Source organism: Bacillus rossius, chromosome 8 (assembly GCF_032445375.1).
Source record: "Bacillus rossius redtenbacheri isolate Brsri chromosome 8, Brsri_v3, whole genome shotgun sequence".
NCBI classification, from domain to species: Eukaryota; Metazoa; Arthropoda; class Insecta; order Phasmatodea; family Bacillidae; genus Bacillus; species Bacillus rossius.
The window spans coordinates 38,304,515-38,447,351 of NC_086336.1; the positions used below are offsets into that span (position 1 = coordinate 38,304,515).

The following is a 142,837-nucleotide window of genomic DNA, read 5'->3' on the forward strand; positions in this document are numbered from 1 at the left end:
TGATCATCTGGTCACGTACGTGGGAGGAGCATGCGCAGCATCTTGCCATGGTCCTCGAGCGGCTGGCCAGACATGGGCTGACCTGCGCGCCACACAAATGCCACGTAGGCGCCACGGAACTTGAGTACCTAGGTCACATCGTGAGCGCGGACGGATGCCGACCCCTGCCAGCGCAACTTGACCTAATTGAGTCCAAAACCGCACCACATACCCGCAAACAATTGCAGCAACTCATAGGCCTACTCAATTGGTTGAGGGGCTTCATTCCCCACTTCGCCACTGTCACGGCGCCGATGACAGCCCTTCTCTCTCCCAAGAACAGGTTCAGGTGGACAAACGAAGCGGACCGCGCGCTGGCTGACGTGAAGCGTTTGTTCCGGGAGTGCCACACCCTCGCCCGCCTCCGCCCCGAGGAGCACGTGTTCCTGCAAACGGACGCTAGTCAGGAGGGGATGGGGGCGGTGCTGTACCAAGTAGGTCCGGATGGGGAACGGCGCGTAGTGAAATACGCGAGCGCCAAGTTCAGCCCAGCGGCGCGCCGCTACCACGTCAACGAGCAAGAGTGCCGACATCACCTGGAGGGTAGGCCATTTACCCTAAGAACTGATAGCCAATGTCTCAAATGGCTCGACTCGGCACAGGGCCGGAAGTCGAAGTTCACGCGGTGGGCTCTGACACTCCAGAACTTCGACTTCCACGTCGAGCACGTTCCAGGACGCGAAAACCAATTGGCGGACGAGCTGTCGCGACATCCCGACCCTAACATGGAGTATCACGACGAGGGCAGCTGGGAGGAGCTGCTACCGCCCGTAGGACACCCCGCGCACACTCCTGGGACAGGCGAACCCACAGTTCTGTACGCCACCAACTCCAACCCAGATCCAGACACGTCTTCCCCGGACACGCTCACGGCCCTACATCGTGTCGTGCTGGAGGCACAGCACGACGACGAGTCAACAAGGGGGTGGGTGGCCAGGTGCGGGGAGCAGGTGCAGCCGCACCACAGATGCGTGGACGGGATGCTGCTGACCCGGGTACCAGGGGACAGGGGGGCCTGGAGAACATACGTGCCCGTAGCGGCCCGGGCAGCTGTCATCAACTTCTACCACGATCATGACCTGGCCGGCCACCCGGGCGCGGAGCAGACACGAGAGGCGCTAAGTCGGGAGTTTCACTGGTCTGGTGTCACCGGGGACGTCCGCGACTACGTGCGGAGGTGCCAGCTGTGTCAACAGCGCAAGTCGCGGCGAGCCGACGGAGTAGAGCAGCAGCAGCCCCGCAGACCAACGGAACCCTTTCACACACTTGCCTTAGACATCATGGGACCATACCCCCGCACGTCACGCGGGAAAAGGTTCTTGGTCGTCATTACCGATCTTTTCACCCGCTGGGTGGAAGCATTCCCGGTCTCCAACGTCAGGTCAGGCACCATTCTGTCCCTCCTTGAAACAGAAATTTACCCACGATTCGGCTTCCCAAAAGTGCTTCTGACAGACAATGGGTGCCAGTTCACTGGGGGGCGCTGGCGAGCCGGATGCCGCCAGTGGGGAATCCTTCACCATACCACTCCTACGTACCACCCTCAAGCGAATCCCACCGAGCGGAGGAACCAGGAGATAAAGGTTCAGCTCCGCCTCCGCCTCGGGGAGGATCATTCAAAGTGGGACATACACCTACCAAAACTCCTGTATTGTCTGCGCCGACGTACCAATGTGGTCACGGGCCACTCTCCAGCCGAACTCCTCCTGGGGCAGAACCTGGCCCTACCTGGGGAGTGTCGGGTAGCCGCTGCGGCCACTGAAGATCTATGGGGGGAGGAGATCGCAGCCATGAGGGAGCAGGCACGCGTAAAACAAACACAGTTCCTGGCCCACAAGACACCGCAATCCACCCGCCCGCCGACTCAGCTTGAGCCCGGTCAGTGGGTGTACGTGCGGCAACACCATTTGTCTTCCGGAAAAAATAACTTCTGCGCGGGGCTGGCCCCCAAGTGGTCAGAACCCCGTCAAATTCTGTGGCGAACCGGGCCGTCAACATACACCGTGCGCACCCCCAGCGGACGACCGGCCAAAGTGCACCGAGACGACCTGCGTCTCGCAGCACTTCACCCGGCCCCAACAGGGGCGGGAACCCCGGATGATAGGCCACCAGGCACACCTCCGGGCCCGATTCCGGGCTCGCCCGAACCGGACGTAACTAACCCACACCGACACCACGACGGCCATACAACCTCCACTGCACCCAACCTCCTTCCTCTTGCAGGAAGTTCCGCACCAAGGACTCCAGCCGAGTCCATCAACATCATGGACTCCACGGTCCCCAACGGCCTCCCACCCAGCCTCCTTCCTCTTGCGACAGACAATACCAACCTAAACCCGATCCCTCTGGAGGGGGAGGAGACGACTCCCCTGGTCTGGCAGCCGGACGATGGGGACGCGCCCGAGGTGGAGGGCGAGGTCGACGAACCCTGGTGGCCGCTGGACGTCAGCTTGAGCGAGTCCGCGTTTAATATGTCCGTTGAGGAGCCTACGTCAGAGGGGGAGGGTGAGACTGTGCAGAGGCGGTATCCGCAGAGACGGCGGCGTTTGATAACCCGCACGTGCTGCTCACAACCACAACCGACAGTTGGAGGCGCGATAAGCTCCGAGAAGGAGTGCACGGCCGAAAACAACAGGGTCGGTGGTGAGGGGGAGGAGCAGACACTTGTAGATGTTAGTGTTAGTGAAAATACCATACCTCGCCCCCCGGTGCATTCACAGGACTACGTCGCCGAAAATACACAGAAACAGGGAACGACAAGCGTCCCGGAGGTGACTCGCGCACAACAGGGAGGGCGACGGGAACAGACGACACCAATATTGATTCCTACCAGAGTATCTCGCCGTGTTCCACGGGTACCCACTCGCTTAGGAGACTACTTTCTGGGGCAGATCATGGTAGAGGAATCCGGAGGGTTGATAGGACAGTCTCCCACCTCAGCGAGGGAGGACCCACACGCAATTTTCGACCCCCTAGTAGGCTCGCAATCACTATTCTCACCCTTCAGACGGACCACGCCAGATCATCCCATGATTCTGTTATAAACGGTTCCACTAGGTACACCACACTCAGGTCCCCACCTTGCCTACCCCGCAGTGCATCGATCGGCGTACCCCTTCCATGCGTGTGAGGGGCAGTGTTGTTGAGCATAACGGCCTCGTTGAGGGGGGGCATTTGACGCCAACCGCCGGTGCTCCCTCTGGTCCGCAAAGGTCGTTATGCCACAGCAACACTGGCTCCGAAGTGCGACGAACACGCCCGAGCGTGATCTTCACAAAGTGTAAGAAAGTGCACCGCAACGAACGCCGCGACGACGACAGCGCCCGGCCGGGTGTGGCAATGCGCCTAATTAATCACTTGATTATTTTGTAATTAAAAAACAACCAAATTAATAACAATTTAAAAGAAGGGTTCATGTAAGGGTAATTATGTCTAATTGTCTTATAAGCATATGTTGTGTAATTTGTTTCTAAGTCCAAAACTGGTCGGGTCGGTTTTCCCGCGTTCCACGCGTTTAGGCGCGAGGCCGCCGGGCGGTCTCGCGCTCAGTCTTGAACTCGGGCTCCCAGGGGTCGGACGCTCCGCGAACGTCGGGCCAGCACTTCTAGTTTTCTCTTCAACATTTCAGCAATAGTGTAAGTTTCTACAAACCTTCATTTAGCTCGGCGCCGACCCCACTTAAGTCGCACGATACTTCGTGCGACACTTAACTTAATATTTAATTCCCGTTAGGGATTTTGTTTTAACGTAATACGTAAGGCCATGTCCAGTTTAAGGACCGCGTAATATTGGCACGCAGTTTTAGGCTCCAGTAGCCAATTAATTGTTATCATCGAGAATCTTGTGAAAGATTGAATAACTTTCATATTGTAACTTTCTTCATGCTCTAGTGTAATGGGTAACGTGTGTTTTAAGTGACTATCTTGCCACGCATTGAGACTTTACGCGTACGTCGCTCACTGACGTGATTGCATAACTTTTCGAGTCTTTAGTTTTGTCGCAGGCTAGACTGCAAACCACCCTAATCACAGGGACTCCGCTATTCGTTAACTTTGCTGTATAATTTGTTGCATCCGCAACTCCGTGACTGTATGTCAAATCTTACTCAGAGACACGTAGCCACAGCTTCAACCCGTCGATCCACTTTGCAATCTATCCTGGTCGCGCATATTATTCGCCGGCGTTTACGTGTGTCACAGCGGTACGACAACGGACGCGGCCAGTAAAAGGACCATCCAGTGTATCGACGTTGAATAAAGTGCAGTGTTCTGATAATCTGTTCATTAATTATTTTCAAGGCGTCCTGGGTGGCCTAAACAGCCCAGGTAATTTCTGAACGTAATTTTCAAACTCCGAGACGCACTCCTGCCTGCAGCCACGAGGCCGAACCCCCGTTAAAAACCCTGAGATATTTCACATTATTAATAATAAATTTAAAAGCTAAAGACAGGCAGCGGGAGTGGCGTCAATTAGTGCTCCTCGAATCTGCACAGACCGCTATGGCGCATCGCCGGCTCGCCCCGAGCGTGTGCGACGTGAACGCACCTGGGTGCAGGGTGGTGCAACGCCTCGAATGTAAGCTGCCCTGCCTAATCGACTGTCGCCCGCGCGAAAGTCGACCAAGGGGGTACTGTTAGGTGACCTGATTACCTGGACTTTGAAATTAACATTCAGCACTCTAAAAAACAATATTAATTAAGTAATGACTATGCTTAAATATTAATTGTAATTCTGGACTTTAGTGCGATCAGGCGGCGTGCATGGCCCGGGAATACTTTTGCACACGACACGTTTTCGCGGGAGCGAGGCTGGGGAGTCGTGCGGACGTCACAGCCATCGCCAGTTAATCACCGCCCTCCAAGGAGACGAGACGCGAGTCGCCCGCGGAGCCTCTCGACCTCCGCTCTTGCCATCTCTACCGGAATTGCGTGAGTTTTCAGCACATCAGAAACGTGTCCTGTAGAGCGCGGCTCCCAGTGCGGGTCATGCACGACGCAGCGCATGTATAGCGTGCCTGACAATAAACCACTTTGAATCGAGCCCCGCATATTTGTTACAACGCCCGTAGTATAGCATCCCTGGTGGCTAAATCAGCCGGGGGTAACTGACGGAACGACCCTTACTGCCTGCCGGCCACGTGGCGACGTCACGCCCTGAGTCAAGAGTCTCGGCTACGCACTAGCACGTAGCTATTATTGCTAGTTGGCGCTCAGAAGCAACTCCACACCCTCAACATCACCTTGGCAGAAGGCAGAAGGCGTCAACAGTTATAATGCATAATCTCCCTCTCAAGTTCCTTAGAGACTTGGTAGAGTAATGGTTAGAGTGATCGATATCGGACCAACATAAGTTTAAATTGTGTCTGTAGTTAAAATCTTGTCATATACCAAAACTATATTTTTTTAAGTTATAGGTTATTGAATACAAATATATCTTTAAGAAAAATTGTATTAATAATATTTTTGTTTACATAATTGTTATAATATTCACATTGTCCCGACCATGGCCTCTAAGCCCGTGCTCCACACCGCTAGTACCAGATCCCGTTTTCGGAGCGCACCCCTAGCCCAGCGGGAATGAGTCAGGCGAGCGCCTCGGACGTGACCTCACTAGACTCAAATAAACTGAAGTGCACGAAACCCCGGGGACTCAACCCCATAAAACAATTAAGGGACATTAGGACATAAATATTAATTCACACGCATTAAACAAGTGCGCCGTAGCCACTCCGTACGAGCACCGCACGCATGGAGCAGACAAAGAACCTCATTAACAGTCACCGTGGCCACTGGCCCTAATTAAAGTGCCCATGACAATGATCAGGTCGGATAAGGAGAAATCCCACTAAAACAGTTCACAGGGAGACAATATGTTAATAAATTTACAGTCGCCAACTTGATGCCACAATTCAAATAATTAAATACTCTAAAACAATATTGTTAAGCCTTAAGCAATCAATTACCAGGTGCTACCTTATAATCGGTCACCTGGGTCGTGTTTTTAGCTTATAATAGAGCAAATTAAGTCAATGTAAGTTTTTGGCACCGACTCACAAAGGAAGTAAAAGTTTCCCTCCCTTGCGAGGCGGCCATGTTCGGCAGTCTCCAACCACTCCGTGCCAGGTCAAGACGTGTTGCCGTGAGCAGCCTTCAATTTTTGTTCCACCGACCATTCATTCTGTACTCACTTTAATATTCAAACCTTTTTTACTTCATTGCTGCTCACGTCGACTCGGCGTATATTTCGCGGACCTGGGCTTATTTCGACCGTTTTCCTTAGTGGTTCCGCACCGCGTCACGGACCAAGCAATTTACGGCACTGGCCGACTCCAGCCAACTCGCTTTCGCTAAGATCGCCGCGCATACGCCTCCTGGCTGCAACCTCAAGTAAGTGTAAAGTGTAATTTAGGATCACGCTCACTGAGCCCCCCTTAGACATTTAATTTCAGTGCTGGCGGTCTCCAGAGCACTAGTAACCGCGTCCCCGCGAGACTGCAGCAGCAAATTCACAGTGTTATGATAGTGTCGTGTTTGGTTCTGTAATCAGTGTGTGTTAATGTAACTGTACAACGGCTCAGATGCCGCATAGCGCATTTGCATAGTTTTTGTAGGGTTCTGACACCGCGTAGTGTATGCATAGGGAGTACCACATACCATACGTACCACCGAAGAAGTCGGTGAATTAAACACAAATTAACATAAACTGTGTCGCTTACATTTTATTTCGCACCACTCCTTCCTCCACGGCCGAGCGGCCTCACAACCAAGTAGGGAAGTTCAGGATAGATTTCAAGGCCGCGTACCTGGCGGGGCACGCGGGGGCAGAGTACCCACGACCCATCACCAACGGCCTAGTGTCCTACTAGCCTGGCGCCCCCCGGACAACAGCAGCACTGCGACGCCCGTAGCGCCCGTCAGGTACTTCTCGGGCCTTCTACAGAGGCCGGGTGACGGAAATATATTTAAATATATAGCCAAGTCGATTGGTTTGGTTTTTTCATACACGGTAGGCTTTGTGACATATGTTTTACTTCTAATAAGATTCAATTACAGGATCACAAGAAACTTGAACAAGAAAAATTATCCTCTTATATTAGGAAATGAATGTCTAATTTTATTGATTAATTAACGAACACTGTATAGGAACTTAACTACATGCCTGTTAGCTGTAAATTAAAGAAAAACACAATTCACTTGTATCCTCTTAATGTTATGTAACTGGATAGTTTCAAAAAATTTTTAATACTAAGCCAACTTAGTTATTTGTTTGCAAGTGACACACTGAGAGTAAAATATCAAAAATTAATTATAGGTTAAATACTTTTAGAATAAATGTCTGAAATTTTATAACATTACACATTTGATTCAATGGACAGTAACATGTTGACAAGGCCGCTGCTAGTCCCTGTTATTAGTGGTGCGTCTCCGGCTGCTCAGGGGCGGTAGATTAGGGTTCGTGCCTCGTGGCCTAAGGGATCTAGCCTGCCCAGGATGACTTCAGTAAATTAAAGTCCGCATGAAGTTTCCGAGTTTTATGTACGATAAAACACACCCTTTACATGGGGCTACCGCGGTCCCGCCTGTGGCAATCTCAATAAGGGCGATGCCCGGTTCCGCGCGCTTTAGTTTCCCCGCACACTGCAAGGGGCGTCCAACCTGTACTGTAATCGCGACTAAAAATGGCTAAAAAAAAAGAAACAATAAGAGTTATTATTGATATCCAGGGAGCGCACCTAGACCGCGTCCCGCGACCGACACAGATTGGATGGCGACCTGCTGCGTTGCCGACGCTGGCCTCACCCGAGCTGTGGAGCGACGTCTCCCGCGTCCACCTCCCTGCGTCTCCCGAGCGCGACTGCCTCCCCCACGTGCCGCGACTCCCCTCCCACGTGCCGCGACCTTGACTCCCCTCCTCCGCGAGCCCGCGGAATGGCCACAGGCGGAGAACAACGGCTTAGGCACCCGGTGAATAATACAAATAAAAATAAATAAAAAATAATATAAACTATAAAAACAAATAAAATATAAAATGAAATACAATACAAAATAAGTACCTGCAAAAGAAAACACAAGTCTACACTGCACCCTCGGCAAGTAGAAACACTTCCACGAAGCACCACTCGGCAGGAGAAGGCATTGGCGTGACATATAGGCCTGTAAGAGTTAAGGAGGCCTTTGGGCCGACGTCCATGTTTACGAACCCTCTTAAAAAAACCAATTTCTCATCTGTATGAAGATGTTACATCTCATTAGAGCAATACCAAATCATTTTCATAATATATTTTTAATATGACCGCGATTATAACTGCAGGGGTGGAAAAAGCAGGAATTAAAGGAGAAATAAATGTATAACTTTCTCACTATTAAATCTGTTACAATTTATTGTAAATCATCAAATTCTAAGTAAAACTTTCTTTTGAAACAATTTTTTAAGACGAACCATTACTGCAAGGAATAGAAGAAAAAAAAGTTCAGAGTGATAAAATATAACTTCCGTACTCTGTATTCTATCAAATCCATTCTAATTTATTTTTAACATTTGCTGTCGTCCGGGTTCTTGTGGTCGAGATCCGGCATGGTTCCTAGCGGGAAGGCTGGTTTTTTTTTAATGAAAGTGTATCCGGGAGGGCGCCAGGCTAGCTCTGCGTCTAACCAAGAGTTGGGTCGTTGGGTGCGAATGCCCCTGCGTGGCCCGCTAGGACCGTCGGCGGTGGTCGTGGTTGGAGGGGTCCCTGGCTATTGACACGTGACAGGCCCTGCACAGCATAACATGCTGATTCCTGACTGGGTTAGGGAAGTTCACACAATAACATACACGGATTCGGTTTTGCACTGTCGTATACACGTCGCGCACGGAGTGTGCGGAGTGGACGTTTAATTGAATCTAACAGTTACACTTGCAGTTTACAGTTACACTATGCACATTGAATTTCCCTACAAAAATTACACTAAATTGACACTGGGCGCTCTGACGCGCCGTCACTAGTCTTAAATCCTCACGCCAGTCGAGGTTGAGGGGGAGGTCGATTGGAGGCGGCCAATCCCAAAAATTGTGGAATGAGGACGTTTCAAGATGATGTTTCAAAATTAAATCATACTGACTGATGAGGTTAATTAGTTCAACATAATTCCCTTTGTTTTTTTAATCATGTTCTTCGTTGTGACCTATGAAAGGAAGTTCCTGCTTTGCTAGATAACAAACAACATCTACAAAACGTCTCAAGATTTCTCAGTTCTTTTTAACCAATTTGTTGTGTTTTTGATGACTTTTTGTTTTTGGTTGTTAAGCAAGTGGTCTATCCTAATCTTGCCAAAGGTTTTTCCACAGAGAATAGCTTGCAAATGGGTATGGGACAAGCAATGTTTTTTTAAAGCTTTGTGCAAATTGCCCATGTCACTGTATCCAGTTTTGCTCCACACATTTTTTTGTCTTTGGCAAAAAGCATACATGGCCAGCAAAAATGTTTTCCAAGTAATGGGCAGCCTGTTAACCACTCATTTTTCGAATATAAATTACAATTAAAATGTCTAACAAAAGATTTTCCTGTTGTTTTTATGTCTAAATCAGGAGTCTGTCTCCCCCCTGCCAAACACTTTTTTTTTATCTTCAAAAGAAAAAGAATTAAAATCAGTAACTCAAAAAATTGCAAACAGCGCAGTGGCTGTGTTCTCAGCTGGGGCCGGGTTGAGAGTCCTGCTCCATCCCGGACAGCATACACTGCGGAACTCACAGCTTACCTTGTTGGCACATGGACGGCAGTCACAGATGAAGTTTACATTCTCACTGGCTAGCACTTTAAACGAAAACAGTAAACACCATAACAGAATAAAATGTTCTTAAAACGGACACTGTTGCGAAATGAAAACTTTCCTTATAAGTTGTAAAAATAAAATTTGTAGCGGTATTTGTTTGTTGCACGACAAAACGCAACTTCTGCCTGCCGATGCGCGCACACACAGCTAAGGGCTAAGGCCAGCTGCTCTGGCTACAGAGGGCCTTGAGCGAACATTACCGAAGTAGTCTCACGAAGTAACGCGAACCCTTTCCCCCCCTCTGCCCGGCCTTCACGTTACCATGACAACCGGGTAACACGCTAACCGACGCGCCCGCTACGGTGATCGCATCGCATTGGCACACGAGATGAAATTACCAGATAGCAAAAATTATTACATTATGCCAAGCAACATAACAAAACAACAGGGTAAGCACTGCTTACCTAGCATCTATTGAATACACGCCACTGGTTTGTTCAGAATATCGTTCATTACGTTCTTCCCACAGTTACAAATATATCTAATCCTTTGTCTAATTTGTTTCCCAGCGCTTGGAAACTTTCAGTTATAAGACTTCTAGCAAAATAGGAATGCTTCACATCTAAATGATTTTCGGCCTATCATATTACCTGCTTGTCCAATTTATAGTATACCAACAAATTTCTAGATTTCTATACAATAATTCTCTTCTCGATAGCTATAAATCACATTTTAATAGTTGCTACAGCACCTGCACTGCCCTAATTGATGTCATAGATTATATAAATTTAGCCATACAATACTAGTGCTGTTAAATTTCAGCAAAGCATTTAAAACGGTCAATCACAAAATTCTTTTGGATAAAATTAGGCATTATTTCAATTCTTCTGAAAATGCAACACAATGGCTGCGATCACATCTGAGTGTTCACCAACAGTGCTTTGCAGTAGATGGCAGTCGGCCCTCGTGGCGGTCAGTGGGCTCTGGAGTGCCACAGGGCTCAGTCCTGGGGCCTCTGATCTTCTTGTTCATTAATGACCTGTCCACGGTGCTCACCAAGTGCAGACAGTACCTGTGAACCTGTTCTATGTTGCTATCGAGGACATCCACTCTGATCTAGAATTTTTACACTGATGGTCATGTGGAAATTTTTTGACAGATAATCCAGATGAATCCCAATCAATATTAATAGGATCAAAACATATGTTGGGTAGACTGGATTATGCCTTACTACCAGAAATTAAGTTTGTGGGCATTCCTATAAAATTAAAAAGTAAAGAATTTAGACTTTTCCTCAATTCAATTCTGTCTTGGTCTGGGCATGTGAGTAATGTATACAAAAAATCATTCTCTGTACTTACCTCAATTCACAGAAAGAAAACTTTTCTCCCATTTTGTGCGAAGGTGACTTTAGTGGGGTCTCTTGTACTGCCCATTATTGACTATTGTGATGTGTTGTATGATAATTTAACAAAAAAATCTTGCATAGAAAGTTAAAAAAAAACCTTAACACTTTTTTATAAAATTTGGAAACTTCTCACCCAGATTATTTGAGTAACCAAGTGGTCGCGTTAAGTGATACCCACAGTTTTACTACATGCTCAAAATTGGACCTTAAACTTTGTATCCCCACCCACAAGACGTAATATTATTCCAACTCCTTCACTATTTCTGCAGCCTGTGACTGGAATAGACTCCCAGCAGAGTTGCGAAGCTCAGAAACACACTCCAAGATTAAACATTATAAGTTTATGAAGTATGATTTTTGTGTAGTACTATGGTTAAGTTTAAGAGAAGGCTAAAAGTCTTGACTTTGCCATTAAGTTAATAAATAAATAAATACATCAAATTAGCCGCCAATACTTTCACCGCGTTATTATTTTTATATTCTAGGAGCCGAATATACTATAGTATTGGTAACTGACTGTATTCCTCTATAAAAGCCGTAGTCTTTTCCTTCGACCACTCCATGTTGCTTCTATAATGTCACCTGTTGCCGACCAGCGTGGGAAGCGTGGCGACACATGGAAGCAGACAGAATTTTTGAAAACAGTGACACGTTAAGACACTGTTCCTTTTGCTGTGCGACATCTGTTGAACCAGTGAAAACATTAACACTCAGCAACAATGTCGCATTCCACATGTTGCCGAAATGTTGCATCTGTGGAAAAACACCTTTAAGAGCCCATAAGATAGTTCTTCCCCTACATATGTTCAACAAACAAAGTGGACCAAGCCTGGTTTGTGGGGTGAGCCCCTGACATCAAAGTAAAAAACTAATATTTTTTTTTTGTTTTAAAGTTTTAGCAAATTAAAATTTAAGATGGCCTCAAATTAAAAACAAACACTTATATATAATACTTCCTCAAATCTAGGACAATTTTGAATATCAAGCAGTCTAATATAAGCCAGTGGTTACACAAAAAGCCAATTTGTCAACACTGTCATACTTACTGCAAACTTCTAAAAGAAAAATTTTTTATCAACTAAATACTTTGAGGGTAAGATACAAAAAAAAAATTAACAAGAACAAAAAAATACCAACTTTAACGAAAACAAACAATTAGTATTTTATTCAATAACATTTTTTATAATAAAACAATACTTTGTATGATAGCAATCAAAGTGAGAAAATTTGTTATTCAACACATTTTTACAAATAATTAGTTTGAGAACTGATAACATTTTTGAATTGAATACAGCCAACCATGCACAGATGTAGATGTACACATGTACCTGAAGTTGTTTAAGGTTTTGTGTGAAAGCAGCAAGATAAAATAACAAGACACAGAAAGAAAAATTCTGCGATTTTAAAAACCACTGTTTCAGTTATTGTAAAATTATACACTATAGTCACATGCATTAATTGTACTTTCTTTACGATTGACTAATTGTATCTTGTAATTGTGTGTAACGCTATTACATACTGTTCCCACATCAGTAAAAACCATCTGAAAACAAACGTTAGTAAAATAATCATCCAAAAAGAACTATGAAAACCTATCTTCAGTTAAACCGGCAAAATTCTTTTTTTTTTCATTTTACATCTTTCCATAACTTGAAGAAGTTCATTGCCAATAGACAATGTATGTTTCTACATCCACCCCAGCAGTAGCAGTTTTTCACGGAAAAAAACCACAAAAGGTAACACTTGATATAAGAAGCCACCCAGTTAAAAACATTATCTGAGGACTCAAGTTTAGCACCAGCACTGTTCTGCAGGATCTGTCCTGGTTTCCCTCTCCACAGAGATAATTTCCGCCCTGTGCAAAGCATTGCTGGCTGTTGGCGGAGACATCATGGGCCGACGGTTCTTCAGTTTGTGTGCCAAGGTCATGAAAATAGCATCCACATGGTCACACTCCGATTCATCTAAGGCTGATGTTTCAAACAACTGGAAACAAAAAAAAAGTTTAAAAAACATTTTTTTTTGTTTGGATTTGAAGATTAGACAACAATGGTCATTATAAAAGAATACTTAATTTCACAGTTCTCATATTTATACATAAACATGAACAAATGAAAACACGCATAATATAAGAAAGACTCTCAATAATTTAGTTAATAAAATGGTATGCCATAACTTGATGATTAACAGAATGAATAGGCAAATGAAGTTTACTAAAGAATGGTGATATTTTTATCTAATATTAAATAAGTCTTCAGAGCCATGTGTGCAACATAATTATCTATCCATGTACCAAATTTCAACATGATGTCAAGCCATTTAAGGTAAAGCATCCCATGACAAAGAATAGATAGATGCAAGGTGAAACTTATAGGTTCTGTTGCCAACTTTTTGGTGAGGTACAGAGAGACAACTCTTTATTACATAATAATCAAATTGCTTACAAGTAAGGACTAAAAAAAACTTTAAATAACTCTGACCAAAAGCGATTCAATATAACAATGTAAAAATCTAAAAGCGATTCAGAAAAAAGTTGTCATTTCTAAAAGCTGGTACCAAATGTTCATTTTCACCTTTATTCCTTAAAATTTGTGTTCTATAGCATGCATTGCAATAATGTTTTAGGATCACATCTCTCTTTCAAGCAGAACAGAATAACAGCACATGTAACAACACAGACTTGGGATGTTTGTGCTATTAGTGGCTTACTGGCATGTGATGAATATCGGCGAACTGCTGAGCCGAGTGAGTGTTCACAACTTGGGTCGCAGCACTGTCGCACTTATTGCCGACCAAGATGCGAGGAATGTCGCTTGTTAGGTTATTTCTGTTACACTCTTCTATCCACTGGGGCAAGGACTGTAAAATCACATGTCAAGATTCCTTTAGTTCAGCATGCATATGGAGAATGCAATAAATTTAAAAAACCTTAACAAAAGGTAGCTATCAATAACAAAAAAATTTTCTCTCTCATCATATTTTGAGATATTGCCTCTCAAGCACATCCCAAAGCTGTTTAGCTCATTTACTTAAAATTAACTTTTTTTTAAACTTACATGACTTAATTACAGCATAATTTTTCCATAATTAGTTGGGTGGCACAAATAAAGAAAGCTAAATGGATACCAGAATTGAAACTTTTCAGATTTAGTTTCCATACTACTAACCACTGCATGATAAAATTGAAATTTATTTAATTTTACTTTTCAAGAATTACAACACTCAAAGCAAAGTTAAAATAGGTACTTTCATGTGGGCTCTACCTTCTAAGACTTCTGTAACCAAACAGCAAACAAAAAATTAGTTATAATCATTCTTGTTGCTGGAGTTACTGCAACCCATTTTATCTATGAGTGGATGTTACTACACTTTCTACACCGGTGCATCCCCAGTGACATACATTTTACACTACATTTATCATAAATCAAAAAGCTGAAATTTGAGGACAACTTAATATTTGTAATATTATTTTATTTGTAAAAACAACACAATATCAAGTTTAAAAGAAGCACAAGTTACAAAAAAATTACCTGGAAAGAAGCCATCTTTGTGACGTCATACACAATCACTACAGCATGCACATTCCTGTAATAGTGTTGGACCATTGACTTTCTGAAGCGCTCCTGGCCAGCAGTATCCCACAGCTGCAACTGGAATTGACAGAATATTTTGTAAAATCATAAGCAAAGATACTAAATAGGCAGGAATTTTAGTAAGTGTTTCAAATATTTGGTGGGTCTTCTTTTAGTAACTAGGTACTATCATATTTTTCCACATCATTTCATAATATTCTGCTCCAACGTCAGCAAATGTGCAATTGTTTACCATATTCCTTTTGTGGAGTATTGTGTGGTATTTATATCCTGACAACAGCAATTTTTTGCTTATTTTGTGTTTATGTCATTTGTGTTTTTTGTAGTTTTCTTCTACAGACATACATGTGCTTAGCAATGGCGTATGACCAAAAGCTTACATCATGTCAAGTCTTGGAAAGATTCTACAGTTAAGAAGAAAGAAGCTTTTCTCTCAGGACTGTCTACAGGACTAAAAAATCCAACAGGTAAGGGGCAGCGCCTTATATTGCTTCATATTGGTAGCGACAGTGGTTTTGTGGAAAACTGTGAGTTAATTTTTCAGTCAAAGAAATAGGGCGATTATAATGAAGAGATGAATGGTGACGTTTTCCGGGATTGGTTTGAAAAAACATTTCCAAAATTCGAACAGAACAGTGTTGTTGTTATGGACTATGCGTCCTATCACAGTGTAAAGTGTGATCGTGTGCCAAATCATTCGTGGAGAAAACAAAATATTATTGAGTGGTTACAGTCAAAAAATATATCCTTCAGTGCAACGTCTGTGAAAGTGGAGTTGCTGAAATTAGTTCATACAGTACGTTCATCATTTACTGCATATGTGATTGACAACATCGCCGAGAAAGGGGGGCACACTGTACTTAGGCTACCGCCGTATCATTGCAACTTGAATCCAATCGAACTCGTGTGGAGTCAGATTAAAGGTTACGTGGCACGTAATAACAGAACATTCAAGCTAAGCGAGGTACGTGATTTGGTAGCCACAGCTTTGTCTCAGATTACCCCAGAGAAGTGAAACGACTGTATTTGGCACGTAATGAAAGAAGAGGAAAGAATGTGGGAATTGGATGGTATCAGTGATATTGTCGTTGACAGTGTTAAAATAGTTCCTCTCGGAGACAGTGACGACAGTAGTGACGAAGATAGTGGTGGTAGGTCTGATTCAAGTCTGGAAGGGATAGCACCACTGCCAGATAGTGATTAGGTGAGTAGGTACCAAATCGTAACACAATCATATTGTTGTCTTACGTTACGGTGCTATTTTATCGATTATTCAAAAAATAAACATTGTTTGCTTTTGTGTCCTGAACGATAATGGCACCATTTTCCTGTTATATTACTTCTCCGTTATTTTATTAGCACCGACTGTACTGAAGTGTGTGTGTGTTGCAACTAGTGCTTGGCGCGCAAGATGAATTCAGCCTCTCACTTGCTGACGCAGCGAAGTGATACGACTGTGTTTGTTTATTTCAAAACTCGGCTAAGAGTGAACGGAGAATAGTAGAATGTCTGAAAATAAACAAAAGATTTAACTTACTGCAACATGGCCCTAACGCTAGACGTTAAATTGTTCTCTATGTTGGTGAGCTACTGAATGCATGACCCATCGATGGAGCACTAGAACGACTGATGAAGCTACCCAACTGTCTACAGCCATGCAGGAAAGCATGTCTATATGCAGTTGTGTATCACCTAGTCAACCTTGTGAAAATGGTAAGGATTTATTCAAAAGGCTTTCCTAAATAAAAATACTAAAATATGAAAAACTATTACAAAAATATTCAAGACAATTAAATAATACTTAACTAAATCACTATGACCTCGAACGTACATGATCACCTTACTGAAAAACATTATGTTATCAAAATACCCCGTAAATTTTGGAGAGGGCAGTGGCTTGCAATACCACAACATTTTTATCCTTCATTGAATTGTCAATGTTATTGTGCCATTCCTGCAATATTTATTTCTACCTATAAGTATGGATGTTAAGTTTAATATGCACAACACCATCTACACAGGCCTGAATAATAACAAAATAACTTTTGTGCATCTTTGGGCTATCTCAAAAATTCATATATAATTATTTTTATTAATTATTACAAATTTTACTATGTATATAATTTTATGGTGGTAAATAGTCAAGTAGGCCCCTATTTATTTATATTTTCTTTACTGAAGGTTTGTTAAGTAAGTTGAAAGTTCCCTAAAAAAAATTGTTGCATGTTTATAAAGTTCTATGAATTCCAGATTCTGGTTTCTTAATCATGATCAGACTTTTAAAAGATGCAGTTATTTATGGTTACTTTTAAAAGAAGCAGTTATTTTACGTTGAGCTAAAAATTTTCTTTTAGTAAAACGTACAATAAACACAGCATATTTTACGAATTAGTGACTGTGCATTTGTATGACACATTGCACAATCAAATGATACATCCACTGAATTCAGAGTACATCACAAAATTTTTCTAAAGAACGTTAATACAGGCCACAAGCATTTTTAAGAATTGATCTTTACCAGTTAGAACTTATTTGCTGGCATCATAAAAGGTCATGCAAGAGTGATACAAGTTCTAGTTTTCTTTGTATTACACTAGCCAACAGTAAAAATTTAAAATGAGCAACGTTACATAGTTGTTCTGTACTAAATTAACCACAATGATCACGAAAACTACATTGAAAATCCCAGATTACGTCTAGTTTTCTATATATGAGGAAAGGGAGGGGGGGAGCTATTAGTTAATAATAAGCATTTCCTTTGAGCCTTCCCAATATTGCCTTAAAAATTCCGCGGACATGACATATCCCTTCCGAAAACATAGTGGGTGTATTGTTGAGTGTAGTCTACTTTTAGCCTGAGTGGGGAGGGGGAAAATGGAAGGGAATGGAGGGGCAGAACGTGTGGTGGCAGATGACCTTGATGCGTTGAGGTGCAGTTTCAGTCCAGTTTCCGTTTGTACCGGTTTTGTTCTTTACATGTCTGGAAAAGACGTGATACAACAGTGCCATAATAGTGATTCATTTCAGTTTAATTTGTGTGTATGATGCCAAATGTCTCGCAAATGTGTAAACTCTGCTGATAATTTTTGCTATATATTTGTGGACAGGTGATGTTAAAATTAAAAAAGTGAATAATAACACCAATGATTAAGAAGGCCTACAGCCTGTACTTTGACTGTGGAATCAGAGACCAGGGCAAGCCCTGGGGCCCGCATATATGTTGCATTTCTTGTGTCGATAGTCTTAGTTCCTGGTTGAAGCATACAAGATCATCAATAGGCTTTGCTATTCCCATGATCTGGAGAGAGCCAACAAACCACGAAAATGATTATTTTTGTATGACAATTCCAGTCACACATGGTATTTCAAAGAAGAAAAGGTTAGCCTTGACATATCCTAACATATCGTCGGCTATGTAACCAGTACCTTACGGAGTCGGACTGCCTGTTCCAATCCCACCTAAGTCTTTTACAGTAAGTGACAACATGGTAGTGATTCTGGTGCTATTTCAACACCTTCAAACAGAGTACACCGAAAGATCCTGATTTCCTGACAACTGGGAGTCAACACAGCAGCAACATAAAATCACACAATGTGAGTTGAATGATCTGGTAAGAGATCTACAATTACCTAAAGGTAAAGCTGAACTATTGGCGTCTAGACTGCAGCAGTAATATTGTCTTTACCAGACGGTAAATGTGACTGTGTTCCGTGACTGCCATACTTACTGCCTTCAGTTTTTCAATAGTGAAAATAATTTGGTATTTTGTAGTAACATAGACGGTCTCATGGCAGCTATGAAAATTAACAAAATTGATGAATGGAGACTGTTCATCGATTCATCAAGGTTAAGTCTTAAAGCTGTCCTTCTGTATAATGTAAATTTGTTTCCATCTGTTCCGATTGGTTACGCAGCTTACATGAAAGAAACATATGAGAACACAAAGCAACTGTTATGCACAGTAAAGTATGACAAGTTTAAGAAACAAATTCCCAGTGATCTGAAAGTCAATGCATATTACTTGGCCTGCAACAAGGTTATACAAAATTCTTTTGCTTTTTGTGTTTATGGGACAACCGTGCAAGGGCACGTCACTACAGACAGAAGGATTGGCCTGTGTGACAATTACTTAAACCTGGAACACATAATGTTTTATATGAACCACTCTTCAAAACAAGCTAAATAATACTCCATGTAAAACTGGGCCTTACGAAAAACATAGTAAAAGCGATGGATAAGACTGGGAAAGCATTTTTATATTTGTCTACGAAATTTCCACATCTCAGTGAAGCCAAAATAAAAGAGGGAGTTTTCGTTCGTACACAGATACGCAAACTGTTTAAGGATGAACATTTCAATAATATTCTCAAAGGTGATCAGAAGTTAGCCTGGGATTCCTTTATTCTAGTGTCTAAAAACTTCCTTGGAGATCATAAGGCAGAAAACTTTTAAGGATCTTGTGGAAAATCTTCTGCAGTGCTACGATAGACTGGTTAAACTTCTTACATACACACTTAGACTTCTTCCCCAAAAACTGTGGTGTTGTTAGCGACGAACATGGCGAACGCTTCCACCAAGAAATTTCGGACACGGAAGAAAGATACCAGGTTAAGTGGAGTAAATCAATGTTAGCGGATTACTGCTTGATGCTTATCAAGGAATCACCAGCAACAGAATACAAAAGGAAAATGCAAAGCGATTGCGCCAACAGTGACCTTCCTCCGCAGGAGAACTACATTGTAAATACATGCATAGGCTTTCAAGGGCAATTCTGAAAAACTTCAATAACTAAAAAACTAGAGCTAAACTTAAATTTTCATTATCATTTCTGTGTTCAGCACCCTAGAAAACATAAAGATGAACTGTTTTCATCAATGTTACAGAAAGAAGTTACAGTTTGTTGGCTAGTGTTATAGAAGAGACAATTATTAAGTAAGCATCCTGCACACAACCCTTAGAACATTTTTTTTAAATTTTATAATCTTCAATGCTTTTCATCCCACATCTTTGCTAAACTTAATTGCCCTTCCACAATAAATTTTTTTAAGTATCCAGTGGCAATCGAGGAAAAAAAAAAGACCCTTTGTATAATAACTAAGCAACGTACGTATTCTCAAAAATAGTTTAAAAAAAATATTTAAAAACTCATTATTTAGAGTGTATTTTCTTAAATACATTATTAAATAAAAGGGATAGAAAGCAACAAGTACAGAAGTCTTCTGCATTTGCAATCATATGAGTGAGTGGCACAGATATATATAATAATAATGCAATTTTAATATTTTACATTTTATTTTGATACTTTTTCAGACTATTTTTCGTTCATTAGTTATTTCTTGTGTGAAAGGTTTACATTTTAGCTATTGTAGGTAGAATTTTTTTAATTCTCGTTGTGGATAGATTTAGCACATTTAGGGAATTTTAATTACAGCAAACATTTTGTTTCAGAACTTTTATTTGCATTTAAAATGCTGATGTATCCTTAAAATGGTTTAATTCTCACGAAATGTTTTTTTTCATTTCAGGTAGACTCTTGAAATAATTTCAAGGAATAAATCTAAACATTTAAATTGCAGGGTTCAGTAACTTCAATATGCAAGGTTAGGTGAAAGGCCTGAATCGTGAGATTAGGTAGGTAATTCATTTAAGTTACGAGGTTAAGTAAACAGTAAGGGTTGCAACTTCTCCGTAAAAAAAATTATAAAATTAAAAATGTGTTTTTGAACATTACATACTTCATCTTTATACCCTGAAAACAACATTTTGATATTCCTACTTGTTTCTAAGAAATTACCCTGTGCCACAGTGATGAAGCCGTTTCTATAATGAGCTTTCTTAGCATAGCCGAGACTGTTTTCCACAAGAGACTGTCCTGATTGTTGTTTCTGCTCTATTTTTTTTAATACTAGCAGCGACTTGATGCCAGAGATGCTTAGGAAAACAGATTAGCCAAGACTGTTTTCAAAAAGACAGGGAAGTTTAATGTCAGTATGTTATGGCCGGAGCCAAGACAGTTTCCCACCCTAATTGTGCCTAATCATGGTGGAAAACCAATTAGGGTACAAAAATGTGTTGGCCCCGGCCATTATGTACTGACATTAACCCTTTAAATCCGGTCGACCTGTGTAGCAGTCGAGACCTGGCTGGTCCAGCTGACCGGTGGTCTGCTGTAGCAGTCTGTGCTCGCCCGGCTCTGCTTGAAGGTGGACTGGCAGACAGGACAGTCATAAATATATATAATTTTTTACACTTTCCTTTCCATTATCCCTACATCCATTTATTCTAGTCCCTTGGCTGTTTAGAAACTCGTCCTTTCTGTGTGTTTTGACGAGCTGTGCGGACGTACGTGTAAGAACATCACAGATTGTAAAAATATATATTTATATGAATATTTTAAATTTTTTTTTTAAAAATGTAAAAGAAAAATATACTGTAGAGTAGGCTCTTGCACTGATCCTCAATAGTGATTTTGACGGATAAACCACTTTAGATTAATTACCAACAGAATCTGAAGAAACTTCTACCCCATGGTCTCCTGCAAATACACCGACATCTTTGGCTAGACTTCAGCAGAAATATATTCAACAATTCCTTCCACATCAGGCACTACTTCTACAACAACTGCTCATTCGTCTTCAGTAATAATATGATGCAAAAAAAAAAAAACAGGAAGGGATTAAAACCCATACTTCAGTCCGGTAGAGCTTGGACTACTGGGTACGTAACTTGCAGTACCAGTCAACCAAAATAGCAATATGTTATTCCAATAACAAATTCCATCTATCCTAGCTAATACTATCTAGTTCGGGATCGCAATTCTGGAATTTTATTTGTAAATCTAAAGATGAACAAGTTAATCGGTTTTCTTTACAAAGAATATTCAATATAATATAACAGATGCTAGTTCTGTGAAAAAGTTCGTCTTGTTTAAATTGTAATTCGCTCGGGTACTTCTATATTCAGCGAGTCTTCGGGTGATGGGGTAAGGGACCAAACCTTGCTGTAGGATACCCACGAGACGTGTAGGTTCTCGGAGACTCCTTGGTTCGACTCATTCAGGACTGCGATATTGGTGTTGCTCCTCCGCCCTCTAGCGTGCGGCAGGAATACGCACTGTCACGACTCCATCCTTCAAACTATGGGCTGCGACTGGGCTGGACTGCGCGACGTTCATCCTTCCTGGACTCGAACTGCGACTTTTCAATCTTCAACAGGATTCTTCTTTCTTCGGAATTATAAACGGAATTTAATCTTCGTAGTTTCAAAGCAAATTAAAGTCATTTGGCGATCTCCTGAACATGGATTTTTGTCGACTTCTCTTAAGTAATTATTTAAAATCTTGATGTCCAAGTATTATCTTCGTCGATTAAAATTATTATTTTCTTCAAAAACTCAGTTAATATTGGTATTAATAACCATTTCCAATCTTCTATAAATATCCAATTATAAATCAATACTTTTTTGCGACAACTGGTACAACAGCTCTGTATTGTATCGTTGGCTTTATGGCCGAAGACAAATGCATGTGGAATTATTTGTCACACAAGGAAAGCAATGCCTAAATTGGCTGAAAAGCTGAAAAAGAATGATTTTCTTTCCAATCTGTTTCAGGCCTAATTCTGGCACTAAAATTGTATGGCAATAGCGATGTTTATATGCTCTCATCATTTAATTGAGTAGACATGACTAAAACTTCTAAAACTGACTACAAATTAAACCAATTGATGTATATGATTACAATACATCAAAGGGACAGGAGTGACATGATAATGAAAACAATGGAAAGCATATGGAAATCATCTAAGTGGTACCACGTTTTTTTTTTTTTTATATTATTGATATGACTGTTTTCAATTCATATTGTTTTAAACAATAAATTTGCTGAAAAAACTTTGTATGATAGGTTTCAAATAAAAAACATCAAACAAATTTTGGAAAAGTACAACACAGAAAGAAGAAAATCAGACGGAGGAAGAAGAGCAGACTTTCTACCAAGACTGAAAGCGGGAGCTCAGGACAGCACACAATAACAAAAAACAAAAAAAAATTTGTTGCAAAGAATGCAATGCAACAATATGGGCCACTCCATGCTTCAAAATTCACCACACAAATTTTTTTTTTTAAAAAAACAGTCTACCATCTAAATTTTTTTGGTAATCTATGTTTATTGTTTTTTTTATGTAAATTACAAGGGTTATTTTTTTTTTCAACCTCTGATCGGCTGTAATAAAAAAAATGGGAATGAATTGGGAAATTATTTTAATGTCAAAAGAAACGTACATCTTGTAGCGTTGCAAGACCCTGCCCTCCTAGCTAAATAATTTTCTTTTCAACTTCTTTTTTGGATATGTAAGCAGTAATAAGTTAATGTTTTTAGAGTGGTGTGTATGTTATTAGACAGTATAATCAGACGTTATGGCTATTAATATATGTTATTTGCACGTGCTGTGTGTTTTGAGAAGGTATTTTGTATTTTATTAGACATTTTTAATCAGTACTATTTTTTATGTAATTATTCACAAAGAAGTCGCTGTACTAGATTTTTGCCTGTTTAGGCCTACTTTTTCAGGTTATTTCTAAATGATTTTAAGTTTGTAAAGTAATTTGTATTATAATTGCTGTTTGTAGTGTTCATTAACGTGTGGAATGATTCTAGAACACGGGACTGTGTCTGGTGTGATGGTTAGAAAGAGAGAGGCATGAGAGGCCTGTAAGTGTAAGTGAGAAAGAAACAGTGCTTCCCCGCCAACCGAGATAAAGATGGTAATTCCCCCACTGCGTGGGAACTGAGTGATAACTGCTGTCTCACGGTGTAGGGGAGAGAACGAGAATGGGAGTCCCCAATTTTTATGTGAAATTGAAAAGAGACAGATCAGGGGAAGCCCAGAGTTCTGTATGTAAAAGGTTTTGTCATGTATTGTAACTTGTTCTGTGATTGGCTTGTATCTGTAAGCGTGAATGAAGCGTGCGTGTGATTGGTTGGTGAGGTCATGTGACTTATCCTCCCTGCGTGGAGGAGAAGGTGGCTAGACTCCAACAGTCGTCTGCCGATCGCTGCACCAGTAGGTCGCGTTCGGTGGCTTCTCGCAGATGATGTAGAAGCATTTGAAGAGATAATTTCACGTTGGTGGTCGGAGCCAGGCCTATTCTTAAATTAACCTAATTATTTGTTATATTTTCGTTCGGACATAATTAGAAATTACGGCCACCTTCGTAGGCGTTTTGGCTCGTGGCGAAATTCGTTTTCGCTGGGTGCGGTCATGTTTAAGGCCGCACTCATTTCGTGTACTTGCAGTAAAAAATTACTGAAGGACTTAATCTACGCTACTTTTTTCGTTAATTCTCATCACGCGAGCTACCAGCAGTTTTCGACGGGCAGATGTACGTGTGAAACGAGTGAATGAAACATTGGGTTCAATTTGTCTATGCATTCTAGTTTGAAAAATAAAACAACAAAATTTGCAATCGGCGTTGAACATCTGTTTATTTTTGTATGTAACGAACCGTTATAATCTTTACTCTATTTTTCCACATAATCACCGTGAAGATTGAGGCATTTGTCGTACCGATGCACCAGCTTTCCAATACCCTCTGCATAAAATGATGCCTCCTGCCTATTCAGCCACGTTTTAACAGTGCTCTGCAGTTCATCATTGGTGTTGAAGCGTTGTCCTCCAAGCCACTTTTTCAACGTGGGGAAAAGGTGATAGTCACTCGGTGCCAAATACGGACTGTAAGGAGGGTGATCAAACACAACTGAGGTGTGAGATGGCCGCTCCACATGGTTGGTGGAAGGGGGTAAACACTACGAGACGTGTCCGATTTGTGTACGAGCGATTAGGGTATCGATTAATGGGCATGCCATGGAGAAATGAAACTGTAATCACACTGCAGGGCACTGCTAAAACGTGGCTGAATAGGCAGGAGGCATAATTTTATGCAGAGGTTATTGGAAAGCTGGTGCATCGGTACGTCAAATGCCTCAATCTGCACGGTGATTATGTGGAAAAATAGAGTGAAGATGTACGTTTCTTTTGACATTAAAATAATTTCCCAATTCATTCCCGTTTTTTTATTACAGTCGATCGGAGGTTGAAAAAATAATAACCCTCATATATTAAATAGGTGGTATTTAGTGTGGTATCCAGTGTGTAAAATTAAAACATTAAGTATAAGAATCTGAAGACTGTAAATATCCTATACAGGAGTCATGGCTGGTTAGTCATAGAGCCCATGTCCAGCAAGGTCACACCAGCCCTCTCAATTCACCAGAGTGAATGGGCTAAACATTCCTGTCTTTTGAAAACAGTCTTGGCTACCCTGTATGCTTACGAATCTCTGGAGAATCACTGGATCAAGTTGCAGCTAGCATCAAGAAAACAGTAGAGCAGCATTAACAATCAGACCAATCTTGTGTAGAAAACAGTCTCAGCTATGCTAACAAAGCACAATATGGCAACGACTGCATTACTGCGCAGGCTACCTACTAACATATAAGCGGTAAAAATTCAGAAACCAGTAAGAACTTCGAAACAGCATTTTCAGTGCAAATAGAGGAATGTCTGCCGTGTTAAAAAACACAACATTTGGAATTTTAACAATTTTTTTACGGAATAACCACAGCCCTTCCAATTAAACAATGGTAGTTTGGTTATGAAAGGTCTGCTACTTTAAAAAATAACTAAAATTACAAAAAAAAAGTATCAATTTTTTTTATTCTTACTTATTCTATAGCATTCGGTACTCAAGAAATTTGAAATTTGGTTCAGTAATTTAAATAATTTTTAAATTAATATTACTCTCATTTCTAATGGCTTTTAACACATAATTTTGCTGGAATTTATCATCATTAATAAGCACTACTGAGTAATTCAGAATACTGTATGAGGTAATTATTGGACTTCCTGACTTTTTAGAACAAAGAGAAAAAATATAGGAAACCAGGGTTTTCACACACCACACACGTCCCTAAATTTATCCTAAAGGGATGGTTTCTCAACTTCTACTAGTCTGTGAAAAATAATGTTTATAGCTTACATTACTATGCCAGCATCGGACGTTGCGACTTCATGGAACGAAAAGTAAATAAAAATGGAAAATATGGTTTCTTAATTCCTACTGGTCCGTGACAAATAACAGTTTAAAGCTTACAATAACAATACCTGTGTTTTCACACTGCCACCGCAGTCATTGTTTACCTGCAATCGTGTATCTCTTTGTTTGGCACATCTGTAGTCAACTATGGAGAATTAAAAATATGTTAATTCTCTATTTCATATATTGAAGTTTATCCCTGGATCCTGAAGGCTTGATCCTGATGGCACGATCCTGTTGGCTTGATTCTGTGGTACATAATGTTTGCTGTTTTAGATCAGTATGTCAAAATATTCTGATGGCATTATCCTGTTCGCTTTATCCTGTATGATTCTTGCTATTTTAATTGAGTGATTAGGAAAATCCTGTTCTCCAAAATTATTTTTAAAAAACCCACATAGGTAAACATAAACAATGAATGTCGACGATTGTGTGAATACATAGGTATTGTAATGTAAGCTGTAAACTGTTATTTTTTCACAAACTAGTAAGAATTAAGAAACCTTCCTTGCAGTGTTAATTGAGGAATGTCTCTAGTAGGTATATGGAAAACTTATTTCTATTTATCACGGGATAAATAATGAATGGCGGCGGCAGCATAGAAGCACAGGTATTGTAAGATATCAAATTTTAACTTTTTCACAAACTAGTACGGATTACAAAACCATCACTTGGGAGTAAATTTAGGAGCGTGTATACTGTGTGAAAACCATGTTTTCCTATTTTTTTTCCTTTCAGTTCTAAATAGCCGCGTCGTCCAATAATTACCAAACCTTCCTCTCAGGGTTAATTCAGGAATGTCTCTAGCAGACCTGCCAACATCCAAATTTAAAAAATCATGAGGTCCTCGATAAAAATTGTCAGGCCCATAAATACAGGTTAGATATAAAAAACAACAAATGAGAATCTTTAAATTTAAGTGACATACTTGTACATATGTTACATGGTCTCTGCTTCAAAATTTATTTCAACAAATTATAGGTTGCAGATTTAATTTAGTTGAACATAATTTAGCGCTGTCGTGTAGTGATCATGCAGGGCCGCAACTAAAAAAGATGTAAGATAACATTCTGCTTGTGTAACACTATTATCACTGTTCACAGCAAAATGAATTTTTTTATTGGAAGCAATACACTTCACGTGTTAGTTGTGTTTTTTTGTAGTGACATGATTCACAATGTCTCCTTTTCCACTATGCCAGATAGAAAAATCAGCACGGCACACGCTACAAAACGCAAAATTGCTTCCTTTACGTGACTCAAGTATTAATGGAAACTCATTACTGTAAGCTTTCGTAAAACTTGTTTTGTAACTTTTACAAACAAAATCTTGGGGCCCCGAAAAATCGTGAGGAAACACTATTTTGGCGTGAGGGCCTGAGATGGACCTTAAAATCATGAGCCTCACATCAAAATCGTGAGAGTTGGCAGGTCTGCTCTAGTAAACGGAAAACATATATTCCTATTTATTTCCGGCAAACAATGAATGGCGCCAGCAGTGTAAAAGCACAGGTATTGTAATGCAAGATATAAAATTTTAATTTTTTTCAAAAACTAGTAGGAATTACGAAAAAAAATCCCTTAGGAGTAAATTAAGGGATGTGTGTGGTGTGCGAGAACCATGTTTTTCGATTTTTTTCCTTTCTGTTCTAAAAACAAGTCTGATAATTCCTTTTTTTTTAAGCTGCAATTTTTGAGGTTTACATAAAACTCCATGAACTCCACCCTTACTCAATCACATAACTAAGGCAAGGCTTAGTTCAACTTAGATAAAGGTACCTTAATTTCTTCTCCATTCACATCCACTGTCCGTTCTCTAAAATCAACACCGATTGTAGCTTCTGATTTCTGAAGGAACTTTCCTTCACAAAATCTATATGTTAAACACGTTTTTCCAACATTGGAATCTCCGACAACAATAATTTTGAAAACTCTTTTGGAACTTCCAGCACCCAAAATGGTACTTGTCTGTTTACTTTTTGAACGATCATCCGTAACCATGGTTAAAAATGTTAGATGTTACACACACAGTTCAATCTGTATTCTTTGCACGAATTCTAAATAATAATAAAAAACTAACATGTTCGATCATTTGACTTAACTTCCTGGTCATTACGGAAAAATTAACCACTCTTCACACTTGCAACATTGTTCAGAATCAAAACAAATAAATCAGTGCACCAGACCAATCCTAAAAAATACAATACATAAGAGAAGGTAGTTTGTTTATCATGATTATATAAAGAAAATCCGGCGATATCTGACAGAACTACGCACACTTTCCAAAATTCCCGTGACGCTTACCAGGAAGACATCCAAAAAATCACTATCACTATCAAAATAAGGATCTACAGAATAGTGATGGGTCGTTCGTTAACGATTCGTTCAAAAAGAACGAATCTTTGAGAGAACGAAATCTTGCGATTCGTTCGCGATGTAAAGAACCGGCTCTTTGAGAGCCGGCTCTTTGAGAGCCGGTACCTTGAAAGATTCGGAGGAACGAAAACGCGGAGAGAACGAGAGAACGAGAGAACGAGATGAGAGAACCGGCCACGCGCCCGGTCCGATTCGTTCGTGAAATGATTCATGACGTCAGGAGTCTGAAGAATTAGTAATCACAGCGTGTGCATGTTCACAAGAGCAAACGATAACTGATCAAATAAAATAGGGTAACATGAAAAGTATCTATACCTGAAAATGTCAACTGTTAAGTAGTGGTTTAAAATTGCTTTTTCACATTCACATACACAAATTTGGAAAAAAAAACTAAAAAAAAAACCAGTATGAATTAAAAAATAACAGGGAAAGTAACTACAAATGTTCACATTTACCATTTTTGGGTTAATTAATGTACTTCATTTGTTTCTCTTCATACTGAATCGCAGTAGTAGTATTAAATTTTTGTCTTTTTTCTCTAAATGTGTTGGTCTACATGTAAACACTTTACTGTCACTAGAGTGTAAATAGCCTATATATTAATATTTGTAACTTAAAAAGTAATAAAATATAAATAATCTTGTTTCATATACGCAACTGTGATTCACTGGTTACGGAAAGCAATGTTCAAATTCAAATACAAAAACACGTACGTAATACTCTAAAGGATGAACGAGTTACGACACCTTATAAAAGAGCCAGATCCTATACACAGAAAAGAACGAATTGACCGAGATGAACGAATCGTTCTGAACGAATCATTTCACGGCACTGATCCAAAAGAACCGATTCGGTCAAAAGATCCGTTCTGCCCATCACAACTACAGAAGGGGTTCTCAACAAATTGGAAAATAAAGAAATAAAAAATAAAACTGATAAAGCCTGTATATTTCTAAGTATCGTTTTCTTCTGTAAATTTTTTTGGAAACTTCTAATAACTTTAGAAACATATTAGATCTTAATGTTCATAAAATCCTATATTTTCTGCAATATTTCAAAATGATCGAATAAACATTTCTCAATGACAATGCAGCGAAAGTATTTAGAATGTTTTTAACTGAATGCATTCACCATTGAATATCTTAGAACGAATTACATGTTATGCCTACACAGATAATTATGAATCATTTGGTCTTAAAATGCTATTTTTTTCAAACCGTGCATGGTCGTTTCAAATTATATTAAAATGATTTAAATATAGTCAAACAAATTTGACAGAAAGCAAATGTTGAATTATTTTTTTTTAGTTCAACCCCTGCTTTTACAGTAATAAAATTATAACTGTAGATGGTTGCTGAGGGCAGCAAAATAGTTATAAGAGGTAGACTCTGTGAGCTATTCAACGGATAGAGCACAGATTTGTCGCTGGGTGTGATCACCATGTAGCTGGCAGAAAGCAAGGGTTGGTCGAGCAGAAATCCCCTCAGATGTTGCAGCAGCCAGCGACATTTCGATAATGCCTGGCTACTAACTGAAATTACAATGATGGTAATTCTAATATAAAGTTTTATTAACACATGTCACTCATACATAACGCTGCCTGTGACATGACCTACCCAGTACTTAGAACCGTAATTCATCGCGACAAGTATGATTGGTTAAGCAAAATGCAGTCGCGGTTATGCCTTTAACTATATGAGAGCCCTGTTCCCTTAGGTTCTAGTCGGCTGTCATCTCTTGGTGCGAGCACATCTCTCCTGAGGGCTGTTGGCTGAGATATCCCCTACGACCTTTTGGGTTACCAAAGGCTGGCAGTGCATGGGTGATTTTTGGGTTGCCTGGGAGCGACTTAGCTGTTCCATCTGATACCGACCGCATCCCACGGGTGACAGACATGGGAATCCCAGCCCGAGAGTTACAATCTTTGAATAACCATTAGCAGTCCATGGACCATTGGCTGGCATGGTGAAGTCTTTATTACGGCTCTCGGGGTGAAAGGTATCATGGATGCTGATCGGAATGTAACTGGAAACAGTTTCGTTGGCGAAAGCACTGCAGGGCAGCTCCATGTGCCCTGGTAGCGAAGTGTGTCGTCGTCCGTCCGAAGGCCATAAAGCCCGGCCTCCACCCGCCAGTATTAAACCCCACTAATGGAACGCAATCCTAGCCCAGGTCACGTGAGTCGAGCGAGCCGCCGACTTCGGTGAGTGTTTTCACAGATTACGCCCATATGACAACTCTGCCAAACAGTTCCTATGCATCATTAATTACGGTGAGTAAGGGAGTGTTCAAGTATTACGTAACGAATTTGGGGGGAGGGGGGTCTTGTAAAACGTTACGATGCGTTACAGGGGAGGGAGGGGGGTAAGACCTACGCGTTACGTCACATTGTTTTTTTTTTTACCCTTCAGAACGGTCGCGTAGAGACAGATTCTTTCACGTATTTTTTAAAACTTTTTTTTCTCTAAATTTCAAATGGCATGATAGCTTAAATTTTTTTTTTACCTTCACAAAATTGATTCTGCTTGCTTTACAGGATTAGTGAATATTGTTTTTTTAACTCCAAACGTAAAGCTATATATATATATATATATATATATATATATATATCAACAGCTGTGATAGTTTTTCTCGTCACTCCAGTAAAGTAGTTAAAACAAAAAATACCGCTATTCGGATGGCTTCGTTATACTTCGGTTGTCAACGTAGACTCCAATCGCCATATTAGAAATTATATAGGTATTGATATTCAAAATACACTGTTTTCTATGTGTGAGATTTTCTCTCATCACAACAGTAATGTTGTGGTACGAAAGACGATTGGTCTGAAATGTTTATAAAAAAAACTAGTGAATTAAAATCTCCCAAGTTGGTAACCCTTTTCGTTTATTTTTTATGGAGGATTCCCGATTGAATTGTTCGTATTTTGTTCTCCCAAGATGGCAACCCTTTTCGTTTATGTGCTCCAAGCACTCGACCGACTGTATGAAAATTGACAACTTGACATCGTACGGCCGAAGGCCACCCCAAAGCCCGACCTGCACCCGCCAGTACTCGGCTCCGCTAACGGAAAGCACCCCTAGCCATGGCCCACCCGAGTCAAGTGAGCGGACCGCAGCCCCAAGGTAGAGAATAGCGAGCCATTTCTAATTACGCATGCAATGCACTCACCGTGCCTACAAAATTCCCCACGCAATAATAACGTAATCAAAAACAAACAAAAGCCCCTAATTAATAAAGTGCGACGTAGGAGTGCCCGGCTCACTCACGTGTGGTTTTCCGCTAAAACAGCTGTGAGTGCAACCCTTGCGGCCTTCAGCCTAATTTCAGTGGGGAAACATGTGACGTAATTCAAACCACCCCAAATTAGCATTATCGTTCGCCACTGGAGTAGTTTTCAAGAAACAGACAGTCTCCAGCTTGACTCTAATATTCAAACTTACTTTAGACAAAATTATTAAATGTCATTTCTATAACATATATAGATATTAGATTAATCATTATGTTTTATTATGTGAATTTAGAGCCACTTAAAATTAGTTAATTATATAGATTTTTACGAATAACGGAACTTTAGAAACTCTGGCGCGACAGGGAGCTTACCCCTCCCCTCGCGCCAGGGCTGCACGTCAGTACAGCGCGACTCGCGGACCGGGAAAAACGCACGTCCCACGGGGAGCCAGCATCTCTTTGTTTCACCGAACGTCCATCTGGTAATTATAGTCACAACCAAAACCTCTTTTTAATACATCCCGTGTGCGCCCTGTCCTTTTACAGTGTAGGTCCTAACCCAGCCGCATCAATTTAACACGCCCCACACAAAGCATTACGTGGGGCCGTGCAGTATACGGTACGGGCCGTCTCCCGCCACCCCAGAACTTTATTAATCGCCTAGTGCACAGGCACAGGCTACCTTCAAGATGAAACGTGTTTTAATTTAATAGCGAGCCGCGGTCCGCACAGGTGGGCCCACGCGTCGCCAATTACAGATTACGAAATTAGCCGATGCTAATTGAACGCTCTCCCTCGACTGCAACTGGCGTGAGGACTTAAGTAAACGCACGTAGAGGCACGCAGGTGCCCCGCTCAAATAACGTGTGCAGTGTAACCGTGTACTTAAAAGCACCACAGAGTGCCATTTTATCAAGTGTAATTGTAATCATAGTGTAATCAAAACTTCTACGTGTTCCGACGCCCCATTGGCAGTCATGTACCGCCGAGTAAACCTCGCGCCCAATGTAATGAACCAGTGTCAATCGTGAACAATAAAAAGTCCACCCCGCACCCCCCGTGCGCGACGTGCGACCCGTAGAAAAACCAAACAGTGTATGTCAATTAACTTAAACAACCCAATCAGGAAACAAAATTCACCACCGCCGACGGTTCTAGCGGACCACGCTGGGGCAACGAACCCACGACCATCACACGGTTAGACACCGAGCTAGCCTGGCGCCCTCCCGGAGCAGAAAACACTAAAAAAGCCAGCCAACCCGCTAGGACCTGCGCCGATCTCGAACACGAGACCGCGGCTGACGGCAAACTACGATGTTTCGGCGGAATATAGAAACCCTGAAGATAGCTTGCAGGATCCAGCAGACCCTAATATGGCGTGGGTGGTATAGCGCCCTTCGCCACTTCTTGTGAGGTTGTCTGTTGATCTGTCGCCTCCTCTAGAAGGGTTTAAGCAGATACCTTACGATTTCTTTTGCCCATCAGTACAATCCGACCTAAAGAACCGAGTATGTTCAACCTGTGGTTTTATTTTTACATCCCACAAGAGTGTGCAAATGCACAATCGTTACATGCATGGCAAGACTGCCCAAGAGCTTCGTGAATGTCGAGTACGGCCACAGCGACTTGCTGCAAGAAGGGCAAATGAGCTTCTCTGCATTGTGCGTCGATGTGAAATATCGTCTGAGGATGCCGATTGGCTCGGCGAAGACGAAGTTGATGCAAGCGGGTTAACAATTCTGGAACCCTCTTCATCTGCTCACCGGATGCCAGTAATGAAAGAATCTGAGTGGCTGGCAAACCCATGGACAGAGGAGCAGTAAAACTCCATTTGAATTGTTTTTTTTTACAATCTACTTATTTTAATTATGGCTAATTTTATTTTAAATGTTTTTCGTTTTCGATCGATCATATTCTTAAATACGATTATATTTTGACAAATATATTTTATTGCAGTTAGTTTTATGTTTTTAATTGCATTGCCAAAGGTAAAAATAATTATTAGAAATAAAATTTTTTATTTAATTTTAATAGCTTTATTAGTAAAACGCTAAAATAGGAGAATGCATGAGAAGAACAATGGCGGATAAAGCAAAAAGTGTGTAAGGACAGAGCCAAGTCAGGAAAACGACGTAATTAAATGTATGATTGCTAAATGTATGATTGAGTAGTAAAAATTTATTAGGACAAAAAAAACATTAGAAAGCTCTTGCTTTTAAAAACAAGACATTTCAAATGATAATAAATAACATTAACGCAATTAAAACAATAACAAAGGTATTTTAGTGACTCATTCCGGTACGTTACGCCACATAATTGTGACTTTTAGGTAAAAATGGTCACTTGGGGTTATGTAACGTTTTACTAGGGGGGAGGGGGGGTACAGAAAAACGTTACGGCGCATTACATTGGGAGAAGGGGGGTCAAAAATGTCAAAAAATTACGTTACGTAATACTTGAACGCTCCCTAATTAAGTGATTTTGATTAACAGGACAACCCTTGTTGTGGGCTGGTCGACTAGTCCCTGACAATACTGCTGTCCTGCCGGCTACTCAGGGTTCGGTAGAGGGGGGTTCGCGCCGCGTGGCCGAGGGACTTAGTCTCCAGAGATGAAATGAGAACAACTCGAATAAAGTTTGATGGTCCTTTATACTCAAGACGCTGAACACTTTACATGGGGCTGCCGCGTTACCGCCTGTGACTATTTCTAGGTGGGTTGAAACCCGGTTCCGCGCACTTACCTGGTTAAGAAAATTACGGGACGTCCCGCCTGTGACGACTATTACTCCCACAGTAAGGAATATAATTCTAATGACACGCGCGCGATAGGATGTCTGTCTGACTGTACTCCGCAGTGGCCAGAAAGAAATGAAAAGCACAGAACCTATGACAGCGAATGACCACTTTGAAAAAATGAATCGCGACTCGCCCGAATTGAGAGCAGAACACACGTGCGTGAAATAATAAGATGAGAACTCGCGACTGAAATAGCAAATTAACAAGCTTGACTGCAAAGTTAAAAAAAACGTCTCCGCACGGCAAAAGTCTATAACCTGTGCTAATACCGCGCCTGCTTTTCTCACTGTCCCGGAGCGGCGTCACCAACACGTCCGTCGCCTCTCGTGCCGGGTCCACGACTGCGTCCCACTAGCGCGGAGCGATGACACTCGCGTGACCGCTGTCTGCCGAGTCCTGGCAACGACTAACTCCCACTCCCCTGCCGCGTCTGAGCGCCCGCGTCTCCCCCCCTTCTCCACGACCCCGAGGAACACGCTGATTGGTCACAGGCGGAAGCCGCGGCCTTGACGCCCGGTGAACAATTAAAACTTATAAAATACAAAACCCTTCAATACAAAATTAATTAAAATACAATATAAGCAAAAATATATTTACAATAAATAATATGTCAAATTCTGTAATGAAAACAAACGTCGCACGTCACTGTCACTTGCGTCGTACAACACGCTCAAGAGATAGCGCTGGCGAGGCATAACAGCCTGAAGGAGCCGAGGAGACACTTGGGTCGACGTCACTTTTAATAGTGAAAGTGTGTCGTTGTGATGCAGCGGTTTTCCCCGTGGGAAACCGCAATTAATAAACGTCCGAAACGTCCCTTGCGGCCTTCCGCCAATAATGAACCACAGTTTTAATCAACCTAATTCACCTCCCTGTTTTTACTTGCCAATATCCACTGGAGTAGTCAACAAGCGACAGACAGTCTCCAGCTTGACTTTTTATTTTCAAATATTATTAATCTAAATTTTATTATATATAATTATTATAGGACTTCCGCCAACTAATTCAGACAAATGTCATTAGAATACGAGGGTTCTAGAAATAATAATGACTAATTATAATTATAAATTTGGAATAACGGCACATTAGAAAGTTCAGCGCGTCATGACGCTTCCCCCCCTCCCAAGCCGGCACAAAGCGGCAGTAGAGTTTTACACACGGGCCGGGGCGGACGTGTGATCCCGCAGGGAGACTTCAACTTTTGTACTCCTGATTCTTCATACTGGTAAATATCATAATTCATTAAAACCTCTTTTTCCTCTCCCTGCGTGCCCCCGTGCCCTTTTCCAGTGCAGGGCTTAACCCGGCCGCGTTAACTTTTGCTCGTCGCGCAGCAACGGTTCGCGACGTAGTCACTTTACGGTCTGGGCCGACTCCCGCGAACAAAAATTAATATAATTCGTCGAGCATGCGCCTGCCGACTACAAACTTAAAGACTTGTCTTTCAATATTACCTTCGTGGGCCTGCGACTCACACAGGTGAGCCCGGGCACGAAGCTAGTTCCAGTCCATCATGGGAGTGGCCGTTAATCCACTCAAACACTTCGACGACCCTCAAACCCATGTAGGGATCTTGTTTGCAAGTGCCGCAACATAGCACGTAATTAATTATTCAGTGCGAGTGTGTGTAGTGCCAGCGTGTTTTGTCTAGTGTAATTGTGTAACTTGTGCCCATCCACACTATGTGAGATGCGGAATTAAAAACCAATACCTAAATACAGTTTTCTTTATTTCGTAGACGCCTCCTGCACAATTAGGAAACAGTCCTCTACACTGTTTAGGGCCAGTGTGTATTAGAAGCAGGGACTCCCTCCCACCATCAACAGCCGCCGATCCTAGTGGAACACGCAGGGGCAAAAACCCACGACCACCTCGGTTAATCCTCGAATTAACCTGGCGCCCGCCGGAGAATTCCTATAGAGCCACTGAAAACCACTAGGACCGCCCCGGGTCTCAATCACGAAACCGCGGGTGACGGCAAGTGTAGACGAACTGCAGGCTGGAACTGGTGGAGCTGTGGAATGCTGCGCGCGTAACAGAACTGAAAAGCATCGGAACTATGAGGGATGACAAAGTGGTGAACTTGAAGTTGCTGCTTGAGGCTCTGTTGGAGCCAGTGGTAATCCTGGGCGGCACGGCCTGAAACCGACCTGGAGATTTTGGATGAAAAGAAAGCCCGAAAAGACAAGAAACTTCATTCGCCCAGAATAATTACCCCCACTCTGGCTTGAAAAGTATTTGGCTGTTGACTGTAAGATGGAAAATGAAAATGGAGCATCACCAGGCTAAAAGCCAGTGCACCTAAAGTTCGAGATTGTTTATTGAATCGTCTGCCCACCACCGATAGCACTTGTGCATGGCCTGCTTACTGGGAGCCGGGCTCTACAGGCCACGTTTCTGATGGGCTTGTGCCACGCTACTCATATGTTCCGCTCGGAGCTGACGGATTTAAAAACTCACGCAATTCCAGTAGAGATGGCAAGGGCGGAAGTCGAGAGGCTCCGCGGGCGACTCGCGACTAGTCTCCTTGGAGGGCGGTGATGAACTGGCGATGGCTGTGACGTCCGCACGACTCCCCAGCCTCGCTCCCGCGAAAACGTGTCGTGTGCAAAAGTAATCCCGGGCCATACACGCCGCCTGATTGCGCTAAAGTCCAGAATTACAAAAACATTTAATCATAGCCATTAGTACCCAATTAAGATTTATTTAAGAGCGCTGAAAGTTAATTACAAAGTCCAGATAATCAGCTCACCTCACAGTACCCCCGTGGTCGACTATCGCGCGGGTGACAGTCGATTAGGCGGGGCAGCTTATGTTCGAGGCGTTGCACCACCCTGCACCCAGGTGCGTTCACATCGCACACGCTCGGGGCGAGGCGGCGATGCGCCATAGCGGTCTGTGCGGATTCGAGGAGCACTAATGGTTGGTGTCAGAGCCAATGGACTACATTGGATTTGCACAGCACTGGACCCATTAGTGCCTCTCATTTGGCCACTCACACACTCCTACAAGGCAGCAAGGTGGAATAAGAACCTGTCTCATCAAAAATTATTCCAGCGAAATGTTGTAGATACTTTTTTTACAATATGTTATAATAGCTTTGATAGTATACCTACTAAAAATGTTATGAATTTGACGCCGACCGCCGGTGCTCCCTCTGGTTCGCACAGGCCGTTATGTCACAACAACACTTACTCTTAAGTGCGTTGAACACGCCAGAGCGTGATGTCCGCCGAGTGTGTAAAAGTGTGCCGAGACGAACACCAAGGCGACGACAGCGTCCGGCCGGGTGTGGCAATGCGCCGAATTAAATATGTAATTATTCTTTTAAATCAAAAACAACTAGATAATAACAATTAAAAGATAACTAGTCCAAGGGAAATTATGTCTAATTGTTTTATAATCATATATTGTGTAACATGTCTTTTAAGCCCAAAACTGGCAGGATCTGTTTTCCCGCGCTCCACGTGTTTAGGCGCGAGGCCGTGGGGCGGTCTCGAGTTCAGTTACCATCGGGAGCTCGCAGGGATCGGACGATCCGCGAACGCAGAGCCATCAACTTTCGCGCTACATCCACATATCAGCAATAGTGTAAGTTTTAAAATCCCTTTACCAGTTCTGCACCGACCCCACCCATTCGCACGATATTTCGTGCGACTCGTAACTAATTAATTTTATCCCAACAGGGAACTTTGCATTTTCTACGTAATTTCGTGTTCAGAGATTAAGGACAGCGTAATTGAATTACGCAGTTTCGGCTTCACAGCCACTTAATTGTTATCATCGAAGACTCTTAGCAACGTGTGTCGAGTTCTTACTCGTTAACTTTCGCCTTCTAACTTTCATCGTCTGTAAATGTGTAACTTGTAATGTGCAATCTAACCGAGTAATTTCCAATTAGAAAGTGACTGTAACGTGTATGATTCCAGCGTACCGGGTTACGTACTTTTCGGGACCTCAATATTCCGCCACAGGTTAGATTGCAAATAACTTTGGAACGTCCGTTTGTGTGTGCTGTTTTCCATGCTAACGTAACTGCCTGTAGAAGTTCTTGCATCACAGGAGATCTGTGGCTATCCGCCGCACCTTTCACATTTATAATCGGCCACTGTATAAGTCCGTGTACACCACTTGGCAACCTACCCTGGTCGCGCGTACCGTTTACGTAGAGAGATACGCGTGTCGCAGCGGTCGGACAACAGAAGCGGCCAGTACCTGGACCAATAAGTGTATCGGTTCTGAATAAAGTTCAGTGTCGTGTCAAATCGTTTACCAGTTATTTATAAGGTGTCCTGGGTGGCCTGAACAGCCCGGGTAGGTTTCGAACCACAACACGCTCCTGCCTGCAGCCACGAGGCCGAACCCCCGTTAAAACCCCTGAGATCACTTTCAACATTAATAATCAATTAAAAAACTTAGACAGGCAGTGGGAGTGGCGTCAAATTATTTTATTTGTATTTCAAACATTATTATTTGATGCTCTTGAAGTAATGGTTATTCATTTAAAATTTACTTTAGACAATTATTTGGGACTACTTATATTTAGAAAGTTTAAAACATATAGATTTCGATAGTGTACATTGTATGGAAGTTTTAGTTATCATTATTTATTCCAACCCCTGGTATTTTTCGTCTTATTAAAACTTGTTTCAGCTCATAGTTTTAGATAATTTTTAGAAGATTTAAAATATTTTTTATCAGTTTTATAGTTAATTTGACGCCACACCCGCTGCCTGTCTAAGTTTTTTAAGTACTGACGCCGCCGTCGGTGCTCCCTCTGAGAGCACAGGCCGCTATGTGTCCACAACACCTAAGCCAGTGCTAGTGCTACGAACACGCCCGCGCGTGGCTTAGTGCAGCGCCTCGAACGGCGTGACGTCAGTCACGGCCAGCTAAATGCCCAAAGCGCCTGGCCGGGTGTCGCAATGGGCATCAGGTGTCTTGTGCACATGTAAATCAATTATCAAACAGAAACTAAAACTTTTATTAAGTATAAAAATTGTCTTTAATTAATTAATGGTTGTGCCAAATATTTCCGCTCACAAAACTGGCCGGCATCGCCTTCCCGCGCTCCGTCGTTTTTCCCGTGGGTTTTCCTCCCCTCCCTGGCCCGGTTGCCAGGGAGAGTCGTCAGTCGCCATCCAGCACTCGCCAGGGCCGGCAGCCCCGCGCACGGGGAGCTTCTAACTTTCGCGCCAATATCCACGTTTAGCATCAATTGGTAATTATCTCCGAATCTTCTTTCTACAGCTCCCCGGTCGGCCCTAACCGGCCGTACGAATTGTCGTGCGGTCCTTAGTTAAAGTTTACGACCCGACCACGGGTCTTTTAACTTACTACGTAATTATTGTGTTCAAGGCAGCCCGCCGAGGTGCCTGCGCCTCACGTCTCAAGATCTCCCCACGGGGAGTTAGAACTTTGCTCACGCAGGGCGGCATTGCGCCAAACGCGTAACTCAATTTACGAACGCCTCAATCCCTGGGACGTGCATCGGACGTGAACGAGAGACCACGCTGGGTCCCGTCACGCCTGTTCCCAGTTTAAACGTGGTCCACGCCACTGCGAGAACCAGCCTCGCGTCACGTGACCATCAGAGGTCCACATGCCGAATCCATTCCGAGCCCGGGATGCGCTCATAATTATTTAGTGTTAATTGTCGTGTTAAGATTAGTGTGTGCCGTCATCATTACGTCTGTACTCAATTCAGTGTTATTTGTAAACTCGCTCAAACATTAGCGGATTCTTATGTCAAGTGTATTAAGATTATCACGTGCCAGGGATCAGTCATGCCGCATCACGACCTGCCGTCACTGTAACTCAGGATAGCCTGCACCCCTCGCTGGGGTAGTCTTCGGAACACCGCGAGACGTTAATCAGTGCCGCCATTCGAGGTCCGTGTGTTGCGGAGTGAAGGTTGACGACGATACGGCCAGCCACGTGACAGTGCCTTGTGCGACTAGAAGTTCTAAGACGTGTGTTACTAAAATAAAATAATCAAAGTCATGTGTGTATTTTACTAATACGGCTTTCTGGGAGGCCATAACAGCCCGGGGGGCCCTTTGTCGACGCGTCCCTGCCTGCAGCCACGAGGCCAGGAACCCCGCCCTTGAGACTAAATTTCCGTTCTAACATTTTAATTAACGTAATTTCAGGACAGGCAGCGGGGACGGCGTCAGTAGTTATTAATTTGAAAAGTAATCTCAGGGGCAATAACGGAGGTTCGTCCTCGTGGCTGCAGGCAGGAGCTCATCGCAGTTCGAAATCTACCCGGGCTGTTCAGGCCACCCAGGACGCCTTATAAATAAATGGTAAAATAATTGATACGACACTGCACTTTATTAAGAACTGTTACACACACTGGTCCAAGTACTGGCCGTGTCTTTTGTCTGACCGTCGCGGCACACGAGTCTCTATGCGTAGACGATGCGCGCGACCAGTATAGGTGGCAAAATGGTATGTGCGGACTTATATGGTGGCCGTTATCAACGTGAAAGATGCGGCGGATAGTCGCGGAGCTACTATGCTGCAATAGCATATGCATACATTGGCGTTAACATGTAAAACAGCACATACAAATGAATGTTCTAAAGTTAGTTGCAATCTAAACTGTTGCAAAACATTAAAATCCCGAAAAGTACGTAGGCCCAGTTAGATGAAAACATACAAGTCATAGTCACTTATTAAACAGTTATTACGTGGTTAGATTACATGTTAGAGGTTACACAATTAAATAAGATGAAAGTTAGATACGTAGATTAACGAGTTAGAACTCGACACACGAGACTGGCTAGGAGCCTTAGACGATAATGATTACTTGGCTTCGATGCCTGAAAACTGCGTAAGAATCCTTTACACTGTCCTTACACTCTGGACATGAAAATTACGTAATAAATAGGAAACTCCCTGTTGGGATAAAATGATTAAGTAACGAGTCGCACGAAAGGACGTGCGACTGAGTGGGGTCAGCGCAGAGCTGGTAAATGAATTTGAAGAACTTACACTATTGCTGAGACTTGGACGTGGCGCGAAATCTGAAGGCTCTGCGTGCGCGGAGCGACCGACCCCTGTGAGCTCCCGACGGTAACTGGCGCGAGAACGCCCTGCGACCCTGCGCCGAGACACGTGAAGCGCGGGAAAACATCTCCGACCAGTTTTGGACATAAATGACCTATTTCACAATATATGATTATTGAATAATTGGACATAATTTACCTTGAATTAATTATCTTTTAATTGTTATTAATTTGGTTGTTTTTGAGTTAAAAGAATAATTTCTGATTTAGTTTAGCGCATTGCCACACCCGGCCGGGCGCTGTAAATGACTTGGCGTAAGTAAGTGTTGTTGTGACATAACGGCCTTTGCGGACCAGTGGAAGCACCGGCGGTTGGCATCAAATTTAATAAGGGAGCTTTAATTTTTGACGTGACAACGTTTAATAAATCGATGAACGCCGGCTGCACGCACGTAAAAGTGTCCCGTTATGCACATTGTTCTGTTGCACTGTGTCCCATTACAATCGTTGTTCCGTTACGATGTGTTCCGTTACGCTGTCGGCGAGTGCAGTAATAATAGGTTATGTTTACAATTGACTAAAAAATTATGGTGATTCATATAATTGATGATAGATATTTGATTACAGTTTATTTATATGAAAACTTGTTCACAATTATATTTAATCTTTATAGCTAAATACCTGTTTTTAAAATTAATTACAAAAGTCATCTACACGTGACCTGTTTCGTCGATTGTTTATAAAGTGAAGTGAAAAGTTAATGTGGTTTTCATTGCTTATTACAACAACAATTTCGGCAATAAAGGTTAATTATTCTTACATTTTAAAAATCTGATTACTAGTATAATTTTCAAGTATTTATTCTTTTATTATTTAATAAAAATGATTCAATTTTATTGATAAAAGTATGCAATCATTTCATCAATATTTTGTTATGACGTTGTAACGTTAAACTATCGCCCATAAACCTACTTTACAGACAACCAATTTTTTTTAAATATAATTTAATACCTGTTTATTTCACACATGGCAACAATCGTTAAATAGTGTCAAAAATTGTTTCTGATAAAAGTTTTTGATAATATTTGTAAGGTTTCCAAACAATTTGTACATATTTTATAGTGTATTTGATATGGGAATTTTTAGAGACAAGTAAATTTACTTATCTCTGGGAGTTTTTAATTATTTTGTCCCTTAATCCCTGTTATTTTCCACCCTTGGCCGTAAAAAATATATAAATAGGACGCAAGTGGTAGATAATAATTTTAATTCTCACGATAAATAAGAACTGATATAATTGCTTACTTGATAGTGGACTTTTAGTTTATTTTTATTTATGCTAATGTTTTATTTTTTTAACCCTATAGGAATGGTTTGTATTTACAAAAATTGTGCTGAACAAAAGTCTTAGATAAAAATTAGAAGATTTACATACAATTTAAATGTATTTTATGGTGTGCTCATTTTGGAGTTTTAACTATTTTTTGTTATACAGCAATGGTTGGTTGTATACAAAAGTTAAAAAATATTTTTATAAAGTTTACACATAAACTAAACGGATTTATAATAGTATTTCTACCAGTGGCGAAGGGTGAATTTCAAAGTGGGGTAACCAAGTATGTTCACTGTCACCCCCTATTAAGTTGGGGGGTCTGGAAAAATTTGATTATAAGGTGAAAATTTAAGCGGTTGTTTAAGCGGTTTAACGCATCTCTTTTGTAGGAAATTTTATACTCCTTAATTTTGTATCAAAAAAATTTTTTTTTGCTAAAACCCATTGTTTGGAAAATACTTGCAAAAGCGATGTATTGTACCTTTAAACAGCCCTCCGACCTCCCGTTCACCACCAACCATTGGGTCTTTTAGTATGTTTTTCATCTATTTTTCTTTTGTTGCCTCGGCTAATAAGGCGGCTTCTGCAGCAAAACAATTAGGCATAAGAGTTTCTCTACAAAATGTTAAGTCAACATTTCCTATATTATAAGAAAATTAAAAAGCTGGTATGACTAAAACTTGAGCAATCGTCGTTACACGAAGCAAGATTTTTTAATAAGTGAAACAGTGAAAGATACGCTCGGTAACATATCACCAGCATAAATATCAAAATTCACGAAATTATGATTTTGGTAGTCAATGCAATACATGTTAAAGTCACACAGAATTGAATAATCTTAACTCTCACTTTCAAGCATGAGCATGTATGGTCGTTTTGTTAGGCTATTTCGCTTAAGCAATGAATACATACAAGTCAGTCTTAAAAAATCTCAATATATATACTGCGAAAATGTTAACAAATCTGTGCATACATAACAATTTTGAAACTAAAATATTGAAGAAAGCTCTGTAATTTAGGAAATTTCCTACTCACCATCCTGTCAGCTTGTAGACATTATTGGTGGAGTGGAGAGATTTGGGCGGCGCTTAACCTTTGTGGTCTTGAGAACTGATGCAGGTGAATGAGGTGGGGTGGAGCAGCACTGGAATGCTAGAGCGGGGAATACAGGAGATCTTGAGTAAACTTGCTGACCAGCAACATTGTCCGGTAATATCCACAACCGGGGAATTGCTGAGGTGGGCTGCTACTTAGTTATTTGTAAATCAAGTATAGTCGTCGTGTCTTGCGAACAAAATTGTAAATTACATCACTTTAGAAAGTTTTACTTCTTTCAGGGAAAGCAATCATTTCTTTTAGATTGAAATGAGTACATGATTTGACAGTCTTTCTTGTTTCTGATGTAGGTCTTAATTCGTTTCAGTGAGGAAAACGAGCGCTCGACCGATGCACTTGTTGCTGGAATGTAGCTACAATTGTAGCTACTAACGAACACAATTTATACAGCTCAGGAAAACAGTCAACACTAAACCTGACTGTTTCAATACCTGCAGTATCTCATAAATTGATTTTGATTTAAACTCTGCTTAACTGCATTTTGCAATTAATTCACTCCTTAAACGAGGTAAATCGAAGTAGTTGCCATAAGAAGATTTTAAAGAGGCGAATGCTTCCTCGGGAAATATTTTTGCATTTTCCTCGTTTTTATTTGGATCCATTAGAACCAGGAACTTCAAATTTTCGAGTGAGCTGATTCGTGTAACAAGCTGTACTAGAATATTATCAATAATTTCAAAATAAAGTTTTCTGTAGATAGCTTCTGGATCATTTTCTTAAGATGTACGTCGTTTCTTAGTGGGAGGGTCATCTTTGAAGACAGACCAAATTGTTGAACTGAATGTGTTTCTCTTCTCAGAAATTAATATTTCTGTTTCTTTCAGTTTTGAAGTCAATAGCTAATTCTTTTAAGCCACGTGCAGTAATGTAGGTTTCATTATCCCATTCATCAGGACTTTCGGTTATGTTTTCGAAAAGGCTTATCAGATCTGATTTGTTTTCAAAAATCGTATGAACTAAGCGGGAATTATAATTCCACCTTGTAGGACATACTTTGGGAAATCGTTTGCTCACAAATTTGTCTAATACCTGTGTTCGTTTGGTAGAATGAGAGACGAATGAGGCAAACCCACTTAATGTTTTGAAAAATATCTTACAATCAGTAATGTTGATGAGTGATTGCGAAAGCACAAGATTGAGTCTATGCGCACAACAATGTATACGCACAACAGCATTATCATATTTTTCTCTCACTAATTTTTGTAGCCCATTCAGATGACCAGCCATTACAGCAGCTCCACCGTATGTTTGAGATATCAATTGTTCGCCACAGTTATACTCATTTACTAACTTAAAAACGTGCTCTGCCAGTGCTTTTGCTGATCTGTTAGAACTAACATTTTTAAAACCGAGGAATCTCTCTTCGATGTTACCCTCGTTCGTTACATACCGCAGTACACATGCAAGCTGCGACATGTTGGCAACATCAGTCGTTTCGTCAAGGATTAGTGCTACAAAAAGAGTCTGACTAACTTGTGTTTTAATTTCCGTTACAATGGCTTCGGCAATACTTTCTATTACATAATTTTATATGTTGCTAGACATACCTGTGAAAACCTTAGAAGTTTCCAAATGTGAGGCTAATACTGAGTCGTAACTGCTTAACAATGTCACTAATTCTATGCAATTAATGCGGTTTGAGGAACATTCTTTTTCATCGTGACCTCGGAACGCAAGCTCTTGTCGCTCGAGAAACATAGTGACATCAATCAAACGTTTCAAAACTTCTCTGTTTCAGTCCGCAGCCTCATTGTGTTTTTTGACATCAGCGCGGAGTTGTTCGTTTAGATCCAGATCAACACGACTGAATCAAACATCTTTAGCTTATAGACGGCTGATAAATGTGTCTGCGAGAGTTCATGTCTGTGAGCTGCTTTATGAAAATTGTTCATGTCACTAGAAATGCTCTTATTCCAAACTCCTTTCTCATTAGTAAAAATTAAACAAGGCCAACAGTACAGTTTTAAAGTTTGTTTACAAGCAGTAAGCCATTTGTGAGAACTGTAAAAATTAGATTTGAAGTGTCTTTTGCACTGCACACCGCTTGATTTAGCATTTGTTACCATACACGACATGTCTGGCGTGGGTCTACCTTGCAAAATTAAAACTCGTTTTTGTTCGAAACTTTTAGCACCAAAAGATGAAACAAGTAAATTTTCTACCACGCAGTCACAAGCGCGTCTGTTTTTTTGCCGCTCCCTCCCCTCCTGAACTGAACCCTGCGACAGCTTCGTCCCTCCGCACTCCCCTTGAAGTCCACTCCATGGCCAGGGCCCGCAGAATAGACTGTTGGTTCCCTTGGCCAAGCCTACCGCAATGCTGTAGCTATGTGGCCACTTTTGAATTTGACGAAACTCTTCACCAAAAACTTGGGACGTAATGAAGAATTATAAAGTACGTATTCCTACCGCAGTAAATCTGCTTTCAGGCTGTCAGGCGAGTTATTTTACGCAACTCGAAGCACACAATTTCTCTAGAGAAAACGCCACGCGGCACGCGATGGAAACAACCTTCCAGCTTGGTTCCCCAGGTCGGCGGCCGAAGCCGAGTGCTCACGGAAACACCCGAAGGCGAAGGCGGAGAGGAGTCGGCCACCAATGAAGGCGCAGAAAGCAATGGAAGCCCCCCGCGAGGGGGGGGGGGGGGGCCTAAGAATGTGGGAGCGGAGAAGGCAGAGCGAGAAAGAGAGGCGTAAGAGAGATAAAGCGATAGCTGAAGAGGTTCAACGTGCGAACGCGCCTACACAAAGTGTTACGGCGAGCTGTTCAAAAAATACAAGTTGAATTATTTACGATAGTAGACAAGTAGTAATATATTTATTTTATTTATTTGTCAGCAGTAGGGAACCAATATGGTTCCCTTGGTTCCATGGAATATTCGCCCCTGATTTCTACTAAGGGAGATATGACTGTGTTTGTCCTTCAACCCCTGTTATTTACCATTCCCTGCAGTAATGGTTGGTTGCAGGGGCGTAGCCAGGGGGGGGTTTTAGGGGTTCAAACCCCCCCCTTAGCACCAAATATTTAATTAATTTCTTATTAATCACTCAAACAAATTTCATATTAAATTTAATAAAAATTTTACCATTACAATATTTAAATTTAAGTACCGAAAACCGCTAAAATAGCACTATTTTACACCTTAAAATCCAAATTTTCCCGGGGGAGGACCCCCGGACCCCCCGCTTTAATACGGGCCGGGGGGGGGGGGGTGTTGCATGCTTCTTAACACCCCCCATACACAAATCCTGGCTACGCCACTGGTTGGTTGTATGAAAAAAAAAAATTCATACAAAAGTTACAGATGTTATTTTTGGGTTTACAATAAATAAGAGTGGATTTGATCATATTCATAGTCAAAATTTTTTATTACTTTTTATTTTTACACTAATGTTTTTAAGTCCTTCCAAGAATTGTTCGTCTTATCAAAAATAGTTTCAGACAAAAGTGATGGATGAAAACTATAAGCTTTAAAAACAATTTGAACTGATTCGATTGTGTGCCTACTTCTGTGTTCTGTGTTGTAGATATTTCCCACTTTAACCACATTTTATTAACCTGTGCAGTTATGGTTGTTCGTATCTAAAAAAAAATTTATACAAACTATTTGGTATTACTCCTGCATGATACAATACATTTAAATGGATGTCAATGGCTGCATCCGAATACTTGCCTAATAAATCCCATAGCTAAGGGATCCACTAAAAGTGCATCGTAGTGGACGCGGCCATCCTTGTGTTGAATCCGAATTATCACAAGGGATGCCGATGCATCCCGTCACACATCCACTAATTCGAGATTTCTAGAGATGCGACACTCGTATCCACTAACGCGTCCCTACATCTATTACCTTCGGAATCGGGTTTTATTTTGTTTGTGTATAATATTACTTCAGATTTTCAGCATAAGATTTGTTTAAAACATTGTAAGCGAAAGTGATAACTTAAACAGAGTCAAATGAAGACGTTAATAAATATAATCAAAATACGAATTTAAACTAAAAGGATAATTTAAAACTCATAAGTATTTTTAAAGTTTACAATTTATAAAATGTATTTTATTTGGATCGCTAACATGTATAACATACACGTAACATTATTTTTTAATTGGTAGGTATTTATTATTTACGTTTTGCTGAATATTCGTAGATATTAGACTTGTGTAGTTCGCGAACGAACTAGTTCGGAAGAGCGCTCTCACAGACGAACTATGCGAACTAGTTCCCAGATCCCTCGCTCCTCAGTTCATTAGTTCGTTCTTTTTCCGATCTCCTTCTTTTAGTTCTGTGCACATGATCTGGCTCTTATCAAAAGTCGTCACTCGTTCTCCCTTTCGGGTATTAGTTACGGCTTTGTCGCTGGTCTTTCTGGCTGGCTATCGTTATCTGCTCGGGTGTCGGGTCGGATAGCTGAAATTTCCGACGTCTAATGGATAGTGACTTTACAAAAATATTGACTCTTAATCGCTGCAAATGTTTACTGCAATGATACATTTTCAAATATAATCTTTTGTTGATGATGATAGCTTTATACTTGTGTCCGAGCACGGTTACCCCAGGGTAACTTCGCGGTGGGGAAACCGTGGTGTATACTGAGAACAAGTCAGACATAATTACATTAGGTAATTACTTATATCAGTGTTTACAAAATGATTTCAATATTCAAAAAATAATTTTGACAGCTGATGACAACTTTAATAATAAAATTTTGACTTATATAAAACCATTGTTAAATAAACTTATTTTTGACATGACAACGTCTAATAAATCGATGAACGCCGGCTGCACGCACGAAAAAGTGACCCGTAACACACATTGTCCCGTTATGCTGTGTCCCGTTACGCTCATTGTACGCTTGCGCCGCATCTATCTCTCTTCCACTCGATTGGAACAACCATCGATTTGACTTTTTCGAGGCACATTAAACTTCAAACACTCCCATTCGTTTCCTAGTTTTCTTATCATCGTCCTATTCTTAACAGAATAACACAGATTGGAAGAAGTTAAATAGCAAACATGTACAAAAGTTATAGTTAAAATAATCTCTTCGTTAAAGTAATAAACATACTTGAATTAATGAGTGCAAATAAAAGTAAATTCATCAATTCAATTGTAAATTTCATTTCACTCCTTCTTTGTATCCGTACAAAATAGTGATAATTCAATAAAAATGATTGAATTTTATTCATAAAAGTATGCAATCATTTTATCAATGTTTTATTATGACGTCACGTTAAACTATCGTCCGTAAAGCGACTTTACAGGCAACCTATTTTTTGTTGATTATTTCTAAAACTTAAAAAAAAAAAAAAATGTATTTTATAGGCCTAAAACGGTATTTTATTCAATAAAATAAACACATTTCATAAATAATTTTTCTTAAACTAGCTAATAAATAAATCCTTTTAGAAATTAAAATTTTTCGATTATAGTGTATGTTAAGTGATGATGAACTTGCTAATATTTAGTTAATTATATATACGTCCTAATTAACATACATATTCTTAAGCAATATTAGCATACAATCTTACTTAAAAGTTTTTATTAACTTTTCTACGTCTTATTATAAGGTAACAAATTAGAAGAGTAATGGGTCTTTTTTCTTAATAATTTACGTAATTTTGTGGCCTGTACATAATAACGCATTTTTTGTTTATTATCTCTAAAACTTAAAAGAAATTAAAATTTGTATATTTATAAAACTGTATTTTATTCACTAAAATACACATTTCATAAATAATTATTTAACTAGCTATAAAATAAAACCTTTTATAAATTAAAATTTTCCGATTATAGTGTAGACTACGTTAAATGAAGAATAAAAACAGAACTGTTATATACGCCATTTTACCCAATCATGTAAATTAGTGTTTTATTTACTCATTTGATGTATAATAACCCAAAAAAGGATAATAATCTAGGCGTTCACAACACTGATCATTATAAAAAATAACTACTATAACATACAAAGAAGATCGCCTGCAGTAGCGGTAGCAATGCGAACGAACTATCTGTGACCTGTCTTCTTTGAATTCGAGATGGGAGCGGACGAACTAAAAGAGCAACCTAGTTCGCCAAGGAGCTGCGAACTAAAAGGAGCGCTCCCGGTCGCGAACTATTATGCGCAAGTCTAATAGATATCCCTACACAAAATGGCTGCGTGAACATTAGTACGACTGACAGGTGGTGCTTGCAGTAAAAGTATTGGGATACTATCCATCCATTAGAAATGCATCCTCTACATTGTGGCTGCATTTGATAAGGGATGTAGGGATGTGTGCGCTAAGGACGCATCCCTATGTATTCGGATACAGCCAATATTTATATCATTTTAGTCTTGTTAAAGTATTTTTTGTTTGTTTCTATAAACCTACCAAATTTCACACTTTTAAGCAGATTTTGCCAATTTACAAATTCGACTACCGTCACCCGGACTCTGTAGAAGGCCCGGAAAGTACCAGACGGGCGCTACGATCGTCGCGGTACTGCTGTTGTCCGTAGGGCTGAAGGCGGGTGGTGGGGGAGGGGGAAGCCAGGCTAGTGGGACACTAGGCCGTTGGTGATGGGTCGCTGGTACTCTGCCCCCGCGTGCTCCGCCAGGTACACGGCTGGAAATCTACCCTGAATCTCCCTACTTGGCTGTGAGGCTGCTCAGCTGTGTGGATGATGGAATAGTGCGGAATAATTGTAGACGACACTGTTTATATTAAATTGGCTTTTAATCCACAGACTTCTCCGTTGGTACGCATGGGTACGCTGTACTCCCTACACATACACTATGTGGTGGCAGAACCGCTACAAAAGCTATGATAATGCGCTATGCGGCGTCTGAGCTGTTGTACCATTACACTAACACACACTGATTACAAAACAAAACACGACCCTAACAAAACACTGTGAATTTGCCGCGGCAGTCTCGCGGGTACGTGCTGATTTCTAGTTCGCTGGAGACGGCCAGCGCCGAAAGTTAATTGTCTTAGGAGGGCTCAATGAGCGTGATCCTAAATTCTATTCGACACTTATGTCAGGTTGTAGCCGGCAGGCGTATATGGGGCGATCTTAACGAAAACGAGTTGGCTGGAGTCGGCCAGTGCCGTAAATTGCATGATACGCGAAATACACGCTGAGTCTACCTGAGCAGCAATGAATTAAAAAGGTTTGGTTATAAATTCAAGTGCAGAGTGAACGATCAGTGGAAAAAATTGAAGGCTGCTCACGGACACACGTCTTGACCCAGCGCTGAGTGGTTGGAGACTGCCGAACATGGCCGCCTTGCAAGGGAGGTAAACTTTCACCTCCTTTGTGAGTCGGTGCCAAAAACATAACTTAATTTGCTCTATTATTAGCTAAAAACACATTCCAGGTGCTCAATTAAAGGGTAGCACCTGGTAATTGGGTGCTTAATGCTTAACAACTGTTTTATCATATTTAATTATTTGAATTGTGGCATCAAATTGGCGACTGTAAATTTATTAACATATTGTCTCACTGTGAACTGTTCTATTTTGATTTCTCCTAATCTGACTCGATAATTGTCACAGACACTTTAATTAAGGCCATTAGATGCGGTGACTGGTAATGAGGTTCGTTGTCCACTCCGTGCATGCAGTGCTCACACGAAGTAGCTACGACACACTTGTTAAATTCCTGTGAATTAATCATTTATTGTGTCCTAATGTATTGTTCCTTAATTGTTTTATGAGGTCGAGCCCCCGGGGGTTATGTTCCCTGAAGTTTATTTGAGTATAGTGTGGTCACGCCTGAGGCGCTCGTCTAAATCATTCCCGCTGGGCTAGGGGTGCGCTCCAAAAACGGGATCTGGTACTAGTGGTGCGGAGCACGGACTTAGAGGCCATTGTGCTGTTACTATTTTCATAATGCACAGAAAGTTATGACTTATTTTAATGATACTATTATTTATAAAGTCTTATTATTTTGATTGTTATTATTATTATTATGAAATTTTATTATTTAATTTGTATATTGTTCGCCCGCAAAAGTTATTTAAATATATTTTTATTAATTATGTATATCTACGAGAGCTATGCTCTATGACCTGAAATGGACTTATATGGACAGTCAATTGAGTATACCCCTCTAAGGACTAATGAACTTAACGAATTAACGATGATTTTATTCGGGGTATTACTTAAAGAAATTTTCATTGTTGGAAATTTTCGTTTTAAATTTACCGCATTTCTGTGTTTTCAATTGTATTAATGAGTGTTATTTACAGTATTTATATTGTAAATTACGCTAACCGATTTTGGTTTCGGCCAATGAGAGGCCGTGTTTTAGATGTGAGGCGTCTAGAACGTCTTAATTAAGAGTTTGGTTGTATGAAGGCGTCTGATGCCGACGCAAAGGCGCGAGGCCTATTTTAAATTTGAAATATAGCTAGCTAGATTATGCCATCCGACACTCAGGATGAGCTTAAACGACGTATAAATAAATAATGTGTAAGATTATAAGGGCATATTCTGACGGATATGTTATTAGGAGTGGAAATCTGTAAGTAAAGATCTTGCATTTTGTATCGCCCATAGACATACCCAGCTGTATGTAATTTCGTCGTAAATAACTCCGATTTGACTACAAACTGATTAGTTTTCACGTAAAAGGTGTCAATTATCCTGAACTACGTCATGAATTGTTAGTTCCAAGATTTAAATTATTATTTTATTTTGTGATACCCAGAGGTGAAATGGGAGTACAAGTTGCGTGTCTCTACCATATAAACTGAGTTAAGCCAAGGCAAATACGAACCCAAATATAAACATAAAGAGTAATCATACAAATTAATTGTGCTATGATTTCAAACATTTTTCTGTTATGTAAGAATGCGTCCGTAAAAACATCATTTGATTTTATTTTCTGAACTTACACTAACGAACTTTTGGTGAACGATTCATGTGTGCTACGTATTTTCCTGATGTTTTAATTTACATAAGCGCATATCCACGAGTCATGTTCAGTATCGTTAGGATTGTTTTTCTGTGATTTTTATCTAATTATATTAATGTTGATTTTTATCTCTACACATATGTTAGTTGTCCCTGATGAATAGCCATTTTATTCTTAATAATAAAAACCTGAGTTTTATCCCTATGTGTTGATATATGTTACCTAGCTACCTGTGTCCAAGAGTGTGTGTTTTATGATAAATAACATTTTATGCATGTTTCTAAGGGTCAGAGTACAAGAGCATAACAGTACCATTGACACATACATATATATGTATATATATGTATATATATATATATATATATATTTGAAAAATAGTGACAGCCAGTGTATATTGTCCCGACAACACACACACAACAAAAGGGTCTATTTATAAATCGACGAGTACTATTAATGGTACTGGCGCCAGCAGTAAGAATACACCAACAAGTTTAGCAGCAGTACAGTATAGAAAGTGGCGCACATAAACGTGGGGCCCGAGTGTGTTGACATTGAGTTGTCACACCTTATTTCAAGTTGTCATTTGATCCTGCATAGTATATCTAATCCATTATAATAACATGGCACACAACCACCCCACATACTCGCTCAGGAGTAGGCGTGACAGTATGTGTGAAGACTGCGATAACACAGGGAATTCAGGAAGTGACACGGCGACATCATCAGCAGGGGGTTCACCAGGGAACACTTGTGTGGAGGGGCCTAGTGATCACTCTACCACCGTGACTGAGAGGTTAGGGCGGCCCATGTCACCAGCAACAGGGGAGCAGGAGGAAAAGGAGGCCACTGTCCCTAACATAACACCATTGCCAGATAATACTGCTACATCACCTGTGACACTGGAAGCACTCATGCAGTTATTACGGCAGAATAATACTCAAATGGAGCAGCATAATGCATCCCTAAATGCGAAATTAGAACAGAACAATACTCAAATGGGGCGGCTTATGGCTGAGTTGGGAGCGCTGAGGGATCAGACCAACTCAGGATTAAAGAGCCTGGAACACAGCATTGAGGTTAGGCTGGCCCAGCAACACGAACAGGTCCAGCAGATATCTGAGCAGGTATCGCAGAACAGTAGTCGTGTGGACAGTCTGGAGACTCATGTAACATCCATACGAAACATGATCTCAAATGAACACCAGGGACAAGCTAGTGCTAGGGAGGAGGTGCGAGGACATCTCCAGCATCTCGAACATAGACTGGAGGACATGGAGGTGGCTACTGCCACACTACGAGATAGAATCGAGCACCTTTTTGTACACCCCAGTCCCAGGAGTGAGTCAGCTGACCGCCAAGCTCATGTACCGTCACACACAGCCCCTGTGTCAACTGTACCGACTGCCCCAGTAGACAGGCAACCGTACCCCAGTGAGATGTACACAATTCCACTGCTACCCATCCACAATCATCCTACCGTTCAAATGGATCTGCCCAGAGAAACCCCTGTATTGAGCCCATCCAACATTGATGCGGCCACGCTCATGCACCATCCAGCTAAGCATTGGGCAGAAGCTATGCCCACGTTTGCTGGCAGAGCTACAGAGAACCCCATCCGTTTTCTGAAAAGATTTGAGGAATACACCTCAACCTTTCATTTGAGGGATACAGAGATACTGAAGTGTCTCAACAGCGCCCTGAAAGGACCGGCATTTTACTGGTGGGAGATGCTGAGTGCATCAACACATAGTTACGCCCAGTTCCAGTCCCTGTTCCACAACCAGTATTGGAACATCCGAATACAGAGTCACCTCCGTGCACAGCTTCACACGGAGAAGTATGACCCAAGGAAGTGCGCGTCCTTGGAAGCGCATCTATCAGCAATGTTTGAGAAGACACGCTACTTGGATCAGCCCATGACGGATGATGAATTCATCGCGGCCATCCTCACGCAGCTCCCACTCAAGTATCAGAAGCAGTTATCAGGCCTGCCGTACCGTGATGTGACAGAGTTCCGCGAGCGCCTTCTCAATTATGATAAACTTGAGAAAATGGACAGAGCACCCAATACCAAGGAGGAGAGTGAGAGGGTTCCACAGCCCCACCGACAACAGCCCGTCCACAACTACTGGCAGAATCGCGAGGGAAAACCCAAGGAGCTCAGACAGGCAGCGGTGAACACGATGAACTGGCAGCCAAGAGGAGGAGGACCTAGCCGGAACGATCAATACCAGACAGGCTACAGGAAGACCCCCTATTACAAGAGAAAGACGTGGTGGTCCAACTCCAGGAATTACCACAGCGATGACGAAGCAAACCACCACTGGAGGCAGGGGGACTACCGAGACAGCAAGCGAAGATCCTTCTCGCCAGAGTCATGGCCACCCAGGGAGTCAGCAGACCGCCACCGGAGAGCATCGTCAGAAGACGAGCTGGAGTACTGCAAGAAGTACCGCCGTACCGATGAGCCCCGCTACAACGGCAAACCTGAGGACTACCGCCCGCCATATCACTATGCCCCCAGGACTCACGAGACGAGTGGCGGCCATGCCCAGAACAGCCACCTCTCGTACAACCGGAACACACAGATGACAACATTCCCACCACCATTTGCTGCACCGTCTACATCTCAGCAGACGACGTACTACAACCAGGGACCAGCAAATCAGATGGCAGCAGAATTTAAAGCTGCTGTGTCTGAAGCAGCAGGGAACCGACAGTGGAATCGTCAAGAAGGAGCCAGATCACCAGCTCTAGGTGGACGTGTCAACACTGGCACGTTAAACTATTAAGGATCTCTGTATGATCAACCCTGAATTTATACCCCACTGTGACAAGGAGCCCGAAAGGACAAGACTACCCACAGGAGAAGAAGTGGAAGCATTCGTAAGAATGAAGCTCACAGCAGAAGCTGATGTACGAAGAAGAAGGAAACCAGCATCCAAATTGTCTAAATTTAATATCGGCGACCTTGTGCTCAAGAAAACATCTCCTGTCAGCAAGGCATGGGAGGATGTCACCAGGAAATTATTTCTGCTTTTCGACGGACCATATGTCATAACTGACATAGTTCAAGAGAACTGTTATGCTCTGGAAGACCCATCTACAGGCCGACCAGTAGGCCGGTATAATATTTCGCAGTTGAGAGCCTACAAGAAACCTGTGTCCCAGTGAACAAGTTCGACACAAGCTAGTGAAACACCTGTATAGTACGAGTATAGGTACTATAACAGCTGAGCGCAATCGGAATGTCTAGGTCAGAGCCAGGACCTGACCAGTATGAATGTGAAAGGTATTAAATGGTTACTGTGTAATTTGTTACGCCATGTGAGGCGTATTGCAACCACTGACAGGTACCTAATGTGTAGCGGAAGTGTGATACCCGCTTGGTACATTATCGTCGCGTCGATGCGGAAGTGCAATTCCCGCTTATTATTGCCTGTAGTGAGGTGAAGTGAAATGCCACCCACACAGATGTAATGAATCTTCGAATTTAATAGTGTATTATATGTATAATATTGTTTGTCAGTTGGTCTGCGTTATTCTTCGTGTGAGTATAAGTTCACTAACAGTAATACCTGAATCTATGTAATGAGATGCGCCTATTTGTAAGTACTATCATACTAACTAGCAAAAAGAAATGTCAAGCTTGTGTGTTGTCGACTAACTTGTGTGAGAGAAGTATGGCCTAGCTGTGTAAACATGGGTGAGCACTGTTCTACAAAGCATCTAAGAAGCACATGAACACTTTGCAACTACTAGCATAATAATAATAAGGTTACCTTGAATTACTGATGTGGTTACTCCAATTTTTCCGAAGCACAACACACCACTGAATTTATTAAGAATCGCCGAGATTTATTTATTTTTGTTATTAAACACTGCTGGAGAATAAGATGAAAAAAAATATATATATATTTTTTTTTGCAAATTTAATACTTTTGTTTTACATGAATTCTATGATTGAAGTAGGGCTTTGCAAATGATCTCATAGGGTTGCATTCTGCCCTGAATGCAGAGTAGAAAAGTATGCATTCCTTTCGCATACAAATCCACTCAGTATTAGAAAGCTATTTCTTTAAATTAACTTGATTTGGTTATTTTAAATAATGATATTTATGAAATGATAACGAGATATATACGAACGACTGTGTCATTTATTGTGAAAAAAAAAACTATACAAAAGATTTTAATTTCATTCAACGTGGAACTTGAGATTTTGTTTGTTTATGTTTGTAATCGTCGAGTAGGCGAATATGATGTCAAACGAAGACCTGAAAAACTCAATGTCTAACAACTATGTCGCGGACTTAGTACACTGTTGCAGTAAATGTCAGCAGGCTGTATTATAAACAAGTACTAAGTTACTGCAAAATTGAGCCAGCCAGAAAAGAAAAAAAAATTTTTTTTGCAAGCTATCATGAAAGCATTTTTTTTTTTGTTTCACATAGCTTTGTCAGGATAGAATTATCCTTTGCATCGAGATCATGAATCTCAAGTGATTTTAACAAGAAACAATTCCTATCAGAGAAATTTCTGAATGATATGAATACACAGTCAGGATCCTGCGAAGCCCGCATCGGATGCCTGAAAACGAAACTAATGGTTGATATGAGAGGGAAACTGCTATACACTTTCCAAACAGCTGTTTGCGTTATATGAGAACCCAGCTGATTACAGAAAAAAAAAAAAATACTACCTTGCGAGAAATGGTAGAAATAAAAGTTCACCAGACACTCAAGTAAAATAAAAGAAATAAAAGAGGCCACCTTCGCCGAGCGATAAGCTGCGATAAAAGAGAGATAAAAGAGAAGGAAACACTGTGCGTTCCCTTTCCAAGCACAAGTTACACATGGTGCGTGTACTTAAACAAAATCAAAACTATTGTTGATTTGTTTGCTAACATAAACAAATGCTTTTAATTATGTAATATATGAAATGTTCCTTGAAGTGATATTGTAAATATGATGTTATGTATATGATATGAGATGTTAGTGAGAATTATTAATTTTATCAATTGTTGATATTATGAAGTTATGAAAGATTGTGAGATGATGCTTATGGAAATGTACGAGATGCATAATGAAATTGCACATAGAATAAAACAGGTACAACCTGAAGGCATAAGGATGCTTAACAATGATGTAAACAAACCATTTCATTAACATGAAAATCAGTTTAGTTAGTTATGCTTGAATGTTATCTAGCTAATGATACCTATTGTTAAGATGTAACAATTTCACTTTGAAAGTTATTGAATGTTTAGCCTAAGTTACTATACTTATTATTTAATATCTGATGTTATTTGATCCCATTAGTTACTATTTGTTTTAATAGATTTAGTTTATACTGAACTGGCTTGTGGATAGGCTACGTTAAGCACAGAAGATGTCTTAGCCTGCCGACATTCGTGCGTTACAAGTGCACGATTCACACATGAGTGAAGAGTTTTAAGACTGTTTAATGACCGGGACACTTGTAAGTTAAAATGTACACAATACGGTTCGCAACGGCTGTGTACCTATCAGTGATGGGACCCGACGAGTGCGTCCTTGTGAGAAGTGGCGGTTCCGCCGACACGAGCAGCACCGCAGACGTCCCGACGCCGCCTCTCACGTGTTCGTGGGGTAGGGCGGCAGCTGCAGCCGCAGTCCGCTGCTGCAGATGTTCGCTGCGGAGCCCGGAGCCGTGGTGTCCGGTACTGCGCGCCGCCACACGCCAATCCCGCCGACGTGAGGTGTGGAGCAGGTGTTGGTGTTGGCCGCTTTGAGGTCGGGCGCTGTCCCGATGCCTCCTCAGCCGCCACCGTGGATTACGTTTGCACCGCGGGTGGACGTTGATCCACTGCCGTGACGTGTCCTGGAGAACGTCACATTGTTGACTCACATGTACATACACCCGCTACAGCCATATGAGACTGCTACTTACAGTAAGTATGTCTTCCCACGTCCCTCTCAACAGGAGCGGCTCAAGGGAGTAGACGCCGTCGGAGAGCTGCAGCAGGTCCAGCAGAGAAGATTTTGCGCGGGAAAACCCGTGGACCATTCCAGCGCAGGTCTGCTAGCGGCGACGACCCGATGCAAAGTGATTAAAATTGCGCGAATTGTCTGGTGTAACGGTCGAAAGGACGATAGAAAAATAAATAAAAAAAAAAAGAGGAGAAGAAGGAGCTCGGTCGCTCCAAGTTTTTTTTTATGTGTAGTGCGCGCGCCGCTAGGCGACAAGGCTATTCGTTGTACATAGTGCGAGAGAGACGGTAAACTGCCAATCACATTGTACTGTTTTGAACAGGTCAACGATTGCAGTTCAATATGATTGACAAGGGCGGCAATTCTGTGCTGTTACTATTTTCATAATGCACAGAAAGTTATGACTTATTTTAATGATACTATTATTTATAAAGTATTATTATTTTGATTGTTATTATTATTATTATTATGAAATTTTATTATTTAATTTGTATATTGTTCGCCCGCAAAAGTTATTTAAATATATTTTTATTAATTATGTATATCTACGAGAGCTATGCTCTATGACCTGAAATGGACTTATATGGACAGTCAATTGAGTATACCCCTCTAAGGACTAATGAACTTAACGAATTAACGATGATTTTATTCGGGGTATTACTTAAAGAAATTTTCATTGTTGGAAATTTTCGTTTTAAATTTACCGCATTTCTGTGTTTTCAATTGTATTAATGAGTGTTATTTACAGTATTTATATTGTAAATTACGCTAACCGATTTTGGTTTCGGCCAATGAGAGGCCGTGTTTTAGATGTGAGGCGTCTAGAACGTCTTAATTAAGAGTTTGGTTGTATGAAGGCGTCTGATGCCGACGCAAAGGCGCGAGGCCTATTTTAAATTTGAAATATAGCTAGCTAGATTATGCCATCCGACACTCAGGATGAGCTTAAAAGACGTATAAATAAATAATGTGTAAGATTATAAGGGCATATTCTGACGGATATGTTATTAGGAGTGAAAATCTGTAAGTAAAGATCTTACATTTTGTATCGCCCATAGACATACCCAGCTGTATGTAATTTCGTCGTAAATAACTCCGATTTGACTACAAACTGATTAGTTTTCACGTAAAAGGTGTCAATTATCCTGAACTACGTCATGAATTGTTAGTTCCAAGATTTAAATTATTATTTTATTTTGTGATACCCAGAGGTGAAATGGGAGTACAAGTTGCGTGTCTCTACCATATAAACTGAGTTAAGCCAAGGCAAATACGAACCCAAATATAAACATAAAGAGTAATCATACAAATTAATTGTGCTATGATTTCAAACATTTTTCTGTTATGTAAGAATGCGTCCGTAAAAACATCATTTGATTTTATTTTCTGAACTTACACTAACGAACTTTTGGTGAACGATTCATGTGTGCTACATATTTTCCTGATGTTTTAATTTACATAAGCGCATATCCACGAGTCATGTTCAGTATCGTTAGGATTGTTTTTCTGTGATTTTTATCTAATTATATTAATGTTGATTTTTATCTCTACACATATGTTAGTTGTCCCTGATGAATAGCCATTTTATTCTTAATAATAAAAACCTGAGTTTTATCCCTATGTGTTGATATATGTTACCTAGCTACCTGTGTCCAAGAGTGTGTGTTTTATGATAAATAACATTTTATGCATGTTTCTAAGGGTCAGAGTACAAGAGCATAACAGTACCATTGACACATACATATATATGTATATATATGTATATATATATATATATATATATTTGAAAAATAGTGACAGCCAGTGTATATTGTCCTGACAACACACACACAACAAAAGGGTCTATTTATAAATCGACGAGTACTATTAATGGTACTGGCGCCAGCAGTAAGAATACACCAACAAGTTTAGCAGCAGTACAGTATACCATGGTCGGGACTACGTCACGACAAAGATTTTCTATTACTATATTTTATGTATAAGTTGGAAGTGAATTGTGCAAATTTTAAGTTGTTATCACACCCGTAAAATGTTGATTTATATATAATCTATATAAACTTTTTCCAGAAGTCGCTTTTTGGTACCGGCCACAATAGGTGGTCTTACTTAGAAATCTCCCCCCCCCCCCCCCCCACCAAAAAAAAGTAGTTTTAATTATTGGCCTGGAAAGTGATTAACAGCAGGTTATTGAGTCACTGCGTTCCTCGCGGAGTTTTTCAAACCCACATCTAAAAACTCCAAATCAGAGACTCAGAATGTCTGATCATCCCTGTAGAAAGCAATGAGGATGTTCTTAAGCACCTTATTGACACATAGAGACTTCTCCTCCTGTGTAACTTGGTCATCTCGCTGTTTCATAATGTAACTGAACTCAACTTAACTCCCCGCGAGACACGTCAGACTCCTAAAATTCGCCCACAGACTGTGAACTAGTTGTATATGTAATATTAGTGTATTTTGTTATGTTATTTTTTCCATTTTTTCATCCTCAATTTTTCCCCGTATATTGTGTTACGAGTATGATGTGCCAACCAAACCGTAACCTCGTACCAAATCTGTGAATGTTCACATTGCATCGTCTTCGGACATTAAAATCCGCAATCTGATTGTAGTCGTAACCATAACCTTCATATTCTACAAGTACGCAGGGCCGTGTTTTGTCACCGAAACACAATGGGCAGTGTGCTGTGGTATCACCATGTAAGGGTAATTTCATGTAATAAATCAACATCATCTCGCATTTTTTCTGTTTCATTTATTCATGCTGTGCCCAGCAATGTGACCAGGAACCCGTCTTGAGATCTCACTGGGTTTAAAACCAATCATTTTCACCCCGAGACATCCCATACAACAGCAATAAATGTGGGCACTTAATTATAGCCAGGCATGTCTACTACCTGATGTGTGAGTACTATCTATTCCTGTATGTTTCCTATTCCAGTTAATGTCCATATTGTGTCTAGCCTATGTAAGGGCATGCCCACAGGCCAGCAACATGTAGTGAGGTTAAGGTTAGGATGCAGGTCATTGTTCTCTAACAAGTGAAGTTCCTCTCAATGATACCCGAGCCGAATGGTCCACGAATAACCTCACAGTGGGAGGGTTCTTTTACTGAGAGTTTTGGCGTCGGGCAATAACTTCTAACAACATAAGCACCAAGAGACTTCTGCAGGAGAAATGTCTATGTTATTTTATAACTATAAAATTAGTTTTTGTTATGTCTATATTTGGGTTAGTATTTTGGCGACATAGCAGCTATATCCATAAAAGACATTGTATAGTATTCATGCAATTGTACGTGTGTACCTATTTTTTAATTGATTTATCAACTTTTAGCGTCAAATATATCAGCATCATTGGACTACTTTCTAACGTCCCTGATATAAATTGTTATCTCTTACTTGCTGTCCCTGAAGTTTTATATATATATATATGTGTGTGTGTGTTTGTGTGTGTGTGTGTGTGTGTGTAAGTTTGGGTCTACAATTTAAAATATATTGCTTTTGAAACATTTTTAGTGTTTGCTTGATGACCGTATAAAATTATTTATTTATTTTATATATATTTGTGCTTTTGATATTTTCATATTAGTTTTTTTTTTGTAGCCAATAGAAACGGAATATTTGTTCTTCATGTTCATATGTTTTAGTCAATTATCTTTGGAACGGAAGGAAATATCTGCCTTCCAAGTTGAACGTCAAATCTTTTTGTTATCTACCACAATGGCGTCTGGAGTAAGTGGAAATGTGTATTTAGATTGAGGCTTTTTGCTGACATCCTTTAATTGTAATGAAATTTTTGCGGTCTATTTTGAAATAGATGATGTCCTGTTCATCGTTTATGTACTCTTTTCTAGACTCTGTACGCCTATCGTGAAAATTTTCGAGCCGTGAAGGTGCTGGTTGCTGCACAGTATTCAGGTGCCAATGTGAAACTAGCACCGGATTTCATTTTCGGCGAGACAAATAAGACTGAAGCATTCTTGAAAAAGTTTCCGTTGGGAAAGGTAAGGTTTGTATATTTTCTTAATGTTTATGTAAAGAAAGTTTTTTTGTTGTTAAGTGTCTTTAAACTTGTGAAACTGCATGTTAGATTTGGTGACATCGACAGATGTTAGACTTGTTAGGCCAAGCCTATTATATTTCCACATCTAGTGCTAGAAAGTTCAGTTATTTTGTGTTGCCTCGAGTATTGAAGTTTTAATTTGTTTTGAACTTTGTGCTATAGGTTATCCATTTAATGTGAAAGCTGACTATATGGACGAAGATTTGTAAATTAACCCTGAGCCTCTTTCAATGATTTTTTGTTTATAGTTTACCTGCATGAGTAAGTGGGTAATTTATTTTGATTATTTAAGTAAGTTTTTTTTCTTTCAATTTATAAAATTTACAAAATAGCCCAAATTTTGTATGTTTCTCATCTAGAAAGAAACGGGAATGGTTGGTATTAGAAAGCTCAAATTTGTTCCATTTTAAAGATTTTTTAATGGGTTAAGGAGTTGCTTCATTCAAAACTCCTAAAAGGAATTATGGAATATCCGAAATTTGGTTTATTCATAAAATTTTTTAAAATTTAATAAAATTCCCAAAAAATTGTTTGCACCATTGTTTTTTCCCATTAAAAATCATTTCAGGGTCTTCTCTTTATCTGTTTATGAGATATGAGCATAAATCTGCGGTATAAGTTAAGAGCAGATATTTAACAGTACCAAGTTTTGTTTTCTGAAGTACGAGTATTGATATTTTAAGTACTGATAACATTTATCTTTGCAGTATTTATTAGACTACACAGTTTTGACAGGCAGAATTTACATAATGATGGTAGGCTAACCTGAGACTAAGTATAGTCTTTATAATGGTTCACTCTCACTATGACATGACAGACAATGGCAGAGATTTTGTCAATAAAAGAAAGAAAAATATCTGCATCATCTAAATGTGTTTGACATATTTTTGTGGGTGCTCATCAATTTTATGTGTCAATGTGTGAAAAATGTATATCACCATATCTTTTAAAGCAGTATTGTGCCTGACTGCATAAATCTATCAGGTATGTGAAGTGTGATGACCTAAATCATAAAAGTGACATAAGTGTTTATAGGCAGAGTGAGTAATATTTAAACTAAGCTGACTGGATGCATATGGGTCATTCTATTAAAACAAGCAATATTGTTCTCTTGGGCCTATGTGGTTCTTCAGATTAAATAAAACCATTAAAAAAAAATTGCAATCATGAACATCCTATTCACTATATAAAATAACATTAACATGTAAAAAATATATTCACATTACATTTGTTTATAGTTTTTATGTTTAAAAAAAGTCATTGTCCTGGCTGTCACTGGTCATATTTTATTGATTTTTTTTTTATTTAACCTTAAAAGAAAATAATTTTTTTAATGTATGTAATTTTATTAATATATTATAGATTTAGAACTATCACTTAGTAATAATTGAGTAAGTGATGCCACATCAAAAGACTACTGTAATTGTAATTTAAATTTAATAGTTGTCTCCAAGAATATCATCATTGTCCTGGTATCATATGATTTATTCGTTTTAGCAAAGATAGGTAGCAGCACAATTTGAGAGGATTTAGCCATATATTGGTTTAAGTATCAACTAAAAGGTTATGTGTCCATTGAAGTTTGTTTGGAATAAATTATTCTTATATTGACAAAGAAGAATAAGTGTGTGTGTTTATGCTTTTTAACAGTCATTTTCCTGGGCAATGAGTCTTACCACAGGTATGTAATAAAATAATGTTTGTTTTATTTTTAATTGTGATATATCAGTCATAAACAGGCCATATAATATTAAACCTCAAAAATTTTGGCGGGAACAATATAAACTTTTCTAAAGTCTGTTTCATCATTGTCTTGGTCATCATTGTCCTGGCTATAATGAGGCAAGACAATGACAACATGGCAGGACAATGATGTTATTTGCATACTAGGTAGTATTTATCTCGTGATTTTTGTTCACCACCACATTTTATCACAGATTTCAATATTCATACAGTTATAAAGGAAATGGTCATTATTTCCCAGATATTAAGAAGACTAAAATAATTATGGCTTTCAAAATGCAAAATATTTTATGCCTATTTAAAGACACGTAAATACTATTTTTATTTTGCCTTAACTCAACAATATATTTACTAAGCTTAACTATGTAATGAAATGGAAATTAATAGAGGTTAGGTCATAGTGAAAAAAAAATAATACTACTACTTCATGTGACAAGCACTAACATAGCTAATTATTCACAGTGCTGTCGTTGCGACAGTACTTCGAACAATTTATTGTCTCGTGTCATTTTTAATTCTGTTCCATTTAAAACCAATTCGGATATGTTAATTAATATTGTTTTTGAACAGGTCACAATCACATTTGAAATACTCATCTGTTCTTTACATGCTATGTAAATGCATTATAAAATATTTAAATATTTTCAGGGGTTGAAGAGCAGCAAACATAATGGGTAAAATTAAACAATCAAATGATGAAAGGTTATTGAAGAAAAGACTTGCAGAGAAGAAGCGCCAAGAGAGAATAAAAAATGACCCAGGACGATTGTTACAAGAAAAGTTAAAAAGACATGCTAAATAGGAGAGACAAAAGAAAACTGGAATTGTCAAGCCTGTAAGCAAAATGACGAGAGAACAGATTTACACGCAAAAAATGGAAAGAAAATTCTAAATGTTACAGAAAAAACAAACATAATTCCAGTGGCCAGTCATGTCCATACATTCCACCAGATGAAGCAGATGACCCGCCTGAACCTGCTCCTGGTCCATCAAACAGTACCACAACACTTAATACAAATAAGAAAATAAGTGCTGGTAGAAGAAAGGTTAAACGAGATCGGGCAAAAGCCTATTTGCACATCAGTAAATTGAAACATGATCTTGAAAAATCTAAAAGAGAAGCGAATAAATACAAGAAAAGGTATTACAGACTAAGATGCAACAATGAGAATAAAAGTAATGATCTTACACCACGTAGTAAAGCAAGCAAGCTCTTGAGAGGTAAGAAGGTTCCAAATGAAGTCAGAAAAAGGCTAATTTTTGGTAATGTCTTAGAAAAACAGCTTAAAGACAGTTATGATCTAATTAAGAGCGTGAAATTGAAACAACTTTCATCAAACTACTCTCTGGAAAAGTAATAAAAAAATACAGGTGTTTGAATAAAAGCAAAACTTTTTTGAAATACAAATGTTTTGTTGCCAATCAGAATTGGAGAGATTTGATTTATGAAAGAAAAGTGAAGGGTGAGGCCATTAAACTTCAGGAGAGTATTATTAAGTTTCTTGAGAAAGATGAAAATAGTAGCCTTTGCCCAGGTAACAAAGATTATAACATGATTGGGAGTGAAAAAACAAAAACGACTGTTGAGCGAATCAATGAAGATTTTGCATGAAAGATAGGGACTGAAGGGCCGTACAAAGTATGCTATGCAACATTTTGTAAATATAGACCATTTTGGATAGTTCAACCAAAGAATGTCCTGGCATCCTTCTATTTAAGATCACATCAGAATTTATTGATTCCATTCACTCAAAATTCCTGTCTAAGAAGACATTGATCCCTTTCAAAGGCACCATGAAGGTTCAGCAAGTGACCCACAGTTACAATGAACCAAAAACATTACACTTTAGATCACCAAGCTGTCTATGTCCCACATATGAAGGATGCAATCATGGATATTATCTTGGCTCACAAAAACTGAATGGCCAGTTTACTACAGATGAAAGTAAATGCGGTGATTCTGCAAAACAAACTCAATTCAACATTTAAATGGCCCCCCATAAAAAGACATATTTAGTTACGCCTTTCAAAATGTTAAAAAGAAGATTGGACATCCAGTACCGTGTGACAATCGGGCTTTTCAATTCACATTAAGGGACTTTCTGTTTTGAAATGCAGAAATTGTATTACTCTTTATTTTGTTGCTTTTCAATGTATTTACTGTTATACTCAAGCATATATCTTTAGTCCAATATGAGATGAACTAATTCTTGTTTTTAGTAGGTACCTACATAACTTATTTACATTTTATTTCATGGATGTGCTAGGACTATCAGAGTTTTGTATGTTATCATTGTCCTGGCAGCAGTGTCATTGTCCTGGTACACAATTTTTAAAATATAATTTATTTTGTATGTAAATAGTGAAATTATTTATTGCTCATAAGCTTATTTTGTTATGAAGGCTAAGTAAAAAAATATCAATCCATAAAAACAAAATAAATATGACTTTTATTCCAAAGATTTTTTCCATCTGAATATTGCTTGTTTTAATAGAATGACCCATATAGTGTAAATTAACTAGCTTGACTGGAAGTTGGACATATGAAAAACTATAACGGCGACACTCTTAAAACGGAAAGGTATATCTGTGGGTATGTGAGTCACTCCCTCTACATTGAGTTGCATGTAAATATGAAAGCCCATTAAAAAAGCTTTAAATTGGGACCAATTAGAGCTTTCAAACATCAACCGTTCCCGAATCACAAATATTCTTCTAGATCAGAAACATGCAAAATTTGTGTAATTTTTAAATTTAGTAAATTAATTGGGGAAAAAACTACTTGCTCAAAAATTGTAAAAATTTCTTTATGCAGGTAAACTATAAATAAAAAAATCATTGAAATCTAAGAGGGTCAGGTAGAAAGTGTGTGCTGATTGGATCTGAAATCACTAGCACTGTCACCATGTGGTCTTTGTCTGCTGGAGAGGTGGCAGTCACCCACTCCCCCCCATACCCCCTCCTAGTATATAATTTTTCTATCCCTAGAGGGCAAGCATTTCTTTCTGGTTCTTTGTTCTTTCGTAAAACTAGCACACAGAGAAACTGGTAAATATGTAGTTGGGCAGTATTTGCAAAAAAAAAATGTTAAAAATCCGAAAATACTGTTATTCTATGCTCTTTAACTTCCTCTTTTCAATAAAAGCAGCGGAGGTAATAAATTCCAAATACTTTAGGAGATATTGAATTTTTAAATTTCATCATAGGTATGTAGTTGAGCGGTATTTGCGAGAAAAAAAAATGTTAAAAATCCGAAAATACCTGTATTAGATGCTCTTCAACTTCCTCTTTTCATTAAAAGCGGCGGAGATAAATTCCAAATACTTTAGGAGATATCGAATTTTTAAATTTCATCACAATTATAGCAGTGCGTTCATGTGGCTTTCACCATTGTTTCTTGTTTACGAGCATCTATTTTTTATTGGATAATGATGTCACGTGATTGTTCGTGATAGGCCAGAATTCAAATTAACCAATACGTGATTTACTTCATTTATTGTTTAAAACGGTATTTAATTACCGCCTCCAACTTAGGCGAGTTTTTAATGTTTCTAATTTTAAAGTCTTATTTTTACTGTTGCGCAAGTAATAAGTAACAAAAAAAATTTACGTGAGTTGTGTCTGTTCATCCTTTGTCCCGGTTTGTTAGGTCAGGTCAGTTACATTATAAATACTTTAAAACTAAAGAACCATTGAAATAATTTAATATTATTTCTAATGTACGCTTAGTTTCAAAGTATTTATAATGTAACTGACCTGACCTAATAGACCATTTCATTAATTAGGCATTCACAAACACACAACAGAATAAAAAAATGGCGACGGTCGAATGATAAACACAGGTCTTGTATGCAAAATAAGAACGGCGATATCTCTTAAAGTATTTGGAATTTCTTATCTCCGCCGCTTTTAATGAAAAGAGGAAGTTGAAGAGCATCTAATAAAGGTATTTTCGGACTTTTGACTTTTTTTCCGCAAATACCACTCGACTACATATGATGAATTTTAAAAATTCAATATCTCCTAAAGTATTTGGAATTTCGTACCTCCGCCGCTTTTAATGAAAAGAGGAAGTTGAAGAGCGTCTAATAAAGGTATTTTCGGATTTTTTAAACATTTTTTTTCGCAAATACCGCTCAACTACATATTTACCGAGAAACTTGTGTCAGGCTGGAGGAATATATAAGTAACACTTCAATATTCCAAGTGTCTCTTAAGTCATGTTTTCACTCATCTCACATCTGAAGCACTTGGAAAGTTTCCATGAAATAAAGCTGGATGCAACAATATTTGCACATCTTGCAGAGCCATGGCTACAGTGTTCATCATGAAATGTTGCAGTTACAAGCATGGGGAATAAATAGCACAAGAAAAACCAGTCGTGATAGACATGTGAAGATTGCCATCACGTACATTGCTAGTTCAGTCATTTACGTAGGCCAAAGAGGTTAACTTAACTCAATATAGCTCAAGACACAAGTACTTGTGTGAATGCAGGACTTGAACCATAAATGTTTATCAAGTAAATATTATCTACCTTTTTTGCATGCCTGACTCATCACAACCACCACAATGGTTAGCAGAATTAAAATGTAAAATATTTAAACAATCTTATTTTACACATGTCTCTCATCCAGATAATTACTAACAAAATGAGAGATTGCAGATAGAATAAATTACACTTTACAATTTGAGTAATGCATCTTTTTTCTTATATAGAAACCTCTTTTCAAAGACAAGGTAAACTTTTATAAGTTTGCTTTGTAACAAATGGAGGAAAATTATGAATAATGGTAGTTGACTTTAGATAACAACATGAGAGGTTATTGTGTCTAGTACCATACAGTGCATATGTCTGAATTGTTATTGAAAAATGTAATTAGATTATTTTAGTCGTCCAGAAAGAATTTATTGGGTTAGTTTCATAAATTTGATAGTTAAATGTATGAATGTTGGCTGTCAATCAATTGCCTTAAAAACCAAAAATGTGAGTTTTATTAAATTGCTGCAGACATACATTGTTACATCAGTCCATGTTGTTCTCATTAGGGTAGGGGGAAGCTGGGAGTTAGATTTCAGAGAAGGTTGTACAGGAGAGATCATGGGTGGAAGATCCAAAGTGTAAGAGCTTAGCAGAAAGAGGGAAGAATTCGTTCCTGGTGAGGACGGGGCGAAAGTGGAATGAGCTTTATAGGGTAGGTATTGGAGTGAGGGGTGGGAAGGATTTATGAAATGGGAGAATAATTTTGGGGGAGCCTTGCCTCCAGGCGAAACCCCCATTTCAAGCGTGTATGTAATATCGATTGATGGGGAAGAAGGTTTTCTGAAAATTTTAATTTCAAAATTTCTGGACTTTTTTCGAAATTCATTTAGGATATTTGGTGGTCAGACTTTGTATTGTGGATTTGAAGCACTGTTTGCTAAATAAGAGGGCATGATATTTAATTTTTGTTAAAATTTACGTCTGTCGTAAAACTTTGTGGTTGGGGTTTGAAAGAATACTGTGAATGGCCACATAGTTCTGTGTTATGAGCAGCTTTATTCATGTCAAAGCAGCATGCTGTGGTGATCAACTAACAATCATGCAAATGCTATTGCATATACATAGATTGTTTATTAAACTAAAATTTAATATATCAACCTCTATAAAGGCAGATGAGTACTCCGTAGTGCTTGTGTGTTCTATATTTTTGTCATAGAGGAACATCAGGTGGCGACTCCACCCTGAACAAATAATTTTGTGTCAGGACTAAATATAGCCATACAAATATTAGATCCATTTCATACTGCAGTATATCAGTACCAGGAAAATGCTATTTGTTTTACAGAATACCTAAGGCCAATTTATAATTTTCTATAATTCTAGACTGTTTAGACAAAATTAACTCAAAAAGTATGCTTTTCAAGAATTTTTATTTATTTTTAACATCTGTAAACTAATTTGTTTTTTGTGGCGTATTTAAATCTACATCTAAAAATATGACACATTTTAACTTTCAAATTATGTATTAATATACCATTTTTGACTTGTACTCTTTTGCCTAAACAGTTTCTTGAACTTGTGTAGATGGGTGTGACTTTAAAAAAAATATATAATAGTAATCTAAAGCAATGGATCAAATCTCTTGGTAAGTTCACATACATTAGCCTTTGGTTTTCTTTGTGTTAATTTTTTTATTGTGTACTTCAAAAAGCCCTTTCGGTATTTAGTAGTTTTATATAGATATGCATGCATTAAATTTTGATGTATTTAGAATGTTGCTGAACATATGGTGCATGTTTTAGTAACATTGATTGAATCATCGCATATGATTTGCACAAAAATTTATTAGTTTTTTTTTTATCGTACTGCCGAGTTAGGTACGGGCTATTGATGATTGTGATACATGCAGTCGGTAACAATACAAAAGTTGTACAACTTATTTAGTGAAATATTGTGATGGCTTTGTTTACAAGAGTATCTATTGCATGTTTAACTTTTTACCTAATTTTAAGCAACTATTTAGTAAGTGATTTTATACTTTAAAAAATTCTCTAGTTTTTCAATTGAATAAATAATGCTTATTTTATGAAAATAAATGTATTATGTGTGTTTAGTTGTCTTTTTTTTTTTTAATTTCTTTCCTATATTTTATAGAATCTCTAAACATACACACAGTTTGTTTATGCCCAATGATATTTGATGTGCTGCTTTATTTATTACTTAATAGTAGAGATGGGTCGAGTTTTGGTTTATCGAGTCGAGCCGAGTTGGGTCAGATTGACTCGACTCGAAAACCGAGTCACATATTTTATCAAGTTCGAGACTCGAAACACGTTTCGAGTTAAGTACCAGCATCGTGACATAGCACTTTATTATAGGTTGTCTTAACTTTTCGCCAAGTAATTAATACAGCAAGAATTGATAATGACCTTTAAACAAAACAAATCCCGTGCAAACCTAGGCCTACCTTCATTTATGAACGTGACGTAATGTGATTTTGTCGATAGTGGCGACAGTTTGTAGGACAATTATGTCACATGACCATTTTATATTTTAAAAAAACTTGGAAAACAGCGTGCACTGTTTTTATTTTGTTTTACATCCTGTGTTTACTGCAAATACGGTACCGCATTTGTTTACAAGATACGTCAATGGATTTCCGCTGAAGAAAAATTTGTACCAAAACGCACATGTATTAATAATCATAACGTTTATCGTGCCCCGTTTATAATAACTCGTATAAATAAGAGATTTCCATAACCAAAAAATAAAAACACTAAATAATTATATTATAATATTTAGTAAATAACATCCAAGCCGTGAAGCGTGAATTGGCTGCATGTTAGGCCAGCCAGCCTTGCATTTTGGAACTAAATTTAGCTGTGCTCCGCTACGCAGCGCTGCGTGTCAATAACGTTTAAGATAAAATTACTTTCTTTTTGTTTGAATAAAATATAACGCTCATGCATTTTATTTGGCAATCATTTACTGATCGCCAAATCAAATGCATGAAATATTTATTTATTAAACATGTTGATATTCTTGTAGTTGTAACAGTTCCGGGCGAATAATTTTGCAGCGGAAAATGTATTTACATTGAGAAGTTACGTAGGTAACTCTACGTTTGCAACACTGACTAGTGAAAAGCCCAAAACGGCATACAAATTTCGGCAAATGTAAATACTGATACAAATATTAAGTGGATTTTAAATGGAGAAAAAATCGGAACACGGTAGCTTAGTTTTTTTTAAATTTAAACAACATAATGATTTGCTAATTAATCATTTAAAATATTTAAATAATGCAGATGCATCTTGGATACACAATAATTCTTATATCAATGGATGTGTAGTAATATTTTATTTTTCATATTTGATGCAAAAAAAAATAAAATTATGAAACTCAAACTGACTCGACCTCTTCAAAAATTTTGTGGCTCAAACTCGACTCGACTCGAAATATGAATTGCTAAACTCGACTCGACTCTTAGCCAAAAAACCTCAACTCGTCCATCTCTACTTTAATAGTGTGCTTGATAGAAAAGTTGTTTGAATTTTATTTAGATTATAGAGATAATCATGTGTAGATAACAGACCTTTGTTTTTAAAGCGATGTTTGGGATAGTTTTTGGAACTTAACACTGATATTACAAAATTCAATTTATTAAGTTTTAGTGCACAGGTTAGTTAATACAAGTTTTAGGAGGGGTGGGGGATTCACATTTGGTACAGAATTTTGGAACTACATAACTATCAGTGCAACCTCTATAAAAAGGCAAGCCAGGCACTGATTTTGTTTGGTTTGTAACTCAAGGAGGAAAATTGTTATAAGAAAGTGATACTTACTTGTTCTACAGCCAGTGCTGTAGTTTGGTATTCACTGTCTTACAGAATAGAAATTATTCATAGAAAATAATCTCCTAGTTAATGTCCTTTAAGTAATTACATTGTATTATACAGCCATGAAAATTTTTATTATAGTGATTTGTAGTCATAATATTTTGACCTCTATAAAGGTAGATAAGTACTTCATAGTGCTTGTGTGTCCTATATTTTTTTTTGTCATAGAGGAACATTAGTTGGCGACTCCACCCTGAGCAAATAATTTTGTGTCAGGACTAAATACAGCCATACAATTATCAAAGGTAGACTCCAGACTTTGCTGCAGCCATTGTCTGATAAACTATCTTGGTTCTGATGGTTGAGCAGCATCAAAGTGGTTGGTTTCACTCTTCATTGCAGAAGGAATGATCATAGTTAAGAAATTGTTGCAGCAAGCATCATCAAAGTTGAAAAATGAACTGAGAGCTTGAATGTGATAAGGCTCTAAATACATAATAATGATGATATACTGCTAGGGTTCATCAGGCCTCTTCCTTAGTTTAGGTGTCAACCAATCAGGGGAGAGCTGTCCTGCCTTTAGCTTGTGTATCGGCCAATCATATTGGGCTTCTACTCGTCTGTTAGCAGAACATTCTTCTACCATCAAGCACAGTGGACTTAAATAAATTCTAAACAGTAGCTAGCATGTAACAATAGGAACAGTCAACGAAGCTGTAGAAATATTCAAACATATCCATAGTTGACAACTTTTATGATTTTTTTTGTACACTGTATAATATTAGGCCCTATTGTACAATAATTTGTTTTTCTTCTGGAAATAATTACTTTTGGAGTGGTTCGTGGTTTCGGATATACCATATTAATAAACCGCGCACAATTTTTTGTGTAATGTGTGCACTGCTTATTCAAAACTTAAACATTGCATGTCAACGCCACATACCACATGTTTTCATTAAAGCTTCAAGGTTGGGAAACTTGTTGTGGTAATCATGGTTGGTACTGGACTTAAAACTAGAAAGTCAGGGAATTCCAGAAAAAGTCAGGGCAATCGCAGCATATTTTTGAAATTTATTTTTATGTTAAAAGTGTAACAGACAATACTACTTTCTTTGATGTTTAGGCACCTTGAAAAATTTGGAAACTTTTAATATCGCAAGCTGCGTTAATTTTACTACGTGGCCAGTTGTGATGAATATGGTATATTATCATGTGTATGGTACCGTTCAGCCCTTAACACATTAGTCAAAGAAACAATTGGTCCTATATTCAAAAGTTAATTTAAATAAAAATTTTAATATAAAACAGACTTAAAAATATAAAATAATTTTTCCTAGCCTCACGCAGATTTATAACCTCATACAGATGGTCCTGAAAATTTGTGATTGTAAATTTTTATTACTACATATGAAAATACTTCAAGATTTAAAATGAAAAATGTATGTATATGTTTTCTCCACATATTTCTAACCTATCTGATTGATTATAATGGGATGTTAGAAACACAATGCATAGCTTTTAAGTATTTTCAGCTTGAATAGAAAATATTTACATTGCAGCTTAAAAGTTCTTGACAACAGAAATGCTAGTTAAACTTTAAAAATCATTCTTTCATTTTTTTTATGGCGTTCATTTTTTTTTTTCAGGTCCCTGCTTTTGAGACTGCAGATGGAAAATGTTTGACTGAGAGTAATGCCATTGCTTACTATGGTGAGTTCATAGTTTCTATTCCAATTTTTTTTATTGTAGGTTGTTGGGGTTCAAATGTACATTGTGATAACTTAAGGTTTTTTTCTTATACTATGTATTAGTAAATTATTTTTATTACTATTATTTAAGGCTGTTCCCATGCATATATTACTAAAACTCTTTTCCAGTTGTCGTTGAATAGCAAATATTGTTACCAGATATTTATTAACGTTCACTGCAAGCTGATTATTGTCATGCAAGTGATACATTGACATTCAACGTAACTTTTACCTGTGATTAAATAACCCTTTTGTTGGCAAATTTGGGTAAAATGTAATAAGTTGAGATAAATTTACAGGGATAGTCCTTGAATAATAATACGGTAGCTTCAAGAAAATGAAATAACCAATGTGGTGTGAGACTGAGCCTTAAATTTGGTGAATGGTAATTGGATGTAAATAGTTTATTTTAAGTCTAGCATCCTAAAAAAATTTTTTTAGAAAGAATACAGTGACAGAGAAACTAAGATAAATTTGTGTTCATATTTTGTGCTCTTATGAAACTAGCAGATTGAAGTAACTTGGAAATTGGTTTGATGCAAGCCCAAATTGTAAAGATTGTTGTCCTTGTGAAGGGACAAGTTGGTGAAGATGAAGAAGTGTGTGGGGGACATGTAACGCAACAGAACGTGCACACAGAGGGGGCTGAGTGGTGGGGTGGTGGTTGCAGTGTCGAGTCCCCAGCTGCGAGGGGAGACGGAGCTGGACAAGGCCCAGGTGCTGCAGTGGATGTGCTTCGCCGACAATGAGATCCTGCCAGCCTCCTGCACGTGGGTGTTTCCCGTGCTCAGCATCATGCCCTACAACAAGCAGGTCAGCCTGCAGACTTAACCACTTTTAAACTAACTGATACTTTTTTTTGCAAACCAAGATTTTGAGTTGAATAGGTTTAAGAGATTTAAAGGAAATCAGTAGCTGTGCTTGCCTGTACAACTTACAAGGTCTGCGGCAGGTAATTGAGTTTATCTACTTTATGCCCAGCAGCTGCCCAGAAGTAGTGGCTGTAATAATAAAGTGGTCAATTAACCAAGCAACGTTGCTGTCCAAAGGAGGGTAGCTGGCCTTTTCCGTCATGTTCCTGTGTAATGGCAACACACGTTCCACGCTCTCGTGTGTATAAAAGGCTGCGAAGACTGGGTAATAAGACTATTAAATGCTTGACTTTCCATAGTAAATATTATGTTTTTACAGCAAAATGCTACTGACGAATTCTGCAGCATACAATATTTTGGGCTGGTTTGTCATGGGAATATCATCTAAGCATTTATAAATAGGGCTGCGTGGTTCAGGTTTTGTTGGTCAGTCTAATTTTACATCCATGACCTTGGTGTTCGGTTTGAGTCTTTACAAAAGCAAAACAAAATTGGGTTTATTTTTAATTGCTTAGCTTAAGTTGAGTAGTTTTTACGAAGTCCTTTAAAGGTTATTGAAAACAATTCAATAGTACAGAAGAAAGGCACTTTGTCGTAATCTAAAACTTTTCATGTTAGTATTTTATAGCAGACCTCTAACCATGTAATTAGCAAATCACTGCTGGCTTACAGGTCCTCGCTAAGATAATTCTTATCTTACTAGTTCAATGATATTGACACTCATTTATATACAGTGAAACCTCTATTTAACAAATCTCAAGGGACCAAAATTTGTTGTGTTTGTTGTATAGGGGTTTGTTAAATGGAGGTTTCGCACAATATATTTCTAGTCATCATAAAGCTTCACATAAATGGCTAGAACTGTCTTTCTGACTGTTTAATACGATATGAGGAATTAAACATGAAAAAGCACATATAATACACTTGTTTATTGGCCAACCATTTGATGCTTGGAAAATATCAATTCCCATCCCCAGTGCTTCCTGGCATGCCTTTTCTTGAAAAATCGGCCCCGAGACGTTGATGTTAGATGCCCTAGCCGCCATTAACCAGTCAAAAAGTATCTTGTCTAAATCATCATTTTTACATACTTTCACACGTTTTCGATCTGTTCCCGGTTGGATAATATGGTCGAAACTGTAGACGCCGGGATGTCGAAACGTTTAGCTATATCACTTTTTTTGTCACCTTCATCAACTGCATTCAAAATTTCTAATTTTATTTTAACGTCAATCTGTTGCCGCTTTTTAGGATTAGAATTCATTTTACAGTAATAACGTGTTGATTTCCGTAACTACGTGTGGAATAAATAAACAACAGTTGAAAACTGAAAAAACGGAAATTGTACTACACCATAGTTAAAAATATTTGCGTGTGCGCATCTTTAACCATAGAAACGCAAAATATACTAGTTGTTCGTCTTGCCACAGCGATGGTACGAGAGGTTTCCGCCACTAGCGCTAAATGTACCCGCCATTTTGAACAAAGTGTGGCATGTATACACGACGTGCGTTATCCATGATGCTTTGTTTATTTATGTCTTCCGCAATGGTGCATATTATTTTAAGGTTATACGCACGTATTTTTAAGCAGTGAATGCAAAAAAAAATTAGTGGATGTCTTGTAGGAGATATTTATTTTTGCGTGTTTTCCAAAAGCGGCAGTTTGTTGTAAAGGGAATTTCACTATTTCAGAACAAATAAAATTCGGTATTTAGAGGTTAAAACAGCATTGATCTTATGGCGGTTCGGCGGGACCAAAATTTTATTTCGTTGTATGGGGTTTTTCGTTAAATAGAATATTCGTTAATGGAGGTTTTACTGTATTATGGTGTGTGTATAATTTTAATGTAGTTATTTGGTAAAAGTTGTAACAAACTCAAACCTCCGGCTAGCTCGCAATTAGTCTAGATTGAATATACACATACTACAAGGGTTTTATTTAAGATTGAAAATTATGTTTCTAAAATAATGTTACTGTCATGATTTATGCTGAAATAAAACACTCTCTGACACATTGATTTCACTTTTTATTTATTCATTATAAAAATTTGTGAGTTACCATGGCTGCATCAAAGTCCCGACTTTTCTTACTTTTCAACTAGAATTTTTAGGCCCCAGACATGCATTGTAGGCCTGGTTGGTCCACCGGGAAAGGTCCCGTGTTTTTTCAGTACTTAGCAGATGGAGGGGTTGCTTGGGACATTATGTGAAGGCATGAGACTTGAGTGGCGAGCTGCAAAAGTGTTAGTTTTTTTCTTCCCAAATTATGTGACTTGTGTATTTTCGTCAGGACATGAATAAAATTCAAATTTCAATGAATTCTTTATATACAGCAAAACCCCTTATTTGAACTTTTCATGGGGACAAAGTAAAAAAGTGTAAATAAAGGGAAAAGTAAGAAATACGTTAAAGTTAATTAAAATAGTCACATCCTGCAGCGTTCATAACAAATACGGGCTACATTACACATATGCATTGAACCACAGTAAAAAATTTAAAAAAAAGGGCCGCAAATTGGAAATTTACCATAAATAGCGCGCAGTGCATGGAGAAAGGTCATTGTACTCAATCAGCTGTTACGGAGAGGCGTAGCCGCCGGCTGGCTCTCTGTTCTCTGAGCTGCGCGTGCGCAGTATAACTCACTATGCTCCGCCCAGACTCGTGACCTTCCAACAGCAGCCAGCCAATAGATGCGAGGTTAGCGGGAAAAAAATATAAGCTCCACCTCCCGTGTACCAGTTTTGTCCAGTTCTAATACCAGTTTATTGGTATACGCACCAGTTTTCTCGCTGCTGTGACATGTTTAAGTTTACGTTCATCTTGATGTCTAGATACCAACAATTAATTATTTACGATCCCCAGAAATAAATGGTTAGTTTAAAAAATATGCGTCAACTGTACAATACTTCTGAAATTATAAAATACATATAAAACAGTTACCAAGACTCCGTTCATTTTATCTTGTGAAGTTATTTCGGCTAAGTTGCGACATAAACATAAATATAGTATCAGAACTTACAAGCAGCCTCGTAAAGTCCTAATATTCCCGTTACTGTATACATTCGTGAGGTTACGTTTTTCCCTAGTACATTTTAGATTGTCTCCTGCTAAAATTACTCGGACTTTTACACGCCTAGGCTTATATTATTATATGTTTAGAAATAAAAGCAACTTTTCATGTTATAAAATATATATATTTTGCGTTTTAAAATGTTCATTGCCGACTATAAACGTTACGTTTTTCACAATGTTTTTAGGCCTACTATGGTTGTTACGTGACATAAATAGCGGGATGGATTCGATTTTTGAGACGTAATTCGCGTGAAAGGATTGTATTGGACTAAATGGGAACTAAACGGGACCTGAAGAATATAGTGCAAATAATGGAAAAACGTAAATAACGGTAACGTATATAAAGGGTTTCGCTATGTGTGTGTGTGTGTGTGTGTGTGTGTGTGTATATATATATAAGCCTGAGTGAATATCAGTTTTTTTAATTTGAATTGAATATGCACATAAATTATTCTCAATTACAAATATCAAATTCAGATAATTACAATTTTAATCCCATTAAAAATAATTTTCCTATCACGTCACATATTCAAAGAGAAATAAAAAGGTAAATATGTAGTGTAGTGGCTTCTAGGAAATTTGACAAACAATATTGGTTTTTTAAAGTTGGTTAGGATAAGTCATCTACAATAATCATACATAAAATACTGGTTAAAAAAAGTTCAATTTTTGAAAGAGGGGGGTGGGGGGAATTGAGTTATGCAACTAACATAACAAATTTTCAAACAAGTTTTTGTTTGCCAGACTCCTTGCAGGGAGGCCACAGACCGGGAAAAGTCAGGGATTTTAGAAATGGTAAGGGAAAATCTGGAAAAGTCAGGGAATCGCCTGAGAGGTCAGGGAAAATTTTCTCCTCTACCGTGCATTATTAACTTTGAATATGCCATGTTATGTTAGAATGTGTACCGTAAACCAGTTCTTACGTGCTGTTCTCGTTCGACAGTACGAAAACAATGGCTTGCGTGCAACATGAATAACTATCGTAGATCTCTTTTTACATGCTGAATGTCGCACACCAGTACCATAATAATTAGTTGTGTATGGTTTTTATGCTCTCGGTGTTGCCAAAAAATGTAATGCGTACCGGTAAACCAGTTCTTACGTGCTGTTCTCGTTCAACAGTATGAAAACAATGGCTTGTGTGCAACATGAATAACTATCGTAGATCTATTTTTACATGCTAAATATTGCACACCAGTACCATAATAATTTGGTGTGTATGTTTTTTCTGCTCTCGGTTTTGCCAACAAATGTACAGTAAAACACCGTTTTAACGAACTTCATTAGAGCGAACAATTCATTACTACGAACTATGCCTTTGGTCCCGTCAGACGTCCATATAACATAACGTAAAAAAATTTCACTAGTATGAATTTTCTCGTTCACATTTTTTAAATATTCTATAAATATTCATTTGAACGAACACTTTTCTGCCCGGCACGGTAAACGACAAACTGATAAAATCGTTGCCATTCACCCACAAACTGCACAAACTGCCATCTTATTTATTTTGATACGTGCCATAGATGACTGCAATGGACTAGTGTTGAAATTAATGCACAAAACTAGTGTAGCGACTAAAGCGCTGCATTGTGGTGTTCGCTGACATTACTCTTTGTTCTATGCTCGCACGACGTGTTTAACCGATGCGAAGTGCTACATCATAAAGTATTGCTACACACACATCTCTGGTCGTTTTCTTGTTTATTGTTTGAGAAACGTGCGGTAGCCTACAACTCATATAGTTTTGGTTCCCTAGCACGTTCGTGCAACTTCGGATTTCTCTCAAAAATTGAAATTAAAAAAATCGAAGGGTTGTGTTAGGTCAGTCACAACATGCTTGATCTTCTGATTTAGCGGCTGAAGTGGCGTTAATACCAAAACGCAAAACTTCGGAAATCTTCGCAAATTCTTGCAGGGAACCGAAACTACGTGAGTTGTAGGCTTCCCAGAAACGTGGCTATACTACATGTATAACTTATTTTTACATGTGTAGGGTGCATTTGTTTTTATAGTTTAAAAAACCGTACTACTGAACATGTCTTCTAGGAAACGACTTGAAATGTTAAAAGCAGTAGATAAAGAAAATAAAAAGACTGATGTGGCTAAAAAGTTAGGTATCTCCAAATCAACATTATCCACAATTCTCACCCAGCGATCCAGTTTGGAAGACAATAAAATGTAAAAAAAAATTCCTAACTTTTAAATTTTATATTTTTGATTTATTACAGCATTTTTGCAAACAGCTTGTCTTGATTCCAAAGGTAGGCTTACTGCTTTGACAAACAACTTACCTACGTATTTCTGAATTGTACATACTAGTATGTATGTATGTATGTATGTAGTATGTATCTTGATCCCAAAGTATAGCTGTTAAAGTAATTGATGCTTGTACCACTCATATTGGTATTAGATTTTCTACTTTGTTTTTTAACAAGATCGAGTTATGTTCAAAACCCCAAAACAGGCAATCATTGTGATTTCGGTATAAAGAACTTCATTATAACAAACTGCCATAATTTTGGTCCCTTCGTGTTCTTTATAATGAAGTTCTACTGTACTTGTTTTTGAGCACGTTCTAAGAAATCTACAAAATCAAATGGCTACTTTGTTTGGCAGCATATTTGCAGTTCTTATTTTTGCTTATATCTTGCATATTATTTGGTAGGGATTTTTCTAAAATAAAATGATTAATAATTGACGTGTTAAAACATTGCAATGAAAATCAAAAGGAAATGAAAAGCCGGTGGTTGGGTTAATTTAAACATTTCTTTCGGTTTCGGCTGGGATCGCCATTCGCCATATTGGCTTATTTGCCTTTGTGTACACTTGTGAAGTACCTATTGCTGGTGTTGCGGAAATTATTACGACGGAGTTGTAGGGGTAGTGTTCGTTAGACGTAGTGTTTGAAGTGATTATTACTGCAGTGAGCTACTTCTTAGGAATCGTAAATGGGGATTATGAAACGTCAAACATGGCTGGCTAGCTGTTCAGAGAGTTAGCTAACCTATTTTTATACAGACGTGACAGACGTTCGATTTGTTTGTTTACACGTGAAAAGATTGCGTAAAATTTCGTGTTTCAGTATTTAAAGTGTGACAAAATTTTCATAGTTTAGAAATGACAATTTAAGGAAAGTTCGTTAACAGTTTCATGGTAAGTTGCGAATAATTTGAGCCTGAAACATGGTATTTCCAAGAAAGACTTCAAATTTCAAAGATGATTGGCTTCAAGATGAGAGATTTGGTTTGTGGTTGGAACGACCTAAACCCGGAAGTAATCATGCTCGTTCGCTGTGTCAGAAAACATTCTCCCTCAGCAACATGGGGGAAACGTGCACTCACAAGTCACATGAATGGTGAAAAACACAGGCAAGCAGAAGAATATTCCAAACGTAGCAGTTGTAACTTGGGTATGTACTTTTCTTGTAAGCCAAAGCCTTCTACTAGTGCGTGGTAATTCTGATTCATAGTCATCCTCCATGTTGTATACTTCTACTATTGTTTCTGATGGTACTGTTCTTGGTGACCAGTCGGGGGTTGTCAGTAAAATTCAACCTGAGAAGAATTGTGAACAGTCAGTTGTGGAATCTACAGTTCTTTGCAAAATGCCACTGTCTGGGATAAACACGTTTGTTTTAAAGGAGGTGACTAGGGCTGAAGTTTTGTGGTGCATGCAAACAGTTTTATCACATAAGTCTTTGCGTTGTGCAGCAAGTGATTTGACTGTGATGCAAATGATGTTCCCAGACTCATCAGTTGCCAAAAAACTGCAACTGCAAAGAACAAAAATTGGGTACATTATATTACATGGCATAGCTCCTTATTTCCATAATGAATAAGTGAAATACATATTCCAGTGTACTGAAATAGTTGTGGGGTTTGATGAATCATTAAATAAGACTTCCGAACTTGGACAAATGGATATAGTGGTGAGATTTTGGAGAGAACAGAGCTGCCAGGTTTCAACTAGGTACTTCAACTCAGCATTTTTGAATCATGCCACAGCTGAAGATCTGCTGAAAGCATTCACTGAGACACTGTCAGAAATAAATTTGTGCAAAATTCTGCAAATCTCTATGGATGGTCCCAGTGTCTACCTAAAATTTCACCGTGATCTTTGTGCTTCTTTGTCAGGCCTAAATATTTGCATTGCTTGGTTGTAACAATTTTTACTTTTCAAATGTTTAATACTTTAAGATAGTGCATGGACTTATTAATTTTTTTATTGTTTTTATTACTGTTGAAATTTTTGTGCCAAAGAATCTTAACAAAACTGCTAACAACAGAGATCATATATTTTTCGTTTTAAAATATATTTATAAAATCACAATCACGGTTGTCTAAATTTAAAAAAAATTGTCAGGGTATTGTTTTTGCATAGTCAGGGAAAACCTGGAAAAGTCAGGGAATTTCATTTCTACATTTCTGTGGCCACCCTGCCTTGATCCCGACAATTTTTGCAAACCGAATTATTGTCCATTTCATGAAAAAGTAAGAAAATTTTAATAATACTGTATTGTGAAATTATGATTAACCTATTTTAGGTCAACAATATTACAATCACATATTCTATTAATTTCGTGTGGAGTCAGGAACATTTATGTATGTTTTTATTTTTGAGCAGGAACATGTGTTTCATCTTAGATACATACAGCAGGTAAGCTACTAAGTCACAAGGTGGTACATCAATTGTGACTTATGATCGATATGCTGTTGCTACTATGGTGTTCACTTCTTTTAATGATTATTGCAAAAGACTGTCCATGTTTTGTGTTGTAATCCATGATTGTTGATGGTGGTGGTATGGGCTTGTTTGTAGGCAACAGATCGAGCGAAGGAGGATATCAAGACAGCCTTGAGCGTCCTGAATGACTATCTGTTGCCCAGGACCTTCCTAGTAGGCGAGCGAGTCACCCTCGCTGACATCTGTCTGGCCGCTACCTTGCTTCAGCTCTATCAGTATGTGCTGGAACCATCCTTCAGGTAATATGGTGTGTTAACAAACCTTAAGTCTTGTTGTAGTTAGGTAGTGAGAAAAGTGTTTTTGCTGGTTTATATGTTTTAATTAACTTTACATTTTGTACAAGTTTGCAAATATATATATATATTTTTAGTCCAGAACAAGATTTGTTGATGCAGGGTGGCCACAGACCAGGAAAACTGGTAGAACTGGGAATTAAAAACAAGTTGGGAAACCTGGAAAAGTCAGGAATGTTGTTGAAAGTGAAATTTTTGAGATAATCTTGTTTCTGCATTGTAATACAGTCTTCAATGGCCATTCATTATAAAAACATGAGTTAGCTGTATCATTTTTAAAATTGTGTCTGCATATTACCATATTTACCCCATAATCCATGCATAAGTTTTCTTAAAACTTTGACTGCACTGTCTTATTGCAAATTGTATCTATTCAATCAACAGGGTTATGATGGCAAAACTTGGATCATCTGTTATCCAGGGATACCTCTGGCAATGCAAAACAGCGAAATCGTGAATCTAAAGTTGATAGAAAACTCTGAATTCATCCAATTAAAATGATTATAATGATGAAACCAAATAGAAAACTGTTAATGGACTACACACACATCAAAAGTATCAACACAGTACATACCAGTTTCAATTAACATAATCTATTTTAGAGACTTCCATCAGATTGGCAGGTCTTAATCTTCCATCAAGTTGATAATCGTTCTTTCAATACTCGCCTAGGAGATCTGCAATGAAGCTCGATAGTTCGGGATGTAGAAGTAGAGAGCAAACTGTAGGATTCACAGAACAGCGACTGTTTCAATCAGCTGGAGCTAGGGCTCCTCGAATGTAGCAGACGATGAAAACATCAATGGGTGGACTATCTTAATTATAGTGATGGGTTACCGGTTCTTGGTTCTGCACCACTTCTTAAAACTCGGTTCTCACTTTAAAAGTAAGATAAGTAATATCACCACTTTTTATGTAGTGTTTCAAGTAATAAAATATTTATTGGTACAGGTACAAAAAAGAGCACTAACTAGTATATACTAGGGCTGTGCGGGAAAGGATTTTTTTTTTTTCGGGAAATTCTCGGGCGGGAAAATATTTTTCCCGCGGGAAACGGGAACGGGATCGGGAAAAATTGATTGAAATATATTAGGGCTGTGTGGGAAAGGATTTTTTTATTCTGGAAATTCTCGGTCTGGAAAATATTTTTCATGCGGGAAACAGGAACGGGATCGGGAAAAAATTGATTGAAATATATGCTTCATATCAATTTTGTATCCTATAAATATGTTTATTTTTTAAAAAATGTTTCAAAATAATTTCTTCTGTATTGAATTTTCTTTGCAATGTAAGATGCTGTTTTAGGTGCCTTATCAACCCAGATGTGCTACCGTAACTTGTTTAAATAATTTTTTGACACTGTTTGCATTTTGCGGTTTGGTTAGCATTTTTCTCATAAAATTTCCACACGCCTTTTAACTTGGACGTTATTTTTCCCGAGTTTTCCATACGGACAAAGAAAATATAAACGAATTACAGAATACCACATAAATTCCACTAAAGATAGCCAACAAGCACCGTAAACTATTAGACAGTGTAACCAACTACCAATACCTCCAAAATGCTGAAGTTTGTTTATCTTTAAACTCAAAATCACTAAAAAATTAACTGTCCGAAAGAAAATATTATACTTTTCTACATTTCAAAGCTATTACGGTAACTTGTATTTAATTTTACAATATAATTATTATTTTTTTATTTTGGCTTTTAAATCTCCGAAAATATGACAAAGAAATACGTGATCCGATCAACAGGAATCATTTATGCTTTGTTTATGGCCTGTTGGCATCCAAAGGAAACTGATTTTCGGACATCTCGTGATGTTTGATAAAGAAAAATATTTTAGGTGTTTTAAATCGGCAGAATACTAATTATGACAAAATATTAGTAGTGTCTATATTTTAGTTAAGAAAATTAATGGCATAGAAAATTCAGGCATTATTTAATGCAAAACTGGCGTATTGCTGTCATGTTTGACAAGTTTCTCTCGTAAGTAGAGTTGAGATAGAACCATTTTCACGTATTTTTGTTTGTTTTGCTATAAACATCAAGTGAGGCATTCATTATTTTTAATGCTGTCGTATTTCGGGTATGTTATAGGTAATTACTTACGTATGTCAGACATTATGAAAACAAGTTATCATTAAACCTGGAAAAAAAAAGTTTAAAGATTGCTAAAACAGAATAAAGATTTGCGGTTTTCCTTCTTTCCAGCACTGTAAATGTTTATTTTGAAGGAAATGTGTACAGTAGAACCCCTGTCATACACTTTTCAACGGAGGGCACAAAAATGGTGTATGATGCGGGAAAGTGTATGAAAAGGGAATGGCAATAATGCCAAAAATACAATTTTTTTCCAATCTAGCATACCAGCACAATGTCAGATTAAACATAAATACATATGCGTAAATAATTGCATTATATTAATAAAAGATATGAATTCATCTATATATATATATATATATATATATACACACACACACACACACACACACACACACACACACACACACACACACACACACACACACACACACACACACACACACACACACACACACACACACACACACACACACACACACACACACACACACACACACACACACACACACACACACAGTAGAACCCTGTTATAATGAATCTGAAGGGAGTAGTTTATATGTTCACTATAGAGGGGAAACTTTATATCTGGGAAAACTTTTATATTGGCAATACATACTCAAAAAGCATAATCTTAACTACACATAGGCCTAAGCCAAGAAAATAACGAATGAAAATACTCAAAGCAACAGTTTTATGAGCAAATGCAGATATTATTTTTAATACACCACACATGTACAAACTTTCTATTAATGGTTTTTCGACATCGGCGTATTTTCCTTTTTTCAGGCGTTTAATACTCTGTGGTGTATTCGAAGCTTGAGAAAGAAGATTGTTCAGCTTGTTTAATATTGTATTTAATGTGGATGTTGCAATTCCCAGTTCCTTTGATATTAACACGTGCGGGACAGTGGGGTTGGAGTCTACCTTTTTAATAATGTCCAGTTTATCTCGCACAGATAATGCCTTACGTTTTTTAACGCTTTTTTCACCCTTTTTTTATGTACATATGTCTTATTGAAGCACATTTGCAGCTTTATAACACGAAATTGTTTTTACCGTCAAAAGTAAATAAACGTAAAATAACGAGTCTGGCGCATCAAAGATCACAACGTATCATTTAGTATCGCAGTTGCTAAAGCTGGAACGAAAATTTCTTACTTTCTATGGAAAAATTTATTCCACAGAGTTCTATCTAGTGGTAGTCTTAAAAACCTTACTCGATCAAACTGTCCGAAACGTGAACGATAAAAATGAGACGTAAAAATATTGAATTTGCTGCTATAATGTACATACGTATTTGTGTGGCGGTAATTTATGTTTAATTTTGATAACTTATTAAATGTACACGCGTTCGCCCATTCTTTAACTATGCAGGGAAAACTATTTATTTTCACCAAACTGAGCCCCATTTCTGGCTACACGTAGCCTACCGAGGCCACTCGTTTACGACTTGTTTATAATATGAAAAGTGGACAATCGAGTAGCATATTGCGGAGAAAAACGTTAATGTGATCCAGAATAGACGTTTTGTGAAAATACTTGTAATTATATGAAAATATTTGAGATAAATGTGCATTATGTCGGCAAAATTTGTTTGTGGTACACGGGAAAACGTATCAACATTGACAACAGTTGTGCGCTATATCCAATAAATTAATACATAACCTCACATCATTTTGCCGGGACCGAGACGGAAATTCACAATAAACGGGAATTCATTATAGGTAGGGACCCTGAAAAATGGTAAATAAAAACTACCAATAGCGGTGCAAAAAAACTAGTGAAAGCGGTGTAAAAACCCCTGGTAAGAGCGGTATAAAAAAACCAGTAGAAGCGGTGTAAAAAGTCAAAATTTTTAATAAAGCGGTAAATAAAATTTGTTTCGCTTAACACGTAGTACATTTATGTAAAGGGGGGGGGGGGAGGAGAGAATACAGGAAAAGTGAAAATAACTTAACTGTTAAATTTTAACTTTCATTATGAGATAATATTGAAAACATCTTGCTATTTTAAACACTTGAACATTTACACATTTAAAATTGTAATATTAATATAAACCCTTGTTGGGAAGTTGCAAAATTTGCACATCAATATTTGATTATTTGCATCAAATACATAAAATCCGTCAGTTGCAAATTGATACAATTTTCGGCATGATTTAAACGCTTGTAACACGTTTAGATATGGCGAATTGCAATTGTATAACTGTTGTTTAAATTACATGCTTCATTCGAGGGCAAAGTACTAGCTAAATTACTGTTTCAGATAAATGTATGAATATATAAATTCAAGAGTAACACTTAAATCCACTTTTCAATCTAAAAAAATATATAAAAAGTGTGTATTCAATAATAAGCAGCATCAAAACAAACAAGCCCGGAGTTTCTGAGCCAAAGATAAATGTTTCTCCGAACGTCTCAGAGAAGACGAGATAAAGTGTGTAAGTTTTCTTCACAATACATCAAGGACGTCATTTTGTATGGAAGGACGCCATGTTGGTAAAATTATTGTTTTTTTTTTTTTTTTTGTAAATTACCGTAATTCGGTTTTGACTTCAGATATATTGTGAATGTTCTAGAAAATTAAGACTTTTTTCCGTATAAATGGGGTTTGAAAGAAAAAAGTAAAGATTCACAGCGAAAAATTAAAAAATTCAACATGGCGTCGCAATGATAAAGTGTTTATGTAATTTGTTTTCTATGGCTTGTTATGGCCGTTAGGAAACCCGTTGGCCAACGAAAGAAAACAAAACAGTTGTGTTATTGTTAGGTTAATAAACGTATTAAACCCGTTTCTTGAACCCGAGGGCGTTAAAATATGAAGTTACTTATATTATTAAATTATAAAGTGAAAAAATTATTTGCCTAGGCGTCGTTCTGTAAAATATTTTCGTGTAGTGTGGAGTTTTATCTTTGACTTGTAAACATATTCTTGCGCAAATCTTAAAAATAGTGATTTTAAATGGACTATTTCGTGCGAAATTTCGTGAAATAGAGGAATTTAACCCTATTTCGCGCAAAGCGAGAAAAATGGCAAATTTCGTGAAATTTCGCGGAATTTTGCGACGCATAAACGGTTTGTAACACAATAAAAATAACATAAATTGTAGTGATGTGCGAGTCTCGGCATCATCGAGAACGAGTCGAGACAGAAATTTTCTCGATCTTGTCTCGAGATAATTTTTTTTGGCTCGGAATTTTCGAGAATTTTGTAAACAAGAAATAGGTTAGGTAATATAATATATTGAGGCAGCATTTTGCGTTGCGTGCTGAAATAATTAACATATCTTCAACGTAAAGTAGATCGAATAAAATAAGATATACTTGTTACGATAGTAAGTACTGTATACACGATAAATTATTAAAAAGTTAAAAACGAACAACTTCCGTTCACAAGTCACTACATGAAACGGTAAACGTAAACAATGAATTGTGCTGTGGTTATCACATTAAATTACAGAAGAAAATGATTATTTTCCGTTAATAAAACCAACATTAAAGTTAAAAAGAAATAATTTTCGGTATCAATATCATGTATCAACGTAAAACGGTACGGTAAAAAATAAAAATATATGTAAACATGACTGCAGAATTCTTCCGCGATTGTATTTTGTTTTATGGCCTTAGGTTATACACACGGCCAGCAGTATATAACAAGCAACATGATGTTTAAATTGCGGTCCGTATCGATAGTGACATATCGATGATGGTGAATCTTCATACTTTCATGATCAAGTACCGTCCATGGCTCAAGGAAACTGTATAGACTATGGAGTCAATAACGTATGTTTACATACGACAGTAGGCAAATAAACTGTTAAGTGAGTGTAAAGGTAAAGTTGTAATTGCAAACCGAAAACAAGTAAAGTTGAGTGCGATGGAGGAAAGTGTTAGTGGTGTGGATAAAAAAGAACGGAAAATGGACACAATATGGAACTTTTATTTAAAAAAGAAAGGTGGCGAATGTAAATTGTGTAAAAACATTATTAAAACGCCTTCATGCTCGACAAGTGGACTTTTGCGGCACTTGAAACAACATCCAGCCGCTGAAAAAGAATTCAACAAAATAACTGCTAAAGAAAAGAAGACTTCTAGTCGACAACTTTCAATGTTTGAGTGTGTTGCAAAAAAACAGAAGCTTTGCATCAGCGATGTGAGGAAAAATCAAATAGACAAAAAAATTGCTATCATGATGGCTTGTGATTTTCAACCTTACAGCATGGTGGATGACCATGGCTTCAGAGGTCTAATCAACTAATTAGAACCTAGCTACGAGATTCCTTCGCGAACAACATTTTCAAGGACGGTTATACCACAGTTGTATCAAGAGGAAAGAACCAAACTGGCTGATGAAATTAGTACAGATGCCATCAATGGTCTGGAGTCGCTTTCTTTCACTACCGATACATGGTCATCTAGGAGACATGAAAGCTACATTTCGCTTACAGGCCATTACCTAACAGAATAATTCAAATTAAAATGCCATATTCTTGGCAATTACCACTTTCTAGGCTCACATACTGCAGATGCAGTACATGCAAAGCTTGCAGGGGCAATGGAAGAATGGAATTTGCCAACTGATCAAGTCCCAGTTTATGTCATAACAGACAATGCAAAAAACCTTAAATGTGCCTTAAGGAAAACCTTATTTCATCATGTTCAGTGTTTTGCACATACACTACAGTTGGCACTGCACGATGCAAAAAATGAACATGATATTACAGCACTTTTGGCAAAAGGACGAGCTATTGTTGGCCATTATCGACACAGTAATGTTGCTCGTGAGAGGCTGCATGCACTTCAAGTGAAGCTAAACAGACCTGTTCACGAGCTACTGCCAATGGTGCCAACTAGATGGAATAGTGAATACACCATGCTGTCACGTCTTGTTGAGCAGCAGGTGCCCATTTCTGCTGATTTAGGAGAGAGCATGGCAGTGGAGAACTTCACCTCTAGTGAGTGGAAACTAGCTGCTAGCATTGCACATATTTTACAACCAATAGATGAGGCCACAACCGAGTTATGTTACTCAAAGTTCCCAACACTGTCATCAAAAATCCCATTGATATATGGAATTGAAGCAATGCTTACAAACTATGTCCAAACAGACCAATGCAAATCTGGTACTGCATTTGCTAAATCACTGCAAAGAGGTTTAAAATCAAGATTTCCTTCATATTCTTGTGTGAAAGAAGATCTTCTTTCAATGGCGCTTGACCCTAGATTCAAGACTGATATTGCAAGACCATGAAAAGTTGTTGTGCACGAAATACATCACTTCACATCAGCAACCTGAAAATGATTATCGTCCTGAACCAGAACTGGAGAAGGTGAGTGAAGCTAAAGAGACTTGCTCACTGTGGTCAAGTTTTGAAGTGTTGAAGAAGACATCACAATCATTAGTGAGGACTAAATCAAGTCTGGAGGAAGAACTAAAAATATATTTTCGTGAAGATGTAATTCCAAGGAACAGTGACCCACTTACCTGGTGGAAAAACAACAAGATACGCTTTCCAGCTCTGGCTAAAGTAGCAAGAAGGTATCTGGCAATACCAGCTACACAAGTTGAAAGCGAACGACTATTTAGTACTGCTGGAAACACTGTGAGCATTAGGCGTGAAAATTTGTTGGCTGAAAATGTTGAACAGCTGGTGTTTTTAAATAGCCGCTTTAGATCTTAAATTAGGCTAGCCACTAGAGTGTTCTTTCTTTGTAAACTAATGTTTCATTCATCGTCTTTTGTGGATACTTGATAAAATTATTGAATAATTATGTTATGTTTGTCAGATTATTGAGTTTTACTTTTTTGGATCATATTATCCTGTTAACTAAAGTACAGATTTCTCTATCTCGACTCGATTCTCGAGAATTTTTAAATTGCGTTCTCGATCTCGTCTCGAATTCAAAAAAGTCTTTCTCGCACATGCCTAATAAATTGTTGGTATGTTGACCCTATATGCTTGTATAAAAATTTCGTGAATAAACCATTCGCGAAATAAAAGGGTCCCTAATTATAGGCGGGTTCACTATAAACGGGTTCTACTGTATATATATATATATATATATATATATATATTTATTTATTTATTTATTTATAAAATAAAACCACCAGAAATGTAAAATACAGTCCATAATCAAGTAAAGCTGACATGAGAAACAGTGGCCTTACAAAATGTTATGAAGTCCTTTCTTGGAGGGAGGGGGAAAAGTCACCAAGCCTAAATTAAAAATAAAAATAAATTAGGCTATTGTAAAAAAAATCATAACTATTTGCTTGTTTGTTTTATTTTACAAACAACTTTAAGCAACTAAACAATTTTCAATAAAATTTTAATTTGAGAAACGTAAAATACAAAACAATCCGATCGTAAGAAAATAATAACAAACTGGTATACAGTAGAACCTCTATGATACGTTCCCGTTTCATACATTTTCCCGTGTCATACGCCGATTAATTTTGGTCCCGGCGAAAGTACTATATTTACAATGGTTTACTTTCCCGGAACATACACTTATAAAATAATTAATTTCCCGTTTCATACGTTTTTATGAAGCGGAAAAGTCCTAAAATTCACAATTTTTTTTTGTTATATTCATCCTGATAAACGTTTTAATGTTTTTATTTTGAAAAACGTTCATTGTTTACCTTTGCAAACGTAAGAAAATAACTTTATTGCACCATAGATATGGATAGTACCAGGAAGACTGTGCACTTCGCTAGTAGCATCTTTGGCAAGCACCAAGCGAGACTAGTGGCGCAAACTAGCAATGATTAAGAAAATGGTGCACGCGCTTTACCAAGGCACGGATCTCATATTTTGTGCATTCATTAATCTTTGAACTTAATACAGTAAAACCTCGTATTTACGTTCTCGTTATTGACGTTTTCCCGCAAATAACGTCATTTTATGTAGGTCCGTTTTATTGTACATTAACTTTCGTGTTGCATTTTCCCTGAAATTACACCGCTACGTAACCAAAAAACCCGGAATGTACGTTTCAAAACACGGTAAAAATGTAAATACTCGTCACGTTAGTCTCAGATGTGAAAAGTTTGAAGTAGTTCGCCTATTGTCTGTAACCTTTCGTTTTGATGTATCGACAAGTTCTATGGTGCCTCTCCTCTACTAACGTTTTAATCTTTGCTGCCATAGAGAACTTTCGTAGCAGAACCACAAACGGTTTTATTTATGGTGTCATAGAGCACTCTCGTAGCAGAGCATAGTCCGAAGCGCTGAGCTATCGATACTACCGGAAAGCGCTCATACACAGTACGTATATTTAGTAGTGCTGCATTATGTACAGTACATATCTATGATGGCTTTCATTGTTTACATTAGTCAACGTCCGTTTTGGTTAGCACGTGTTTTTTTATCGTTCACAATATTATTTATGGCAAGATTTTGATTGAAGATGGATAGGTATAAAGTTCCACGAAATACTTTATCTATTGTAGATAAAATTAAAATTATTGAGAAGTTTGACAAGCATGTGGGTACCCGAGTGGTTTTGGCCAAGGAACTGAATATTCCTGTTAGTACTTTAATGTTTTGTAAACAACTATTGTTTGTCTTGTAGCACCAGTAAATGCTGATACATTTTTTTAAGCTAAAATTTAGCATTAACTGCCAATAAAAGTGCTTTCCCACAATTTACACTTTCCCGCAATTTACACTTTTTCCTTGGGGTTCCTTGAAAAGTGCAAATAAGGGGTTTTACTGTATACTCGTTTGTTATTGTTTTCTTACGATCGGATTGTTTTGTATTTTACGTTTCTCAAGTTAAAATTTTATTGTAAATTGTTCTGTTGCATAAAGTTGTTTGTAAAATGAAATAAACAAGCAAAAATTCCTGATTTTCTTTTTACAATAGCCTAATTTTTTTTATTTCTAATTTAGGCTTGGTGACTTTTCCCCCCCCTCCAAGAAAGGACTTCATAACATTTTGTAAGGCCACTGTTTCTCATGTCAGCTTTACTTGATTATGGACTGTATTTTACATTTCTGGTGGTTTTATATATGTATATATAATGATGAATTCATATCTTTCATTAATATAATGCAATTATTTACACATTATGTATTTCAGTTTAATCTGATACTGTGCTGGTATGCTAGATTGAAAAAAAAAAATATTATTGCCATTCCCTTTTCATACACTTTCCCGCATCATACACCATTTTTGTGCCCTCCGTTGAAAAGTGTATGACAGGGGTTCTACTGTATTCAGTTCAAAGATTAATGAATGCACAAAATATGAGATCCGTGCCTTGGTAAAACGCGTGCACCATTTTCATAATCATTGCTAGTTTGTGCCACTAGTCTCGCTTCGGTGCTGGCTATAGATGCTACTAGCGAAGTGCACAGTCTTCCTGATACTATCCAAATCTATGGTGATATAAAGTTATTTTCTTACATTTGCAATGGTAAAAAATGAACGTTTTTCAAAATAAAAGCATTAAAACGTAGTTTATAAGGAGGAATATAAAAAAAATTTGTGAATTTTAGGGCTTTTCCGCTTCGTAAAAACGTATGAAACGGGAAATTAATGATTTTATAAGTGTGTGTTCCGGGAAAGTAAACCATTTGTAAAAGTACTTTCGGCGGGACCAAGATTAATTGGCGTATGACACGGGAAAATGTATGAAACTGGAACGTATCATTGAGGTTCTACTGTATTAGGTTCATTAGCTGATTGATTTGAGGTTATGTTATATCTAGTAAAGATAAACTTAAAATTCCTGAAAATTTCGGGAAATTTATTTTCCCTCCCGACGGGATAAAAGCCTCTATGTTCCCGAAATTTTTCCCGAATTTCGGGATCCCGCACAGGCCTAGTATATACGTAATCAGACTTATGTTTTCTAAAAATTGTTAATTACACTAAAAATAGAAACATGTTTGATTAAGACTGTCCTTGGTGTTTTTATTATGTGCTAACAAAGAAGTGCTTTGGCTAAATTTTTCAGTTTTTAGCTAGGCCTATCAAAGCAAATTTAATGTTTTTAGATACTTTTCAAGCTACATCGAGCAAACCTACGAACTGCATATATAAATGTATTGGTGAAAAGTAATGATAAATAACATAGAGAAAACAATTTGTTACATTAAAATTAACTTTAATAATAATAGCAACTACCTCAGGAAATTTTAATACACCCTTCTTTAAAACATAAGTATAAATTAAAAATATTACAATGATGGCAGTAAATAACAATGAAATGAAGGTGCACATTCAAAGAATTAAAATAAAAACCTGTCCAACAGTCTTAATTGCCTACATCAAATTATTATGACAAAAAATCAACATTTTGACCCTTTCAGGGTCAAGTCTGTTCCTCTTAACATCGCAAATGGCACCTGCAGTGCTGAAGGCACGCTCGCTTGACACAGTGGTTGAAGGAATAGAGGTACTTCAGAGCCAGTTGTTTGAGTCTCTCATGCTCGGAGTCATGCCAGTATTGACCGACTGCCTTCGGATCAGTCTCTACGTTCAAAGTTGGTTCATGAAAATAGAGCTTCATTTCATCTTCGGCACTAGTGGATAATGGAGGTCCTGAGCTGCTAGAAGCAAGCACGTATTTGTATCTGGCCCAAATGCAATTACCTCTGCCTGTTTGAACATCACAAGCAAAAGATTGTGCTTCTAATGTCTGTCCTTTCTCAGGGATTAAACTAGTTTCGTTGACCATCTTCCTTTCACAAATAATTGAGTCTTTAACCGAACTCAAAATTTCTTCATATTTTCCATCCTGAAAAGGGTTCATCTTGAAACGTGGATCCAACAAAGTAACCTTTACTATTAGGTCACTTGTATAGATGAAGCCAAATTCTTTTTTCAGCCAAGCCGATAAATCATTTTTTAAGCCCTGCAGCCCAATGCCTTTAGGGACAGGAACTTCCAAATGGTGCTGGATTACACAGATTAATGGTATCACCTGAAAAATAATAGCACAGAATTTTAAATGTGTTAAGTTGTAAGTTTCAGCAGTCAATTACTTAATGCTAAATAATAAAAGTTGTTGCACAGTTAAATATCAACAACTGTAAATGTAAACAAGTGGCATGACTACTGTTGGCAACTCCAAAAAGTGCACTCTTTGGACTTACCTCTGAAAGTGAAGATGTTCCTTTGCTCAGCTGCACCGTCGCAGAGTCTAATATCTCCATTATCTCGATCAATTTCTCCCCAATTTTCCTCCACTCATCCACAATTAGTTCAGCAGCTACAGTTGCATCTTTTCTACTACTGGCCATGATAGCATTTTTTTGCTCTGAAAGTTGCTTTACAGTGCAGTGTACTGTTCCAGCGTGTGAATACATCCTGTATCATTCTGTGTTGGGGAAGATCAAGCTGTTGTTGGCACTGTTTCAATATTTTTGTATTTTTGTAAGAATGTTTGAAACTAGAGACAATCTTTTTGCATTTGGGCACTAGCTGATTCTTTACATTAAGATTATCTACAAATGACTTTCTCACCACAACTTGGAGAAGATGTGCAGCACATGGTACCGGAACAAACATGGAATCATCGAGTGCCTTGGTGATGTTGGTTCCACCATCCCTCACAACTGCAACTACCTTTGATGCCAAGCCCCATTCATTAAGTAAATCTGAAAGAAAGCGGCGAATGCTGTCCCCAGCATGGCTAATTTCTTTGAATGGTACTACTTCAATAACTTTCTGACAGAGTTCCAAGGTACCATTTCTCTTTAGATAAAAATGAACAGTCAACGCAAGATAATCATAAACAGCACATGAAGTCCAAAAGTCCGTAGTTACAGCAACATGCTTCACTTCTCCCAGCTCTCCCATCACACTTTTATGAAGATCTCTGTACATTTCTTCCAGATATTTATTTGATAACACTTTTCTTAAAGGAAGAGTGTACTTAGGCTCTAAATGGTTAATCAATCTTTTAAAACCTTTGTTTGCAACTACTGAAAGTGGCTGCATTTCTAAGCAAACCATTTCAGTTATGAGCCTAGTTATTTTTTGGGCCCTACAATCACATGGTTTGAACTTGGAAACTTTGTCATAAGCTTGAGCTAATGTAGGCTGGTTTGCAGCAGATGTATATCTTATTATTTTCGGCGTGGTGCTTATTTCACCATTAGAAGACAAAACTGGGGAAACTCCGATTTTCTAGAATTACTAGCCTCAGTACGAAAAATTTCCTTGTGGCTCACAATCCTGGAATTTTGGACTATCCACAGCCTGCTCGTGTACAACTAGTGCCTCTTTACAAGAATCAGGTGCCTGAACACTTACACTTTCAGTCATAGTTGGTTTATGAAAGTAATTTTCGATACATTTGACACTTGTTGAAGGTGTATTTGGCACATGTATGGGTGCGAACATACGTTTTGGATTTTTTATGTTTCCAGTTGCCAAGGAATGTACATTTGATAAATGTTTTTTTTTCAAATTGGCTGTGGATTTTGACTCGCCTCTTGAAATAAGTTTATTACACAGTAAACACTTGGCGAACAGTTTGTTTGCACTTTTAACAGCAAAATACTGCCACACTTCTGATGCTATTCTTAACAATAAATAAAAAAATATATATATTAAAATTTATTTGCAAAGTTTTGCCACCATAATTATATTTTCCAAGTGTCAATTAATATTTTGTTTGAAAAGTTTAAAGTAAAATACAACTACACATCCATGCACCACTTTGCACAAGTAATAAACACACTTTAGCTATAATAATAAATAATAAATGCTATCACGTGTCCGCTGCATCCTCATCCACAACATTTTATTAAACACTAAAAACCTATCACTTCCCAAGCAATTCCGTTTGCCTGAAGGGGATAGTTACTAAATATCCCGCTAGATGGATGCAGGTACACGGTACTTACACTCCGCAGCATAAAATTTCGGAATGCTGATAATTATTACGGGAACATTTAGGAAACAGTCACAGCTACTATTAAAAACACGTATTATGGAATTTGCACTTTTAATTAGTATTTTTACATCAGTCACGCATACTTGCATGTCAAAAAGTCTATTAGGTGCCTATTTTAAAAACCAGTGAAACAAATATGGCGTCTTATCTGTTCACGGGTTTGTTCTGATGTATATATGTTGTACAGTTGCCCACTCCGATGGCTTATATCCATTGCACCTTCTACTGTTTTGTTTTGATTTAGAAATGTATTTTCTTGAGATGTGACAGCCTGACGGGAGAATAAAGTATTTTCACGTGTAATTTCTTTTAAGGCTACGATTATTACTTTTTCACAGGAGTCCAAACGTAAATTTTTATCCAAATTTGACGTGAATGAGGCCATTTTAATCTACAGTTAAGTTTTATTGAAATACTGTTGGTTCTCGGTGCTGGTTATATTGCTGAGAACTGTAGGAACTGAGAACCGGTACCGACCCATCCCTACTTCAGGATGATGTTAAGTTATTGTCCTGTAGTCAACTCCGTCTCCATCACGCACTTCCAGATGAGTTCTTTCAAGTAATAATTTTTGTAGACTATTCACAACAAAGATTAGGCCTCTGAACTAAAACAATAAAAAACAGCATCCACATCAAATGAAAAGTTTACTTCTTGACAATTAACTATTAATTTTAATTCCAGTTCAGGATATCTCACCAAATAAAATCATCACGAATAAAATTGTCCTTAAAATGTGAAACTCAATATAGTTTCTCTGAAGTAAAGATTCAAAAATTTGGAAATCGTCGACATATGTCTGTTCTTTTTGAAGGTTTGAACTAGACTAAAAGCTCCAAACAAATGCACTCGTATATATAAAACTCTTTCTGGTATATACTGGCCAATCAATGCAGCTCTTACAAATCTACCATGTAATCATAAATTATATTACTTCAAACAGCATCAAAATCGTACTTGAATCAAATTTGATCATCTATAAGTAGTAGTCTACTGATGTTATTCAGTCATTAAATATTTTGTGAATTTGTAATGGACATAATTATTTCACCTCTGTTGTTAACTTGCCTACTCTATAAGGGAAAGCAGTTAATATGATTTAGTTTTTATGATGATACAATTTTCTGACACCTCTTATGACTCGGTGTGATATTATAATTTGTATTCTGAGGAATTATATGTTATATCTTTTTTAACTGTTTTCAAAGTTCTAGGGTTTCACAAGTGATATATATTTTTTTTGTAGGAAACCATACCAGAATGTCAACAGATGGTTTACAACTCTTGTTAATCAGCCACAGATGAAGTCTGTAATTGGAGAATTCAAACTTTGTGAGAAGGCTGGTGAATTTGACCCCAAGAAATATGCTGAGTTTAAAAGTAAGTAAAATATTAAATTATTTGTGTAACCGATTGTGGTAGACTTTGAAACCTCGGCAGCTAAGAGACTTCGAAGAGCTTTCAACTCTTTGCATAAGCTAGGATGGTCAAGATAAATTTGTGTTAACCAAGCATACTACTAATGTTGGCAAAACAGAATTAATCAAGAACAGTTGGAGTACAGTAGAACCCCGATTTAACTAAGTGCTACGGTTACCGAAAATGTTTACTCTAAATCGATGTTTCGTTAAATCCGATTTACCGATTTTCAATGACCCCCGCACTCATAATCGCGTCCCTACGTTTCCATATTGTAGACAGGGTCGACGCTGATATCTTGTGCTGCCGTGCTATCTCAGACTTCGTCAACTTTCCATCTTCAACGTTTTTGATCTCGCTCGTACTGCCCCCGGTTCGTACGTACACCTCGGTCGTACATACAGATTTTTAGAAACCGTGAAAAATGAGGCATAAAAAAAGTTTAAAAATATGTAAAGTGTAAGAAATACGTTAAAGTTTATTAAAATACAGTCGCAACCTGCAGCGTTTATAACAAAAACGAGCTACATACACATTGTGTCACAGTAAAAAATTAAAAAAAAAAGGCCGCAAATTGATGGAAATTTACCGTCCATAGCGCGCCGTACACGGAGAAAGGTCATTGTACTCGGTCAGCTGCTGTTACGGTGCGGCGTGGCCGCCGGCTGGCACTCTTTGTTCGCTTAGCTGCGCAGTACTTATAAAAAACGTATTCCAAAAACTAAACACCGCGCACAAAGCTCTTACTGAGAATATAGAGCTGTAGCAAACCGTATGTATTCGGTACTGAGTAACGGGTGCGCCATCTAGTAACGAGTAACGAAATGTTACACACGGCTGCATCTCGGAACTCACATTTTTCGTATGTTTTATGCATGCGCGTGCATATTCGATGAATTTGCGTTACAAAGAACGATGTTTGTTTATTAAGTAAAGTATAATTTGGAAATTCGTCGTCAAAGTTTTTTACTGTTTATTAAAGGTATTGTGTGTGTAGACAAAGTTTGAGATTGGAACAGAAACAACGTAAGAAAGTATTGTTTACAAATTAGAAATATGTATGTTTTTGTTTTTTATTATCACGTATTTTCACATTTTTTTTGTTATTATCTTAAAAGAGATAATATAAAAAAGCCGCATTAATGAGATTTAATTGTTTCTTGGTTAACAAAAACTGTTAACTATCAAATATTGTTAATTGTTTATATTCTATTTATTATTATTTACGCGACGTCATAATGTACGCGTACGCAATACGACTCGATTCGTTGGTGCAACATAACATAGCTTTTTAATGCGGTTCCAGAAGTAACGAGTAACGATACAATAGTAACAAGTACTAATTGTTATAGTAACGAATACATACGGGTACGCTTTTTTTCGTTACTTTTACACATCTAGAGAATAATGATAATGGCGTATTGGCGTGACGTGGTCACAAGTTGAAAAAACCTGGAGGATGGGAAAGGGAATATTTGGAAACGTGTGATTATAGGCTAGCACTGTTACTATGCGGGCGTGTTTGGAAGATAACGTGGTGAGTCAAGCTAGGGATTTGGATGGGGGAGGGGGATGCGGACAAAGAAACCCTTCATGACGTCATGTGTCGCGGACAGTCTATCTATCCAGGCGCGCGCAATGGCACGCACCTACGCAATTCAGTTACAGCGCCCGGAGTTTTTAAGCAATTTGAACAATTTTTTTAATTTTTTCGTATTTGGACAGATGATGCAAAGGCACATGTTAATATATAGTACCTCCATTCTATTACTGACACCACAGAGTGTATTTTTTAATAAGATTCCATTACTTTTTACTTGCATTTTTTGGAAATCTATATTATTATTTTAATAAATTGGTGATTTTTGTTGGTTCCTGAAAACCTTTATGTTAAATCGCTGTTTTCGTTAAATCCGTGTTCGCAAAATCGGGGTTCTACTGTATATATTCAAATTAGGATCACAATAAATTTATAAAGCAAGTTAACTCCAATGCAATTCACAAATAATTATAATTCCCAGGTGAATTTGAGCTTTAAAAAGAACCAGTTATTACACATGGCAAAAACATTGACACAACAGTCTAAATGAATACAATTTTCATTACACACATGTAAAGTGCATTAGACTAGAATGGATATCAGACAGAACAGGCATTTAACATGTTGATCAGCTAAGTTCAGCAGCTGGCCCCGGGACTTTATGCAACATAACATGGCATTTAAAAAAAAATCATCACAAAGTTAACATTAACCACTAAAAAACTGTTAACAAACCCTAGAATTGGATGGCAGTGGGCCGAAACTGAATTTTGAATAATGTTAAGGGAAGTTGTTTATATGGGTAGGGCCACCACATCGTAACATATCACAAATTGCAGGATTGCCTACTTCACCATGTTTGATCACACGTTCACGTCATGTATTTAAGCCCGAGGGGCAGAGAGCACTCCCAACAATCAAGAGAAGAGAAGGCAATCAATGCTCACTGCACTAATATGCCCACACCGGTGCTCAGCATGCAGGTGTGGAGGCTCATGATTGTCAGTAAAGGAAGAAAGTTCAAAACCAGGATGACAAGTTCTGTTGCATCTTTGAAATTTGATACTGCATTATTATTATTGTATTTTTTAAGCTCAACTTTAGTAGGCAAAAATCTGCATGATGAGCAGTAGTGCAGTACGTAGTTACATTGGTCCTGCTATCCTTAGGACTCCTGTTTCTAACACCTGTTGGGCCACCCTGATTTCAGTTTTACGTGGGCTTCAATTTCACTCCTGAAATTTTCTGGAATGGTTCCTTACAGTAGTTACTATTAAACTATTTCCAGTTACTTTAATATTCCTGTTTTGTATTGTCACAGTTTCTGAGTCGTTGAGCCCATGTAAAATACGAAAACCAAGGCCAGCTTGTGCAGTGGTAATATGAGCAAAGGAAAATAATGAGTGGATACAAAATGTAATTTTTTTATTGCTCATTCAGTCTACTTTTTTTAAATACAGTAGAACCTCGATGATACGTTCCCGTTTCATATGTTTTCCCGTGTCATACGCCGATTAATTTTGGTCCCGCCGAAAGTACTATATTTACAATGGTTTACTTTCCCGGAACATACACTTATAAAATCATTAATTTCCCGTTTCATACGTTTTTACGATGCGGAAAAGCCCAAAATTCACAAATTTTTTTGTTATATTCCTCCTGATCAACTACATTTTAATGCTTTTATTTTGAAAAACGTTCATTGTTTACATTTGCAAACGTAAGAAAATAACTTTATCGCACCATAGATAAGGATATTATCAGGAAGACTGTGCACTTCGCTAGTAGCATCTATGGCCAGCATCAAGCGAGACTAGTGGCGCAAACTGGCAATGATTATGAAAATGGTGCACGCGCTTTACCAAGGCACGGATCTCATATTTTGTGCATTCATTAATCTTTGAACTGAATATACCCGTTTGTTATTGTTTTCTTACGATCGGAGTGTTTTGTATTTTACGTTTCTCAAGTTAAAAATATTATTGAAAATTGTTCTGTTGCATAAAGTTGTTTGTAAAAAGAAACAAACAAGCATAAATTTCTGATTTTCTTTTTACAATAGCCTAATTTTTTTTTAATTTCTAATTTAGGCTTGGTGACTTTTCCTGCCCTCCAAGAAAGGACTTCATAACATTTTGTAAGGCCTCTGTTTCTCATGTCAGCTTTACTTGATTATGGACTGTATTTTACATTTCTGGTGGTTTTATTATATGTATATATAATTATGAATTCATATCTTTCATATAATGCAATTATTTACACATTATGTATTTAAGTTTAATCTGACATTGTGCTGGTATGCTAGATTGAAGAAAAAATTATTATTGCCATTCCCTTTTCATACACTTTCCCGCATCATACACCATTTTTGTGCCCTCCGTTGAAAAGTGTATGACAGGGGTTCTACTGTAAATACTTTCTATATAAGGGAGGAAAATATTTTCACATTTCTTTGATCCATATTCAAGATTTTTTTGGACTTCCAGTTAAGATTCTTCCTGTTCCATGTTTTTCTTCCTTAATGAAATTAAGGAAATTTAAGGGATAAATCTGATGCACAAGTATATTTTCTGATTGCTTCTTATCTATTTAGACAGGTTTTGGAACTCATAGTTTGTATTTCACATGCTACTCACTTTGAACTGTGCCCCAACAAAATTGTTTTTTGCGCACATATTCCCTAGTTATTAATGGCAACATGTCAAACACACAACACTGCAACCATTTTTCTACCTTTTTGATGCACATATTGTTGTCTGAGCTTTCTGTCCAAATCTCCTTTGTATAGTAGGAGATAGGTGATTTTGTATTGTTTGGCCGGGGGGGGGGGGGGGGGGGGTTTAGGTGACTGCCATGTTGAGACATGTCACACGACTTCACTTCTATTGATATTGAAGGTGTAAACCTTACTGTGAAAATGTTAAATCAGATCAATATTTACTAAAGACTTGTGTCATTTACATGTGTATGGAGAAGACAAATCCTGGCAGTAACTTCTGTTGCATGCGATGATGGCAGCCACCACTCACTCCAGTATTTCCTTTTAGAAACAGCATCAGCATAAGCAGGAAGGATGGCCGATGCCCGTGTTTCCTCCCTCCTTTTATTTGCCTTTTCCTACTCCACACAAGCGCACAACTCTCCTCGTTGACTTTGCACGGAGACTGTGATTATCTGTGGCGTCTCCGAGCTTGCTCATGAGTCTAACCATTTAATTTGTGATTAAAACAAAAGAAAGAAAATTCAGATACCTTTTTTTAAGACTTTTTGGAAGGTTCAGTAATCTAACGCCAACTTCAATTTTCTATATTCTGTTATTATGAGTACTTATAAGTTACGAGGATTTCCCTTGCTATTGTCGGCTCCTGTAGTGGAAAGTTTCCAATTCAGTAAAATCTCGTTATAACAGAGTCGTATAAAGCAAGAGATTTTGTTCTTTATACTGAAATTTCTTTAAACTGAAATATCCCAAAGTACATTTACTATTCCCATACTGCAAAATGCAATGGCAAAACAAAATGGAACTATTTACATACCTGCCAACCCTCCCGCTTTAGGCGGGAGACTCCCGATTTTATAACCTTTCTCCCACCCTCCCGATTTGTCATTAAAATCTCCCGCTTTTTGGTTCTGTTTCTCTTGAAGTTTTTAATGCCATAAATTTATAGTATTAATATGTTTGTACCATTAATCCATACAAGCGTTTAGTAACTACGGTTCGTACCATAACGTGTGGTTATTTTAATAGCTTCAATGCCCACAATTGTTGGCTAAAACTCTTGGTTAAGCGTAGAAAGAAACGTAGTTATTTACGATAATTATGGGAGCTGTTTTGGTACACGTTCGTCATTGGTGTTTGTTAGCCAACCAGAAAAAGGCTTCATTTGTTTTCCAAGATGGCTTGTGCTGTCAACATTGAAAACTGTGTTTTCGGTGGTGGTGGTTTGAAATAAAGACGGACTGAATTAATGAGTTTATGATACCACTGTTTACATTTGTGCCCAAATTCGCTTCGGTTTGTAAGCCGGCTATGTGTGAATTGTTAGTTTGTGCCCGAACAAATTTGCCTTTGTTCGCGTCTGTGCTGTGTGCTCACAGACGAAGTGTAGAGTTAGCATTATAGTCTTTGAATTTATTCAACAGTGAATTCATAAAAATATTATTTTGTGAAGCAGTTGCTTGATGAGTATTTTTGTTTAGTTGTAGGTCTACTCCGCAATGGGGATTTAATAGAAATGGCGCTATGTAAGCCTACAGTGAAGTATCTTGCTTTGTACAAGAAGACATTCAGTGACGAATTTCCGTGCATTTTGCAATCGAGGAAAGGTGAACATGCTGCATTTTGTAAAGTGGTAAATTTCTATAAAATATTGATAATGACATAGGACTTATTTAGGCATAGTAAATATCAAGAAACTTAAAGATGTTGATTGAAAATTGGGGGAAAAAAATTAACAATCTAGAATTAACGCATGTTAAAGATGAGTAAATTTTAAATTTGTTTTTATATGGTGTGCACGTACTATGCCCTCTTTTTGTGGCCCTGCCTACCCTATATTTTGTAAATGGGATAATCTTTCTCTTTTGAACTCTCCACAGTTAGGCATGTGCAGACAATTCTTAAAAATAACAATTAGTCCAATAAAAATATTACAATTTCAACCAGCTTTTTTTTTTATAATTTTTACTTAGAAATATGCTTAAAAGCACTATTTTGCGTTTTCAAAACAAAATTTTCCCGGACCCCCCGCTTTATTGGGGGAACAAGTATTTACTTACTCCACTAAAAAACCTCCCTCTTTTGGACTGGCCAAAGTTGGCAGGTATGTATTTATGTACCTACCCTATAATCTTCAATTATTTGAGCTGCATTATGCTACAGGGTTAGTGGTTTATTTTGAGAAAAACATTAACTAATTTCAATCTGTAAAAGAATATACAGTAAAACCTCGTTAATCCGTGATGCACTAAAACGGGAATCGAATAATCCGGGACGATTTAAAAGTGCAGAAAAAATAGAGAAGTAAAAATGGTCAGCGACGTGTCTGGCTGGCATTCAGCTGGATGAAGGGGGCAGGGGGCCTACCCAAAATTTATGTGTGCAAGGTCAGCACGATCTTATCAATCTTATCTTTCTCTCTTCGGCTGTTGTAAATGACCGTGAACTAATGGCTAGGCAGTGCCGTGTTTTTTTAAGCCGAGACACTAATTCGATTACCTACGGCCCTTACATGTGTTTTTTTTGTGCCTTTGTTTACTTCCTTCAAGATTTCAATTTTTTTCTGTTAAAGAATACTGTTTCCGTTTTTATATCGTCCATGATGATAAAAATTAAACTGAAACTTGGTTAGAAAAATAATAAATGCATAAATAAATACAGCACGTCACTGAAAATCACTGATGGCAACAAAATGTAAACAATCAATAATGGAAACGGAAACTGAACAGACCAAAGACTGAACGATATGTGCAGAAGATGGAAACCTTTGAGTCGCTGATATTGCCAGTTTTAGCGGCATCTAGTTTTCCAGTGAGTTAACTTTGTGTAAGTTTTTCATAAATGTTGCCGCTACAGAAAAGCCGTTGACCATATCTCGCTATAAATAAAATAAGTGAAGTGCGCACATCTAAACATACAGTTCCTACTACTAGTAGTGTATTTTTTAATTCTATGGCCGTGAGTAAAAGCGGTTGGCCATATCTTGGGTAAAAAAAAAAACAAATGCACATTAAACTTTGCAATTCCGTTTTCAATGTAAATAGACAACAAAATAAAGCCGTTGAATGCTTGAATCATTGAAATTATCCCAAGAGAACGACAGTAAGTAAATATTTTGACGCATAGACTAAATATTCAGTAAATGCGCAAGATATTGACGAAGAAAACCAGTAAAATTCTTTCATTGTAACGAAAATCTAATTCGTAAATTTGAAATATTTTAACCTTGTATGTGTACAGTAATTGGAGGGGTATTTCAAATCATTCGTTTAAGTGAAATTTTCATTAATGTGAAGTTCGTTATATCAGTATTTTACTGTATATGTGGTTGTAAACTGGAAACACGCATTGATTCACCAATGGCTAAGAGCATTTCTATCTTCTATCATTTTATACTCCTTTTCTAAACAGTTTTATCTATAGATGAAATTTGTAAGTGCTCAAACAACATTTTCTTGCCTTTTTCCTAAACAGAATAACATATAGTACTACTCAAGAGTGATTAAAACTAAAGAATAATGAAAATGAAATTACATAAATAATATTTAAATAAAATAAAATTTGTACCCTTTCAGTCTTCGTGGAATGATAAAAGGGTTTTTTTTTTTTTTTTTTTTTTTAAGTTTGAAAACAATTATTTAGGTATTTTTATTTGTTTCATCATGCTTTCCAGTAGCAGGAAAAAAATGTTTATTGCATGAAAATGAGTACTCCTTAGCCAGGGATACTAATAGGCTTGAATGCTTTAGCTGCCACCGTCATTAAAAGATGTTTAGAGTTTGAAATCATTAGCATTAAGTACTACTGAACAATTTCCCTTGAACTAACATTTCTGTAAAATGAACTTTTCTAAACTTGCATGAAGACACCATATTTACATGAATTTATGTTAAATATTGTCTTGAAATTCATTTTTAGGCACATTTATTGTAACTGCTGCTGTTTTATGTATCAGATCAACCACATTTACTAGTCACATGTATGTATAATTTTAAAATAATGCCACAGAGGTTAGGGAGTGTTCCCACATAAACAAAAGAGTTCTTTGAGCTGAGATCCTGGGGGATAATCATTTTAACTAAAAGTAGATCTGTGGGGAAAAAATTATGAGATGCTCTGTATACGTTTAATAGACTACACCGCGGTTTACAACAGTAAGCTACATATGAACTACAGGATTTGCTACCACTTTTGAAGCTGTATGTTCAAATAATTATAATATGTACCTAACTCTTGATTGTTTGGCTGTTTGCTGTTTCTATTTTCATATTAAATTTAGTATGTATTTTCAATTATTGAATCTCTTGTGAATAGATACAATGTTTTTTCGCATTTTTGCCACACCTTTTTTGATATAATCAAGTTTGACAAGTAGGAGTGCAATTTTCATGCAAGAAAAGAGTTTCTGTTTAGATTAGGCCAAGTTGTTTTATTTTCTTGTAATTACTTTTATTTGAATACCTCCTTGCATTTGTTTGACCACCAGATATTTTTATTTACTAAATGTTATTTTCAAGCTGTAATAGGCCATGCAAGCGTTTATAATCTTGACTTTTTACAGCTTCTTTGTAATATTTGGCAAATCTGTTTTGAGAAAATTTGAATTAAAACTAGGGGTGTGCGGGAATAGGTTTTTGTACTGCGGGAAATTTTCGGGAAAAATAAATTATTCCCGCGGGAAACGGGACGGGGTCGGGAAATTTAAAAAAAAGCAAATTTTTAATTATAATATGAGAAGATGGCCATTTAAACGTTTCTTGCAAAGTTAGTTGTTTTTTTGCTGCTATTTCTTTTGTCTGCTTCACTTGCCCTTTTTTCAGCGGCGACTTCATATTTTTTAGCATCCTCAAATTATTTTTTTATAGCCAGACGTGCTACCATGCTCGCATCTCAAAAAAATTTCACACGAGACACACTTTGCCAGGGATTTACTGTCAGACCTTCAAAATATTTCCAAACACTTTAGGTTTACAAGTAACAAGCTGATCGGTTGCGACATCCATTATTTGTAGGCTGCTAGTTTATTTTAATATACAACAGCATCGAAAATAGGAACAGATACTTCGCACAAGCCTTAATAACGTAACGTCAGCCGACAAAGCCCGCCAAACTAAAAAGTAAACAACTATTTTTTTCTCCCAAAGCAAAATCATAGATGTTTAGATACTCGTGAGCAGTGGTGTAAAGCTACGTGATTTCATATTTTTCAAAGTGCCAATACAGTTCTCTACATCGCCACTGCTATCAAGTAATGAGAACGGTTACGCTTCGTTATGTAACGCAAGTCTAGTATTTCTTATATCTTTGGCGAAAAGGTTGGATTGCGCATGTGTTTTGTTTGTGTTTAACGACACACGTGGTTTTAGGTTAACTATTCGATGGTGACGGCAATAACGTTATATAACTGACTATTCACGTATCTTGCAAATTTATACCCTTGAAGAAATATATTTATGAACGCATACAATATTTAAGGTACTCCATGTACGTTTTTTATATTCCAATTAGATATGTGTAAACGATTTATCATAATTCACTGCACACCACAGCTGTCGCTACGATCGGCATACGTTTAAAAGATGTTTTGCGTTTAAATAGTACGGAAACCCTTAATAAATGTACGAATCCATAAAAAATATTGTTGTAAAAACAGTTTGAATTGATAGAAAACATTTTCACATGATTAGTAAACATTTGTAAATTTTTAAACAATTTCCCGAAAAATTCGGGAGTAATAAAATTCCCGCCCGGCATTTCGGGAAGCCTATTTTCCCGACTTTTTTCCCGAAGCGTCGGGATCCCGCACACCCCTAATTAAAACATAATGTAAAAGCGGTTTAGAAGTTAATTTACACCATAACCCCTAAAATATTAGTAATATGAAGAAAACTAAATAATCAGCATGTAAGATAGTATTAAGAGTTTGTAATACTACAGTATTATCAGACTAACTGAAACTGTTTGTTATTGTTTTGTTCGAGGTTAATACCGCTTCCCGGACTTTCGGCAGTGTTTTGTTTTGTTTTTCGCATGGCAGCGCGCGCAGCTCGTGCTGCGTCGTCATGACAACTGCTGATATAAATAATCGCGGGGCTTTTGGAACAGCTTCGACGAGCCTATGCTTGTGGAATAGTGACATTTTATTAGCCCAGGGGAAAAAGGACGCTAACGTGTCGCGGCCGTGATTGGCCTATTTCAAGTAACAATTTAATTTAGGCAAGAGAGAAGAAGAAAAGAGTGGAAAATGACGCCATTTAGTGCGTGGTGAAGTTTATTCCCTCAGGGAATATTTATTCGTGGCGAGGCTATTTTCGGCGTTATTACTGTGAAAATTACGTCTGCATACAGGGCAATAGTCAGCGACGCCCTGACATTGAATGCAGAGGGCTTGCATTCAATTTACGTGAGTTAGGACGTATTTTCTGAACGATCTTAATCGTCCAGAGATAAGGTATGGCCTGCATCGTCTGTGTATTGGGACGCTAACGTAATTTTTACCGTCAACTTAATTGAACAGTATTAGGACAAACTTTAAAGTATTATCAAATTACGTGACCATTGATTTTCGGCAAATATCAGCAATTTAATTAAGAACCACAATTTATTCACACACAGGTTCAGAGGTCCAGAAGCTAGGAATTTCATGCTCGAGCAAGCCGGAGCAAACCCCAAAACTTTTATTTTGTTTAAGAGTCAGGTTGTCTACGAAATCCCATAGATTGGACTCATTTAGTTATTTAATATTTGTTGGTTTTGTTGATTCCATGACTCGAGGTTTTTCATGCTATGTTTAATTCAATAAAAATAATTATTGAGAGTATTGTTTTGTTGTCACATGTTGAATACCTCTGGCGCCCTGTTATTAAATCCTGCAATAGAGTTCATAAGTAATTTTAAAAGAAAATATTAATTTCTTCAAGTACACGTTTGTGTACAAGTTATTCAAATGTTGTAATGTGTAGTAACTAGTAAGTAATGTACACCAATGTTTATGTATAAAATATGCTTTTGGCAGATACGACGAAGGAAGCTGGTAGTGGTTTAACAAGTGCAAAGAAAGAGAAGAAAGTGGAGAAGAAGAAAGATGATAAGCCAGCACAAGAAGAGGCTGAGGAGATTGATGCTACAGAGCTAGCTTTGGCAGCTGAGCCGAAAAGTAAGGATCCACTTGACCTGTTGCCCAAAGGGTGAGTGTTAAATTACTATAGAGATTACTTAAAAGCATGTTCTTTTCAGTTACGTATTTTGAATTTCCCAGTCTGGCTTTCTGCTGTCTTTAGCAACTACATTAGTATCACATTAATTGAAAATGCTCAATTTTAAAATTTTTGAAATTATTGAACTTAAATTTCAAACTAACATTTCAGCGTAGTCTAATTCTGTTGCATAAACGTTAATATGTAAATGTTAATACCAGCCCATTTTAAGAATACAGTAGAACCCCGACTATCCATGTTAATGAAGGGGACGAGTGAGTCGGATAATCGAAAATCGCAGTTAGCCGAGTCATGCTTGCCTCAAAGGTCATTGTCATTAGCCCACAGACAGCCATCTGTGGACATTCGGAGATTACATATAAATATACACATGCTTTGTGTGCGTGTGCATTGTTGACATAGAAGCGGGCTGCTTAGTGCTGGGCAGCAGTGGTTTTTAAGTCTTTCGTGTGAGGAGCAGTGGTTTTTAAGTCTTTCGTGTGAGGAGACGTGGGCACGCGAGTTGTTTTCACACAGAGGTGTGTGGCTAGCCGCCCGGCCAGTCCGAGGGCCCAAGACAGCTGATCGCTGCAGCCAAGGTCACGCATTCTTTTCATCGCTCGTAAGCGACGCTGCCACACTTCGCTCATTGCTCTTGTCAGTAACACCATCGGGCTGGTTATTGTTTTACAGATCGACTGCCTTTAAAATTCTTTTCGAGATAAGATTTTTCATACCGGTGCATTGAGACTTGATTTCATGGTTTTGAAACGGTGTCTCTGTCTCGTATAATTTACGGGGTTTTTATCCCCTTTTATTTATATGAATTTTAAATGTTATATTTTCTTATTTTTAGCTTGCTGAACGTGGATTTAGTGCAAAAACGGCCTATTATGACTTAGTGTTGCAGATAGGTCGGAAATCTTATAACGACCACCTCTCTATAACGACCCTAATCTCGGGAAACGTGAGAGGTCATTATACATGTCTATTCTCCATTCACTCTTAGCTGAGTTTTGAAATAAACAAACACCGTCGTATCACTGCGCCGCATCATCAAGTGATAGGCTGAATTTATCTTGCGTGCCAAGCACTAGTTGCGACACACACACTTCAGTACAGTCGGTGCTAATAAAATAACGGAGAAGTAATATAACAGGAAAATGGTTCTTCTGTCAGGCCTAGTTTTTTAAAAAAATTTGTGCCTGCTGTGATAAAATTACGCCACTTAATGGTACACCCTCCGACCTTTTCTGTTGAAACCATTCAAACAAACAAGCGTCCAAGCTGCTAAATGTGGATTCTTTCATCATCATGCATTTATTTAATCCACTTGAAGTGTCAGCCTGTGAAGCAAACTGAAGGATATTTTCGCGATTTTTTATGATGTCGCGCACAGTTTGTTACCGACATCAAACTCAGTTGCAAGTTTGCAATCATTTCTCCACTTAAAATCTTTCTATAATTTTTGTTTTGCTGTCGATTGACAGTACCACTCGCTTTCTTTTCTGTTCATTTGATGAAATGTTGCGCTGAACACTTCGCACAACATTATGGTATAATCCGTCGGAATGCAGATCACTGTTACAATACATAAAATTATCACCACCTTCACGCTTCAACAACGTACACTAATGGACTCTGGACTGTCTCCATGCACCGGGTAATCTCTGTGGCACGGCGCTGTGCTGCGCGCGGGAGTGTACAGTCCGGTCATGCGGACATGGAATCACACACCAGTGTATAATCTATTCACGTAACATGGAACACAAAAATATTATGTACATACGTATGTATGTACGTACTAGTATTTTTTTTAACTTTCTGTGTATTAAACATGACTGAGTCAAAGTATTTTGCCCAACATACATTTTGCAAAGTATTTTAACATTTACATACATATTGAAACATTGGTTATATGTAACTAAAAAATTGGACTTGATGGACATAAATCGCGGTTAATCCGCGTTTCGGATGATCGAGTCGAGGATAATTGGGGTTCTACTGTATTGGCATTTATAATTTTAGAGCTGATTATCTGGACTTCAAATTACATGGTACAAGACAAACTATATTTAAAAAAAACTGAAGGTTCTGAATTTTTTTTTAATAAGTGAACAATTTTGTAAGCCATTATGGATTATGAACACTTATGGTTCTGAGTTGTAGCAGGATGTCTGCAGGTCTCTAAAGTCGTGAGAGAGTAACTAATTTTAAGTACTGGTCATGAAAGTTACAGTAAAGAACCCAAAGAAACAGTTATTGGGCCAAAAAACACAACACTAATTTTCAGCAGCCGTTTGATGCCTCACTTTATTTTATTGTCGCTTATTACATAAAAATAATTGACTACTATCCACTTAAATTATGCAGTTTTGCTACGTATTATGAATATTCCTGTTAAAAGAAATACGGAGTGTCATTTATCTACAATAAAACTTTGTATTTGTGTTCTTTGTACTTATGATTTTCCACATTTTATGATGGAAATTCGTTGGGTCCCATTTACATGCAATTAAGTGTAATGCAATACTTTCCCTCAAGTTACTTCCTGCTATTCACATTACGTATATGACATAAAAACTGGTTTTAATTTACATTAACCTTATTTGACACAGTGCAATAAATTCCAGTCGATTACAAATCGCCCACAATTTACGCTGTTTGTTCATGCTACACGTATATAAATTTGTTATTCAAGTGTGTCATGTACATCATGCAATAATGACCTCATTTCTTAATAGGTCATTTGTCATGGATGATTTTAAACGCTGTTACTCTAATGAAGATGAGTCCAAATCCATACCTTACTTTTGGGAAAAATTTGATCCTGAGAATTATTCAATATGGTTAGGAGAATACAAGTACAACGATGAGCTGCAGAAAGTCTTCATGAGCTGCAACCTTATATCAGGTACGTGAAAAGGCGTAATTCAGCTATGTGTGTTCATAGTGTTAGCCATAGTTATGAGTTTTTTCATACTGGAGACAGGTTTGAAACACTCTATCTTAGTATGGACAAACTGCTCATGTTTGAAGACTAGTATGAACAGTTTTGATTGTTTCCAATAAATTTTAATTATGAATTTATTTATTTATTTATTTGAATTTTGTTACATGCGCACCAACAGTCCAGGGACTTTAGTGGTGGGCACGACGTATACAAAATATACACAAATACATAAAGAAACAAAAAACAAAGGACAAGACATCCATACACACAGACAACACAAGGACAAATACAAATATAATACTTAAAATAATAATTAGTACAAAGTAGTAAGCAGCAAGACATAAAATTTAATACAGTACAATAATGTAAACGTAAAAGAGAAAAAATACCGACTATAATTAGTATGAGGATATAAATTACATTAAATACATTAAAACATAGCTCTGTACACAATTAATTTGACTTGGTGTTGTGTCTATTATAGTTTTTAACAAGTCTATAAATAAGATCATTCTTGTTATAAATAGTTCATAAACTAGAAAAGAGGCGAGAATTGAATTGGGGGATTCTCAATCCGGTGTTCTCAAGAATATAGCTAGATTTAATTTTATAGTTATAAATGTTATGTACAAAAAGATAGTCCAAATAGGCTCTACGGTCTGTTAGAGGAATAAGATTGGGATGCGGAAAACCTCTATGAATTATTAGTTGAGACAATTTGTTTTGTAAATTTTCTAGTTTCTCAATATCAGTCGACCCAATGTCATTCCAGATAGTTGAACAGTATTCTAATTTAGATCGAATTAATGCCAAGTAAAGAGAAATAATTGAATCGGAATTGGTAGCATAATGAGTGATATATTTTATAATAGCAAATGTTCTTTTTGAAATCGAGTTTAAGTAGTCTATTTGTTTATGAAAAAATAATTTTGAATCTAGAAAGACACCAAGGTCTTTTATAATGAAAGTTTTTGAGATTGGGTTATTCAGAATGTAATTATAAACTATAGGGTTATATTTCCTAGTAAAGGATATTACCTTAGTTTTATTATCGTTGAGATTGACCAAGTTTAGAAGACACCAATTATTGATTTCATTAATGTCCCTTTGTAGAAGAGCGCAATCATTGACTGTAGATATTATTTTGGAGATTTTCAGATCGTCGGCAAAGAGTACACCAGTTGAGTAATTAAGGACCATGGTAATGTCATTTATAAATATATTGAAGAGGAGAGGTGAGAGTGGCACCTTGTGGTACTCCTGAACTAGCATGGTGTAAAGAGGATTTATGGTTATTGACAGATACAAAAAATATCTATTATTGAGATAGCTAGAAAACCAGTTCAAGTAGTAAGTACAAAAGCCAAAGTCTGATAGTTTTTTTAATAGTAGAGAATGGTTTACTGTATCGAATGCTTTGGCTAGATCAAAATAACAGGCATCTGCCTGACCTCTGTTAGTAACTACATTATGGATTGGGTTAAGAAAAGTAATTAGGTTAGTAGTGGTAGACATTCCAGATCTGAAAATGTGCTGACTGGCTGATAATTTATTTTGAAGTTGAAAATTTAAAACTTTGTGTGTAATTTTTTCAAATATTTTTGCGAAGCCATTAAGTAAAGATATTGGTCTGTAGTTTGACACAATCAATTTAGAGCCATGTTTGTGTATCGAAATGACCTTTGCTATTTTCCATTTGTTAGGGAAAACTTGAGAATGCAAACTGGTGTTACAAAGATATGATAAAGAAGATGAACTAATAAGTACGAACAGCCTTTTAAAATAAAATTAGGGATGCCATCAGGGCCGGTGGATTTGGATAACTTGAGAGCCTTGATGCCTCATAGAATAAGCGATTCGGAAATGTAGCACATAGGAATAGAATCCGAGGACATGTTTGAAGACGTCACATTATTGGTTGAAGTCTTGTAGATACTGGAAAAATATTGTGCAAAAACATTAGATATAACATTTGGATCATCACAAATATCATCATTGATTTTTAAAGAATATTGTTCATAGTAACCATCTTTCATTAATTTAACATACTTCCAGAATTTCTTTGGATTGTTCTTGATGTTGTTATTAGTAGAGCGGATCCAATTAATTTTATCACGTTTTATATAAGATTTTGCGAAAATGTGAAAACTGTAAATAATAATAATAAGGATTGTTGGATCGTTTATAAAGTTTGTGAAAATGTTTTTTTGATTTTAATGCTTGAATTAAGTCATTAGAAAACCATAACGGATATTTGGGTAATTTTTTAGAAATTAGTGGTATAAATGTGTTCATATCAGAGCTGCCAACCTCAAATCACACCCATCAGTAATGGCAATTAGGTATATGAAAAAAGTACGCGTAAATCATGCACGATAAATTTTTCCTGGGGCATTATAACACACTCACAAGATAAAACAACGACAATAATATGCAAAAGAAAAAGAAAAATATGAATACAATGCAAATTAATACATAAAAAAATCTATTTGAACAATACAATCATCTGAATATGTAAGAAATATTAATAATTTTACTGGATATTTTGAATCTTCAATTCAATGTATTCAAAGTTAAACTTTAAAACAACTGTCTTTTTATTTGCTTCTTTTATCCTGGTTCGATAAGAAATGTCATGTAAACAAACAAGACAAACACAAGGACTTGTAAACAATAACTGCGTTCGTTACTTTCGTTTCTTCAGATGTAGCGAAAAAACGAAAATATAGATTTATTGCTAGTCACGGCTTTAAAATGTTCTGCATGTTTCTTTGATTCAATATGCCGTCTACAGTCATCCCTTTCACCATGTGCAATCGAAAAGTCACACGCGCATACATTACAAAACCGTGGCGTTCCAAACATTTGAAAACGACAATCATGGCCATTCTTTTGAATATTTAAGTGGAAAGTTCTGAAGTCTTGCGTGTTTTTTCCCACAGATGCACATTATTCTGTCACACGCTTCATTTCTACAACCGGCACTGAAGAACACAACACTATCGAAAAAAATAAAAAAATTTTCACGTCTGTAGACACGACAAAAACCGGACAAAAACACTATGATGAAAAAAATGGCTTTCAAGAAATAAATTAATACAACACAGGTTAGCCAAAGTACCGTACAAAAATTATCGTGATGTAAGTAGCCTTCAAACGATAAGTCCGAGGATATGTACTAGTTGTATCGTACAACGGACGTAATACCATCCCATTATTATTTGAAAACACGAGAATTAATTTACTTATTTCGACAGTACATCGTACATGCGCACACTTACTAGTTCCGTTATTTGAGCAACCAACCGAAGTATTCAAACAGCGTTCACGAAACACGCACAGCAGAAACGTAAATTTTTCCGTTACCATGCAGCACAAAGCCTCGTTTCCGTAATAAACTAGCGATGTTCCGTAATTCCGTAATTCGGGGTTAAAATCCGTAATAATTACGGAAAATCCGTAATGGTTGGCAGCTCTGTCATATTGTCAGTTATACAATTTGTTAAAACATCCACCTGATGATTAACATTGGTTTATTCATAGAAATGAGACCAGTCGTAATTTTTTATGGAATTATAAAGACCTAAAAAATTACTGTCCTTGTAATTTCTGTAGGGAGGATAGTACAGTACAAAAATTATGCAAAGTTTCATTTAATTTTACTAAAAAAAAATTTGTTGCGATTGACTCTTACACTTAATCAAATTGAAATAATGAGTTAATTTCTAGAAGTTTCATAAAATTACAGTTCTCTAACTATAATTTTTCTAGTTTGTGTCTTTCTCAGCCACCCAACTCGTTTTTTCACTGCTATGTTTACTTTAAGCGCAGAATATCTGAAAGCCTCACGACAGTGTTTAGTTCATTCTTCAAAGAGGACTACAAATAATAACTATATAGATAACACTTAACCTTACTCAAAGATGATTTCATACTGTACATACCGTACTTAAAATTCCATCATACCTACAAAGGGGTTCTTGTGCACAGTAGAAAAAAATTTTCCCTATAGAATAAACTATTGCTCATATTAATAAGTTTTCACCGATCATAGTGCCTTTACCTGCACAGTCAATCATTATGCAGCCATTTTGAGATTGGTGATGTACAAATGTAGAGTGGCTATATAGAAACAGCTTCAAGGTTGATCATCACACCTTTTAATATTTTCACACAGTTATTGTGAACAATTAAGGATAAGGATACAAATGAAATTGTTAAAACCTGCTGAGTTAATATGGTCCAAATTACTTCTAGGTGTCAATTGGTCATGGGACTCACGAAAAAGTTACAGTAATGAACATGCAGGCACTGAAGTCCCACAAGTTCTCATGTTCACTTTTTTTTTAGTGAGATAATTTCCAGTTTGCTACCAATGACTTGTACCATTTGAGAGTTGACCGTACCTGTCAACTTTATAGGTTTTTTAAATTTATTTTTTAAGGCAGGTTTGGTGGAGTTTCTGAAAAGATTTCAATATTTCCTAATTTTCACTGCATGAAAATAAATGTTGTGTAACTAAAAACTTGTTATGAGCAGAAACTCTTTACATTTGAGGAAAATATTCAGTTTATGTTTAGCCTGAGGCTTAGTTTGATGATTATTTATTTGGGTTAGTTCTGTTCAAAAGTACAAATAGAAAGTTTCCCAGACTTTTCGGGTAAAGCACAGTATATGTGTGTGTGTGTATATATATATATATATATTGCAGGCAACATACCCAAGTGTCTTTCTAACTTAACTTTAAACCAACTAATAAATGCTATCAGCAACCTGTGGGACACTGCAAAGTAAAGCTGTAATGATGCCCAGATGGCAATATAAATCCAGCAGGAAGTTTTGGGGTCATTAACAAGACTGTTGTTCTGTGATCATTGACCTTTTTTTTGTTCATCTTTTCATATATGGAAAAAATCACAGGCTCAACATACTTGTAAAAATTATCTTAAAAAATACTACCATGACTAAAACTCCTTAGCTGTAGGTATTTGCTTTGCAGCCCTACATCACTTTTAACTTGGTCAACAAATCATTTTTGTGTATCCGTTTAACAAACTGTAAACTTCGGGGTTATATACCTTGGCCATAATAATACTTACATAACTAGCAATTGTTTTGGTGTTGCTGCTGTTGCCATATTAGGTTTTTCTCAAGCATTTTTTTTATTGGTGTTCCTAAATTAAATATTTAACCCAGCAATTGAAAACCATTGTTTGTACATGTTATTAGTTGATTTTTCTGCAAGACAGGCTGTAGGTACAGTGCTGCTCCAGCCACCTAGTGAGTTGTGAAGAAACTGTGCAGGCTAGGTAACTTGTAATAAAGTAGTGTGCTGAAAAGTTGGCCTGTGGTAATTTTTTTTAGTTCAAATAATACACCAATACGAGTATCGGATTCAAATAGTATGAATGATAAAAGTTTTTTCACGTGTAAAAATTTCTGGAAAATTAGACAAACAATATAAGGTGAAAGAGTGGTTAGGTTGTCAGCTAAATAATTATATGGAAAATGTTTCTTAAAATATTACATTGCGAAATAAACTTTAAGTTTTAAATATGCAGCTAATTTATCTTAACCTAACCTAACAAACCAAACTTTCATATAGGTTCTGATTCTCCTTATTTTCCAGAACCCTTGATCTTTAGCCAGAAAATTTTTGTGAACTGCTAAATACCTTGAAATCCAAAGAAAATCATTTACAAAAAAACTGGGAAAAATTTTTAATGCTGTATTCCCAAGTAAAATGAGCTCATATTTGCATATTTAAACTCTTAATTATTCACACATATTTGTTAACGCAGTCAAGTAAATTGTTTTTGGTTCAGCAACATTATAAACTAAATTCTGATAGTTCTTCTGAAATCTAAGCCATTATCTATTATTTGTGTGTATATATATATAAGTTGTAACATCTGTTTTGTAATAGATACATACAGCAAAGAAGCTGATATGTCATATGGTGTTAGATTGATTATAACTATCAATTTATACACAGCGGAAACTATGAAATTTACTTATTTTAATGGCCACTACAATTACTACTACTGACAACACTAATTCAGTTTTTTTCTTTTGAGTTATTTAAAATTATTAAGATCATAGTTAGCAAATTTAATATGGTGTGTGTACGTATCCTATTGTTTTTAGAATTTGTATATATTGAACTAATGGATCCTAAATGTTTTTCAGGCATGTACCAGAGGTTAGACAAAATGCGAAAAAATGCATTTGCTTCAGTGTGCTTGTTTGGTACAGATAATGATAGCTCGATATCTGGTATATGGATATGGAGGGGACATGATTTGGCATTTGAGGTATGTTGTATTAGATATTAAAGTTTTTTATAGCGTGTACAATTTTGGACTTATTTAATTACTGTTTCCACTATTTAAGCAGGGTTCCTGCAGATAGAATATAAAAAACAGAAAATGACAATATTATAGTTTTGAAACGGTATCAGTATCTTAATGTCTAAAAATTGTACAGTATTTGAATCATCAATTTACTTTCCATTATAAATGTAAATCTGATTTTTACTATCAAATTTTAAATATAATGGATGAAAATCATTTGTTTTCTACTTATTGCAATTTAATTATAGTCTGTTCTTGGACTGTTGTGTCAGTTACATAGTTTTGGTGGAAATTGTAATAGTGCAGACTTTATATCAAATGGACTGCGAGGAATAAATGATGATTAGGACAAGGGAATAAAGTGAAGAAAACTGTGGATACTCTGTGTTAAGTATTAATGTTGGTGTAAAAATATTAAATGTTGAAATGTATTGCAAATTCATTATGGGTAAAATGTCAGCTTCTTACTTAATTATGACTTCTCTGAACTGTTTGTAGCTGAGCCCCGACTGGCAGGTTGACTATGAATCGTATCAGTGGACAAAGCTGGACCCCAAGAAAGAAGAAACAAAGCAGATGGTGAATCGCTACCTTTCATGGTCTGGCACAGACAAGCAAGGACGAAAGTTCAATCAAGGGAAGATATTTAAGTAGTGAATGAAGCGTGAACTGATTTTGAATGCATGGCCTTTTTCACCATTATCCATCCTATTGATATTGTTCAACTTGAAGCTTTATTTTTATACGTATTTGTTTTCGAGAAAACTTTTTTATGGCTATTCCAGTTACAAGAGATTCTGGTCATTATTTTATTCTAATTGGTTGATTATAATTATATCCTATTTCCAAAAATAATTTTTACAACATATTCTTGGTGTGTAACCTAATGTCATTGCCTGTTTTTGAAGGAGAATATTGTGATTGCATATATAATCTCTTATGTAGAGATGTGTGTATTGCTTTTACAGAAATGTTTGTGGTGAAATGAACATATTAAATAGGTCTGAAAATATCCCAAGCACTGGTTCTGGTTATTTACTCTTGTTTTACACAGTGGTAAGTTGATTCTGAAACTATCTGTAAGTATATCCTCTTGTTAAATGTGGTGCAGCTACACAGCACCAAACAAACATGAACAGTCTTGTAATTTTTTTATGAAGAATCTTGCTGTCTATTAAGTGAACAAAACATATATACTCAGTGAAAATTTACTCTTCGGTAGATACAGTAGAGCTTCATTATAAAGAACATGAAGGTACCAAAATTATGGCAGTTTGTTATAATGAAGTTCTTTATACTGAAATCACAATGATTCCTGATTTGGGGTTTTTAACATAGCTCGATCTTCTTAAAAAACAAAGTAGAAAATCTAATACCAATATGAGTGGTACAAGCATCAATTACTTTAACAGCTATACTTTGGGATCAAGATACATACATACTACATACATACATACCAGTATGTATATGTACAATACAGAAATACTATGTAGGCAAGTTGTTTGCCAAAACAGTAAGCCTACTTTTGGAATTAAGACAAGCTGTTTGCAAATACAGTCAAACCTCTATCTATCGAACTCGCATGTATCGATTGTCCGTGTTTATCGTATACTCTCTACGGTCCCGGCAAAATTGCCATACAACTAAGGTTAAAAAAGTCCGCTTGTACCGATGTTCGAATTATCGTTTTGTCCGCATTGATCGTACAAAATATGTGGTCCCGTCACTATAAATTATAATAGATGATCGTTTAACCATAAAGATTTTGCAGAAATATACATTTCTTAGTAAGAAACCGTCATAAAAACAGTAACGATAGTATATGGTGGTAAAAATCACCTTAAATCTGCAGCCAAGTAATGGAGCACGTAAATATGAAGAAAAGACAAATGAACAACAACTTACGAATAAATTGGATGATGTACCATAACTACAGTACAAACCCAATTGTTATCCTAAGATAATTACCATAAAAAGAACTAAAGATTCTTTGTCGATACCATAATTACCACAGAAGCACGATAGCTACCACATTTGCACTACAGTTACCGTAACAACCGAGATGTATATTTACCGTGACGGTAATGTATTTATTTATGACATATTAAAATTAAAGAACTTATTGAAAAATAGGATGTTAAATTTTTATATGTACGTTTGGCACATGTTGCGAAGAAATAATGCGATCTGAAAGAATGCAGTACTACTACGAAAAGTGAAAAGGGTAATTGTGGATTTTTAGGTTATGGCAGTCTCTCTCGTTTTTCAGTAATATCGGCCGAAAATTAACAAGCGTATCTGAAGTCGGCAGAAATGCCGATTCAACTTAATATTGGCAAAATCGGCTTCTTCAGTACAGCTCTACATTTTGTGACATGAGTAAACATACCTATTTCAGACTTCAGGATATTGAAAAAGACTTTAATTTCCATGTAGATTTATAGTGCGTATGTTTTTTTTTTTTTTGCAAGTGTAAATTAAATTAAGTAAAATACTTCCATTTTTATTTATTTTTCAACTGATTTAACTTTAATGACATGTAACTGATATATTTCTGACACTAATTTTGAGGTTGAAATATTTTTTTTAAATTCTTAGAGTGAAGTCCACATCTATTGAATGTCCGCATCTACTGAATTTTTTTGTTGGTCCCCTGAAAAACGATAGATAGAGGTTTGACTGTATGCTGTAATAAATCAAAAATATAAAATTTAAAATTTAGGAAAAAAATTTTACATTTTATTGTCTTCCAAACTGGATCGCTGGGTGAAAATTGTGGATAATGTTGATTTGGAGATATCAAACTTTTTAGCCACATCAGTCTTTTTATTTCCTTTATCTACTGCTTTTAACATTTCAAGTTTCACATCAATCGCCTTTCGTTTCCTGTAAGACATGTTCAGAAGTACGGTTTTTTAAACTATAAAAACAAATGGATCCGACACATGTAAAAATAAGTTATACTCGTAGTATAGCCGGGAAGCCTACAACTCGCGTAGTTTCGGTTCCCTACCACGTTCGTGCAACGGATTTCTCTCAAAAATTTAAATTAAAAAAATCGAAGGGTTAGGTTAGTCACAACATGCTTGTTTTCATTGGAAACTTCTGATTTAGCATCTGAAGTGGCGTTAATACCAAAACGCAAAACTTGGGAAATCTTAGGAAATTCTTGCAGGGAACCGAAACTATGTGAGTTGTAGGCTTCCCCGTTTCTCAAACAATAAACAAGGAAACGACCAGAGATGTGTGTGTAGCAATACTTTATGATGTAGAACTTCGCATAGGTTAAACACGTCGTGCGAGCATAGAACAAAGAGTAACGTCAGCGAACACCACAATGCAGCGCTTTAGTCGCTACACCAGTTTTGTGCATTAATTTCAACACTAGTCCATTGCAGTCATCTATGGCGCGTATCAAAATAAATAAGATGTCAGTTTGTGGGAGAATGGCGACGATTTTATCCGTTTGTCGTTTACCGTGCCGGGCAGAAAAGTGTTCATTCAAATGAATATTTATAGAATATTATAAAAATTTGAGCGAGAAAATTTGTACTAGTGAAATTTTTTTACGTTATGTTATATGGACGTCTGACGGGACCAAAGGGATAGTTCGTAGTAATGAATTGTTCGTTCTAATGAAGTTCGTTAAAACGGTGTTTTACTGTATATTGTACCAGGACTGCCATTGGTTTCTGGACTCAACACCGAAAAATCCTAGAAACATAAACTGAAATATTTGTGATCTATAAAAATAATCATACACCAAAATTTTAACCAGGAAGCTTACATAAAATGACTCACCTTTGTTACTATAAAACTAGGAAACAAAAAGTTGTCCAATTTGAATAGACAAACATTTAAATGATTAAAAATTTTAAAACATACTCTTTAAGAATTTGCTTTCTTCCTCATCTGAAGAGTGGGCTTGAATTCACTCTTTTGTTTCATAGCAAATACTTGCATTAAAGAATTTAGCATTGATGTGCAAAGATGACCTATGTGCTGTCTCGATGAATTTCAATTGGCTTAATGCTCTCTCTACACTTGCATTAAATTGGATTCGCAATGATTCGTCCATCAAGCCGAGAGATTCACAATCGCACATTCGTCAAAAAAAAAAAATTCTTCATTTTAATGCTGGCAACAGACCAAAAATCTTCAATACTGTTGAAAATTTCTCTTCTAGATATATCTACTGACAATCATGAAAGTTAAGCACTTGATAAACAATTAAATTCATTATTTTTTTTCCTTATATATTTATTAAAATATTTTCAATTAAAAATTAATAATATTTTCAAACATGTGAATATTTAATGGAAGCAGCTATCAAATAAATATACTTAACCTTATAAGAAAGTAAAAGTAGGTCGCAAGCAATAGGTATCTTGCTGACATTTTGGAGGTTATTTCATCTGTCTGTCCTTCAAAAGTTCCATTCGCCAAAACCTTACAAAGTTTTAACTTTTGATGGACAGACAGATGAAATAACCTCCAAAATGTTAGCAAGTTGTGACAATATTAGGTTTTATTTTGCACATCTTTTAAAATGACTGCTGTTCTATTTGGTCTAGCTTCCCCAGCACACATGACAATGTTGGCCAAAAATTTTTCTTTCCATTTCTCCTGCAGAAATATCAAGCTGGGCATCTTATTACAACTCAGACCGACCTGGCTAAAATATAATAAATAAAATGAATGTTTTTAATTTAGGTGATAACTGTTAAGTATGAATTTTGTTTGTGGTCTACTGAAAAAAAAAAATTAGCAGAACTTTAGTGTAGATTTTTTTATTTAGATTTTGCACAAAACAAAACAGTCTGCCGTTTAACAATGTTTACAACAGGTACTCGCAGTACTCTTAGCAACACAAACAACTTTTCCTTGCTTGAAATAATTGTTAATTTTGATTGAGGAAAAACGTTCTTAAAACTCGCACACATCTTAAATTTTGCAGATAAATCCCGAAGTCGCTTGATTTCCTTGGGGTGGCGGCAAAATATTGCCTGTAAGCCGAGAGCCTACAACTGTGGCCACTGAAAATATCTGAAACAAGCTGGTTACAGGGATGCTACATACATATTTTTAAATTTGAAATTCCCTGACTTTTTCAGTCCATATGATTGTAGCCATACATGGTAACGTATTTGGAAAGTTCATAAATGGCAATTTTCAGCAGGACCATTTTTATTTGGTATGACATGTCCTTGCAGAATGTTCATCTTTTAGTATTAGTTAACTTAAGTACTATTAATGAGTGGTTTATTAATGTGCAATTATAGTTCAAGTAAAGCAAATTAATACTTGAATTTAAAAGAGCCCTTACATATTTCAAAGAAGTAATGGTAAAGCTGCTATTTTGCAAATTTTAAATAGTGGAGGTGACACTATTAAAGATATAAAATATTTGTAGAATATACAATATTTCTGAAATTTCAAAATTATTTTTTTACAATAGTGTTTTTTTTAATTCAAATTTAATTTTAAAACTATTTCAACAATATTCACAAATAATTAATATTTTTCTAATCAAGTTTTAACAGAGTAAAAAAAATCGCTATACGTTTTCTTAAACACAAAAAATTTCTATTTTAACAGCTTGGAGGTATGTGTTGGTTCTTGGTATGTATAGTAAATTCCAGAAATCATTTTTGATTTCCATAACTTTCCCAAGTTTACCCTGTCCACAGGAACGCTGTACTTAGCGCATGATAGTTAATTTTTACTGAAATTAACATAATTAGCTGATTCCTCTGAATGAATAAAACAATGTATTAATTCCTCAAAATTTCTTTCAAAATCTTGGGAGGGCAGGGTCTTGCAATGCTGCAAGCTTCGGGTCTTTAGTCTGTCTGGCAAGTAAATATACATTTTCGTATGGCAGATGTATGATTGTTGGAGAGCTTATATTGCTATTTTAAAAAGCTGTTGTACATGCATTTAAAAATTTTCATCACTGAATCTGAGCTGTAGTTCAATTAAACTTTTGCTGGTGAGATTCCAGGTTGGACCTTTGGTATGCGGAAGGCCAGCACCTTGTCTGTTTGCTGCCTGAAAATTTTAATAACAAGCTCATGATGCAGCTTTAGTAACAAGTGTGTGTAATGCTTACATTATAGCTGGTTATATCATTTTTGCAGGCATATTTGAAACCGTGTTTGGTTCTCCCATTTATTTTCCGTGAATACTTGTCTCAGCAATTTTAGTGATTGCCAAATGTGTGGTTAGGGCCATTTTTCTTTTGTACTCTTGCAGCATGGTGGGTACTATTGTAAACTTGATTTGCAGAAGCAATATCTGTTCATGCCCCTGTCTCTTCAATCATAGTACAAAATGGGACGGGCAATATTTCCCCCGGGTGAAATCTTGGCCAAAATTATTTTTGTTTTCACAAAAAAAAAATTCCAAACATTTAGACTTGCAAGTCCCAAAGGACAATTCATATATAGAAAATATTTCAACCATTCTTTTCAAGCATAGACACTAACTCAATTGTTTAGTGACATGAGGAAAATCAAGGTAAAGCATTGAAAAATTATAATTTAGAGAAATATATATATATTAAAAAAAACCGCTATGTAAGTGGATTAATAAGATGGCATATATCTTAAAGAATAGCACCCTTCCGACACTTAAAATTAAGCAGACAGGAATTTCAATTGGCACTGTATACGAGTGTGTCAGAGGACCATGTGGAAATGAGTGATATTAAAATTTTAAACATTCCAACCAAAATTATATAAAACATTGCAGGGTTTTACTTTTTTATTAAACAATTAGTTCATTGCAAGATTAGAAGTTTATATTGCAATTAAGAACATGTGTACATTATACTTCCCATAAAAAAAAAATTTGTGCTAGTTTTTGACATTAGACAATTAGGCCATAGGTAGCACATTTTCCTTGCTGAAATACACTAGTTTCAAGGAACTCCAGAACTTGCCATCTGTGCTTCTTTATATTGATTTGCAAATTCTGTTGGCTCTGCACCATACATCTAGAACCAAGCAAATTATTTATTTTTATATATATATATATATATATATATATATATATATATATATATATATATATATATATATATAGACACACACACACAGTGACATCTCATTAATACAAGCATGAGGGCATACACCTATCCCTCACTTACCACGTTTTCTAATTGCACGGATTCATTTAGCGTGATGTGAATTTTACTGCCTCAGTCTTGAATAGCATGTCTGTAAATTTCAGTTAGCACGAAATCTCTGCAGGCGAAAAAACAAAGTCGAGCATGACACCACGAAGTCTGTTTCAACTTCTGTAAACAACAGATGTGCTGTGGGATACAGTTATCCAAACAAGGGGGGAAAAGATGCGCGTGCAGGTTTGTCTACGCTATTGGCTGTTGTACAAACATCAGTTATGGCAAGTTAAATTGCGACTATGGAGTGTAAAGAACCAAATGTTTTTACGTCTGCCGCCGTGCCGCACCGTTGTTGCCTGGCCACAGACCGGGCCGTGAACTCAGTCTAGCCAGTGGCAGGGAATTCACTCAAACAAAAGCAATGTCTGCCCATTCAGCTGCCGAACGTACATATCACTCGTAATGCATCGTGTTCAAGTATTTGAGACAAAACTAGTATTACGGAGGGCAGTTTGTCATGAAGGGCACGCTTATGTTGGTCGAACTTTAATTTAAGCAAGTCAACTATGCACAATCGTACGAAATAAGGACTTTTACTAAAGGTTTTTATAAGTCTGATGCTGTTGGTTGTACTAGGGGGAATATATTTGACATTAGATATCGGAACAGAAATTAACATATGATTCACATGGAAAAGGTTGTTAAATGAATGTTGCAATGAAAAAAATAATCATTGGCCTGACAGGATTGGTGTGAACCAGGTGGTGATACGCAAATAAGCACTTTAATTTTTGAAAAATAAAATGTAACTATTCGGACAGTAATATTGGTTTCACTGTCAGTAAAGGATGGTTTGGAAAGGTACGCGACGTGAGTTGAAGGTCACGCCCGGGCGGGCAAGTCAGCCAGCCGAATGACGATAAAGTACATAACCACGTTTCTCCCGTCATGCGGAGTCATATTTGTCATACAAAGTGCGATGGGAGGCATATAAAGATCAATGGTGTGACATATTTATAGTTGAGTGTTATTCAACGCATTTACATTACGTAAAGTATATTTTCCTACACAATTTTGGAACACATTAAATAAATTAGCCTTGCTATTTATGGAAACTAATGCTTCAGAATACGCGATTTTGAATAACACAAGCATTTTTAGTAACAAATTAGTTGTGCTAAGTGAGGGATAGGTGTACTTCCCCATGTTGCTCATACACAATTCGTACAATATGAAAACAAAAACAAAATACATGCATTATACTACAATGTACTACAAAACTGCATAAAACATGGTTGGCCTACATAAAAGTTACACAAAATTATTTACAATTTTGAATGGCATGTTGCTATTGCTTATTACTTATCTACTAGATCATTGACAAGTTTTAGATTTTTAAAAAAATTTAACTATTTGGTTTGCTTCTCATTCATTTGTAAACATTTTGGACAAAGCCACACAATTGTTTCAGGGTCAGGATTGTAGTAATGTGTAAATTGGAGAAAATCTGTTAAACTCATCTAATAGGTACATATGTACCTCATTTCTTGTATGTATTCTTTCTTCAGTGTAGGTATATTTTCACTTTAAATTAAAGAAAATATAATGTATAGCCTACTAATATACCATCAATAATCAAGCCATTACCAATAATACATCACACGAGAAGTTTGAAATTATTTTTGATTAAGTTAATTCATCTTTTATTATATGGTTAAATAAGCATGTACAAAAAACAGAGGTGTTGGAAAAGTTTTATGAGAATTTACACATCAAACACACTACTTTTGTGTTTAATCTTAATTTTAGTTAGCCTTCTATAACTAGTAAATAAATATTACGAAACAAAAAAAACTTTTTATCAAATTAAAATAAAATGACACAAAACTAATGTGTACTGATAATTATCGTAGTACACATTAACAATGTAGGAGTGTAGGCTATCAAATATAGTTTACTCTGCAAGACTAAAGAGTCCGCATGCTGAATGCAATCGGCGAGCTATCAATATCGATAAAAAAAAAGTGCATACACTCTATACAGACATTATCACCAAACATGATGCCAACTAGCACTGGTTACATTTTCTTTTCATACATACTAGCTACACTGCAGTGACAGAACAGATAATTGAAAACATGTCTAAGAATTTTCACATCGGACAATTTCTTATGCAGGTCATTTACTAAACAATGGATTTCAACTTTTGAAAAAACGTTTCATATGAGAAATTAAGTTTTTAGCAACTTCAACATCAGGAATAACATTGTACATCTTATGGAGAAAATGGCAGGATTTAAACATTTCATCATATTTGATTGGAAATTGTATTGTGTGAGAAAGTCTTAAATGAGTTTTGTGTAAATAAAAATAAATTTTTACATAGTATAAAAGACGTGAATAGCAGGAAGAAAGTAATTTCCGTGATGTAATTTGAGGGAAAGTATGTATTGCATTACATTTAACAACACATAAATGGGACACAAAGAAAATGTCAATAATCACGGGAAACATAAATACTAGGCATGTGCGAGAAAGACTTTTTTGAATTCGAGACGAGATCGAGAAAGCAATTTAAAAATTCTCGAGAATCGAGTCGATCGAGAAATCTGTTCTTTAGTTAACAGGATAATATGATCCAAAAAAGTAAAACTCAATAATCTGACAAACATACATAATTATTCAATAATTTTATCAAGTATCCACAATTGCAATTACAACTTTACCTTTACACTCAACAGTTTATTTGCCTACTGTCGTATGTAAACATACGTTATTGACTCCATAGTCTATACAGTTTCCTTGAGCCATGGACGGTACTTGATCATGAAAGTCTGAACATTCACCTCTATCGATACGGACCGCAATTTAAACATCATGTTGCTTGTTATATACTGCTGGCCGTGTGTATAACCTAAGGCCATAAAACAAAATGCAATCGCGGAAGAATTCTGCAGTCATGTTTATATTTTTATTTTTTACCGTACCGTTTTACTTTGATACTTGATATTGATACCGAAAATGATTTATTTTTAACTTTAATGTTGGTTTTATTAACGGAAAATAATAATTTTCTTCTGTAATTTAATGTGATAACCACAGCACAATTCATTGTTTACGTTTACCGTTTCATGTAGTGACTTGTGAACGGAAGTTGTTCGTTTTTAACTTTTTAATAATTTATCGTGTATACTATCGTAACAAGTATATTTTATTTTATTCGATCTACGTTACGTTGAAGATATGTTAATTATTTCAACACGCAACGCAAAATGCTGCCTCAATATATTATATTACCTAACCTATTTCTTGTTTACAAAATTCTCGAAAATTCTGAGCCAAAAAAATTATCTCGAGACGAGATCGAGAAAATTTCTGTCTCGACTCGTTCTCCATGATGCCGAGACTCGCACATCACTAATAAATACAGTGAACACAAATACAGGGTTTTACTTTAATTCTTTGTATTATCATACAAAACTAGCTTTGGGCCACAATGGAACTTTGAATTACATATCAGGTATTTCGTAAAATAAAAAACAAATTAACACTGAACATCCTGTTCGTGTTGCCAGGGATTTAAACAGGTTTGTAATCACGAGGATTTTGGTCTGATATCGTATTGAGGTTTCACTGTATATTTTTAAATTGTTACCCTTTTTTCCAAGCCCATATGAGCAGTTACTTACATCACACGCAAACTGAAGTATCTTGCTGAGTGACACTTCTCGACGAGCCCTCTCCCCCCAGGATACTGTGTGTTTTTGGGGGTCAGAGTCACGGACCAAATTATATTCCAAGTACATCTGGAACATGTATTCCTGGGGAAAAAGAACACAATAAGTATAATAGGAAAACCAACATCATGGTTTGAAATTTCAAAGATTTAATGCTAAAACATTTCACGACCTAACTTTCACTTTAATGGCATAGTCTACATCCAGGCAATTAACATTAGAGTAAGACCAGAGTTGAGTATGTACAATAAATAATGACCTGTTCTTTATCCTGGGGTACACATTCCAAAAAGGATCAACAGAACATTCGTTTGTACAGATATGTTATTGTGATCTAAACAAGTAAGATCCCATCAAACTCATGCATCAACAATGTACCATTTACCTCTTTCAAGAGCCTGTGAACATCTCCAAAATAAGGGTGAGTTCTGCTTCCACCTTCCACAATGTCTAGTTGAGTCAGGTAGCTCCACATCAGTTCTAAATAACAAATCACAGATGCTAACTTAAAAAACAAACTACAGACTTTATTAAATAAGCTCTAGTACATTTCAATTTCTATCAAAGCACATTCTTTAAGTTTCTAACTAAAATTTGACTGTCCACATTTATTTGTGTACATGAAACAAAGCATGTCGTAAAATTATCCACTAACTTGAGGTTATAACATTACACACAGCTTCTCTCAGACTTAAACTACATGAGTAAGGAATAGTGTCTTGACAAACTATTTCATATATTGTTTTCTAAAACTTCAAAATGAGTTTTGTCATCATTGAGTAAGCTGTTGTTCAAGGGGGCGTACGGGAAAAACATTAGCAGGAAAATGTTATGAGCAGAGAATATTAATTTAGTACTTGTCAGTGTTCTAACTTTTTACCAATTGACTCATCAAGCTATGTAAATAAATTTAAATTTAAAATGACATGGATACACTCGAAGCTCAAGTTTGCTTAACCAAGCACACAATTTTTCAACTTCATCGTGCTTCCAGCTTTTATATTATTTGTCTTTAAAGACACTGCCCCATTTTTGTAAAACGATTCACGATTCATGATAAGTGTAATCCAGAGGTGGATCCAGTGATGACTTGAGGGAAGGGTTGCATTTTAATTGAAAGAAAAACAATAGTTAAACATTTTCTAAATGTGAATGACACCTGTTTGCATACCGTACACAGAAAAAGGAATCATGATAAGTGTTTACCAAAAAATATTCTACACTTATTACATTTTTAACCTCATAATCAGTTTTATATTGACTTAAAGACACAAGCCGTCCTTGCCTGCCGGCTGCAATGCCATCCCTCTGGACCGGGGGTCTTACTTCATTTCCTTGTATGTAATCAGCGAACATACTTTATATGTTTTTTTTTATAAAAATATATAATGCTTAGAACAAAATTAATTACTTTAGTTACTTATAAAGATTAGATAGGTAGTACTGCTATAAAAAAATTGGGAAAAAAGTATTTCTTTTGGGTCTCAATATACGTTTTTTAAGGCGTAAATATCATTTTTGTAACAAAAATTACCCCACTTTACCCTACATTAAAAGAAATACTGCAAGTATTCTCAATACTTACAGCTGTTATCAGATCCTACATTAAAAAGATTAATTAAGCTACAAAATAACTACAGTAATTCTAAAACTGCAAAACCACAATACCTTCATCCACTATCCCGCCATTCATGAAAATGAGAGACAGGACGATCATAAGCAAAATTTGGTCCTTCTGTTCATCCTGCAACCACACAATGTTGCCTAATTGCGAGTTGTATGGAAGCTGGTTAATCAGTATGTAATATTTGGCACTTTCGTGGCCAACCTCCACCAGCTTAATGCCGTACACCTGCAAACAAACTCAAAATAATCATTGTTGTCACAAAACATGGGATTATTTAACATACAAGTCTATTTATCATTTCTGGTAGCTATCCAAGTACAATCCCGCATTCATTGATTCAGCTCACTCTGTAATCTAAACTGATCAAGCCGCTCATGTTCAAGATTTTTCAAGGGAATTTGGACGTTTGTTGACCTTAACACAAGCACTAGTATATTTTTTTCTTGCCAGAGAGCGGATTAGTACAACTTGTGTTAAATACAACTGTACAGTATATTAATTTTTCTTTGATATTTCAATTAAAACTATACTGATGTTAGCTATTCCTGCACGGCCATGGTACCAAACGTGCCGGATTAAAGAGCATTTACTGTACAGCAAAATTCATTCAATATTTTTGTTACAACCACTTCTGAAAAATGTTAATGAAGAGCAAGCTCCTACCATTAAATGTAAACAGGTTTCTTTAATATTCATAGTAATACCTTCCTAGAAAACAACCATTCATCATTCTCTTAATTTAATTTAGGAGAACACCATTCACTGAAAACATGTCGCTAGTATGCGTGATATAATCTGAACCAACAATAGCAGCCAACCAAATGTTTCATGTTATCTACCAACAGCAGTTGAAGTGATTGCTTGGGTACAGTGATGTCCCAGTGATGTCACGTTTGCTCAGTCGGCCGAGCTGATCTGAGCTCACAACACAAAATATTCTATTACTGTATGTGTAACCATTTGAATCCAAACACTAACATTGCAGCAATCTACAATATTTCAGATGACCCTAGTACTGTTATAGGAAGGTGATTTAAGTAACCATGAAAAACAAATATTCACCACCACCAGTATTATAATAAATTTCCTCTGCTCTTGGGCTCACACTCAGTGGTAAGCATCAACATATGTTTATCTTGCTTTAATCCATAACTTTTTCAAACATAGTTGTACATATTAAACTTTTTTGCAGTTATATAGTATAACTCCTTTAGGTAAAATTAATTCTGTCCATCTTAATAATTTTTTTTGTATATAATGTTGAATTTGTTGCACACAAAAATATTTCCACAGCTTCAAGCTTTAGAGGAAAAAATAAACAATTCCAGCGGGCAATATTTCTACTGAAATAAGAACACTGCTGTAGTCAACCTAGAGAGCTATGTCCTAATTTGCTAACCTGCTACTTTTTATGAATGGCATTCTAGATCTATAAACACAAACTTTAAATTAATAAGAATTCTCAATAGCAAGCATGAGAACTTCAAAAATTTTTCAAAATTTACATTTTTGACTAAAAAAAAGGAAGAGAGATCGTTGACATTTCAGCAATAGAAACTCACGTTAACTAGAATTTTGGCAGCATTACTCAAGAGATCTTTAAACTTCTTGTTCCCAACTTTGCCAACCACCTCTAAGATATCAGCTCTCTTAATACCACGTTTGGTCTGCGCTTGGGTCAGCAAGTAATGTACTACGTTGTTGACAGCATTCTCAGGTAGTTCTTGTGTCTGCGGCTCTTGTGACTGCTGAGAGCGTGAAGTGGCCTGAGAACGAGATGCCATTGGTTGAGGAAGCCCATCTGTGAAATAAGACATTCCAAAATGTAGCCTAAGCACTCATTATGCACACCACTAGCTGTGATATTTAAATAAGTAAAACCACCAAATAAAAGCCTGATATTAAATAAAAATTTTGATTACTTTAAAACAATAGAGGCTAAAATAATTATCACCCATGTTAAGCATCAATGAAATCCATCATTTTAGAATGTGGATATGACAGTATCAATTACCAAGGTCACATTGCTTGTAACACAGACAGACATTTAAGTACTATCACAACAATTATTGAATGAGGTTTTAGCTTGGACGAAGGTAATTAGTTCAAACATTCAAATTCCTTGGTGGGTAGCATAATGGCCACAAATAGGCCTCCCTCCAGGAGATATGACGATGTCAGATTAGTAACTTACAGCATCTATAGAAAATGCATGACATTTTTTTTTTGGAAACAGACATAGTTTAGGTTATAACCAATATAACAAAAATATTAGAAATAACATTTAAAAAATGCTAATCCCAGACAGCCTGACATATGTAAGTATTTTTAATATGTGAGAAATTAACACCAAACTCTTACCTATTTCAATCACTAACCATTTTATGACACCCCAAGCAGTATTAAAATATTGAAATGGCCATTATTATTAAAATTTTGTTAAAACGCCATACATGAGATGTGTAAATTAAGTAATGCAACTGATTTTTTTCTTAGAATAGAATTACAATTCAATTGTCTCTCTCAAAATAACTTCCTTCAGAAGCCATACTCCAATGCTCAGAGCAGGGCTGGAACTCTGATACTGGAATGGCCTTGAAGTGGTAGGTTACAGCCATTAGAACGTTTTCGAGTGTCAAAAATGACGACCCTTGAGGTAATTTTTCAATCTCGAGAAGAGGAATGAAGAAGCTAAGGAGTCACAGGAATGTTTTTACTAGCCACAAAAAAAAAACTGTATCAGCAAGACCAAGTGCTAAACCTGACCAGCACATTGTTGTTCAAAATTGATGTCACTCATTTTTAAAACGCACTAAAAAAAAATTGCTATGGACAACCAAATGACATTAGCGAGTTCAAACTTGTACTGAAGCCGTATATATGTTGACCTGCCACCCCTCCAAGTCCCACGTCCCAAGTGTTGCCAGATGGAACGCTACCTTACCAGTCCCATTATTTAATGTGTACACACCTATTATATAACAATTAAAAATTTCTGCATGCATACTGATACAACCATCCTTTCTATTGTGGCTGCATTTGCAAAGGGACGTAGGGATGTTTGTACTGTGAATGCATCCATATGTATTTAAAAAGAGAAAAAATTATAATCCTGCTGCCATCTTCACAAAAACTAAAGACTACATCACTTCTCAATAGATCACAGCCTATCATTTCTAAGCTATCTAATTTATATAAAAACTTGCAACGTAAAACAACTGTTTAGTTGTTACTGCATCCATTATGTATGTTTTACCCGCACAAGATGTAGCACAAAACTATTGGACAAGTTATGTTCAACAAAAATACTATTAAACAAATTAAATTCGCAAAACAACAAATATTTCAGAGAAATTTTACTGGTTCAAAGCTTATACAGGAGTGATAGAATTCCGAAAATGGTATTTTATAATAGTGTTCATTAATGCAATAATACTAAAAAGTTGGATAACATCAGGGTTGGAAAAAAACTGATTTTTTTAAACCAAACAACTTGTTTTTTTGTTTAAACCAGGTTCCTTTGGTTTTAAGTCAGTTTTTTTAGTTTAAACCAGCTTTTTTTTAAATTACTATAACTATTTTTGCTCTCAGCATATTCAAATTAAAACCATACGACATCCCTCTGTCTGCCACCCACGGTGAACCAGAAAAGTTGTAACATCAAACAACTGAAGTTCAGCAAATCTGGACATCTGACTGGGACTTAACCATAGAAAGGGTATTTCTCCAAAGGAGGAGGATTCTACATAGAATGGGTGTTTCCCACATAATGGGGATTTACTGTCCAGTCAGTGATTTCCCACAGAATAGAAATTTTTTGTAATAAATTTATTTATTTCTTTTTTTTTTTACACTCTGTCTACAATTCACTAAAGAATTTAATTTTACAGGAGTATTTAGCTGGGTATAGTTTACAACTTATTCAAATAATTTAAATGATAAAATCTTTATTATTATTTTGTTCCTGTGAATCACAAGAAACATTAATGAGCTACTTTTATTGCAATCAGAGTGGAATCAGACCTTTCATTAAAAAAAAATAATTAATTCTATTTAAAAATTAATTAATTTAAAAAAAAATGTTTTTTGTTATAAAAACCACTTGGTTTAAATCTGGATCATAACATTCTAAGTGTTTCCAATTCATAAGAAAGATGTTATATTCCAGGAGTATATTTATATTAAGGTGCATTGGCACCTAATTCAGAATTGCGAAGCTTACTTTGCTCTTACTCTGAAAAAATAAAACTTAACATAAAACAATATACAGCGGAAAATAAGTCCAAATTAAAAAATGCACAGTAACACCCATAATGCCCATTCAAAAATGTCAGGGAAACTGAGACGGATCATGTACATGAAGACAGATCTCCTGAAACATTTCAGTATCGCATCTGCTGCTTCCACAATGCACGGAAACATACCAAACGGCAACCAAATAGTTTGCACTTCAAGGTTACGAAATATTAATTTAATTTAAATTTATTATTATGTTTTGAGACCACATCAAGGACAATATTTCCATATAAAATAAAAATAAACGTAATAGTAGAACACTAGAACTTCTTGTACTTGAAACAATTTTTAATGTATATACAACATAAACAAACACAGCTACTGATACAGACACATACTCTTCAGAGCAATGAAAATGGAATAGCTCAGCAATGTCGAGCTAATTCATATGGGTCTGTTTCTATCTGCATGCTATTGTAGAAAAACTTATCCGTGTGATCCGTCTCGGTTTACTTACATAATCCATCTCTGTTTCTTTTCACTAACAACATGCCTTATTTCCAGAATTTTAAATTCATTATATCCTAAAATAAGGAACTTAATTTTTTTTTTCCAAAATTTATTTTAAAAAAAATAATTAAAAATAATTATTTAGTACTAAGGCATAAAACCTGGTTAGAATGCACAGTAAAAAACTAGCATATGCCCTGGTATTACAACAATTAAAACTATGTTCTTCATACTTAGATAGGTAATCGAAAGATAAGAGTTCATGAATGGATGTGGCATGAATGTATTCATTTGCCCCCCCCCCCCCCTTCTTTTTTTGCACATACCTCCCCAATAAAGCGGGAAGGGGGGGGGGGGGGGTTGGGGGGCTCTCCCACGGAAAAATTGTGCTATTTAAGCATTTTCCATACCTACATGTAACAGTTTCTGTGCTACTGTAACTTCCATGCATGAACCCACTATGCCCATAAAGTAGTCCGTATAATCACTAGACTTGTTAATTAAATTGTCATCATTAATTTTTTTTAAAGATTCAAATTCAACTTGCGAGACCTTTTTGCAGCAAAGATTTTGATGGTATCATCATAGCAAATAGAGGATGCTCTCTTGTGTTCTATGGAAATAATTCTCAAATTCGACAGTCTGTCTTGCCTCATACTATTTCTTAAATAATTTTTTTACAATTTTCAATTTGCTGAAACTTCTTTCGCCTGAAGAAACTGTTACAGGAAGAGTAAGAAATATCTTAAAAGGGCTGTGGTCAGGTTAGGATATCCTTCTCCAAGTCGGTGTTCGTGAATGAGCTTCAAGAGGGTCGCTGCAGATGCTGTTTTCATAGTGTCATCAACTGCCAAGGCGTGATGTTTAAAACTTTCCATTTCTAGAACTATTTCTTCTCCATTGGTGTCATCTTTGTATGTTTCAAACAACCATTTGGCTGCAGTCTTCAAATCTTTAACTTCCATTTTGTAGATGTTATTCCCATTTAAAAAGCTAAACTTGTCATGAATTGCTTGAAGAGCCTGAAACCGGGATTTTAAGGCATTTACTTACTATTCCATCAATGATCTCTGACAAAGCTATTCTAAACAGATTGTGCTCTGATAAGTTGGAAATTTCATACAGAAAAAATTTCCAAAAAATTTTTAGGTTTTGAAATAGACACCCACCTCAAACTGGCAGATTCGGTAAATATGTAGAGTAACGGTAACTGCGAAAAAAAATGCTAAAAATCTGAAAATACTTTCATTCTATGCTCTTTCACGTCCTCTTTTCATTAAAACCGGCGGAGATAAGAAATTCCAAATACTTTAGGAGATATTGAATTTTTTAATTTTGCAATACAGTCCTGTGCTATCATTCCACTGTGACCATTTTTGTTATTTTGCCGTGTGTTCGTGAATGCGTAATTAAATAAAATGGTCGATTAGGTCAGGTCAGTTACATTATTAATACTTTCAAAATAAGCAGACATTACAAATAATGAGGATTAATTTTAATGGCTGTTTAGTTTTAAAATATTTATAATGTAACTGACTTGAACAAACAAAAAACCGGGACAAAGGATGAACAGTAGGAACAAAAATGGTTGATTAAGTCAGGTCATTTACATTATAAATACTTTAAAAATAAACTGACATTAAAAATAATATGAATTAATTTTAATGGTTGTTCAGTTTTAAAGTATTTATAATGTAGCTGACCTGACCTAACCTAACAAACCAGGACAAAGGATGAACATTAGGAACTCACGTTAATTTTTTTTTTTACTTATTACTTGCGCAACAATATCAAAATAACAAATAAAACATTAAAATTTGAAAGGTTAAAAACTCACCTAAGTTAGAGGCGGGTACAATTCCCTTTGCCATTAATAGAAAGTGATATAGTCGTTCAACTACGTCGCGAAAAAAAAAATTCATACTCGTAAACAAGCAACAATACTTAACGCCGCATGAATGCACAGGTATTGTGATGAAAATTAAAAATTCGGTATTTCCTAAAGTATTTGGAATTTCATATCTCCGCCGGGTTTAATGAAAAGAGGAAGTAAAAGAGCACAGAATAAAAGTATTTTCGGAATATTAATTTTTTTTTTTAACAAATATCGCCCAAATATGATAATTAAAAAATTCGATATCTCCTAAAGTATTTGGAATTTCTTATCTCCGCCGGTTTTAATGACAAGAGGAAGTGAAAGAGCATAGAATGAAAGTATTTTCAGATTTTTAGCATTTTTTTTTCGCAAATACCGTTACTCTACATATTTACCGCAGATGCATATTCCCAATACGATAAATTAAACCAAAATATAAATTTATGGTTTATTATTGTGGTTAAATACAATATTGTGCACAATTTTATTTTCTTATTTTAATATATTATATAAATTTGACATGTATCACACGCCAGTAACGAAGTCGAACTATATAAAAATAAATAAATAATGATATTTAAACTAAATACAAACTTACCTACAACTACAATAACTCTTCCCTCCAAAACACAATAACAACAAAGATAACATTATAACGTAACAGAGAGGTGAGACAGAATCTAAATACAAACATAGAGTGTGAAAAGGTCTAGGACTGAAGAAATTAGAAATTAGTTTTCAGGAGATGAAATTAAAGACATTATTCGTTTGGGATTTGCACACTCAGAAGATATAAATAAATGGTGGTTACAAACTTCTTATAACGAATTTTTAAGAAATAATTGAATGAGAATTATATAGCCTGATCCAACCTGCCCAAGTGACAACTCATGGCAATTAGGTCAAAAACAAACCATGCTCAAAGAAAAAAATTCAAAAATGAACTTCATCCACATAATTTCGGCAGGGCTAATAACAGCAAATAATTCTGGAACTTAACTCACAGACTCTGTAAAAAATAATAAGATACCTACACATTATTGTTTTCTGCAAAGCATGCGGAATTAAGAATAAAATGCAAGAATGTACATATTCCCTGGAATAATATTTATAAAAGGTTTTGTAATTAATTGTACACACTTGCCACCTACCGATTAACTCACTACAAGCGAGGTAGTTATTTCGGGGGAGGAGGCGTGGCCATAGCTGTGCGCAAGAGTAATAGGTCGGTATTCAAAGACACAATAGAAAGGGTTTAGGTAATGAATATGCTACACCTGTACCCTAAAAATATTCCTAGTGCACAATAAGACACTGCCATTTCATTATTTTTTTGGCAACCAATATTGATTTCCTGTCTGATGCCATTCTGTTACCAAAATAATGCTAATGCGTAAAGCAGACTTTTTCGCTGATTTCGTTTAAATTGCTGAATCGCATCTGTTGCCATTAACTCGTATAAAGTCATTTTAATAATAATCGTTGATACCTACCAAACATATTGGTGTGCCAAATGAAATTTTATGATAGTGAAACAATTCTGAAAATTATTTTGTACACATTCATGGTAATAACAAGAAATAATCGCAATTTTAAAACAAATTGAGCAAATTTAAATTACACAATTTAAATTGCACTATAGTGCTGCTATCTGTATAATACATGACATAGACAATTTATCGATGCTTTTCAAATGACTCGTAGAATGCATTGAAATCAGTTTTTTGGCCTAATGCAGGACACGGTAATGCTTATTCGCTATTTTAACTTACCGTCGCCCGGTTTCTCGTGTTCGAGAAACGGCGGTGTTCCTAGCGGGAAGGCTGTTCTGTTGCGGGGAAACGTGTCCGGGAGGACGCAAGGCTAACGCAGGGGATAGTCACGAGGTGGGTCGTGAGGTTCGAAAGCCCCTGTGTGGCCCACAAGGAACTGAGGCAGTGGTGATGATGCTAGGGATCCCTAATGCTTGTTGCCCCACTGGCCCTACACAGCATAGGACGCTGATCCCTAGCTGGATGGGTGAGGTTTTAGAAATAATGTACACGATTTTGCAGTCGTTCACACGTCTCGCACAGAGGGTGCGGAGTGGGCTTTAATTACGTTGGTAAACTACACAGCACTTACAGTCACACGAATTCCCTAATACAAAATACATTGTCCATTACACACTATGCGCTCTGACGCGCCATCACTGACATTATGCCCTCACGCCAGTTACAGCTGAGGGAGAGTGTTCGATTAGAGTCGGCTTATCCCGTAATTGGTAAGCTGCGACACGCGGGCCCACCTGTGTGGACCGCGGCTCGCTATTAAATTAAGACCACATCTACGCTTGGATGTAACTAGTGCCTGTGCACTAAGCAATTAAGTAAAGTTCTGAGGTAGCGGGAGTCGGCCCGTGCCGTATATTGCACGGCCCCATGTAATGCGTTGTGTGGGGCGTGTTAAATTGATGCAGCTGGGTTAGGCCCTACACTGGAAAAGGACCGATGCACACACGGGGAGTATTTAAGAAAAGGTTTCGGTTGTGACTATAATTACCAGATTGAAGTTCGATGAATGCGAAAGATGATGGCTCCCCGTGGGACGTGCGTCTGTCCCGGTCTGCGAGTCGCGCTGTACTGGTATCTGGCCCTGACGCGAGGGGAGGGATGAGCTCCCTGTCGCGTCAGAGTTTCCTAAGTTCCGTTATTCGTAAAAATCTATATAATTAACTAAATTTAAGTGGCTCTAAATTCACATAATAAAACTTAATGATAATTTAATATCTATATATGTTTTAGAAATGACATTTAATGAGTTTGTTTAAAATAAGTTTGAATATTAGAGTCAAGCTGGAGACTGTCTGTTTCTTGATAACTACTCCAGTGGCGAATGATAATGCTAATTTGGGGCGGTTTGAGTTACGTCACATATTTCACTACTGAATTTAGGCTGAAGGCCGCAAGGGTTGCACTCACAGCTGTTTTAGTAGAAAGCTACACGTGAGTGACCCGGGCACTCCTACGTCGCACTTGTGTTGCATGATGTTACTAATTCAATGTGGCGGGTCCGTTAATGTTTGGTGAATTTACTGTTTACCTGGCTTGGTTTGTCTTGCCAATTAATGAAGTGGCGTTGAAATACCTAAGTACCGCGGCGCTCGCCTGACTCGGGTGGGCCATGGCTAGGGGCGCGTTCTGTTAGCGGGGTTGGATACTGGCGGTTGCAGGTCGGGCTTTAGGGTGGCCTTCGGTCGGACGACGTCAACCTGAATGTCTTGAAAAATTGCCCTTACACACTCAGAATGCCAGTTCCCCTAGGTCCCTTATTTGTAAGCAGTTTTCATCAACCTCGCGGTTAATAAACATAAAGTAAAATTAATTTCAATGTAAGCCTCACCAGGTATGACAGTCGTTAAGGCCAGGCTAAACACACATTTTACACCATCCTTTCTGTTCAGGATGTAGACAAAATTAATATCAAACACCTGGAATTGAACAGCAAGTGCTCAACAGCTAATGATAGACTTGTTTACAACCATCAGTTGATTTGGAACCATTACATTCATGTTTATTTTGAGCCAATACATGACACAGATAGATTAAAAGTTATGCCATATATCATTGATACCGCAGTAAATAAAGGAGGCAATACAGGATTTTAACTGGATGTAGCTCATAACAGGTGGTTATACCAATTCCCATTTTACATAATTTCTAATGATAAAAACACAGACATGCACAATCAAGGATTATAAACATGCCGACAGGCTAGGTTTAAAAATTATAAAACAAATAATATCCATGACACAATGGAAATAAATATCACAAAAAGTGACATTCACGAAGCTTCGATAGCTGAGTTGAGACTAAATTTCAAAATAGCAAAACCATTTGCATTCTAAAAATTAGGTTATGTAAGTAGTATGATTTAGTATGTTCGGGAACAATGTATTTCATATATAGCTACGAGTTTGTGGTGGAGCCTTGTGGTGGCTTGTCAATCGTCCATTCGGCCATGTTCGGAGGCTACGAAACTACATGGCTCTAACTGTCT

General features: G+C 37.2%; 3 protein-coding genes across 7 annotated transcripts; 1 reads left to right on the forward strand and 2 right to left on the reverse strand.

Annotated features, from left to right (window-relative positions):
- Nucleotides 1-12,336: 12,336 nt before the first annotated feature.
- On the reverse strand, nucleotides 12,337-28,267 carry LOC134534749 (putative Ras-related protein Rab-33). Its single transcript, XM_063373271.1, has 4 exons — nucleotides 27,666-28,267; nucleotides 14,730-14,849; nucleotides 13,909-14,058; nucleotides 12,337-13,185 (listed from the first exon to the last, which is right to left on the reverse strand). Exons 1-4 carry the CDS (start codon nucleotides 27,885-27,887, stop codon nucleotides 12,991-12,993), a joined length of 687 nt encoding a protein of 228 aa, XP_063229341.1. The 5' UTR covers nucleotides 27,888-28,267; the 3' UTR covers nucleotides 12,337-12,990.
- Nucleotides 28,268-62,266: 33,999 nt separating this feature from the next.
- Nucleotides 62,267-120,705, forward strand: LOC134534750 (elongation factor 1-gamma). The gene is made up of 10 exons (XM_063373272.1): nucleotides 62,267-62,356; nucleotides 62,479-62,628; nucleotides 74,399-74,462; nucleotides 75,171-75,313; nucleotides 83,268-83,431; nucleotides 98,754-98,887; nucleotides 110,201-110,372; nucleotides 113,126-113,295; nucleotides 119,524-119,648; nucleotides 120,186-120,705. The coding sequence occupies exons 1-10, from the start codon at nucleotides 62,345-62,347 to the stop codon at nucleotides 120,339-120,341; spliced, it is 1,290 nt and encodes a 429-aa protein (XP_063229342.1). The 5' UTR covers nucleotides 62,267-62,344; the 3' UTR covers nucleotides 120,342-120,705.
- A 3,756-nt stretch (nucleotides 120,706-124,461) lies between these two features.
- On the reverse strand, nucleotides 124,462-139,999 carry LOC134534751 (non-structural maintenance of chromosomes element 3 homolog). 5 transcript variants are annotated; one of them, XM_063373277.1, is made up of 6 exons: nucleotides 139,951-139,999; nucleotides 133,740-133,978; nucleotides 132,219-132,402; nucleotides 130,936-131,030; nucleotides 130,503-130,634; nucleotides 124,462-126,684 (listed from the first exon to the last, which is right to left on the reverse strand). In XM_063373277.1, the coding sequence occupies exons 2-6, from the start codon at nucleotides 133,959-133,961 to the stop codon at nucleotides 126,610-126,612; spliced, it is 708 nt and encodes a 235-aa protein (XP_063229347.1). In that variant the 5' UTR covers nucleotides 133,962-133,978; nucleotides 139,951-139,999; the 3' UTR covers nucleotides 124,462-126,609. The 5 variants fall into 5 exon arrangements, with proteins under 5 accessions (XP_063229347.1, XP_063229345.1, XP_063229346.1 ...); XM_063373275.1 differs by having other exon boundaries at nucleotides 139,834-139,976; XM_063373276.1 differs by lacking the exon at nucleotides 139,951-139,999 and adding an exon at nucleotides 139,398-139,485.
- Between the last annotated feature and the right edge of the window lie 2,838 nt (nucleotides 140,000-142,837).

Bases quoted from the DNA above. Each gene is read 5' to 3' on its own strand.
- LOC134534749 (XM_063373271.1), bottom strand. From the start codon at position 27,887: ATGGTTACGGATGATCGTTCAAAAAGTAAACAGACAAGTACCATTTTG. The intron at 14,850-27,665 runs GTACCTTTATCT...TGTCAATTCCAG, and splicing joins TGAATGGAGAAGAAATTAAG to TTGCAGCTGTGGGATACTGC. The intron at 14,059-14,729 runs GTAATTTTTTTG...GTGATTTTACAG, and splicing joins CAAAGATGGCTTCTTTCCAG to TCCTTGCCCCAGTGGATAGA.
- LOC134534750 (XM_063373272.1), top strand. The intron at 113,296-119,523 runs GTACGTGAAAAG...AATGTTTTTCAG, and splicing joins GAGCTGCAACCTTATATCAG to GCATGTACCAGAGGTTAGAC. The intron at 119,649-120,185 runs GTATGTTGTATT...AACTGTTTGTAG, and splicing joins GACATGATTTGGCATTTGAG to CTGAGCCCCGACTGGCAGGT.
- LOC134534751 (XM_063373273.1), bottom strand. From the start codon at position 138,845: ATGAATTTTTTTTTTCGCGACGTAGTTGAACGACTATATCACTTTCTA. The intron at 130,635-130,935 runs GTAAATGGTACA...CTTTTTCCCCAG, and splicing joins TTCACAGGCTCTTGAAAGAG to GAATACATGTTCCAGATGTA. The intron at 126,685-130,502 runs GTAAGTAACTGC...GCTTGGTTCTAG, and splicing joins TACTTCAGTTTGCGTGTGAT to ATGTATGGTGCAGAGCCAAC.